We start from the raw sequence: 134,784 nt of genomic DNA, 5'->3' as shown, positions 1-134,784 counted from the left end.
GGCAGGCCAAGCAGGCCATGGCGGCAGCTCCCGCAGCGGGGCCGGGGTGGGCTTCGGGCTGGACCCCCCCCACCCCCGAGCATGGAGGTTGCTGCCAAGAGGTACCAGTGGTCTCAGGAGGGCTGCAGCACAGGGGGGTGCGGGCGCGCGAGGCTGCGGTCTAGGGAGGGGCGACCTGCCCAGCCCTCCGTGCCGCCAGCCTGGCCCCGCCGGCCACCTGGGCCCGCCTACGCTCCCCCCTCCGCCCAGCAGCAGCCTCCCTGTTCCGGCTGCCGAAACTCTGTGTCTGCTCCCACCTGGGAAGCTTGCCTCCCCGACGCTGGGCCCCGGGACCCCGAGCCTCTGTGGGACTCAGGGTGGAGGGGGTTCTGCCCGTCGCCCGCCCGCCCGCCGGCCGCGCAGCCCCAGAGTGGACCCTGGCGCTCCCGCGGTTCCTGGGGTCCTGGGCCCCCAGAAGCAGGCGCAACGAAGAGTGAGCCTCAGGCAGACCCGCGCTCGCCTGACAGAGCCCCACAGGGCGGCCGCTCCAGGCCTCCTTCCCCCCACGAACCGGCGGCCTCCGGCTTGGCCCAGACGCCATCTGTCAACGTCCTCGCAAGCACGAGGCGCCCAGAAACCAGGGCGGGCGGCTTGGCCAGGACCACCCCAGCCAGGATGTCTGCGGGAATATCCCATTTAGCGTAGCTCAGCGAAAATCGCTCCCACCTCCCGGCCGATCTACCTCTGATGATGCAGCCTCTGGCCGCCGCCCTCGCCGCTGGCTCGCAGTGGACGAGCCTGTGGTCTGACCGGCGACGGCGCCCCTCACGCGTCTGCGGGCAGGCGCTCTCCCTGCCCTGGCCGGCCGCCGGCCCAGCACGTGCCTCCCCTTGGAGCGCGCCCGCGGGCCCCACGGCCCAGCCTGTGCACCGGGGGGCATCCTTGTCCGTCACCCGCCGAGGGCCCCAGGCCTCTGTGGATGGCCTTCTAAGTCAGCGTGAGGCACAGCCGCCCCACAGAGTCGCTGACGCCGACGGATTTGCTAGGGATGCCCCCAGCGGGCGCCAAGTGGTCGGAAAGCAGAGCCCCGACGGTCTCCTGGACCCTGGACCTCCGGGCCTCCCACATAGTGGGGGAGCCACGTGCCCCTTGCGGGAGGGGTGCTGGCCATGAGGAGGGCGAGCCTGACGGCTGCCTCTCTCCTCCCCAGGGTGCAACGATGCTCATCGTGGCTGGCCTGTGCCCCCAGGGGCCCTCTGGACCCCCACCGCCCCTGCTGCCCAAGCCGGGGAAGGACAACGTGCGTCTGCAGAAGCTTCTGAGGAAAGCTGCTCGGAAGAAGATGACGGGGGCCGGGCCTCCCGTGCCGCTGGGGGCTTTCCGCACCTCCCTGTCCCCCGTGAGCGAGGCCAGCCATGACCAGGAGCCCACGGCCCCGTACCCCACGGAGGCCCCACCTCTCACAGAGGCCTCGCGCCCCGTGGCTGCCTGGCCACGCTCCGCCCACAGCTCCGTCATCCACCACGTGGCGTCACCTCTGCAGAAATCTCCGCTCCCCTTCAGCTTGGCGCAGCGCAGGAGCCTGGCCGCTCGCTTCAAGGCCACCGGGCCCCAGCTTGCGCCCCCGGCTCCGGCCCCCTCCCGGCCCCCCAGCGGCCTCGCACAGGTCTCGGCCCCCACGGCAGGGGTCACCCACGTCAGCCACTTGCACATCCAGCTAGTGCCATCCCCACAGGCCAGGACCCCTGAGCCCCAGCAGACGGCCCCCGATGGAGGGCCTGGGGGGCAGGACCGAGACACAGCCCCGTGCCCTCCCAGGGCCCAGCCCCTGGTTCCTGTGGCCCACATCCGCCTGCTGCCCCCTGAGGCAGCCAGTCCCTGGCCTGAGGAGCCCCCCGCACCCAGGCCGCCCCCGGGCTCTGAGGTCTCGGGTCCCACAGAGGCCAGCACTCAGGTTGTGCTGCCTGTTGCCCCTACTTCCTGCTCCCGGGGACCCTCGCCTCAGGAGCCCACCCCCGAGGGCCCTGCTGTGGAGCCCTTGGAGGGTCTCGCTGCATCGGGGCCTGCTGCTGAGGCCGAGCTGGGCTCTGGACCCTGTGGGGCCTCACCCCCCGCCCCACTGTCAGGCCCGCACCCATGCCCTGTCCCCAGGGTGGCTCCCAAGCCCCAGCTCAGCGGCTGGACGCGCCTCAAGAAGCAGCTGGTGGAGGAGGCGGAGGCACCCCCATTGCCGGGGCAGGAGCAGAGCCCGGAGCGCGGGGAGCAGGCGGTGACGGCCCCCGTGGGCCCAGCGTCCCGGCCCCCGGCCTCCCGGGCCTCCAGGATGTGGGACGCGGTGCTGTATCGCATGTCGGTGGCCAAGACCCAAAGCGGCCTGGCCGGGCCCGAGGACAGGGCTGGTGCCCTGGCTGGCCTGGGCCGCCTGCCCTTCCTGTGCAGGCCGCGGTTCAACGCCCGGAAGCTGCAGGAGGCGGCCACCCGGCCCCCTCCCACCGTCCGCCCCGTCCTGGACTTGAGCCCCAAGCCCAAGAACTTCAACCGGACAGCGGCCGGCTGGAGGCTCCAGTGATTGGCCCGGGTGGCCCCAGGGCCCAGGACAATGGTGCAGACTGAAGAGGGACAGGGGGTCGAGGGGGAGGCCACGGCCCCTGAAGAGGACGCTGGGGCCAGACGGACGCTGGTAGCCAGGAGGGGGCAGGGCGGGTGGGTGGCGGCCTGAAGGAGGGCAGTGGAAGGGCGATGGGGTTGGGGGTAGGTGGGGTGAGGGGTGAGGGGTCTGTGTGGGGGTAGAGTGTGGGGGCTGATGGGGGAAAGGCTCGTGTGAGAAGGAAAGCGTACCATGCTGTGCGGGGGCGGGGGGGTCGACCCGCATGGCTGGCCCTAGGCTTGGGCCCTGGGGCAAAGAGAGGCAGGAATGTGTCCGGGGCTCCCGAGGGGCTGCAGGCAGGCGGGGAGGGTCTCTGAGCCGGACATGATCTCTGAGGCTCGTCAGGGCAGGAAGGATTCTGGGGCTAGCTCCGCGGCGCCCCCCGCCCCCCACTTGCTGCGGAAGTCTGGGGACAGATTGATATTTGCTGTGCAGAGTGGGGCCGGTCGGGGGAGTCAGCCGTCGGTGGGTACCAGGAGCTGAGGCAGAGGCTCCGCATTTCAGGGAGCCGGACCCCAGGCCTTGTCCCTTCTGGTGCCCCCCTCGGATTCTCTCACCGAGGGGCCAAAGCATGAGCGGGCTCGCTGCTGGGAGGTGGGGGACGGTCTCACCGTTCGTCAGGAGCCAGCTTCACTGGCCAGGTGAGGAGGGTGCCCTCAGGCCTGGGGCAAGAGAACACCCCAGCGGGGTGGGTGGCGCCGTGAAGGAGACCCCAGGCCCCCGGCAGCTTTCGGGCCCCAGTGTGCAGCCAGGGCAAGGGTCAGGGCCCCGATGGAGCCAGCAGTGATGGGAGAGGGCCATGGAGGTGACTGGGAGCAGGACACAGAAAGGGAACCAGCAGCCAGTAGGCGGCCCGCTGTGTCACCCGAGGTGTGATGGAAGCTGTCCGTGGACCCTGAGACCCGGGCCACTAATAAAGTGTGTCTCACTGTGTTTCTCACCGAGTTTCTTCACCAGAGGATGGGCAGGGGGGTGGAGACTCAAGCGGACCCCCCATCAGGGGAGTGAGACCAAGGTTCTTGCCCCTTGAAGACCCAGACCCAAGCTCCCAGGACATTCCCGTCCATTTCCTCTGCCCTGCAGTGGCCAGGATGAGCTCAGCGGCCTCCCGGAAGGAGGTCCGAGCTCCCCCGCGGCGCGGAGCTGGAAAAGCGGAAGCCGGCCGCGGGGGAGCAGCATCTGCGTGAGATGCGGCTTGGTTCGGGGGTCTGCACGGTGGGGGGACGGAGCCACGCCCGGTTCCGGGGAGCTCTGAGGCTGCCCTGGCAGCTTGTAGCGCGCGGGCCCTGTCCACGCCACCACGTTCCCACACACGACACTTCCTGCTGGGGCCACTGCCCTGGACTTACCAGGAAGGGCCGCCTAGGGCCCCGAGCCCTCGTCCACGAGCACCTTCTCATACTTCCCGTGTCCAGTGGCCACGAACTTGTACCTCTTTCCAGATGGGGTGCTCTGCTGGGGAAGGAGGCCGGGAGCAAAGGTGAGAGCCGCAGAAGGGCCACGACGTTGCCTCTGGGGAGCCCTCCAGGTGCACCGAGGACGGCCCCTCTTTGCTCTCGACGGCCGGACCTGCCGTCCTCTGTCACGCACGTTTGCACGCTACCTTCATTGTTGATGGTGCCTTGGAGCCTCCTTTCTGCTCCCAGAGGCTTTTCTTGCTCATGTCTCCAGCTACAATATCCTGGGGGCACAGGAAGGACATGTCACAGGTGCAGACCCTACACCACAGAGAACTCTCTCTCTGCCTGGCCTTACCAGACTGGGACCTAGGCCTGCGCACCTGCCTCCCTATGTGAGAGCCCGGGGGAGGAGGTAGGAAAGGGAAGACGGCCCCGTCCACCTGTCCTGGGCCAACCCGTTGTCCCGCATGACCTTCCACTCTGGGGCCAGCCCGGTGACGGCCACCCCACCAACGTCCCAGTGCTCCCCACACTGCAGCTCGGATGGTCTCACACTCGCCTGGCCGAGGGGAAAGCCTCGCCCCGGGATGAGCTCTACCTTGCAGGAGGGGGCCTTGGCCGTGGACTGGGCCTGCACCTCTCCCGTCTCCCACCGGCTCTTGGTGCTGGCCACGGCCATGCTGGGCAGCTCGATGGAGGGCTGGCGCACTAGCCTGGAGGCCCGGCCGGCGGTCTGCGGAGCAGAAGGAGCCTGCGTTAGTGAGCGGCCGCAGGAGCCGCGTCAGCGAGGCCCGTGTGAGGCCATCCGACAGACAGACGATTCCCTCCACGCCTTCGCGTCTCCGCAGGGTCGCCTTCCCAGCGAAGGGCTGGAGCAGAGGGCTGGGACAAAACGGGCACGGTCCTCCGCTCGGTGTCCTTGGGAAACAGCCTCTCCACCCGAAGAGCACGGGGGACGCAGTGGGGGTCGGGACAGAGCGGGTGCTGCCACGCTGCTGGCGGCCGGGCTGGAGGAGGGGGTCGGGTGGGCGTGTGGACCGGAGGGACGGCGGCGGAGGGAGGGGCGCTGCTGGCCGTGACAGTACGGCTGGGCGCCTGGGTGGCTCAGGCCGTGAGGTGTGCCTTCAGCCCAGGTCAGGGTGTCCGGGTCCTGGGGCGAGCCCCCGAGTCGGGCTCCCTGCCCAGCGGGGGTCGGCCTCTGCGGCTCCCTCGGCCCCTCCCTCCACTCATCCACCCCCCCATTCACTCTCTTTCCCCCAGGGAAATCAGTAAAATCTTTTTTTTTTAAAGAAGATAGGTTGGATGAGTGGGCGTTGGCTGGACGGAGGGCTGCAGGCGTGCGTGCGTGCGTGCTGCACGGGGCAGCCGTGGCATGGGCGGGCGCGGGTTGCACGGAGGAGCGCCAGCCGGCCGGAGCGGTGTTGGTTGAATGGAGGCGCATTGCTTGGACGCAGGGGTCGTGACTGGGTGGAGGGGTCCCGGCTGGACGGAGAGGTCCTGGACAGAGGGTCTCGGCTGGATGGCGCCGTGGGCGCGTGGATGGAAGAGGGACCGAGCAGAAAAGGCGAGGCCTAAGCGTACCTCGATGGCCTGAGTGTACTGCTCCAGCCGCTCGTCGATCTTGGAGATGGGCAGGGCTGGCTGGGACTTCTTCACGCTGTTACTGGAGGGCGGGAGGAGGGTCACGCCCCATGCTCGCTCCCGTGGCTGGTGCAGCCCACCCCTCAGGCCCCTGGATCTCTGGCCCCCAGACCCCTCTCTTCAACCCTCTCTCGGGGAGCCCCTGAGTCCTAGTCTGGAAAACAGCAGACACACCTCTTCTGGATGGAGCGGTTCAGGGACTCGGTTCTGTCGATGAGCTGGAGAGAGCAAGCAGAGACGTGAGCCTTCAGCCAGAGCCCCCCCCCCCCCGCCATTGCCCCCGTGGCTCCCGTCCACCAGTCCAGCCTTCCACGGATTCATTTCTCAGGGTTGGGCTGAGGGCTGGGCTTGGGGGAATAGCACAGAAAGGGCAGGACGTGCTCCCTATTCCTGGAGGTGACGTGTGGCTGCCTCTCTGGGGCTGCCATTCGGTCGTGATTCTGGGAAAGAGAAGGCAGCAGGCTCTGGGCCTTGACCTACTTTGGTGCTGGGGCTCAGGGGAGGTGAGCTCTGTTCGGTAGCGTCCTCCAAGGCCAGGGGGCTGGGTGTCCTGGGCTGCTGGCTTTTGTGGTGCTAGAAAGAGAGCATCTGAGGTTACATGATGAGTGCACCCCCTTTGCCCCCCTCCTGCCCCGTCCAGGACTTGTTGGAGCAAACACTTTCCCCTCCCTGGGCCTCAGGCCCGTTCCAGCCCTGACATGCTCTGGTTCTCAAACTCTCCGCAGTTCTCACTTGATCCCAGGGTCAGCGAGGCCCTCCACCCTCCTAGAATGTGGGTGCTAGAGTCTGGGGAGTGGGGGCGGGTCCCACTTGAAGCCAGACCAGCAAGGCTGGCAGAACACGCAGTCAGCAGAGACCCTGCCCGGGGCTCGGACAGCACCCACCCCCGGTGGAACCACCACCTGCTCTTCTGTCTCTCCAGCGTCTCCTGGCCCCAGGCTGCCCTGGTCGGTCCCCTCGGGGCTCCTGCACTGGGTCTCCTCTGCTCCGGGCCCTGCCTGGAGCTCGGAGCTGGGGCTCAGACGCAGCTCCTCCGGGCAGACGCTGGCCGGGCTCTGCTCATCTCCATCCTGGCTCCCGCGGGTGTGCTGCTGGGGCCTGGGGAGGAAGAGGAAGACCACGAACGGTCATTCAGTTGCTTGCCTCAAGGCCCTTCCTGTTGCCAAACCTCAGTTTCTCATCTGAAAGACGAGGGCAGCCGGACCGGTTGAGTGCCAAGGAATCGTGACCCCAGCCTCCCTGGGGAAAGGGGTCCGAGGACCTCAGAGCCAGCCCCCATCCCTGCTTTCTCGGACTGGGGGCCACCCACACTCTGAGGCCAGACCCAGTCTCCAGGCTTTCCAGGTAGGACCCAGTCCAGGTCGTGCTTGTCTGTGTCCGTCCGGCCGGCCTCGACCCCCACTTGTTCCTGCCCTGCTCTGAGAGGGGGGCCAGTAGACCAAGGAGGGGGGCAGGGTCTGTGGGTGGTTTGGGGGTTGCTCAGCTGGAGGACAAGGCGCGTGTAGAGGCCACGGCAAGGCTCGTGGCCCCGAGGAGAGGGGCGGCCTGCACTGGCCATGCCTGCTGGCAGCCAGCGTGGCTCTGCATTTGAGCAGGACTGAACCTGGGTAAGATGGGAAATTCTCGAAGTTTCCATGATTTCACGCCCCTTGGTGCCGGTGCCGCCCAGACCCACCGCCCAAGGTGGGTGGGTCCCAGCCAGTGGCCGGCACACAGAGGGCCCATTCAGCGGCCGCGGGTCCAGGGACGAGGCCGGTGTGGGGCGGGAGGAGGCCTGCTTGGGAGCACGAGGGTCCGACCGAAGAGCCAAAGTGCCCCCTGCTGTTGGGAACAGCCGAGGCCTATGGCTGTCGGGAGAGAGGAGGGAGCCCGCGGGGCTGATCCACCAGACTCCTGCACAGGCCAGCCCTGCTGACCCCAGACCCATCCTAGAAATGCAGAGTGGGCACTGACTCCCAAAGGCAGATGGGGGAAACTGAGGCCCAGAGGGGGCGCTGGCAGGCAGGGGGCCGACCAGGACCAGGGCCCCCGCAAAGCCGCTGGCTCCTGGGGTGTGGGAGCTGGCTCACAGGGTGAAGAGAGGGCGGTGGGACCACCGGAGGGGTGTTAGCTGGAGCTCAAGCCTCCAGAGGGGCCAGGAAGGGCCGCGAGGGGACCGGAGAGGGCAGTGACGCGAGGGGACCCGGAGAGGGCAGTGACGCGAGGGGACCGGAGAGGGCAGTGACGCGAGGGGACCGGAGAGGGCAGTGACGCGAGGGGACCGGAGAGGGCAGTGACGTGGGTCTGGAGACACTCAAGGTGCGGGGCGCCTGCCCCCCAAGCCTGAAGTCCCTGAGCAGAGCGGGGACCCTGTCCACAGCTCGGTGTGGGGCGCCCTCAGACCCCTGAGCTGAGGCAGGGGTGAGGCTCCAGGAGCAGCCCCCCATCCCATCCCTGGGCCCCCGGGGGCGCCTCGGCCCCCGGCCCCGCCGGCCCCGTTCAGACCAGCAAACACGTCTGCACATCTGGAAAGCTTGTCCCTCCAGGCCGGCTCACAGGCCCGCACATCTGGAAATACCTGCTCCCCTCCGTGGGAATGGAGATCAGCCAGCCCCGAGGGAGGAAGGGGCGGGCGGGCGGCAGGGGCGCGGGGCCTCCATTACGTCAGCGGCCGCAGATGTGTGCTGATGTGGCGACACCCCGGCCGGGGCTGCAGCTGGTCTGGACGGGGCCCAGGGCCCTGGGGAGCCCAGGAATGAGATTTCCTCCCCAGCCCTCCCCGCAGCCCCTCGGCCCGCCGCCCCGCCGTCTAGCTCTCTTCCTCCCTTCCCCCTGCGGCCGCTCCGGGCCGCTCTGCGGGGCCGGTGGCCGATTCTCAGGCGCGGGTTGGGGGCTCGGAGAGAGCCCGTGTCTGGCAGCCCTGCCTCCAGACGTTGGCCCCCACTTGCCTGTCCTCCTCCTCTTGCTGGCCCTCTGGACTCTCGCCCCAAGGGGCCTCCCCAGCCCCCCGGTGCTGCGGCTGCTGCTCAGGCTTCTGGGACCAGTCGCTGAAACCCTCATCCTCATCCGGTTCCGGAGCCTCTGCGGGCTTCAGGCTGAGGCTGAAAGAGCGGCACAGGGTATCCCCCCCTGCTCAGAGCCGGGCCGCCAGGGGCCACAGACATGCTACCCACATTCCTCCTCCCTTCCTCAGACCCCGGCTCCAGGGATGGGAGGCCCCGTCTGCCGAGGCAGCACCCCACGGCTGGGCTGAGCTTCCTCATGGTCAGAGAGTCCCTGAGGGCAGGACTGTGTCTCCCTCAGAGTTTGGAGCTGCCTGAGGCCAAGGTTGTGTCTCACCCTATTAAACCGGGGCCCCCCAAGAACAGGCTCTGTCTCTTTCATGAGTCTAAGGTTCCCCAAGAGCTGGGCTGTGCTTCCTCCATCAGTCTGGGGCCTTCTGAGACCTGGGCTGTGCCTCTCCTATCAGTCTAGGGTTCCCTGAGAGGTGAGCTATGTTTTTCCCCTTAGTCTAGGGCCTGTTAAGACCTGGGCTGTGCCTCTCCCATTAGTCTAGGGTCCCCCGAGAGCTGGGCAATGCTTCCTCCGTCAGTTCAGTGCTCCCCCAGGGCGGGGGCGTATCTCCCCATCCGTCTAGGGCCTCTGAAGACTGAGCTGTGCCTCCTCCATCAGTCAAGCGTCCTCTGAGAGCTGGGCTGTGCCTCCACCATTAGTTTAGGGCCTTCTGAGAACAGAGCTATGCCTCCTCCATTGGTCTAGGGTCCCCTGAGAATGGACTATGCCTCCCCCATTAGTCTAGGGTTCTCTAAGAGCTGGACCATGTCTCTACCATCAGTCTAGGGTCCCCTGAGAGCTGGGCTATGCTTCCTCCACCAGTCCACGGTTCCCCAAGAGCTGGCCTGTGCTCCCCCAAAAATCTAGGGCCTTCTGAGAACTGGGCTATGACTCCCCCATCCATTTAGGGTCCCCTGAGAGCTGGACTAGGTTTCTCCCCTCAGTCTAGGGTCTCTCAAGAGATGACTTATGGCTCCCTCATCAGTCTAAGGCTCCCCAAGAGCTGGGCTGTGCTCCCCCAACAGTTTAGGACCCCCAATTGCTGATCCATGCCCCGTCTGTCACCCTAGGGACCCCGTGTGTGGGGTTGTCTCCCTCTGCCCCCTCAGCTGTGCCCCCAGGGCTCTGGTGGCGTGCTCCTTCCCCAGGAAGCCCATGCACCCCGTCCCCCCAGGCAGGCCTGGGATCGGGTGCTAGTGGGCTCCCCCTCCACCCCCAGCCCCTGCCATCTAGACGGAGGCCCCGGCCGGAGGGGCCATGACCGCCGCAGCACCCCACCCTGCCCGGAGCTGCTGACTCGGAGAAAATGGAACAAAACAGCGGCGGGAGGAAGGGGGGCATTATTGTAAAAACAGCCCAGCCCGGCCGCGGAGGCCTCCTGGGCCCAGGGAGGAAACGAGCCGGCCTGCGGCCCGCCAAGTTGGACGTGGCCTCCATGAGTCACCGGCAGCGGGGAGCTTGGGCGGGGGGCTCTGGGGCCAGGGCCGCGCAGCTGGGGTCAGTGTCGGTCCAAGCAGGGGCCAGGACGGCGCGGGGCGGCCAGAGCCTGAGTCAGCGCTCTGGGAGGCTGGCTGGGAGGGGTGGCCGCACGTGAGTTCATCCGGCCGGCTCTGCTGGCGCTGGGGGCTGTGGGGACCCCCACCCTGAGAACTCTGCCCATCCCTGCCTCTGGGGCTGGGCTGAGCTCCTGCGTGGTCTCCCCTGCTCTGGGGCCCCTCGCCCAGGGCCTGACTGCCAGCACACCCCTCCGCCCGGGGGTACGGGGCCGGGCCGGGCAAGCAGCTTACAGGGTCTCCTGCTCGGGCAGCTGGGGGGCCCGGCTGCCCCCGTCCTCGTCCTGGGCCCGCAGCTTGCTGTCCCTCTCCCGACCGCGCCGCTCCCGGGCGGCCTCTTCCTCATCTTCCACGCTCCACTGCGTGGTGAGCCTGGGGGACACCGAGAGACGGTCATACCGCAGCCTGCGTCCCGCCGCCGCAGTCCCAGCAGGCCTCGTGCCTGGGCCTCGCTTTCCTTGTGCGTAGAGCGGAGGTCACGGGAGCTGGTCACCGAGGTGCCCTCGGGGCCCCGGGGGAGCTCCCCGGGCTCTCCAGGCCTGGGGATGGAGGGGCTCCGGGGTCCAGCCAGGCCTGCAGCAACCTCTGGGGCCCCTCTACCAGCTGGGCTTCCTTGGCCCACCCAGAGCCGGGCCACAGAGGGCATGGGGAGAGGCGGCGGGAGGTGTCAGGGGCCTACCTGATCTGGGGGTCCAGCCACAGCCCATCAGGTACGGCCGGGCTGGGCTGGGGTCAGGGTAGGCCTGGTGAGGCAGCTTCCTCCCAAGCCGACACCTCTCCCCCCAGCTGGGGTGCTCCCTCCTGCTCCCCAGGGACCCAGTGTGTTGGAAGAAGGTGGCCCCCAAGAGGACCCAAGACCTGCAGAAGAGGCTGTGTCCAGCCCAAGCCTGACCCCTCTCTGAGCTGTTTCACAGACGAGGAGCTGAGACCCCCTGCAGAGCCCCTCGCTCAGTGCACATTGACCCCACAGCTTCTCGGGGTCCCTCCCTTGGGGCCTCACAAGGTGGGCCTGGGACCGTGGGCCCACGGCCCGTTTCCCCTGACCCTGGCCCGGTAGGTCTCACACTACTGGTGTCCGGCAGGGGCGGGGAGCAGACACCCCAGGCCTTGGCCACCGACATGGCCCTGCCTCCCCCAATTCCCCTGGACCCCGGGAGGGGAGTCCTGGTCTCTGCTTCTACAGGGGTCCCACTGCCCCAGGCCGGGGTCTCCGTCCCTTCCTGCTGGTGTCCGCTGCCTGACCCCGCAGCCCTCTCCTTCTGAGCCTCCACCCTTGGCCAGGCTGGCCGGCTCCATGGTCTCGGCAGCCCTGCTGGCCGTGATCTAACCTCCCTTCAGTCCTCCCAGAGCCTCCCAGACAAAAGCCAGGCCCCATGCAGCCCCCGCTCTGGGCCCCCTCTCCCCGTGGCAGCCCCCAGGGACCTCAGCCGTGCTCAGACCTCAGCACCCGCGTCCGCCTACCCTCGCTCCTCTGCGGTGTCATCGACCCCCGCCCCAGGGCCCCAGGGAGCCCTTCCTGGTCCGCACCCGACTCCCATCCTGCTCGAAAGCCACAGGGCCATGTTTTCTGGGGAGGTAGAACCTGGGGAGCGCTCGGGCTGTTGGGGACCCGGGCTCTGGGGTCCTTCCCCGCCATTCACACCCACAGGCCCTCCTGGTGGAGGGTGGGAGCCCGTGGCTGCCGCGGGAGTCGGTGCTGGATCCCAGCTGTGGGGCGGAGCATGGGCCCCCCAACCTTCTTGTGGGGTGGCCCTTGGGGACAACCCAGGAGGAATTCCCGGCCGTTCCTGTCGGGACTGGCCATCTTGTTCCCCTCGTTCCCGCGTCCCAGCTGCACACGCCCGTGGCCGCATCTGTGTTGGGACGTCCTTGTGTCCCAGCCAGTGGACGGTGTACAGGTGCGCACGTGTGGGCTCAGGTGGGGCGTGGGTGGCCCGAGGCTGGGGCTGAGCCTCAGGTCCCCCTCAGGCCTGCTGTCTGGAACCCCCGTGGGGCCCCTCCCCAACATGGCCATAGCTCCTGCTCCCCAGACCCTCCCACTAGATCTGAGTGCAAAACCCACAATGTGTCCCGTCACTCCCGACCCAGGCAGGGGCTGAGCCCCCGGGGTCTGCCCTTGCGGTGATGGGTCCCAGCCACGAGAGCCCTGTGCGGGCCCACACTCGGCAGAGCCCCATGCACGGCACGCAGTGCCTGGCTGGGCCTCCCTTGCACACACAGACACACGCGTGCACACACACGCAGAGTCCCTCTGTGGGCTCTAGAGCCACTCAGGCCAACCTCGGCACCCACGCCCGCCCTCCGTACGTGGCCCCGAACACCCCCCGGCACACAGGCGGGCGACCCTCTGCACACACAGACGCAGAAGTGGGAACAAGGTGAGGGGCGAATGCGCAGGCCCAGGGCCCCCGCCCAGCACCCCTGCCAGCGCCTTGGCAGCGGCCCAGGAGGGAGACGGAGAGCAGCATCCCCGGGAGGCGGCCCCTCCGAGCGTCACCCTTCGTGGCCTGCCATCCGCATGCGGTCCGCAGGCTCCCACAGGCAGGAGCTTGGGGGGAGCAGAGACGGGGTGCGGGGCAGGGGTCTTCTGCTGTCTCCCCAAAGCCCCGCGCTGGGAGACCCAGCGGCCTGAGGACAGGGAGCCCTCCCCCCTCCTCCCTCCCGCCAGCCCCAGGATGTGAGTCATGCAGCCCCTCCTGTGAGCCCCTCACTGTTCCGCAGCTGGGCTCCGTTCTGGGAACTGAGAGGGGGCGGCTCTCTTGGGGTGGGGTGGGGGCCTCTGGCCTGGGAAAGGCGCCCCCCTTCCCCGGCCAGCAGCCCAGACCCCTTGGCAGGCTCCGCGGAGCTGTCAGGATGCCGGCCATGGCCGCCCCCCTCCCCGCCCCGTGGCCCCTGGCTCGGCCTGAGTGCAGCTGTAAGGGATTTGGTGTTCCTTAGCAAATGCAATTAGGCTGTTTCCTGTGTCTGTTCTGGCTCTCCTGCGGCCATCGGTTCAGCCCCGGGGGCCGTGGAGTGCGGTCCTGCATCGGGGTCCTCCAAGGGGCCTCGCTCCACCCGGGGCAGCAGCGTGGGCAGACCCCAATGGGCCCCGGGAAGGCTCAGAGCTCCCCATCCTCGGTCGGGGGGACCCCCAGCCCGGGGGCTGCCCCTGCTGGCCATGTCCACTGTCTCCCAGCCCCGACTCGAGGTGCCAGCCCCCTCTCTCCTCTGCAGCACCCCCTCGTGGTCCCCCCCTCCCGGCCGGGTCGGATGATGGGGGATAGGGTCTGAGCCAGCCTGGCCCCGTCAGCTGTCCTGCCCCCTTCCTCCCCCTGCCCTGGTGGGCTCCGTCCCTGCTTGACTCTGCCCCCTGCAGGCGGCTTTGGGGCACCCACCTGTCTCTGGTGCCCAAAGCCAGGCTCAGAGTCATGGGGAGAGCTTGGGGGCTGGGCTTGGGGGTCAGGCAGGGCACCTGCCTTAGGAGAATTCTTCTCTTAGGCTTGCAGGAGACCCTCTTGGCTACAGGGGACCTGGACACAGTGGTTGAGAGCTGCCCGAGAGGCCTGGGGAGTAGGACCAGACACCCCGCCAGGAGCAGGGAACACAGGTCTCCCCGCAGACCACCAAGGTCTCTGTCCCCCCTTGTCCTGCCTCCCTACTGTCCCCCGGGGTGGACACTTGCAGAGCGACTGGTCCCCCAAGTGACCATAGAGCCCATGAGGGAAGGCACAGCGTGGGGGAGAAGGAACCCACGGAGAGGCCTTCTTAGCGTTGGCTTCCGGGGATCCCCAACTACCAGAGAGCAGGTCCCCAAGGGCAGAGGTCAGTGGCCCCGTCAGGGAGTTCCGGGGAAGGCAGTGGTGGCTGGGCTACCACGAGGGAGCCCCCATGGCTCATGCAAGGCAGGGCCCTGCCCCAGGCTGTGTGGCAGGGTTCTGTGGGTGTGGCATGGCCTGGGGACCGGCTGTCACTCGTCCTTGCAGAGAGGCACAAGGGTGCCCCTGTGGGGGTGAGCCCGGAGTACAAAGGCAGCGCCAAAGGGGCCGGTGGGCAGTGGGGGAGGCAGGAGGGGGCCAGAGGAGATGAGCTGGCAGGAGGGGGAAGGAGGAGGCACACGCTGCCGCGGACAGGGGAGCTGCCGGGAACCTCGCTCCCCCTGCCCCACCCGCCTGCCCTGGCGCGGGTCCAGCCCACGCTCCTGGCCCTCCCTCGTCCAGCAGCACCTGTCTGGGTGCGCCTGTGTCCTGCTGCGCATGGGGAGAGATGACCCCTTTCCTCGACGGCACAGGCCGTCAGCAGGCCAGGGAGATAGCGCCCCGGGCAGCCCAACCCCAATGCCCGGAGAGCCCAGGAGGCGACCTTGAACTTGGTTCTGAAAGATGAGCTGGGGTTCGTGGGCCAGAGAGGGGGTACAGTGGGAGCAGAGCCATGAAGGCGGCGGCCAGAGTGCTCGGTGCAGTCATGGCCAGAGAGGGGCAGCCGGGGGCAGACGGACAGGAGGGTCTCTGAGTCCCCTGTGGGGCGCAAGTGGGCTGGGAGGGGAGCTACCAGCCGGGAAGGTGGTGTGGGCAAAGGGGCAGCAGCCTCCCAGGAGGGAAGGGGGGTTCTGGGGGTGGGTGGATTGGGGGGAGGCCCCAAGTTGAGCTTGGGCCAGCAGAGTGTGGGGGCCATGGGAGCTCCTGGGGAGAAGGTCAGGAGGGACGGCCGGTGAGGAGGGACCCAGGCTGGGAGGAGCCCAGGGGATGAGTCACCCCTCAGGGAGCTGAGGGGCAGCCGTGGGGCTCCAGGGTTCGGGGGTGACCAGGGAGCAGAGAGCGGCTGCGGCTGCAGGGAAAGGCCTGGAGTACAAGCCCCTCGGCCCCTTCCGGTCTCCGTCCCTCCTCCTCCGGGCTGGGCGCCTCACAGGGGTTAGAGCTGCAGGGGTGGGGACAGCCTGGGCCTGCACCCCCACCCCAGGGCCTTGGTGTCCCCGCAGAGCACTCGTCTCTGCCCCTGCGGGGTGGGAGCGCAGCCCCTCCTGACCCTCCCCTTTGCAGTCACTCCCGGAACGGGAGCACGAGGGAGGCGGCACCCAGCGGCCTGGGGGTGATGTTGGGTCCCTGGGAGACCCGGGGCAGGGCAGCTGGCGACCCTGGGGACTCTGGGAGGTTCTAAGCAGGAAGGAGCTCGGTGGAAGGCAGCTGGAGGGGACACGAGGTGGGGGAATGTGTTGCCCTCCCGAAGGCAAGGAGGATGGGGGCTGAGCGGAGGGAAACTTAGGAGGTCTCCCCAGGAGTGGGGCTGTGGCTTCAGTCCCTCTGACCCTTCTCAGGGTGAGACGCCGGGCCCAGCCTCGGCTCCCCAGCTCCCCGGGGCCCAGACCTCACTCAGCCAGGTGCGCACAAGACCCCTCCCCGGGCTGCCCCAGCTCCAACTGCCTCTTGACTGGTGCTCTTGGCAGACCTGGCCCCCCAAGAGGAAGCCGGAGCACCACGGGGCAGGGCCTGGCCCGCACCCCGCATGCCCCCCTCCTGGTTCTGGTGGCAGGTCTCATCTGAGAAGCCTCCCGGGAGGAGGGGACATCTGCCGGCAGAGCTGGCTTCCCCCTCCCACAGAGGGGCTGGCTTCCCAAAAGGCGCAGGCTGGCCCTCAGGTGTGGGGAGGGAGTGAGGCCCCGGGGGGCTGGTGCTGGGGGACATGGGGCGCAGCCGCTGCCTCCGGGAGCCCACAGCTGGCCAGACAATGTGCTCTCGAGCCGGGAGCCCCAGGCCAGGCCGTCCTAAGGTAACACCCACACTCTAGCTCCTTCCCGGCCCCGGGCGGGGGAACAGAGCCCTGTGGCCTGGGCGGGGGCTCTGGGCTCTCCCTCAGGTGGGAAGGGCCAGGCAGCCGGCGTGCTAGCATCTTTCCTTCCAGGTGAGCCCTGGGACCCCAGCCAGGACCACCTTCCGCCCGGGCAGCCCCTTCTCGCAGCCGAGGCTGGCCCGTCCCCAATCAGAGCGTCATCTCTGTGGGACCCTCCCCTGGCCTCTTCATCCAGTGCACAGGGGGGCAGCCCTTGTGGGGGGAGCCCCCAGCTGCCCCACACAGCCCCCAAAGCCAAGGAATCCCCCTTCAGCCCCTCTTTTCTGGCCGGCCCCAGGAGCGGACTGGGGAGTGTAGCCCCTGCCTCTGACCTCAGGTCACCAGGGACCCCCCAGGGGCAGTGAGGGCAGGCCCTGTTCAGCCCAAGATGGCCCCACCCTGGGCTCAAAATGCCACCTGGTTGTCACCCCATTCAGAGGGGACTGTCACCCCAGTTTACAGCTAAAGAGTGGGGTCGGGAGGTCTCCCTTGGGAAGGGGAACCAGGAGACCACAGCCATGGCGGCCACCGTCCCCAGCCTCCCTTCCTGGGCCAGGGTCCCCTCAGTGCCAGTCCCGTATGTGTCACCTGCTCCATAACCTCCCAGGCCGCCCAAGTCCCTCCTGTTCCAGCCCCTCGCTAGCAGGCCTGGGCAGGCCCGTCCCCCGATTCGCCCCTCCCCTCCGCCCCGGGCTCTGGCCCCCTCCCCGAGCCGGCTCTCCATCCCTCCGGGAGCCGGGGCCCACAGTGGGGTCCGGGACCTTCAGGGCTTCCAGGAAAGCCAGTGCTGACCACTAGGCAAGGCTTAGGGACCCCAGGAGAGCCCCTGTTTGGAGCCAGGGGGTGGGGAATGCCTGGGCAAGCCCCTCAGAGGAAGGGCACCTGTGCCTGTGCCTGTGCCTGTGCCCGGCCTGGAAGGATAGGGGATGTGGACGGTGACACCTGTCAGGAAGGACAGGGCAGCAAGCCAGCGTGTCGCCCCTCCTCTCTGTCCCCACGCTCCTCCCTGGTGACCCACAGTCCCGGCCCATCCCACGCAGGCACCCCTCGGGGACAGAGTCGCGCAGAGGGCACATGTCCCCATGGGCTCCCTTCCCCCCACATCCCATTCCAGACGCACCCAGTCCCAACCTGCTCCCTGCCCCACGCTGAGCGGCTCTGTAGGAGACGGGCCCGCCCGCCATCCACGCAGGTGGGAGCTGCCCCGGCCGCAGGGCTCTGGGCCAGATGGGTCCCTCCCTTGATACCCCCTGTGCAGCCCGGCCCCCAGTTTCCTGCCACAACTGTTTCCCCAGACCTGCCGTGTCCTGGCTTCCTGGACCCGTGAAGGCCCTGTGGGGACCAGACTCCAAATGCTGGTCAGGGCAGCCCCAGGCCAGGCTGGCCCATCACACTGCAGGCCCCGAAGGTGTCCAGGCCAGGCGGGCAGACCCTGGTTGTCTGCTCTGATGGCCCGACAGGGAGAGTGCCATGGGGGGGGCGGGGGGAGTGGGGTCCCTGCTCCCCTGGTGCCCACCCACTGGGGACAGCTCCAGCCCGAGGGAGAAGGAGGCAGTGCCCCCAAAACCTACCTAGAGGGGCTTTGCCCGGTCAGGGGTCCCCTTCCCAGTCAGGCTCCACAGAGCCCCGCACCGTGGTCCCACAAAGGGCTTTGGGCCCCCAAGCCCCTCTCTCCCAGGATTCCCCCAGGGCACAGAGGCTGGCTCCCGAACCGTCCCCTTCTGCCCTAGAGTGGGATCCGGAACCGAGCCTGACGTCCTGCTGGCTGGCCCATCACCTCCCTGTGGCTGGGGGTCCTACCTCCTGGGACGTGCTCCCCGGTCAGCCTCCTTGCCCTTGCCCCTCTGGGCCTGGGGTCAGAGGTCAAGCCCCTTCCCTCTTCAGGTCCGGCCTGCCTGTTGGACGCTGGCGTGGCTGCTCCCGTCTCTGCCCCGCGCACGGTAATTGCCGCTGTCCCTGCTCTGGGTCCCTGTCCACAGCGCCGCAGGGGTCTGGGCCAAGTGTCGCGGCCGCCCAGGAGCCCGCTGGGCACCCCGCCCACCGCCACGCCTGTGCCGCACCCAGGACCCCCTCTGGGACCGCGCGGGGGGCTGACCACAGGGCGCCCCAGCTGCTAGCAGCCCCCGCCTCGCCTCCGGGCCCAGCCCAGGCTCTCTTGGCGCTGGCCGGCCCTCCAGGGGAGCCCGTCCCTCCCGAGACAGGCTGGGGCTGCCTGGCAGCCCCCGCTGCGCCCACGAGGCCAGGCTCCGGCACATTCCACGACACGCGGCTGTGCTGGCACCGGCCGCCGCCTTGGCCATCCCTCCCCACTTTCATCTTGCCCAGGGCCGGGCGGGGTCACCGGGTTTTCCCGACAGCCCAGGGTCCCTCGCACGGCTCTCCTTCTCGGCCCATCCCGGGGTCTCCAGACCCGGCCCCCAAGCGCGCGGAGCCACTCCACCCCCTGCCTGACACTGCTGTCTGTTTCTGCGCAGGAGCCTGGGGCCCAGCCTGCCCCCTCCCCGCACTCTGCTGCCCTGTCCCCCTGCCCTGCCCTCCTCCCCTCTGCACGGAGCATCAGGGGCTCGGGGCGATGCCTCCCCCTGAGCGCCCGACATGCCACAGACTGCCTGAGCCTCAGCTTCCCTGTGCACACAAATGGGTACGCGGGGCCAGCCTGGGACGGTCTGCTGGCTCGGGCCTCTGTCCCTGAGGACCCCGCCGGGAGCTGGGGGCTACGTGGTCCCTTTACAGCCAGCATGCGGCGCGCCACCCCGTTACAGGAGACGAAGCGGACCTTAGCAGGAAGGGGCCCGACCTGGGGCTCCCCCCTCCAGCCACAAGGAAGGTGTGCCAGGGTTCCGGCCCCACAGCTCCCGCAGGCTGGTGCCGGACAGCAGGAGGATCGGGGCGGGAGAGCCTGGGCCCCACGCATGGGGCCCCAGTCCAGATGCAGGCATCCCCCCTTCCGGTCCCCTTCCCCGTCCTTCCTTCCCACAGGGGTTTTCTCTCCTCCTCTCCACCCTCTCTTGGCCTCACTGGCTTCCCTCCCTCCTTTCTTGCGGGTCCCCAAGGCCTCCTGCCATCTTCCTGGGGGGCCGGAGCAGGCAGTGGATGGGGCCGTCGCACCTCCTACACTCAGCACCCACGGCACCTGGCCCTTGGGGCCTCCTTCCCTCCGCTGCTGGGGACAGCGTGGGGCAGACGGCGTGAGGGACATAGGGTGGGAGGGGACAGGGTGGGAGGGGACAGGGTGGGAGGGGACCGTGTGGGAGGGACCCTGTGGGAGGGACCCTGTGGGAGGGGCTGCTGAGTGTCCACAGCGCCCGTCGCCCCCAGCCTACCCCGATGTCCTGCCCTGTCCCTTCTCTTTGTTGTTTTCACTCAGCCTCTCCCTCCTCTTGGCCACCATCCTGTCCTGTGCGCATCCTGTCCTATCCCTGTCCCATCTCGTCCCTGCCCTCATCCCATTCCCAGCCCTGTCTGTATCTTGTGCCATTTCATCCCCATCCTATTCTTGTCCTGTCCCCCTCCTGTCCCCCTCCTGTCCCCTCCTGTCCCCCTCCTGTCCCCCTCCTGCCCCCTCCTGTCCCCTCCTGTCCCCCTCCTGTCCTGCCTTGTCTATCCCTGTCCAGTCCCCATCCCGTTTCTATCCAATTCCCATCCCTGTCCTGTCCTCTCCTGTCTTGTCTTATCCCTGTCCTGTCCCATCCTATCCATCCTGTCCCCATTTTGTCCCCATCACTGTCCCTGTCCTATCCCAATCCCATCCTGCCCCACCCCCACCCTGTCCCTGCCCTGTCCCCATCCTGACCCTGTCCCATCCCTTCCCCATCCCTGCACACCCTCTTTCTACCTTCACGGGGACCCCCGCCCCACCCGCCTCTCTGTCCTCCGTCACTCTCTCCCTTCCGTCCTCTCTTTTCGTCGCCCCCCCATACCTGTAGAACACACTTTGGGAGAGCCTCGCAGCCCACTGGGGACAAAACCCCTGGCCCCCCACCTCACCGCAAGGCCACCTCAGGACCTCTCCCTTCCCAGGTAGACAGCAACCCACCCAGCCGCACCCTTGCCTTCCGGGGTGGCCCGCGGACTGATCCACACTCCCCCTGCCCCGAGGGGCCGCCGAGGCCTCCCCCACACCCAGCTCCCACCTGTGCTCCCGACACCTGCGCCAGCTGGCCCCAGGCCACCCACCTGTGCTGAGCCACTCCGCGCACCCCAAGCTGTTCCGGGGAGCCCTGCCCGCTCCAGCCACCCCTCGGGGCCCGGGGGGCCACGGGCCGCCTTCTCGAGGCTCTGGCAGGGCCATGGGAAGGGGAGCGAGCCCTCGGGTGCCCAGTGCCCCCAGGCTGCCGCCTGCTCGCCGCCCTGTCCTGCTCTGTTGGCGGGACGGGACTGGAGCCTGAACCTCAGGGCTCTGGGCTCCGGCCCTGACGCCCTGCCCAGGGGGTTGGGCCACTCAGTCCTCGCGTCCCCGCGATGCCAGCCCGCCCGGGCTCCTGGGGCAGCTCCGGCCGACGGATGGCCTGGTCCCGGGGCAGCACCACCCACCAGACGCCCGGGCTCTGCCAGGGCCAGGGCCAGCCCCCCTCCCCTGTGGGGCCCTGGGTGGGCCCGAGGCAGCCACGCCCCTTTGGACACTGGTTTGGAGGCCTGGCTTCCCCCGCCCCATCCCCCACCGCCTCCTCAGGCTGGCCCGTCCCTGGCCCTGCTGGCCACACTGGGGTCCCCGGAGGCCTCCCAGACCTGGCTGCCCAGGGTGGGAGGCCGGGCACAAGGATTGCCGGGTGCCTATGGTGGACGTGCGCCCGGAGCAGTGGGCAGAGGGGGTTTGCCTCAGGGCTCCTCCGGCTCCCAAAGTCTCCCTGGGGGGGAACCAGGAGCCCGAATGCCAAGAGAGACACCAGCAGAGGGACCTGGCCAGCCCCTCTGGTCTGTGCCAGACAAAGCCTCCCTTCCCAAAGCTGGGCCCCCAGAGAGCCTTGGACCAGGCAGGCAGCCAGAGCCCAGGGAGCCCAGGGGACCGCGAGCTGCCCCCTGCTCGTCCCGAACGCCGGTCTGGCCCAGGCTGAGCTTCAGACGGCCAGGCGCAGTAGGAGGGGACAGAGGGACGGAGCCCGGCCTTTGACAGCGAGAAGAGTCGGCCCGGACAGCCACCTGAAGCCTCCTCCTGGGCTGTGACAGCTGGCAAGGACCTGCGTGGCAGCTGCGGGGACGGTGCCGAGCTGAGAAGGGGACACAGGTGGGCACCGGGACAAGTGCCCCGGCCCAGGCCCATTTTTAATCTACTGAAACTGGACCTGGTTTGCGCCGCCCCCCCACCCCTGCTGACTTCCTGAGCCCGTCACCCTGCACCCGGGCAGGACCTGGCAAAGAGTAAGGTGATGCCCAGAGCATGGCTGACAGGACCCCGCTCAGCCCCCGAGTGACCCCGGGGCAAGTCGCTAGCCTCTGTGAGCCTAGTGTTCTGCCTGTCCAACAGGGACCGGGGCCACCTGCCCGGGCTTCGGGAGGTGAAGCCTGTGGGAGGCAAGACAGGTGCGAACGTCGGTGAGGGGGCGGGAGTGCCACGAGCCCCCCGGGCCTGGAGTCCACGGGCGGGAGCAGAACACCAGGCTCAGGGCTGGTCCGCGCCTGCGAGCGTTGCCATGTGAGCTGAGTGACCGCCCACCTGGGCTGGACGCAGACCCCCCGCTGCCGTACCTCGGGAAAGTCTCCCTGCTCCCCACCCGGTCCCCAGCAGCAAGACGGTGCACGGAGCTCAGAGAGGCACGTCCTTCTGTCTCTGTTTTGCCTCTGCAGGTCCCCCAGGGGCTCGGGGCTCTCTCCCCAGGCTGCCCCCGCCCTCAGCCAAGCTGGGGCTGCACGTTCGATGCCCCGTCAGTGCCTCCACTGCCCCCACCAGGGCAGCAGCTGACGCTGGGCTTGGGAGCAGAGCCAAAGCCACTGTTGGACAGACATTGGTGACCCAGCTTCTCCTGGGACGAGGAGTGTGAGTGCAGCCCACCTGGGGACTCTTCCTGTCAATCCCCAGCAGACCACATGACTGCCCTCTCGGGCCTCAGTTTCCCCATTTGTTAACTCTCGAGCCTCCAGTATTGACCCCAGGCACCTGTGAGTCCTCGGGCTTTCTGCAGAGGGATAGGAGCTGTACCCCCTGGAGGACACATCCCGGCTGGGCAGGGAGGAAGAGCCTCGGCTGGGGGTCCCCTGGCCAGTAGCACCAGGGTGGGCCTGGCCGAGCCAGGAAAGAACTGGGGTGAAGCCCAGGAGCGGGGTCCGCCTTACGCGTGGTCAGGGAGGGGTTCGGGGGCCATGGCCAGCAGGGATCTCCCCCAGACCCTGGAGCTGGTCCTGACTTGAGTGGTGGCCCCTGGGCCATGCCTGGGTGGGTCTGGGAGAGAGCCGTCACTCTGAAGGACCCGACTGGCGGGAGCTGGAGGGGTCTGGGGTGGCTCTCTGCCAACCTGCACGCCCTGACTCTCCTCCCTCCCAGAGTCGAGGTGTGGGTGGAGCTGAGGAGGCTGAGACGCCGGTGTCCCTCCCTCCAGGAGCCTGCAGTCTGCCCAGCACGCTCCTCGCCATTGGAGGAGAAGCCAAAGCAGGCTGCATGGAGGAGGCAGCGTTTCAGCTGGGCCTTAGATGCCTGGAAGGGTAGAGGAGGAGGAAGGGCACTGCAGGCAGCTCAGAGTAAAGTGTCGAGCAGCCCGTGGTATGGAGCGGTGGCTCCGGGCCCGCCTCTGGACCCTTGTTTCTGCTCTTTCCAATCCCCTTTGAGGTGGGTGACACCACGCCACCATTTTATAAAGGAGGACACTGAGGCCCAGAGAGGGCAGGGTCCTGGCCCGAAGCCTGAGACGTGGGAGCCAGGACTCCAGCCCAGAGAAAATCGGACTCCGAGACCCAAGCACTCACCACAGCCCTGTGGTGCTTCCCACGCAGGGCTGGTGTGCCAAGGGGGGTGGTGAGTGTGGCCACAAGGTCTGGCGTCATCATCTGTGAAGGAAGGGTGACAGAACAGTCCCCAGGAGCCGGGGGAGCCCAGGCGAGGCCTTGGAAGCATGCCGAGGACACCCTGCGCGTCCTGGGAGCAGCAGACCAGGCCAGAGGCCCCGGGGTCAGGGGAAGGCGTCCGGAAGGACAGCGGTCCTGCCCCAGCCAGGCAGGCACGCAGGTGGGGAAGAGCGCGGGCCGTGTGCACACACCCGGCGCACGTGTGCACCCCTCACCCTGGCCTGGGTGCCCGGGCTCCTGGCCCTGTGGCCCGGCCCTGCCCGCCCTGCCCCAGCCTGGGCCGGGGGGCACCTACCTCACCAGCTTGTCCAGGCCCCATTTGCTGGAACTCCTCAGGAGGGCCGAGCCTCACATGCTGCTGGCGGCCGCCCGCGGGCCGGCGACCTGGCCTGACCCCGGCCCTGGGGACGCGGCAGCTCCTTCTTCAAAGGCCGCCAGCCTCTGTCTGCCGCGCCCCTGCCGCCCCCCCTGCCGCTCCCCCTGCCACTTGGACCCCTCCCACCCCTCCTCTCTCCTTTCTTCCTCCTGTCCCCTCCTTCGCTCCCTTGTCCCCGTCCCCCGGTCCAAGCCGTCTCTCCCTCTGGCTGGCCGTCTGGGCTCCCTGACGTCCACACCCCCTCCCCGTCTGCGTGCCCTGTCTCCCCGTCTGTGGCCTGCGTCTGTCCACCCGGGGCCCTCTCGTCCTGGGGGTCCCAGGGCTGACTCCCGTTAGCTGCCCCGGGCTGCGGGGTGCCCGTCTGTCTGTCCCCGTCTGTGCGGCCTCACGGACTCTGTGGGTCTCTCCTTCAGGACGTTTAGCAGCTGCTTCCCTTTTGTTCCCCCCCAGCCCCCTTCTCCCCCCTCGGCCTCCTCCCCCTCCCCCTCCTTCCGAGACTAGTAAAAATGTCAGAGGAAAACCCTCCAGCCCAGCAGCCCCGGGGCTCAGCAGGACCTCAGCGGCCTGGGGTGGGCACGGTCCCCCTTCGGCCACCTTGGTGGCCGCTCCGGCCTCACTCTGCCGCCCGCCGGCTCATCCCCACCACTGGCAGGGCGTCGGGGCGCCCCCCTCGGCCTCTGCATCCCTCTGTGCCTCTCCCCTCGCTCTGGGCCTGGCCTGGCCAACCCTTTGGCCCTCCTCTTGCCCTCGCCTTTGTGGATCTTTTGGGTCAAGCCCCCCTGCCCTGCCCCTCTCCGCTGCCCTGTGCGCTCCGGCCTGGGCCCTCTGCCCCGTCCCCGCCAGCAGCCTCCCTGCTTCCACACTCGGACCCTGTCTCCTCTCCTCTCCCTCTGTCTCTGCCCCTATCTCTGCTCCCCTCCCTCCCCCTCTTTCCCTCCCCCTCCTTTCCTCTCCCCTCCCTTCCTCTTCTCCCTCCCTCCCCTCCCCTCCCTCGCCCTCCCTCCCTCCCCTCCCTCTTGGTTCTCCAGTTTTCCCCTTGTTTATGCCCAGCTCTCTGTTCCACGTATCACCTCGAGGGGGAATCCTCTCTGCTCCCCAAATGGGGAGGTTGCCGCCCCCCCCGCACCCGCCACACTGCACTGGGAGGTCAGAGCAGGGAGACCCCAGAGGCAGGGACAAACACGGCCTGCCCCGGTTGGTAGCGGAGAGCATGCTCGTTCCCAGGGGGACCGGTGGGCACAAGGTCAGCACGGTGCCCTGGCCTGCGGGCCCCCTGCCCCTCACGCTCCGGCCAAGGCCCGGGAGGCCCAGCCCAGCCCACTGTTCCTCTGGTTGGGCTTAGTCGCCGTGACTCACTTGAGAAGGCTCGCGGGCGAGTGACCGGACGAGGCGGGTGCGGGACTCATGTCTGCGGGGCGTCCCCGAGCCCAGCTCAGTGCCCAGCAGGCACGTCCAGCAGCGTGGCCCAGCTACCCACCCTCACGGCCGCTGCACCCAGGTTCCGCCTGGGGAAACCGAGGCTCAGACGCGTGTCCAAGTGTGCAGAGCTGGGGCCGGCAGAGCCAGAACCGTGAGCCGGTGGGCTGACCGCCCGCCCCCACTGCCCTCCATCCCCGGAGCACGGAGGAACGGCCCCTCTCACTTCCCCGGCCGGCCTGGCCTCGGCCGGGCCAGGGGGCCAGTGCCGAGAGCACCTGGGGGACGCGAGGCTGGATGGGGGAGCGGCTAAGATCAGACGGGCAAGAGGGCACTTGCATGCAGGTCACGGCAGCCACGTGGCCCGTAGCTCTGGCCCGTGGTGACTCAGGTGCTGGCTGGCTGGTGCAGACCTTGTGGGCGTCATGAAGTCTGGCTCTGGTTCGTCCCCCTGGCTCTACCCACACACACCAGGCTGTGTCCTATGACCAGCCCTGGAGGGGAGCTCACAGCTCTCTCCTCCCACAGCCCCGGGGGAGCCAGAGAATGTGGGGGTGTGCCCCGGAAGCAGCCGGGCCCACCATCCGTCCCCAGCATCCAGACAGAGCTGCAGATGCATCAAGGTTCTAGAGGAACGTGGAGAAGGGAAAGGTGAGCGGGCCGTGGGGTCGGCCCTCAGGTGGGGCCAGATCGCCCAAGGGAAGTGAGCCTGCGCCTCATTTCCATCGCAACGTACCCATCTCCCCCTTGCCTCCTGCTCTTGGTTCTGGAATCCCAGTCACAGACAGCCAGGAAGGAAATGTGCCAAGACATATTTTGGTTCAAAAGAAGGAAAAATATTCCCATGGGGAGAAGGCTGCCTTGGAATGGCAGGAGTTCTCTGTCACTAAGAACTTAAAATACAATTACTTGATTATCTATCAGAAATGCTGATGGGTGGGAGGTGGCAAAAACAGACCTTTAAATGCAGAGGCCAGCATCCACAGCTTCATAATTAGGGCACGCCCTGCCGGGAGCAATAGGGCAGGGTGTTTGTCAGCAACTCTACTGTTATTCACCCATGCATGTATACATCAACCTGTCTCCCACTCCTCCGTCATTCATTCACTCTATCACTCATCACCCACCCATCCTCCCCCTATTTACCTACCCACCCATCTATCCAACCACCCGTCAAGCCATCCATCCATCCAGTCATCCATCCACATACCTAACTATCCATTATCCAACTACCCTCTATCATCCATCCATCCACCCACCCATCCATCCATCCATCCATCCCCTTTCCCATTATCCACCCATCTACCCGCTCATCTGTCCATCCATCCATCCACCCATTCATAATCCATCCATCATCCACCTACCCATCCATCCATCCATCCCCTTTCCCATTATCCACCCATCTACCCACTCATCTGTCCATCCATCCATCCACCCATTCATAATCCATCCATCATCCACCCACCCACCCATTCATCCATCCCCTTTCCCATTATCCACCCATCTACCCACTCATCTCTCCATCCATCCATCCATCCATCCATCCATCCATCCTCCATCCATGCTTTCACCCATTCTTCATCTACCCATTCTCCATCCATCCACCCATTCATCCATCCATCCTCTTTATATAGTTATCTGTCTCCCCATGCATCATTATCAATCCATCAAGTTCGCAGGATTTTGATCCATTCAGTTATCCATATAAACACAGTATATCCTTCCATCAATCCATTCAAGTATTTTTCAATACATATATACCTATGTCTATTCATCTCTCTTTACATCTCTTTATTGAGCGAGTATCCACCCATCTCTCCATCCACACACTCATTCATCCCTCCATTCATCCATCCGCCCCCCACCCACCCATCCAACCATTTATCTAAATGTTATAATACATATAAAACACTTAGAAGAAGTATTCAGATAGTCATCCATCCACTTGGAACACATGAGCCCCTCAGTATATGTTAATTACCATTAGGTACATATTCAGCCACCAGTTCATGTATCTATTTGACCAGCTGCCCTACAAGTGAACTATCTGTTCATTCTTCAATATATCCTTTTATCTCTGCAGATATTTTTGTCCTTACTTTCACTCAGTTCTCCAAATATTTTATTATTGATCAGTCTCATTTATACACCCACTCATATATCTATCTGACCAATATGTCCACCCATATTCTTATCTAGAAAGTCACACATATGTGTATAAATGCATATATGTTCATATTTCCATATACATATTGCCCATTAAGCCATCCAAATAAGTTAAAACTTACAATAGTGCTGCAACCTCGCAACCCTTCCATAGGGGATACTATTTTTATCCCTACATTCGCTCATCCATGTCTCATCCAACCAACCACTGATTTATCCATAACCCCATTTATCTTCATGTTTGTTCATCTATCCATACGGTTTTCAACAGACTTACTGTATCCATTTGTTTAGGCACTGGGATTTGGCATTAACTGAGCCCGTGCTCTCCCAAGACTGACATTTCAGAGGGAGCAACAACAAAATAAACAGTAAGTATATTCTGTAATATACCCAATGGCAGTAAATACCATAGGAAATATAATTCATGGTGGGAGGACATGGAGTCTTGGAGGAGATTGATATTTTATATATGATAGTCAAAGAAAACCTCATAGAAAGGAATAATCTTTTCCTTATTTGAAAAAAGACTTGAGAAGGATTAGAGATGGCTATATACATTTGTGGGAGAAAGTGTTGGAAAAAGAGAGAACAGTGAGTGAAAAACTCCCGACTTAAATGCTTCTGTTCACCAATCTATCTGTTTGGTAGTTTATCCAGCATCAATCAGATGTCTATTTACACACTATCTATCTTTCCTTTCATCTCTCACTTCCAATATTTCCCAATCTGTCGATTTAAAAATCAATCCATTAGCTGTCTCCACCCATATGTCTTGATAACATTCTATTAGTCTATCCGATCATTTATCTGTCGGTATTCCACCCATTTATCCATCAACCTACCTATACTTCCATTCCATGTGACCATTGACCAGTCCATCCACCCATCCATCATCCACCCATCCATCCATCCATCCATCCACCCATCCATCCACCCATCCATCCATCCACCCATCCACCCATCCATCCACCCATCCTTCCACCCACCCATCCATCCACCCATCCATCCATCCACCCATCCATCCACCCATCCATCCATCCACCCATCCATCCGTCCATCCACTCATCCTTCCACCCACCCATCCATCCACCCATCCATCCATCCACCCATCCATCCGCCCATCCATCCATCCACCCATCCATCCATCCATCCATCCATCTATCTCTTCATCTACCCATCTACCCACCCACCCATGCATCCATCATCCATCCACACATCCATGTACCCATCCACCCGTCTATCCACCCATCCAGCCACCCATCCATTTGCCCATCCATCCATCCATCCACCCATCCATCCACATTCCCATCAATCTAGTCATCATCCATCCATCTACTCATCCACCCATCCACCCACTCATCCATCCATCCGTCATCCATCCAACCACTATTCCTTCTTCCTACTTTTCTTCATTTACTTTTCTTCCATTAGTACTTTTCTCCATCATTAAGTATTTTAATTTCCTTTTAAGTCTTCCAGTCTTTTCTTCCTTCATGGTTCATAAGCTTATAGCCCAAGAATATGAAAGAGAAAACTCTCATGGCCCAATAAGTTGAATAAGTAGGAATCTGTCCTCTTGTTCAAACATTCTCAACACACACACACACACACACACACTCACAGAGAGGTATCTTGATGAAATGTGCAATAGGCAGCGGGGCCCAGGTCGGGGTGGGGAGAAAGGGTAAGGGGGTAGCCTCCATGGCTGCTAGGTGACCACGGAGAGAGAACTGTTCTGGCTTACAGAGAAGGTAGCCTCCAAATGCCTTGAGTCCCCATCTGCTTCGCGTGGCTCAGCCCAGCAAAGGGAGAGGACCCAAGGTGGTGTGGTGGCGGGTGTGGTGAGGAAGCTGGGATTGCTCTGGGGATGAGACCAAGATAAGGATTGCAGCTTTCTTTCTAGGTTCCTCCAGAATCCACTGGCTAGATCCATCTGTCCTGTGTCCCGTTTCTCTTTTGAGGCGAGGTAGTGGGGGGAGGATGGGGGAGGAGAAGAAGACAGCCTGTTAACCTCAGAAGCAAAACCCTCAGAATATCCAGTTACATTCAGGAATGGGGTACAGACACCTGTGGGAAGCAGGGAAGCAGCTGCACGTGAGATCCTGCCTGCCAGGCACAGAGCAGGGCAGTGACCCTACCTGCCACTCCCCCCCATTACTGGCACACCACACACCCCTGCTGTCTTCTGCACATCCACACAGCTGCCCTTGCTGCAGGTTCCAACACCCAAGTCTCTCCCACACCTGTTGGGGGGACATGGGTGCCTCAGAGGGGGCCGTAGGCAGGCTCCGTGTTCCCAGAGAGCCCCTCCCTGCCAGCCGGCAGGACCAGATAGTGGTCCTACTAGGACCTACTAGGACTTCCCAGCTTGGAGGCGGTTAGCAGATGGGGTTCTGGCAGGACTGGCCCGACCCCAGGAAAGGATGAGGGGCTTTTCTTCCCACCTTCCACCATCACCTCTTGTCTGCCTGTGTCTGGCACCACAGAGCTGTGCTGGCCAGCACAGTTAGGAGGCCTGATTTTTTCAATTCCCTAGTCACCTGCTCACCCCATACCCCACATAGGCCCTGGGTCGTCTCTCCAGCCTCATGGGGGTGGGGAAGGTATGGGGGGTGGGGACCTGTGGCTGTGTACTACCACCCACTAGGAGAGGTTTGAGAACTCCCTTTGCTGGTTGTCCCAGATCCCCAGTCTCCAAGAAGGTGTTAGAGGCCCCTGGAAAGATTCCTTGGTAGGAACGGGCTGGGGCCTGGGAGAGATGTCTCTAGAAGGAAAAAGCTTGTTCTGACAGTACCATATCCTTTTTCTACCTTTGGGGAGGTCTCTGGGGGTGTCTTCGTAGCCTATTCTGGAGGGGGCCCCAGGAAGCACCACCCTCGCCCTGATGGGAACCCACAGGTTCAGAGCCATCCGGCCGAGCTGCATGGCGTTAGCAAGTGCCTCCAAGGGGCAACTCAGACACCCTGGGTCCCCAAGGACTTGTCAGGTCCCCAACACCCCAATTTTGTGCCCCCAGGGTAAGGCCCCCAGAGAGGGTCCCTGCAGGGGAGTAACCCTAGGAGACAGGCCTCCAAGGGAGGGCCAGCCGCGTCCCTCCAGGCTCTGGCCAGTGTCTCTTAACGCACACTCAGTCCTTTGAAGCTTTGGTTTCTCCCTATGAAGGGCCTCACTGGCCAGGAAGTGAGAACCTCTGTCTGAAGAGCTTGATGGGGCTGGCACACGGGGAAACTGAGGCCTCAGGGGGCAGGGCTTCCTGGTTCCAGAAAAAGGTGCTGGACATGTCTCCGGGACCCTGTGCCCCCATCCTCCTCACCCAGGCCCAGGCCCTAGGAGCGCAGAGCCCAAGCTCTCAGCCAAGCTGCTGGAACTCTCGTCTTCCTGACCGAAGGCTCACCTGCCACTCGACACCCTCCCGGAGAAACTGAGGCAGAGGCAGGCTGGTGGGGTCTGCAGCCTGCCCCATTCTGTTCCCTGGGACCCTCCTGGCACTGCCCCCACGTGGCTCCAGCATTGTTTTCGGGAGAAGGCAAGTGGGGGACCTGGGCGGGGCCAGGATGCAGGGCAGGATTTCCGGTTTCCTGAATCAGCAGGCCGGGGGCCTGCCGTGTCCCCAAGTGTGGGGTGGTGTCTTCTCCCTGTCCCCCACCTAGGGAAGGAATGTGACAGGACCCAGATGGAAAGCAGGAGGAAGCCGGTGACGCCCACCAGCCCCAGCACGGGAGGAGGCATCCATCATCTGGGCTGAGCTCAGCCTCCCCCCCTCTCTGGGAAACTACCGGGCGCCAGAGACCCCTGACCTGGAGGGAGGAAGAGAGGAGGCCCATCTGGGCATCCCGAGGCCTGGCCCAGCTCTGGCTGCCTTCTTCAGGTGTGGACCCTGGGCAGGGCCACCCTCAATGCACCGCCCTTCAGCCTGCCACCAAGGCAGGGTCCTGGTCCCAGCCTCCCTCCTTAGTGGCCTTGGACACTGCCTGCTGCCCCAGTGCTGTGCGTCCTGGCTCTCCCAGGTGGTGTCCAACCTCCCTGGGGGGGCAAGTACGTGCAAGGACCGCCAGCATTCTGGCTGCGTGGGGAGCTCCGACCTGCGGGGTGCCGCCCTCCGGTGCCCTAGGCTCCCTCCCACCCTGGCTCCCTTAGCTGGACAGGAAGATGGAGCCCAAGTTGCTCATGGCCTTCAAGCTAGCTCAGCCCCCACTCCGGCTGCCACCCACCTGTAGCTCTGAGGGGACCTGTGTCCTCTCTCTTAAAGACCCTGAAGCCAGAGAGCAAGGCCAAAAGAGTCTATAGGGACAAAGAGCCCGTAAGGGACTCTGCACAGGGCGGCTCCACTGGCCGTCCCTCCCCTCTCCTGCCTCTCAGCTCGGCACAGGGAGACGTGAGGAAGGCAGCGTTGCTGACTTACCTGGGACCAGGAGCCATGCCTTGCCCCAACGGTAGAGGGGGTCAGAAGTCTAACGGGGTAAGGAGACAACTGCTCACCCAACTGCTGCCCCCACCAGGGTCATTCAGGGTCATCCAGGGCCAGAGCAGCCCAATAAGCCTGGGGCGGGGTGGCGGGGGGAGGTTAGAACAGGGCTCCCAGGACCAAACTAGGGTTCCCAGGACAGAAGCAGGGTTTCAGGACTGAACCAGGATTCCCAGGACAAACCAGGGTTCCCTGGGGGGCCCCGACCTTGGGCAGTGCCGCCAGTAGGGAACCTAGGGCCGTCATCACCCAAGACAGATCAGGTGAGCCTCTGGAAAGCTGGAGAGGGGCCAGGATAGCCCGGTGGAGCCAGGAAGGATGCACACAAGGTCTGCAGTGGTCTGGTACCTGCCGGACCTGGGGGGTGGCAGAAGGGCCAGACCTCGGAGGGGAAGTGAGGTCGGCCCGAGCAGGGCAGGCCTGCAGCAGCGGGCCGGAGGACGGTTTGCCGGCCTGTGGTCAGCGGCTCCACACGTGGGGTCTAGTGGATTCGTGGGGGAAGAGCATGGTGGGCCTGGAGACCACCAGGGGAGGGCATCTTGCCATGTAGGCAGCAGGCTGGGCTGTGGCGGGGGTGAGGCCTGTCTGCTGGTGAGAGGCAGTTCTGCCGCGTGGACACAGCGAGGACCCGGCACAGCACGGTCTGGCCCTGGTGAAGTTTGGGGTGCACACGGGACCTCCCAGGGGTTGAGGTCCCAGGATTTGGACCTGTTAAATCCAGGATCCCTGGGACGTCCTGACAGCCATCTCTCTGGGCACCGGTATGGAGGATCTGCCCTGCACTCTTCAGGTGCCTGGGTCCATCCCTCCCCACAGGGTGCGGTGCTCGGCCACACCTCAGCTGGGAGAGCACCCTGCAGAGCCATGTGAACCCCCCGTGGCCCTGGCCAGCCCCGTGGGACCCTACAGCTGGGCAGCCGGGGCAAGGAGAGAGCATCTCAACCTGGCCTACAGGTGACACAGAGGAAGGACCAACGCCCTGCCTGGGGCTCGCTGCTGGGGTCGCCCCAGTCCTGGGCCCCAGTGTGAGGTTCGGAGGGGGTGGCCCCATCCTGGGACAATCTGAAGGGAGACAGCCTATCCTGGAAGTCTGAAGGGGGTGCCCCTTCCTGGGGCAGTCTGAAGGGGGTCCCCGTCCTGGGACAGTCTGAAAGGGGTGCCCCGTCCTGGGACAGTCTGAAGGGGGAGGCCCCATCCTGGGACAGTCTAGGGGGCTGGCCCCATCCTGGGGCATCTGAGAGGGCCACCTATTGCCCAGTTGGAGAGGTGCAGCTTGACCTGGCTGGGCAGGAGGGGTGATGTCCTGGCGCAGGCAGTGGGTGTGGGGCCTGGTGGCAGGTCTTGGCTGCAGTGCCCCAGCCCCAGCAGACCTGGCCCAGCCTTGGCTGTCCTGGGGGCTCCCGGGTGGGGGCTTCCCAGACCGCACATCCCCACCCTGGGTTCCAGGCTTTCTCATCGCCCTGGACAGGAAAATCCCCAGTTTTCTTCACCTTATGAAATGAGAACCTGCCTCACCCTGGGGCTCGGTTTCATTCTGACACCACATTGGTGGGGGGGTTGACGTTTGCAGGGTCCCAGGCTCTAGGGGGGGCAGCCAGCCGGAGCGCCTGACCGAGGCCACACAGGTGCAGCTCCGCCCCCTGCCTCCTGCCTGCCCAGGCCTGGACTGGGGCCACACTGTCCTCCCTCTCCTCCGTCTGCGGGACAGCTGGGGGAGGGGGGGGCCAAGGATGGGGCCAAGGAGGGAGGCCGGGGGACACGGCTAGACACTCAAGCCGTGCCCTTCTATGGGCACACAGTGGCCGGAGGAGCACGAGGACAGTGCTGATGCAAGGGGCTGTTTCTGAGTGGGGCACAGCTGTCCGCCAGTTGCCACAGGGTACAAGAACACCAGGAGCTCCACGGCCCCAGCCCTGGCGACGGGTCCCCTGGCGATCTTCAAGGGGCCACGTGGCCTCACGGGGTCACTCGCCCTGACCCTGACCACTCTTTCGAGACGCTACTCAGCCTCGTACCTTGCCCCGGGGCGACAGCCCACAAAGCCCCCAAACCAGGGCCCCTGTGGGACTGAGCAAGGAGAAGGCAACCGTCCCTCATCCACGTGCACACATGTGCCCACACGGGCTCACACGCGCTCCCACACGGGCTCACACGCGCTCACACACACTCATACACACGCTCACACACACGTAGACTCACAGCACGTGTTTCGATCGTCCCCTCCTTATGAATAAAGGCTTTGTCACAGGATCAGCCTCCAGCCACCAGCCTCCAGCCACCGGCCACCAGCAGTGGGTCCTGGGGCTGTGGGGAACCCCATGCCCTGGGGCTGCAGAGGCCAGGCCTGGGGACCCCACCCAGCCCCGCCCAGCAGCTGCCCTGGGGCGGGTGACCGTGGCCCTGACGGCACTCCCGACTCCAGGCTTGTGCTCCTGGGTGTCTCGCCGCCTCTCCCTCTGGCCTGGGACGCCAGCTCCTTGCCTTCTGCTCGCCCCGGTGAGCAGCCCCCACCCACGGTCCTCGTGCGCGCGCGCGGGGGCCTCTCTCCCCCACTGGCAGCCATCCCCGGCCTGCTAGAACGCGGGTCAGCTGTGTCTAGAGCCGTCGGACCCCGTGGCCTGGCTCAGCCCGGGTGCCTCGCCTCCAGCAGCCCCTGTCCCCGTCCCTGCTTGGGCTGGCGCCGACGGCTCGCTGCCCGGTTCTGGCGGCCGTGGCGCAGTGGGTCTTTGGGCCGGCACACGGCCTCTGCCCTGTCCCCTCCCATCCCGTCTTCCACCTCAGAACAGGCCCCGGCTGCACCCTCAGCCTCCTCCATCACCTCGAGGCAGAGGCGCAGCCTGGGGAGGGGCGCCCGGCCCGGCCTCGCGTGCTGCCCCCATCGGCGGGTCCTTCTGGCCCAGGCCCGTCCCTGCCGCCACCCACGCCCCCGCCTCCCGCCCTCGGAGCTCGGGCTGGCTGACCGAGGCCCGTCAACGGCCAAGCTGCCCGGGCCGCGTCTGAGTCCGTGCATCAGGTGTCCTCTCTTCCTGAAGCCGACCCCAGAGGCGTCCACTCGCCATGGGGTGAGACGGGGTCCCAGGAAAGTACCGTGCGACCCCCCTCTGCTGCCCTGAGACCCCCACAGCCCTGTCCGGCACCAGGTCAAGCGCTCCCACCCCCCACGTAAACGCAGAGACCTCTGTGTCTCGGAGCGGACCCTTACCCCGAGTCTTTCTCGGCCAGGAGCTCTTCCTGCTCCTCAGAGCTGGGGTGGCTGGGAGCCTCCGCCATCGGGCTGGCGTCGGGCCGATCCGGGCCGTGTGTCTGCGCTGTGGTTCTGGGTGCTTCCTCTGGCGGCCCCAGAGCCCCTCCCCCAGCCGGTTTCACGTCCCCTTCCGGCTGCAGGTTGAGGTTTGAAGCACACTGGGGCTGGTGTTGGGGTGTTGTTTTTGAATCGGTTGATGCAAGAGGAGGAAAAAAGCGAGCCATCAGGAAGTGTTAGGCAAGTTGCAAGGGCAGGGGTGAGAGAGAGGGGGGCCTGGGAAGGCAGAGGCGGGTGCAGGGGCTCTGACAGGGTCCGCACGCCTGCCCCGGAGCCCCCCACGCTCCCCACGAATCCCCTGCGGGCCTGGCCTCAAAGTCTCTTAGTGCTGGGCCTCCAGGGAGACCCCGTGGCCTCTGCACGCAGCTCTCCTGGGTGTTTGCTGAGCTGAGCACAGATGCACCTGCTTGACGCTCTCCCGCCGGCTGGTCTGAGCTCTTCAGGGGCCTGCCGGCTGGGGCTCTGTGGGAAACGCCCCGCGCGGCCCACCCCACATCTTCTCCGTGCCTCCTCCTCTTTCCTAAAATGTTGGGCTCCCCACTTTCCACGCTGCCCTTCCCCCCGGCCCCCTGACCTCCAGACTCGGGGAGCTTGGAGCTGACCACGCCCGGTCAGCGTCACCAAGCTCTGGAGGCAGGGGGCTCAGGGGCTCCCCCGGGGAGGCACTGGCTGGACAAGGGGACGGACTGAGGCCACGTCCACCTTTCATGGTCCTCGGCTGCTGGGGGTCACCAGACCAGGGTCTCAGAAACCAGGGAGGGGTGGCTGGTGACTGTGAGGGCCAGGACCCAGAATTGACCATGGAGACGTCAGAGAATGCCCTGTCAAGCCGGGCTGACCCCCCCGGGCCTTGAGAAGGAAAGGAGGGAGTGCGGGGCCGTCTCGCTGCTCTGCCATGGGCCTCGCCATCCAGCTGGACGGGACCTGCAGAGGTTCCCAAGGCAGAGGGAGGCGGGGCAGGTGATAGGGCCCCCAGCGTGTTTGGCGGGCAGGATGGGCCCGCCTGAGGGACAAGCCAGCAATTCCCACCCCCCACACACACACCAAGAAGCCTTCCACTCCCCCTGTGAGGGGAGGCATAGGATGCGGCCCTGCACCAGGGATTGTGGGACAGGGCCCGACTGAGACTAGGCGCAGGGGCTGCACGGGGGAACCCCCAGGGCCCCCAGGAACCCCTCAGCCTCAGGCCTCTCCTGCTGCTCTGTGGTTTCTGAGGGTCGCTCACTGTCCAAGCATGGACAAGGATGCGAGGCCAGCTGTCCGTCCGCATGGGGGCTGGCCCCCGGCACCCCCAGGAACCCAGGCCCTTCCAGCACCTTGTCAGTGGCTGCGACCCCTGGGTCAACCCAGCCCTGGGGTCCCTTCCTCTGGCCTGCAGTGAGGTTGGTCCCAGCTTCACAGCTGGGAAATGTAGGGGTCTTGCCAGGACAGATGGAGGCCGGGCACCCCCTGACACATGGCTTCCCCACCCTGCTGTTGGCCGCCTGAAGGCCAGGCCAGAGGCCTGCTGCGAGGGACCCAGTGCGAAGTGAAAACGCGGGGCCTCGGAACAAAAACTATTAAGAATTTGGAAAGGGAAACAGCGGCGCTGGAAACCAAGTGCTGGTTCCTCCCAGGCCCACGAGGCTGGTTCTGCCACGACCGGCCTTGAAGGCCTGGCCTCGTGTGCCCAGCCCACCTGCTTAATCCCCTCCCCAAACCTGGCACGTGCACTCCCCAGAGACCCCAGGGCCTTCCAGACTGTGTTGCCCTCCCCCTTAGCCTACCCCCAGCCCCGAAGGCCCAAAGGCAGCCCAATTCCCATCCCTCCTGGCGGAGGTGAAACTGTGTCTCCCCCAAACTCCTCGGGGAATCCTGACCCCCAGGATCTCAGAACAGGACGTGATTTGGGAATAGGGTTCTTGCAGGTGGGGTCCTTGGGGCGCACCCCTCATCTGATACAACTGTGTCCTTATGGAAAGAGAAACTTGAGTTGGACTCGCTCGAGGGAGAGGCCACGTGAGGATGGAGGCGGAGGCCGGTGGGGTGGTGGAGGGGGGGCTTGTCTACAAGACAGGGAACTTCAAAGAAGCCAGGAAACCACCAGCAGCGCAGGACGGACCCAGAATGGTTTCTCTTGGCCTCAGAAGGGATCCACCCGCCCACACCTAGAGCGGGGCCTTCCAGCCTCTGGGACAGGGAGGGACGAGACATTTCCGCTATCTAAGCCTCTCTGGACGTGGGATTCTGCCCTCTCCACCCCGCCCCTGCCCCCGCCCCTCCGCCTCCCCAGCACCTGCTGAGGCGAAGGGCAGGAGGCTGTCCCCTTCTCTGGGGGTGCCAGGTGGGGCCCCAAGGCCCAGGGATGCTCTGTGGAGCCTGGGGGGTACTCAGGGTGCACCTGGCCACCCAGTGAGGTGTCCGGAAGGGAGGGGCTCACCACTGCCACCTCCCCGCTCCCCGCAGAGTCACCCAGGCCCCCCCATCACCCCACGTTGCGCGGGGGACATGGAAGCCAGCGCGGGTGGGACTCATCTGGCCCCGTGTCCCGAGCTCTGGCTCCGTTCCCGAGATCTGCTCTGCTCCCTGCCCTGCAGCAGCCCCTGGGGCCCCCGCGTTGTCCAGCCCTGGCCTCATGTGCCTCCCTGTCCCTCGTTGTTCGTTGTTCAAAGTGCAGGAGGACGGCGTGGGGGAGGGAAGAGGCGTTGTCTTATCCGTCCTCATGTACAAATCCTCCACCCGGGCCACGTCCGGTGACACGGAGTGGCCGAGGGAAGCCACAAGTGGGTCCCAGGTCGCGCTGGAGCGAGCTCTGCCGGTGGCCGGTGGAAGCTGGGCAGGTTTCCGACACCGGACGTGCTGAGCCGGGGAGCCCAGGGCCCCGAGGGCCAGGCCAGGAGGAGGTCTGTGCAGGGCGGGCAGCACGGAAGTCCGGCGGGGGGCACACAGACTCCGAGCTGTCGGCGGGACACCAAGGCCACTGTCGTGGGGCAGTGGGATCCGTGGGCTAGGTGGCCTCGAAGGCCCGGATGGGACAGGTTTCCCAGGGAAGGAGGCACCAGGACCACACGCTCAGTGACATCAGGTGACAAGACAGGAGAGAGGGGCTGGAAGGGTGGACAGAGTGAGCCAGCAGAGATCAAGAACGGGGGCGTGGTCAGCACGCAGGGCAGGGCAGGCAGGAAGGACGGAGGCTGGTCAGGATCGGTGACCTGGCAGAGCACGGGGCTGTGACGAGGCCTGCGGAGGCCTGAGCTCAAGCCACCGTTCGCGGAGGGGGTGTCACCACGGGCCAGCGTCCAGCGTTGGGGGGGTGGGTGGCAGAAGTCCCAGCACGGGCCATGTGGAAAGGCTGCGGATTGGGGGCGGATGGGGCGGCCGGCACCACGGGTGAGAGCCTGGGGGTTCTGAGGGCGCAGGAGGCGCACTGAGCGTGTGAAGACCGAGACCGTGACGGTGCGCAGACGGCCGTGGGCCCAGCGGCGCCCTCAGGGGTCCAGGCCTGGGGGCACGGCTGGCCATACAGAAGCTGGAGGCTTTGTGGGGGCTGGAGGGCAGACGGGGTCCCCGGGCCCTGACCCCGTGTGATGGGAATCCTTTCAGGAAGAGGGGATCGGGACACGCGGAGGGACGGCCCCGTGAGGACAAGGGAAGAGCACAGCCGTCCGTCCACACACGAGAAGAGAGGCCTGGGGTCGGGGGCCCCGCCCTGCCGCACCGGCATCCTGACGTCGGCCTCCGGGACCGCGGGACAGAGAGCGTCTGAATTTGAGTCGCCCGGTCCGTGGTCCTGCCTCACGCGGCCCCGGGACACTGACGTGGGGAGCTGTCACTCAGGGAAGGCGGAGCTCAGGGGCTCCGTCCTCACTCCAGTCCAGGCCTGGGGCCCCTGTGGGACCAGAGGGGGCTCTGCGGCTGTTCCAGGACCCCAGGCTTCTGCTCCCTGAGGACCTCAGAGTCCCCGGCTGGCAGGGGAGGGGCCGGAAGCCCAGGAGGAAGGCTGGGGGTTCCGGGGGCCAGGCTGGACACACAGCAGCGAGAGCTCAGGGTCGGGGCCTCACCTGTCCGCGAGGTACATGCCTCGGAGGGGGAGGGTGGCGGTGCAGTGGGCAGCCAGCCAGCCCTGTCTCAGCCCCCCGGGGTGAGATACAGGGGTGAGGCGGTGAGGGGTCAGGGTGCCCCGGGTGCTCTGGGGGTCCGGGTGGGCTGGTCAGGAAGCTCAGGCACGAGACAGGGAGGGCCTGGGTGGGACACAATTCCGGACGCGGACGCCCCGGGCTGCCGACGCGAGGGAGAGCCAAGCGAAGGTGTCCGGGGCGGCAGTGTGAGCGCGCTGAGCTGGCCCGGGCTGGGGTGCACGGGGTGTCTGTCACACGGTGCAGGGTCCCGGGGGCCGGTCCCTCCACGGGCACCACAGACGCCGGGCGGGTTTGCTGTGGGGTCCCCCCCCCATCACTGTGAGCTCCCGGAGTCTGGGTGTGAGGAGCGTGAGGAGGAGGCCCCCTGGGCTGCCTGGGGACGGGTGGGGACAGGATGTCTCAAAGGGAGCCGGGGCAGACACGTTGGGGTTGCCAAGCAGAGGTCCGCACTCCCCTGGCTGTCCAGGGAGGCAGGTGTTCTCTTCTCCCATTTTACAGACGGGGAAGGCGAAACTAGATCTGGAGCCCGGGGGCCCTGTGAGGACGGAGGGGGCGGCCGAGCAGAGGAGGAGGGCTGCGGGCACTTGTGGGAAGGGTGGCAGGCATTGGGTTCTGCTCTGCGGCCTCTGATTTGGAGGATGAGGGCTGAGGTCACCGATGTGTGAGAGGGTCCTGGGGGGGCCTGCTGGGGCAGAGGTAGGGGTCGGCATGGGCGTGGACTGGTACCCGTCTGTCCCTGGAGTTGCCAGAAATCCCCTCCGGAGCAAGGGGGTGGGTGCAGGGCAGGAGGGCTCCCTCCCCAAGGCTGGGGTCCCAGGTGACTGTGGGTGGGCACGGGCGGGGGCAGAAGCTGTCTGGAGGGTCTTCCCATGGGCTGGGCCTCCTCCAAGGATGAAGGCTTTGAGTCCAGCAAGGACGCTGGTGATCTGGGTGGTTGGGAGATGGGGAGCCGTGGGGGACCCTAGCGGATGTCAGAGGGCCTCAGGCAGCCAGGGAAGCGAGGAAGCGTGTGCACTCTGGAGGCCAGTTTGGACAGTGGACACCGAAACTCCTGTGTCCGCCCCAAGGGCCTACCTCCCCTCCAGTGATGGTTGTCCAGCCCTCGGGTCTGAGGGCTCATGGAAGCCTTCTTGGAGGAGGTGACATCGAGGGTAGGGTGGAGGTTGCCGCGGGACAGCCCAGAGATGTTTCTAGGCCGGGGGGCTGAGGTGGTTGTGGCATCTGTGAGGCTGGGGTGAGCCTCCGGAGCCCCCCCAACCCGGCCAGCCAGTGATGAGATGCTCCCGTCTCCAATTTTATAGTGGGGGAGACTGAGGCCCAGCGGCCCGTCTGGAGGAGTCAGGGAAACGGAAACAGGACAGTGGGGGGCAGGGAGGCCCCATGAGGGACAAAGGCAGGTCAGGGCCCAGACAGAGCTGGTGCTCAGGGACCAAGGAGAGGACCGTTTGCAGGGGTGAGGCAGGCCGGGGAGAGGGCTGGGCCGCGGTGGGCGGACGCTCACTCACAGAGGGACTCTGGCTCCAGGGCCCCACTCGGGCTTCCCCTGGGCCAGCAGGGGTGGAGGTGAAGAGGGATGGGAAACCCCTCCAAGTCCGGTCATATACGGAACGCTCCTGCACCACGCCCATCCCAGTCCCCCTGGCTCCCAGGTGGCGCGGCCCCCCTGCGCTGTCTCCGGGGCCCGCCCCCACTCACCCCCTCACCGCCGCCTCGTCCAGGGAGGGGTGCGGCGCCCCCGCAGCCCGGCGCTGTGGTCCTGGCCCCAGTGCTTGCCCGACATGGCCACAGCCCTCGTGACCTGTTTTCACGTTTGCTCAAGAATTTCACGGTTTCGCTGGGCAAAGAGGAGTTTCACGTTGGAGAAGTTACTTCGAACTTACAGAAGAGTTTCAGGAAGAAGAATGAGGCGAAGAAGGGGCACCTGGGGGCTCTGTGGGCAGCGCCGCCGCCTTCGGCTCAGGTCCCAGGACGGAGCCCCGCATCGGGCTCCCTGCTCCGCGGGGAGCCTGCCTCGCCCTCTCCCACTCCCCCTGCTTGTGTTCCCTCTCTCGCCGTCAAATAGGTAAATAAAATACTGGAAGAAGGAGAACACAGAGGAGACGCGCACATCCCCGACCGTCCTCCTCGGGGCCCCGGGCGCCGTGCGACCTGCTTCCTGGAGACGGGGCGTGGGCGTCCTGCCTGCCCAAGGCGCAGACCTGGACGCAGTCCGCTCTGCACGAAACCCCACTTCTGTCGCCCCTGCCACACAGCGTCCTTGTCACCCGCTGCCTCTCTTCTGTCATTGCCCCCCAACCGCCCGCCGGCCCAGTGCTCAGCCCCTCCTCCACGAGGTTCTCCATGCAGGTGTTGTCGGGGACCAAGGCCTGGGCGCTGGGGTGCTCTGCGCCTCTCGGCCTTGTGGCCTGGAGACAGGGAAATGGCTGTGGGCGCGAACCTGCGCACATGGGGCACCCCCCCCGACACGTGCACACACGCCCAGCTCACCCACCCGCGCCCTCCTGTCCTTGACCTCCAGCACGTGGATTCCAGACTGCACCCTCCCCCGCCACACCCCAGCTGAGGTCCCCCGGGGCTGTGTGTCCACCCTGACCTCCAGCATCACCCACTGCACAGGCCCATCCCCTGCACGGAGGCTGCCCTGCCCTCCTCCGCCCTTCGGGGGTCCTCCCTGGGGCTGGGGACTCCGGGAGCGGCGTCCTCCTTCTGCCCCCACCTGCCCATCGTCTGGCCATCACTCACTTCCGAGGACGCCCAGACCCCCATCTCCAGCCTGGGCCCCCGCACCCAGCAAGCCCACAGCCCGGAGCCAGCCCCCACCTGCTCTGACCCCTTCTCTGGAGGCCCCCAGCCTGGTCCTCCTCAGCACGGACCTGGGCATCCCGTCGGCCGTGTCCACCGCGTCCTCTCATGCCTCTCCCCTCTGCCACCGCCCTCCCTCCCCAGGGGCGGCCATGTTTCCTCTCCCACTCCAGCCCCGCAAAGATGGTTCCAGAATGCAGAGCTCTCCCCACCCACGTGCTGGGGGCTGGGCCACACGCTTGGCAGAAATCCCAAAAGGCTGTGGGTCTGCAGGCCCTTTTGCCTGGGGTGCACCAGGACGGCCGGGCGGGTGGGGGAGAGGCGTGGGGCGCCGGCACGGGGGGCTGGTGCGGAGCCGAACTCGGTGTTTGCTCCAGGGTCTGGTCTGGTTTTCCGTATCCTCTGTTCCATCATTCACTCACTCATGGGGTCATTAGAGAGTGTGATAAACACCCACAAATCCGCTTCCCAGTCTGAGAATTGCAACATCCCCCAAACCTACATGCTTCCCCTCTGTCCGCTCCTGCTCAGGTCCCCCGGGGGCAATCACTACCCAGAATTTTGTGTTTGACATTTCCTTGACTTAAACAAAAAGCAAAAACTCATTTCTCCACACAGTGAGTCTTCTCAAACCCAGTGTGCTGAGTCTTGTGGGAGCCAGGTCCCCAGTGCCCCTGCCTCCCTCTCCTGGTGCACACGGGCCCTGGACAGCTGCCCAGGTCACTCTGTTAGGTCCGTGGTAGAGCACTGCCTCTCTTGCCCTATCCAGCCAAAACCTGCTCCTTGATTCAGGCCGGAACACCCCTGGGTCCTCTCCACCCTGCCGACAGGCGCAGGGGCCCAAGGGTTGACTAGGCAGGGCCCCAGGCTGCAGGCTTTCCGAGGAGGGGTCGTCAGGTCCCCCCTGGAAGGATGGACCCAGACCGTGGGGCTGCAGCTGGGCCCCGGAGCTGAACTCAGGCGAGGCCGCACGGCAGGCCAACGTAGTCCCTTGAGGTAACCCGAGGCCAAGGGCATAAACTTTCCCGTGTCTGGCCGCTGGCACGTCCAGAGGGCAAGGGCATGGCGGCAGCCTGTCCTTCCTGGGCACCCCTCCGATGACCTGAGTGGAGGGACTTTGGGGGGGGTCATCTGTCATTCCCTGCAGAGGTCGTGGGACAGTGTGACCTTGCTGGGATGGTCCTCCTCAGGGCCTGTCTGAGGCATCATTCCTGGATGTGTGAGGAGGCCTGTGGCCTTGGGGAGGGGCAGAAGGCAAGACAAGCCCTCCCCTTGGGCCTGCTGTGGGGCTGGGTTGGCCTGTCATCAGTTCCCAGGCGTGAGCGTGGACTGCAGCTTGGGTGGGTCCCTACTCTGTGGGCAGAAGCCACCCTGGGAGCTTCTGACCCAGGGCTGTGCCCATGTGTCCCCTGTGGGAAGAATGGGGGCTGCCCACCTTGCATGGGGAGGGCCCGCCTGTGTGGCCCCCCGCCTGGAATCATGCCGAATGGACAGGATCTCTGGGCCGGGCAGGTTCCCCCAGAGGACCACGCAAGGGACAGATGCTCTCCTCTGCAGAATCCTGGCTCACACAGGACTCAGGCCACAGGGTGGGGCATGTCCAGGGCAAGCCTCGGGGAACCCCAGGGGCTGACGGGACACCACTGACCACAGCGCACAGCTCTAGGGTGCAGACTGGGTGGCTGCCAGCGCCCGGCCACCAGCACCACCCCGAAGACCCGGCAGCCCTTCGGGGGCCCCCGCCGCCCCCGCCCCGGGCTTCCCCCAGCGCGCGGCGGTTCGCCGGGCGCCCGGCGGCAGTGTGCGGGCAACGAGGCCGGGCAGGACCAGACCAGACCAGTCATGGGGATTGGAATCCTTTATTGACCCCTGAGACGGGCTGTGTCCTCCTCGTCCCCTCCGCGGGCAGCGCCAGGCCGGGCGCGGGGGCGGCGGGCGGCCTAGGACTCGGTCTCGAACATCTTCTTGCGGCCCTCCATGCCCGACTTCTCCTCGATGTTCTTCCGCCAGTCGCCCACGTCGCGCAGGTCCCGCTCCTGGGGAGGGGCGGGGGGAGCTGAGCGGGCGGCAGAGCCCGCAGCCCCGTCTGTCTCCCCGGGGAGGCGGGCGCTGGGCAGCCCTGCGGGGCGCAGGGCCTGCGCGTACCTTCTCCGTGTCCTCCTTCTTGACCTGCTTCAGGTTGGCCCGGAGGTCCATGCACACCTTGTGCTTGGAGCCCAGCAGCGCCTTGAGCATGGCGTCGGCCGACATGCGCACCCTCCTCAGCGGAGGCCTCTTGAACTTGCCTCTCAGGTCGAACAGCTTCTGGTTCATGTCCTCCAGCTGCGAGGCGCGGGGACCGCAGAGTGGGAGCCAGCGGCGGCCAGGGCCCCCTACCCCCGCGGGCTGGAGCGCCCCTCGCCCCTGGCCCGGCCCGGCCCCGCCCCTCGCCCCGCCCCGCCCCTCGCCCGCTCACCTCCTTGGTGCTCTTCTGGACCCTCACTTCCATGTCATACTTCTCCTCCTCCGCAGCGTCGATCTTGGCGTGCAGCTGTTTGCAGAGCTCCTGGGGGAGGGGGCGGCCGGTGGGAGGGGGGCAGTGGTTCACCTCCACCTGCCCTAACCACCTTCTGCACCGACGGGGAAACCGAGGCAGCAGGCCGGAGTGCTACTGGGGTGGGGTACCTGCACTTCGGACATGGAGCTGGGGAGGTGCAGGGGCGGGCAGTGCTCGGACAGGTAGTTCTGCTTCTCCGACTCCCGGCGACCCTCCTCCTTCTCCAGCTCCGTGGCGGCAATCTGGAGCATGACACTCTGCGGGGGGAGCGGGGGCGGGAGGCAGACCAGTGAGGGACGGTGGGGGCCCAGCCCCGCACACACCCCAGGACCCAGGATGGCCCTCTCGGGGGACAGCACCTACCTTCAGGTGCTGTCTCCGGGCCGTGATGGCCCTGTTGCGTTTCTGTAGGGTGGGAGGGAGGAAGCAGAGTCAGGGCCCGTCTGGGTCCCCAGCACCCCCACATCCCTCCGCACTTGTCTCCCGGGGGGCCGTTGGGACCCGTCTAGGAGGCAGCTGGACCTGGGGCTCCTGAGGCCTGCTCGGGGGCCCGGGCCCAGAACACCTGTGCCCACGTGGCAGGTGAGGTCCAAAGGCTCAGGGTGGGGGGTGGAGAAGTGCGATGCCTCAGGAGCAGCGGGAGAGGCAAGGGAACCCAGCAGGGCCCAGGAGGTGGGGGGGGGGGCGCAGTGAAAAGGGGAAGCGATTCTGGAAACCAGCCACGGCCTCACTTCCCCTCCCCTGGGAGGCGCTGAGACCACTTCCTCTGTCTCTGCTGGCTAGGTGGCTGGGTGGGGCGCGTTCAGGGGGCGGGCTGGTCAGCTTCCCTTAAGCTTTGACCTCTGACCTGCCCCAGGTAGGGGGTCCCATCCCCTCTGGGTTTCATGCCCCCCCCCCCCCCGCACCCCAAGCAGGTACTCACCTCCTCACTGTCCCAGGGAGTGGGCGGGAGGGTGGGGGGAAGAGAAGAGAGAGGTTAGGGACATGGATGGGGCCGTGGGATGGGGTCGCTGATAAGTGAAGGTGGCCAGAGGGAGCTGGGGGAGCTACAGAGACCCCCCAGGTGGGGGAGGGCAGCAGGGGCCCTGGGTTTGGGGCTGACTTACTCCCCCATCCTGATGTCCTGTGCTTAGAGCCTGTGGGAGAGAAAAGGTCTGGGCATGAGGGCCACGGTCCCCATCCCTCCGTGGACACCCGCTGCCCACGTGGGGGGGGCCAGCCCTCACACCAACCCTGCCCCCTGTCGCCCTGCCCCCAGGTCTGGCCTCCTTGGAGGCGCTGTCTTGGGATTCCCAGGGTGAGAAGAGGAGAAAGTGTTCCCAAAATGTCCTGGGCGGGGCCCGGGCTGCTGCAGCTGTCCCTGGGCTGGTGGGGGTGGGGGGGACGGGCCCTCGCAGGTGGCCACCAGAGCCACCCAGCTATTTTTAGTTCTGTTCCTTCGGCTTTGGGCCCAAGTGCATGCAAGAAACTGCTCCCGCCTGGGGCTAGGGTCCCTCGGCCCGTCAGACCCCCTCCTCATGTCCCGCCCAGAAGTGAGGCCGCATGATCTGGGGGCTGTCTGTGACCCCTGCACCCCCCGCCCCCTCCGGATGCATCTCTGCCTGGCTCCCAACTCCATGGAGCCCCCCCAGAGAGGCTGCTGGAGGCAGACCCCAACCCCCAGAACCCCCAGCCTGGGATGTTATCCTGCAAGCCAGCTCAAGAAGCGCGTGTCCTCGGCCTAAGCTGGCCGGGCTGGCCTCACCTAGCGTCTGGGCAGCAGCACTGGGAGCGAGGTCAGGCCAGCAGCGGCAAGCTGGGCTGGTGGGCCCAGGGGGAGGGGTATAAATGGCCTCCCCCAGGCTGGGCCCCTGCTCAGAAAGGGCATGGAGCCCTCCTCAGACCAATGGGGGCACAGGGGCCTCCCCACCTGCCCAGGCCGCCTGGCCCGGCCCAGCCGCGTGCTGTCGTCCAGTCCAAGAAGTCTTGGTGGGGGGGGGTGGCGAGGTTGGGTTGCTCTATTTAGAGCTCGGTGACAAGATCGAGAAGCCTCCCTTGTTCCTACAAGGAACTGCTGGTCAGCTGTCTGTGGCCTGGCTGGGCCACCACAGGTCACAGGCTCAGGGTCAGCTGAGGGATCACTCAGGCCCTAAGCCAGGGCGCGCGCCTCAGTTTCCCCTCCGCTTCCCCTGGGGGGCAGGCTTCCTGGGCCCGGAGCAGCTCCCCTGCAGCTTCCACCGGGCTTTGAGCTGGGCCAGGGGTCCCCGGCATGAGCTGGCCACGTCCCTTCCTTCCTCCAAGCTGGCTCCAGCTTGGGGGCAAGGCCTGGACCCCCAAATGTGGCCCACAGCCATGGCCAGGGCCTTCTGGGTGGGGGCTGCCCTCCCCCGGCTGCGATCCTGTCCCCCCAGCCAGGAACAGGAGGGAGGGAGGGTGCTGGACGTGCAGCCGGCCGGAACGCCCTGCCCTGGGGTGGTTCCTGGCTCACTCGGAACCCGTCCTTCAACCCGAGGATGGCGGCACCACCCGCCTGGGAACCTCTCCCTGACCCGAGGGGCCTGGGGCCCGCCTGGCTGCCTGGGCAGGCCCGTACTGCTGCCCTTCTCACCCCGGCCGGGCCTGCGCCCCCCGCCCGGGCCCCCCACCCAGCAGAGACATCCGGAGGACCATGACTTGGAATCCTCTGAGCTGGGGGCGCGTGGCCCCAGCCCTGCCGGCCTCACGGGCCGTGGGGAGGGTCAGGGGGAGCTAAAGCCGTCCAGATGTGTGGGGATTAGAGCTGCATTCCTGGCCAGGGCTGAGCCCCCAAGGCCCGCAGCGGCTTCTGAAGACATCTACCGCCCCCTGCCGTCTGGAGGGGGAGGCCCGTGGCAGCCGCCGTTGGAAAGTGGGGGGCCCTACGGGCGGCTAAAGCGGCCCCTTGGGTTAGGGTCCTTTCCCTCGGCCGTGACCACCCCCCAACTGCCTCCTGATTTCCCCTTGTGTCCCCATGGGGCCGGCTGCAGCCTCCCTCCCAGACCCTGCAGCCCCACTGCCAGGGAGGGCTGCCTACCTCTTTGTACCATCCCTGCCGGCCCCAGAGGGGACCCTTCACCCCACCGAGGGGTCAGGCACGGGTCAGAGGCCTCAGGGCCCCAGGACCCTGGAAGGAGTCCTCTCCGGCAGCAGCGCTGGAGGAGCCCTTGGCCCCACAGTGTCTGTGGGCTCAGGAAGGACACTCGGCCACAGCAAGAACAGGGATTTATTACGGTGTCCCCCGGGGAAGCCAGGACAGCACCCCCACCTCAGTCTCGGGAGCCAGGCAAGGTCAGATGCAGGCGGGGCTTCAGGCCCAGAGCACGGTCCACCTCCCTGGCCGGACGCAGGGGGTGCCACTGGGCGACGGGCCGCCGGGCGTGGGCCAGCATGTCCGCCCAGTGCTGCAGGGGCTGACCAGAGGCCCGGGCACCAAGCAGCACCTTGCCCACCGGCTCAGCCCGAAACTGTGGGCCCCGGGCCCAGACGGCCAGCACCAGGTCCACGCTCTGGGCGGAGGCCCGCCGAGGTGCATGGGGGAAGAGAAAGACAGCGGTCGGTTGGGCCCCAAGGGGGGGTGGCCCACACACCCTTCCTCCAGGCAGCCCACCTGGATCTGGCTGAAGGGCACAAGGAAGGTGAAGGCCTCGTTGAAGTAGGGGGAGGCTGTGCCCTTGCGAGCCGACGTCTTTCTCTTCCGCCACTTTCGCTGGTTCAGCATGAGCTGGACCTTCACATAGGGGTCTGGGCAGGAAAGGGATCCGAGGTGTCCCAGGTCTGAGGGCCGAGCCCAGGGCCCCTTCTCCGCGCAGAAGGGCGCACACGGCTCTCACCTGCCAGGCCCGGGCTCAGACCTCGCGCCTCCAGCACAACAACGGTCATCCGGCCCGAGCTGGGGACGTAGCGGAGCGAGAGACACAGCTCTCCCGACGGCTCGGGCTACGGGTGGTGAGAGGGGGCCTCAGTCTCGCCGAGACAGCCCGGGCAGGGACAGGCTGGAGCCCCGCAGCGCGTGGCCTCACCTCCGCGGCGCCGGGCGGGCCCAGCTGGTACCACTGCTCCAGGACGTGCTGCAGGTCGACGGCGCCCAGCGGCAGGCTGAGCTCCCCCAGCGGCTCCGGCGCAGAGAAGCGCTTGGAGCCCAGCACGCGCACCCGCAGCGTGGCCCCAGCCAGCTCTTCCTGCGCTATCTGTGGACACGGGTGTGAGCCGGGCACCCCTCCCCCGGCCCGCGCCCCCCGCGGCCCCCCAGCCCCGACGCACGTGGAAGCAGCAGGTCTCCTGAAACGCGGGGCAGAGTGTGCCGCGGTGCACCCTCGTCTCGTGGCTGTGCCCTGTCTGGGTGGAGAGGCTGACGCGGGCGTAGGGGTCCGCCGTGCCACCCGGCCCACAGGCCCTCAGGTCCGCGGCCTGCTTGAGGCCCACCTTGATCTGGGAGTCCAGGGGACTCAGCCTGGGGCCCTCCCTGGTCAGCCCCGCACCCAGCGCCAGCCTGACACCCAAGCCCTCCCTGAACCCGCAGACCCTCTGGGCCTGCCCGGGGCCGCACACCTCCTGCCTTGAGAAGTCATACTCCAGGGAGAGCTGCAGGCGCCCCCAGTGCTGGGCGTCCTCCGGGGCAGTCTCTGAGGTATCCACATCCGGTTGCACCTGGAGAAGGTAGGGACAGGTGACAGGTGCTGCCGGGACGCCCAGGCCAGGCCACGCAAGGGCTCATACCCTCAGCGCAGTTCTGTGAGACGGGGCTTAATGGACTGATCTCCTCCAGACCCACCTCGAGCACCACTGGCTGTCCCCGGACCTTTCCGTGGCTCCCCACGGCCTGGGACCAACCTCTGGGGCTGGCGTTCAGGGCCTCCAGGCCTTAGTCCCACCTGCCTCCCTAATACCGTGGCTCGCCACTTCTACTACCAGTGGCGGGGGTGGGGGAGCCCCTCCCTGCCTCTGCTCCTGCGGAGACCAGACCATCGCTGGGGCCTGAGCCTGCCTTGAAGCTGGGCCTTGAGCTGCTCTCGGGGATGGCCCAGCCCGCAGCTAGGTGCCAGGAGCATGGGTGTCCTCACCAGGTGGGAGCTGGTGGTCCCTTGAGGACTGCCCAGGCCCACAGCCTCCCTGTCCCTGGGCTTCTTCCTGTGGCCACGGCGGCAGCAGCAGCAGACGACACAGAGGAGGCAGGAGACCATGAGGACGCCGGCAGCCACAGCGATGGCAATGATTGCCCAGCGGGGCCCTGGGCGGGGGGTGCGGGAATGGAGCTGAGATGCCCCCCCGGACAGCACCTGACCCCGCCAGGCCCACCGTCCCCATGCACCTCTGGGGAATCCCACAACTCACAAGGGAGCCTGGCGATGAGGTCCGGAATGAGCCCGGGTATAGCCGTGGTGCCGGCCGGGGCCGGGGTGCTGTGGGGGCCCAGGGGGTGCCCCATCTTCCCTCCCTGCTGGCTGGGAGCAGACAGCAGGGGTGGCTGGCTCACCTCTGGGGCTGGCCCCTCAGCCCCCGGCCCATTGCCCCACTGCCCAGCAGCAGCGGGCCCGGGGTCTGCCTGGGCAAGGAGGCAGCCTGGGGTAGCCAGGGGCAAGGGCTCCGAGTAGAGCCAAGGGAGGGAGGCGCTGGGCTCTGGCCAAAGTGCCGGCTTGGCTGCCACAGGCCCAGCCTCTTGGCCACCTCCCCGGCCCCCAACCCCGAGCCCCAGCCGAGGAGGCCAGGTGTCCTCCTTACAGAGCCCCCTCCTCCAGGAAAGCCCATTCTTTCTGGGGCTCCCTCCCTTGGGCCCTGGTCCCTGACTGGGGGCTGTTGTTGGGGTCCTGACTCATCCCTGGCCCTGACCTCAGGCCCACTCTGGTTTGTCGGTCACACAGGTGGACTGCCCCAGCCTTGGAGTGCTCAGGGAGCAAGGAGATGGGGACTCTGGGGGGCCAGGGCTCTGCTGGGGTCACGGGGGCACATAGGGGGAGGAGTGGGGGTCGGCTGCCGGGGGAGGGGGAGCTTGTCCAAGCAAGCCTGGGCTGGAGATGCGTTCCCGGCATGGGCTGGGTGCCAGCAGCGCCTGGGGAGCAGGGAGAGGTGGGGGCAGGCAGGGACAGGGTGAAGCTGGGAGCGGCCAGAACATTCCTTGCAAACTGACTCAGCAGCCACTGCCCAGACCTGCCCACCTGCCGACCTGCCACCTTTCTTGCCGGTGGGAGGGAGGGGGGCGCGGCGCAGCCTACCTGCCAGGGGCCGGGGCAGGAGCACACCTGGCCAGCCGGGGCTGGCTGCTCCCACCCACACCAGGGACCGGGGACGCAGAGTTGGGGGTGCTGGAGGCCACGATGGTGCCCACTGGGACCCCAGACCCACGGGTACCCTCCCCCCACCGGCTTAGCTCCTCCTGGCCTCCCCCGGCAGCCGAGGTTGGAGCCTGCCACCCCCCAACCCAGGGACCCGGACGTGGCCGTGACACCATGCACACAGCACCAACGCCCCCTCCCCAGCAGGTCGGGCGGGGGCCACCCTACTCCCAGCACCAACCTGAGCCTTCAGAGTTCAGTGGAGGGAGTTTTGGCTCTGAGAGTGCCCAGGCCCCAGGTGTCCCCCGTCCCAGGCCTGGCCGTGTCACCGGGACGGCTGTGTGTGCTGTTCCCATGGGGTCTTGTACGGATAGGGGGGAGGCAGGTTGGAGAGGAGCCGAGGGCCAGGGAGCCGCAGCCCCGAGAAGGAATGAGGAGGCGGGCCCCGCGCGGCAGGAAACGGTGCTCGGAGGGGCCCGGGCCTGGTTTAACGCCCGCCGTGGCTGTCTTGAGATTCTAACCATTTCGAACCAAAGGCCGCGTGTTTTATGGGCCCCGCAAGTGACGGAGCTGATTCTGGTTCCTTTGGGGGAGCCTCTGTTGTGGGGTGCTGGTGCTCAGGGCGGCCCATAGGCCTCCCCCAGCCTCTGTCCTCTGAAGGATGCCGCAGGGGGCTCCGCTTCCCAAGGTGGCTGCTGGAGGGCCCCGGGGGGCGGCGGGCGGCCTGTGGGCTCGCGGGGGTCCCGCGGGGTCCTCAGAGCAGGACGCCGGAGGCCCAACTCAGAGCCCCCAGCTCCCCCATGGAACCGAGAGTCAGCGAGACTTTCTGGAATGCCGAGCCCACGTGTCTTCTGGAATTAAAGTCGTTTCATGGGAGACGTTCACGGCTGAGAATTCCAGGAGCCACGTCAGCACGGAGTGTGTGTGTGTGTGTGTGTGTGTGAGAGAGTGTGGACAGGTCGGCGGGGGTGCCCGCGTGTGCGTGCCTCTGCCTGTGCCCGCGGCGGGGCAGCGTGGGCACGGACTCCGGGGTCCTGGCAGGATTCTCCGGCCACCCCAGGGAAGATGGACCCCTGGACCATGGGCCATGTCTGGAGCTGGCCCCTGAGGGTCCCAGGACGCGGGGGGCGGTGCCGGTCACAGGCGCTGCGGGACCCCCCGGCCGGGGGGAGGGCACAGGGTCCCTCAGGACCTCCAGGTCCTCACGGTGGTGAAGGTTCGGGCATACGCGCGGCCACCAGGTGGCGCCGCCGGCTCCGTGGGACCCAGACGGCGACTCGGGGCAGCGGGGCGCCCTGGGCGGGGGTGGGGGTGGGGGGAAGCCGCAGCGACTGGGGGCCTGCCTGGCTGAGGGCTCTCCTGCACCAGCGCCTGGGGCCGCCTTCCCGCCCGCAGCTCCCCGGGTCCCCCTCTGCTCAGGCGCCCGTGGCCCGGCAGGGAGGTCCCTCTCTCCTGCCCAGAAAGGGAGCCGCAGGGCGTCCTTCCTGAATAGAAATCCGGCCCCAGACGCGGGACGTGGACGCTCCCTCCTGCACATGCAGATACAACCCGTGGCTCCGTGGGGACCACACGGCCTCCTGGCCGCCTCCCTGCATGGTCCTGGCTCTGCTCCCACGGCCCTTCCATCCCACCCCCTGCCCACTCCCCCTTCAAGGCCTGCGTGAGCCCCACCTCCTCCAGGAAGCCCTCCGAGTCACTCCCCGCCCTCCGACCTGGCCTGCCTGGGGGTTTGTGCTGGACCTAGCCTGCCTCATCCATGCAGGAGCAGAGGGGGCTCCACGGTGGCCTGGAGCCTGGCACCCTTGAAAGCCAAGCCAGCCACCCCCCTCTACCTTCAGTCTGGCTGGAATTGTCTGTCCTGTGGGCCCTCCTCCTGGGGAAAAGGAAGCACCCCCCCCCCGCCCCGAGATGCCGGGTGGGGGGGCAGACCCCCAGGTGTGTCTCATTCTCACCTGCTTCCTGCACTTCCTGTGGCTGGCCTGGCCTCCAGGCCTTTCTCTCTACCCCGGGGACGTGGGGACCGTGCTGGGTGCCGTGGCCAGGCCTCCGGGAAAGAGACCGTTGTCTTGGTGGGGGAGGGGTGAGAGGCCGGGCTTCGGGGAGCCCCACCTCAGAGCCGGAACTGCTGGCCCTCAGGAACTGGGGAACTCCCTTGGGAGGAGGGTCCTCCCCGAGACCTGGGCGCCAAGCCACCCGCAGGGGTCCCTCCGGGGACGCTGGGCTCTCTTCCTCCCAGAGGCCCTGCGGGACGGGGTGACGGCCTGTTTGGGCTGAACGTGAGGAGGGGCGGCTGCAGGGAGGTCAGGCTGGACGTGGCCTGGGAAGGTTCTACACTCCGAGGGTGCCCCGAGTCATGGGGACTCTGGGTCTGGAGGAGCGTGGCTTTCTGGAGCCGCTGAAACCAGGCTCTGGGAGCGCACGGTGTGGCCAGGACCGTACAGCGCGTGCCAGACAGGGACCCGGCCGGGCGGCACCGTCATCGGTGACTGTCTGAGCCTGCCTGGTCCCGCCAGCGCCTGGGCTTCCAGACCTTCCAGAGGTCACTTTACCCCCGCACCGGGCCCGCCCCATCCCCAGAGGTCTAGGCTCCTGTCGGGCCAGCGGGCCAGGAGTCCTGGCCCCCCTCGCCCTGTGCCCCTTTGCTCCGGTAGAGCCAGCGGGGCCGTGAGCTCAGCTCCGACACGGCTCAGGCCAGCTCAGCTGGTCTGGTCACCCCGGCTCCGATCCCTGCCCGCACCCAGCCCCGAGTGGTCCTCCCAGGCCAGGGTGTCTCTCTGAACCTGTTCCTGCCGCGGGGTGGGGGACACGGAGTCGGTTAATGCTTAACAGGACAGCCGGTGGCACCGGGGCAGCCGGCCGGGCTGGTCGGGCAGGGCTTCCGGGAGGCTGCTGTGGGGACACAGCTGCAGGGAGGCGGCGTGCGGGTCAGGCACCGCAGGGCTCGGAGGATGCGTCCCCCTGTGCGGGGCTTGGCTCTTTCTCCACGTCCTCCCCAGTGAGGGGGTTGCCGAAGCAGCTAGGCCCTCGGGGACCAGGAGCAGCCCCGGCTGTGCTCAGGGTGCTCGGGGGGCAGGCCGGGGCCTGTACTTTGGGGGGAGGACGCAGCGCGGGGGCCGCACGTGCTGTGGGGTCCTGGCGTGCAGCGAGCACATGGCCCCTGCGTGCGGCCCTCCCCAGCCCTACTGTAGGGTCTTTGTGCCTTTCTCAGGATACGGCGCCTCCTTGGCGAGACGGGCGTCTGAGGCTCCAGGGCGGGAAGGGGAAAACCAAACAGAGCTGGCAGCCCCCGGCCAGCCCCGCGGCCCCCGAGACGGCGGCTTGGCAGCCAGCGGCCACATGGAGGCCCTGGCGGGGCTCCTGGCCGGGGGAGCTTCCTTTGAGGTCGCCTGGGGAATGTTTGAGGTTGGAACTCACGGCAAACGCTGGCTCGGGGTAGCTGGGAGCCGCTGGCCCAGAACCGCGGGACGTGCCAGGGCAGCACGCGCGCACCCTGCCCACGCTGACCCCGCGGCCGCCCCCCATTCCTCCGGGCCCCGGGGCGCTCGCCTCGGTGTGGCCCCGGGCCACGTGGGGTGCCCTGCGCCCGTTTGCTGGCTCTCTGCGGGCGTGTGTCCCAGAGCTGAGAGGCCGGCTCCCCACGCCTTCCTCATCGAGGGCGCCCGAACCCCAGGCCCGAGCCTCCGGGAGCCCGCAGCCCACTCTGCCTCACGCGTCTGAACGCTGACGCCCCGGTGCCGGCTCCAGACCTCCATGTCCTTCTCCCGGGGGTCCCCGTGCTGTCGGCAAGCCCGGTTTCTGGGGTCGTGGACCCCGCACCGTGGCAGATCTCGGTCAGTTAGGTCCCGTCAGCGCGTGTCTTTCTCACTGTGTGGCTGCGTGTGGACCCATGTCAGAAAACTGGGGTTCCTTGGGACGCCTGGGTCCTCAGTTGGTTGGACGACTGCTTTCGGCTCAGGACTCTCCGGCCTGCAGCCGCCAGGTGCCTGGACAACCAGTACCCCCTCGTTGGCCCCTGGGGTGCCTGGATCCCCCACTGACACGTCTCCCGTAGGCCAGACCGCCAGGCCAGGCCCGGTGGCCTCATTCCTGTGGCTTGGACAGAGCCCTGGGCTCCATCCGCCCCCAGCCTGTGCATGTCACCCTTGTTTCTGGCTACTTGTGTGGTTCCTCTGTGTGCTGGGCTGTCTGTCTGCCCTGCCGCCCAGGGGTCTGGGAGCTGGGCCCCCACCCGACGAGCCTGGGGTCCCGAACCCCTTCAGCCTCAACAGGGAGTCCTGCCCCCATTACGTGGAGTGCCCGGGCTCTGGAGCCCATTAGTCTGAGAACCTGGGTCCCACACCCAGTATGTGGGTCCTGCGCCCCCTCCGCTGGGGCATCCGGGTTCCTGTGTCCCCTCAGCCCCCAAAAGCTGGACGGCCCACCCCACGTGCCTTAGCCTCTACAGCTGGCCGCTTGCCGCCCGTCCTCGTGGATTCTGTTCTTGTGGCTTGGCGGTCTGTTCCCGTTTCCTGGAGAGTCGGGGTGACTTCTCTGCCGTCCAAGCCCCCCAGCCTTTCTGAGCTGGGTCGGGCTGGGGGACGACAGACCTGGAATCCCACGAGTCCCGCATCTGGGCACCTCGGGCTCCAGGCGTGCCACGGCGGGCTCACGGAGGCGGCTGCCTCTGGCTCTGTCAACCCCAGTCCGGGTCATCCTGGCAGCTGGCAGCCCCCTGAGTCTGTGTGGCTCTGGGGAGCTGCCCGTGTTGCAGCCTGCTTGTCCACACAGACGGGGGCCTGCCACCCTGAATCTCTGGACTCTGAACATGGGCCTGGCCCTCCGTCCCCCGATCTCCCGATCCAGGTGCACTGTCCCCTGAAGGCCCAGGTCCTGGGCAGCCCTTACCCCACTCCTCTGAACCTCTCAGCAACGAGACTTCGACCGTCAGCCTGACAGAGCTCTGCCATTTCCAGGGCCTTGGGGCCGTCACCCCCAGTTGGAGGTCGGTGTGGTGCTGGCCCCCATGCTCCCTCCTGCGGCTCCCTGAACCCCAAAGTCATCAGGGTCTCAGGCAGCCTAGCCCCTCACCATCTGCCTCTCATGTAGGCCCACATCCGGGGGCTTAGGCCCCATCTCCAGACATCTGGGGCCCGTCATGGGCATCTGGCCTGCAGGATCCTGTTCAGCCCCATCCTGTGCCGGGTCTCCGTGCCGGGCTCCTGCGTGGCTCCGCGCAGAACCCCTGACGGTTCTGTGCCCCTCCCTTGGGGGTCTGAAGCCCCCCACTTCCTGGAGTATCTGAGGGACCCAACCCCGACCGCGCAAGGGTCTGGGTCCTGGCCCCCCATGACCATGCATGGCCGATGCCGGGACCCCATGGATCCAGGAACGGGAGACTGACACTTTGACCGTGGGTACCTAGACGCTCACAGCGCTGCGGGCCGTCACACCCCACTGCCGAGTGCCCGAATCCTGTGACTCGTGACGCTGGGTGTCAGGGTGCTCTGTTCCCGTCCCTGCGGATCTGGGCAGCGTGTACCCTCAGCGGCCTACACCCCACACCTCACGTAGGCTCGTGTCCCCGGGTCCCGGGCCCCACCAGCCAGGTCCAAGTTGCACCGCGTCTTTGGACGCCTGCGGCCCATTCATGGGTGTCTGTCCTGTGTGAGCCCATTCATCTTGTCCCGGCACGTCTGTGCCCTATTCATGCGTGGCTCTGGGCCCCCGCCCACCCATGTCTCAAAGACAGTCTGTGCTTTGTCGTGCCTGTTCCAAGAACAGCCGCGTGCAGCCGGCAGGCACATTCCGGGGTTTGGCCGAAGGCCAATGCAAACGCTGGTCTTGCTGGCAGTGGCCGCCCGCGGGCCAGGGGCGGGGGGTGGCCGTGGGGAGGGGAGAGTGGGGACCCTCGGTTTGGGAGCGCGCGATCAAAGCCTTCCGTACATGGGGCATGTCCCGGACAGGCTGCCAGCAGGAGTGGCGGCATGCACGTTCCAGACCCCTCCACCAAGCCCGCCGTTTCCTGCCGGGAAGGGTGGGGGCAATCTGGCGGCCAGGCTTGTCCCCCTCTGCATGGGGCAGGGGCCCGGGGTCCCAGGCCAGGGCTGGGAGCCGAGGCTGCTCGGGCAGAGGTGGGGATCATCTCTGGAGGCCGCAGAACCCTGGGCGCCTGGTCAACCACCTCCCCACCTCGGGGCTGTGGGGTCCCCGGGAAGATGGGCCCTTTGCTGCAGAGCCCCGTCCTCATTAGGCTGTCTCTGAGGGGGGCCTCGCTCTGCCTCCATTGTCTCCCTGCCCGTGTCAGGAGCAGGAAGGGAGTGTGCATGTGACCTCTTCTTGCCCAGAGGGTTCCCCGTTTCTCTGGGCTCCCCGTGTGAGCCAGGATGCAGACACACCCCCTGGGACCCTGTGTGGGAGAGACCGGGTCTGGGACGTGCAGGCTCCCTGGGGTCAGCAGGGGAGCCCACAGGCCTGTGTTCTCCGGGTGTGAGCCAGCTTTGTCCTGGCTTTCTGGTTCGGGTTTCCAGGGTTGGGGGAGTAGGGGCAGGACGATGGTCTGTAGTCTCTGGGGCATCTCTGGGTGGACCCTTCTCTTGGGACCCCACGGGTCCAGGATGGAGCGTGCTGGCTCTCACATGCCGTCCTCACCTGCCTCGCTCACTCTCTGTGGTCCCAGCCTGCCCCTTCCCACTCCCTCGGAGCTCAAAGCCAGGCCACCCGCCCTGTTCCCACCACCACCACGGACACCCCCCAGCCCCCAGGGCTGTGGCAGGCCCACCCGGGTTTCTGGCTAGAAGCACAGAACGCCACTCTCAAGAATGTTTGGGGAGATGGCAGGGGGGCCCCAGGCCACGGGGACCCAAGCCTAGGGCAGTGCCGGCCGCGGGCCCTGGGGGGGCTTATAGACACGTTGACAGCAGGTGTACCCCTTTCTGGACCATCTCCCGGGTTGTGGGCTGCTGGGACACTCCTGTGGGCTGGGTACAGGGACACTGACCTCCGCCATGTGGTGGGGACACTGACCTCCAGTGGCTTGCACACCTCAGCGCTCATGGAAGCTCCGCCATGTGGACCGTGGCAAGCCCTGTGACGCCTCGTTACAGACGCAGGGCGTGAGCCGGGGACCCCAAGTCCCCACGGCCGCCCGAGTCCCCGTGCAGCCCGTTCCAGACCCGGAGCGTCTGCATCCCCGCCAGCAGCTCTCCCCACCCGGCCCTCACCCAGCTTTGGGCTGTCCGTGAGACGTGTCGGGGTCTCCCTGGCCTCCCTCCCAGCACGCGGCTGGCGTTCTGCAGGTGAGCGTGGGGAATGCTGGTTGGCCTGGGACCCTCCCCACGGGGCCCCCCTCCTGGGCCGCTCCGGGCCTCTCAGTTGCGCCCCCAGGGTAGCCGGAGTCCCCAGAATGCTGGCCTCCTCAGTGCGCCCTGGTCCATGAGGTCGGGCCAGGGCCTAGGTGGCGCGGTGGCCCGGCAGGGCCAGATCAGTCAGGTTCCAAGCTCCCCCTGCTGTCCGCTGGCCGCTCCTGGAGGCGGCCTGACCTCCCGCTCCCGCCCGACCCTGTGCTGCCTCCCTGCCCGCCCAGCCTGACTCCGCCTGCCTCCCGGCCCTGGCCTGGCCGCCCTGGCAGGCGTGTGGGCGCCCCCTTCCGTACGCACGACTCTCGCCGGGCCCCTTCAGCACAGGCCGCGCCTGACCCTCTTCCCAGAGGCCTGTCCTGGGACCCTGAGCCTCCAAAACTCTCCATCCTAGGGGCCGTCCCCGTAGAGGTGCCATTCAGGGACCCTCCTCCCGGATCACAGACCCCCTGGGGGCCTGGTCTGGACAGAAAGCTTTGAGCAGAGCCTGCCTAGGCCGCCCTTCACCCTGAGACCTCTCCTGCCCCCTGACAAGCTCAGGGCCCGGCCAGCCGGGACCCCAGGAGAGTCGCCGTGGAAAGAGGTTTGATCTCCTGATCCCAGGCCTTCCCTCCAGACTCCCAGCCTGAGGGCCGCTTGTGTCCTGGACACAGAGGCATCGCAGGCCAGGGCTGGAGGCCCTCTGGGGCTGGGAGGGAAGGAGAAAGGAGCCAGGGAGGCACGGGGATGCTCTCCAGCGCCCAGACCTGCGGACCGGCCAGGATGGGGTCCCATCAGCTCACAGATGGAAGAACAGCTTCTGGGGGTGCAGGCGGGGTCACGAGGTGGAGAGTGGCCTGGGGCAGAGGCCATGAGGACGGTGGTGGGCCGACTGGGGCAGCAGGGCTGGGGAGGCCATGAGGACCAGGGGAAGACACTCCGGGCCCCTTCCCTCGGGTACGAGGAGTCCCCTTGCGGCCAGCTGGGGGCCGCAGAGCCTGGGCACGGAGGAATTGCTGTTCACAGGCACATGCTCTCTCGAGGAAGCTGATGCTCGGAAGCCCACGTCGGCCCCCCCAGGCTGCCCTACGAACAGCTCGTCCTTCTGCCTTCTCACCGCCTCGGACACACACACCTGCTCTGGGCGGCAGGAGTCCCGATCCCACAAAGGCCTCCGGTTCGGGCCCAGCGCGCTGCCCGGCTGCAGGTCACACACAGACGCCGGCCGCTGCCCTGGCCGTGAGCAGGCGGCCCTCCAGCCGGGCGCGATGGGAACTCAGCTGCCTGCTTTTCTCCAGCTGTTTCCACCCCTGCTTCGAGCCTCTGGGCCTCAGCCGTGGGTCCCAGCAGCGCACATGGGTCTCCCGTGGCCAGCACCCAGCCCAGAGCCAGCCTCGCCCTGTGGGATGGAGAGGCCCCTCTGCCCCTCTGCCACCCCAGCCAGCCTCTGACCCCATCTTTCTCTGTCTGACCCCCCAGACCCTCATGCTCCTCCCATGTCTACCGGCCAAGAGCCACCCTGGCCCTGGGCTGTGCTTCTTGCTCTGATGCCCGCCTCCCAGCCCCGCCTCCAGACTCTGGCCTCCAGCAGCCCCTCGGGCCTCTTGCCCCCCGCCAGGGCCAAGAGACTGCTATGTTGACCCTGACCTTGGGGAAAGGAACTCCCGGGTCCAACCAGCCCCCCCACCCCACAGTGTAGCCCATCAACCTGGGGCCTAGGCCCACACGGCAGCCGATCGGGGCCCAGCCTGCCCATGGGCAGGGGACCCTGCTCTCGGAGAGGCCTGGCCTGCCCTGGGTGGGGCCCAGAGGACGGACGGGAGAGGAGGTGAAGGGGGAGAAGGTGAGGGCCGCAGGCCGGGGGACCAGCAGGTGCCCAGCTAGAGGCAGCCGTGCAGACCCACAGGGCTGCGTCTGGCCGTGGGAGCCCCGATGGGTGCCGGGCTCCCCTCCCCATTTACCCCACTGCTCGTCCCTGTGCTGGCTTTGCCCAGAGATGGCCTCGGATGAGCTCAACCCGAGCGAGCCAAGGCCTAGTTCCTGCTGAGGCTGCAGGTTTGGGAGGCCATGGGTCACAGGACAGGGACCGGGGCCTGGCCTGGGGGGGCTGACCTCGGACCCCATCGACTGTGCCACCCTCCCCTTGCTTCCCGAGTCCGTCCCCTGTGGCTGAGTCCCTGCAGCCTTAACCAAGTCTCATGAGGGCCCAACTCCTGAGGCCAGAGGTTTTGGAGGCCCGAGGCCCAGAGGAGGGGTGAGGGTGGACGTGCCTGAGGCCAGCTCGGGAGCAGAGCGTGGAAGTCTGTGCCCACGGACTCTGCTGATCTCGGGGTCCTGACAAAAGGAACCCCTGCCAAGCTGTTCTCCCAGGGCCTTCTGCCATGTGGAATGAGGGATCCCGAAGCCGGTCCCCCATGACTCCGCCAGGTGAAGACGCAGGACCTCATCTGCCGGGGGCACATTCCGGCTAGCCCAGCTGCCCGACTCACCAAGAACCAGGAGAGCTCTGAGGCCCCTGGACATATCTCTACCCTGGCAGAATGGGGTGTGGGCCTGAGGGCCAGGCAGGAGATTTGGGAATACCCCTGACCAGCCTGAGACCTTGGCCCACTCAGCCAGAGAGAAGGCAGGGGACGCAGGAAGCACCTGTCCTTGCGGGGACACCATGGGATGGGGGACGTGGAAGCTGGCATCCACGGCCCACAGCAGCTCTGCCCACAGGCCAGGCTCTGACCCAGGCTGGGCGGGGGCTTTGTGCCCAGGGTGACTCAGGTGCGATGTGACAAGGTACCACAAGCATCCAGGCCATTCCCAGAAGAGTAGAAGCTGTGGGAGGCTACAGCGCTGGTGGTGAGCCTGCCCCGGACCCCAGCACAGGGCGGAGCAGGGACTGCCATGGGGCCCGCAGCCAGTGAGGGGCCGAGAGGCCCACCGCACAGGCCCCGGTGATGGTCACTAGCTTCAGGAGCCCGTGGGCATCCCTAAGGTGGGAACAGCTTGGGCACATATGGATGGAAGGGGTCCCCGAGACTCACAAACACTTGGCGGTCCAGGAGAGCTCCCGGCCCCCACGCTGACCCTTGTTCCCGTGGCTCCTCTAACAGGGTGGGCCTGACTTCCCCAGCGCCGCCACGACCCCACCCCGGCCGGCCCGCTAAGACCGTTGGCTGCAGCTAGAGAATCTCGACCACAGACCAGGGCACCGACACGAGGACCCTCACCCCGACTCAGCCACTGTCCTGTGGCGGCCAGTCTGGTCCCAGCTATACCCCTCGACTCACTGTCCAGGTGACTTTCAGGCAAGCCCCGGAAACACACCATCCCGCCCGCAGACACGTCATCACACTTTCCCGCGTGGCCACCGGCTGGGTTAGGGCAGCTTTACATCTAGACCCTCGCAGAACTCGCGTGGGCACAGCTGCTCTGTCTCTGGGCCCCCCTTTTGGTCAATAAGCCCCCCCCCCATCATTCTTGCCATTAATTTGTTGAAGGAACAAGCTCGCGGGTCTTACGGAGCTTCTAGCATCCCAGACTTCATGGATGTCTTTCCACACTCTGCGTTTCTCGTTAGACCCGTTGGGTTTGAGGTCAAGTTTTTCGGCAAGACTGCTTCAGAGGTGGAAGGCACTTGAGGGCTGGTGTGTCCCCTCCACTGTCAGTGGGCGGGGTGTGGCCAGGTAGAGCCACCTGTCCTCGGGTCCCCCATCACAGGTTCTCATGGTTTTAGCAGCTCCTGGTGACACTTTTGGGACCAGGAATCAGCAAGCCAGAGCAGCCATTGGCCAGATCCTGCTCACCACTGGTTTTGTAAATAAAGTTTTATTGGAATAGGGCCCCCGCACATTTGTTCACACGCCACCTGTGGCTTCTTCCGTGGTACAATGGCAGCAGTGGGCTGAGCCCTAAGATCCCTCCCCCACTCCCCCGGCCCCACTGCCTAGATTTCCTGCCCTAATTCCCAGAACTGTGAATACCCCCCCCCCCAAAATCATTACTATGCTGGTGTTCTGTTATTTGGCAAAAAGGATTTTGCAAACATGGGTAGGCTGCCAATCAGTTCGACTTAAAAATAGAGATTCCCCAGGCGGACTCAGGCTACTCCCACGAGACCTTTAACGGCAGAGAGCTGTTCGTCAGCCGGTGCCAGAAGAGGACGTCAGAGTATTCGTGGTGAGAGACGGGACACGGCTGCGGGTGGGGGGAGCCCCTCCCCAAGGCTGAGAGAGGCCCCCCCACTCACAGCCGGCCGGCAAACAGTGCCCTCGGTCCCGTGCCTGCAAGGGGCCGAATGCTGCCGACAGCCCGACTGGGCTGGGGGGCGGGGGGTTTCTGTCCTGAACCTGCAGGGAGGAGCCCTCCTTGCTTCCCACCCACAAGGCCCTAAACCAGCGAGCCTGGCGGAACCTTCTGGATGGGGCTGAGGCTCACTCGCTGGTCCGCCAGAGCCTGCGGCGCCTGAAACATTTACCCTAACAAAATGCAGAACAGCAGGCGTAAGTACTCCCCACGCAAACAGCCACACGTGGGAACTATGACCCTTTCGAACGTGACAGCTGGGCTTTCCAGAAACAAGGGCAGTCTGCAGAGGATTTTAAAAATAATAATGATAATAACAACGGAGGAACTCGGCATCTGGCAATGGCCACGTAAATCGTTCTGACCAACTCTGCTGCTGAGAGCAACTAGGAAAACTGGCAGTGGGGGCGGAGGGGACGCCCTCAATGACCTTTTCAAGACAGCGGAGGCTCATCACATTCATTTATCTGTCCAAGCTAGAGCCAAAGACGGAAGAAGCAGCAGGTGAGTCGACTCTGGGACCACGTTTTTGCTTCGGGAGACTCCGCGTTCCGACGGCGGTGTCGGCAGCCGGAACGTTGAGAGGATGAGGAGAGCTATGAGTTGTCGCCCACGGCGGGAGGGACAGATGCATCTCAGAGACCCTGGTGAGAAGCGCAGGTTTGGGTTGGGACCCTGGAGAGTCCCCCGCAGGGACGGAGGCGCGCTGAAGCAGACCGCTCCGGGTCGGTCTCACTGCGCGCCGGTTCAGCCCTTGCTTGAACAGAAGTGATCGTCTTAGTTCGGTCGTCAGCAATTGCAGAAGAAAATCCCCTCCGGAGGGGGGGGGCTGTCCCCGGCGCTCCTCGTCCCCCGCTGGATGTTCCGGGCCGCGGGCCTGGAATGCGGTCGGAAGGGAGCGCGCGTGGACGATTGTGGGGTCCACCCGCTGAGGAAGAACCGTCGGAAGGGACCCGCGAGAGAGCGGGCGCTGGAGGTGTCTCTAATATGACCGATAACTCTCAGGGTGTGGGATTCAAGAACATCAAGGAACCAGGGGAGACATTCAGCAGAGAAGGAGAAGTCGTGAAAAAGGCTCTGATGGGATTTCCAGAATTAGAAAGCGCAGACACCTCAGCGGTGGTGGGACGTACCCAAGAGCAGTTAGACCAGCTTCAGCGGGAATTCGTAAAGTGGAAGAAAGACGAAATGGCTGTAAGACACACAGAAAAGAACAGAAGAGCTGGACGGGACGGGCGTGGGACGTGCAAGCGCGTGGACAGACTCCGGGCAACGGTCGAAGGGGCGGCGGCCGAGACTCTGCGAAACGGACCTTGGCACCCGACCAGAGACTGAGGAAGCCCCACAAAGTCAAAATAAAAAAAAAAAGGAAAGAAAGAAAGGAGCAAACCGTGGTAGGTAGACATATTACAATTACCGACGACAGAGAAAACCTTCAAGAGGCCGATCACCAGCATGGGAGCAACAGAAACACGAACAAACCCCACAAAAACACAGGGATCTCCTCAGACTGAAGCAAAATCTACTGGCCTGGAATCCTATACTCCTGGAAAATATCCTTTAAAAATACAGCAAAAACTCAACGCCAAGAAAACGCAGGACGTGATTTCAAAATGGACGAAGGAGCTGAGTAAACGTTCCTCCAAAGGGGGCATGAAGACGGCCAACGGGTAATGCAAGTCGCCGGGACGTCGTTCGCCCCCAGGCGGTACAGAGCGTGGCCGCGCTGAGACTCACGGCCCCCGGGACAGCGGCTAGAGCCCAGACGATAAACAGCGTGTGGGCAGGGCGTGCGGAAACGGAGCCTCGCGCACCTCGGCGGGGATGCAAACTGGGGCAGCCACTGCGGAAACCAGTACGCAGGGTCCTCAGAAAAATTAAAGATAGAAACACCACGTGAGGGGCGCCTGGGTGGCTCAGTGGGTTAAGCCGCTGCCTTCGGCTCAGGTCATGATCTCAGGGTCCTGGGATCGAGTCCCGCATCGGGCTCTCTGCTCGGCAGGGGGTCTGCTTCCCTCTCTCTTTCTCTCTCTGCCTGCCTCTCCATCTACTTGTGATTTCTCTCTATCAAATAAATAAATAAAATCTTTAAAAAAAAAAAAAAAAGAAATACCACGTGATCCCGTTCTACTTCCGGGTACTTTCCCAAAGGAAACAAAAGCAGGATGTCGGAGAGATCTGCGCTTCCACCTTCACGGCCGCGGTACCTGCGACCGCCAAGACATCCGTCCTCTGGCGGATGAATGGAGAAAGGACACGTGACACAGGGACAGAGTCGAATACTGTTTAGCTGTGAAAAGGCAGGCAGTCCTTCTGCTCGTGGCGAGACGGATGAGCCTGGAGGACGTTACGCTCGGTTCAATGAGCCAGACCCTGAATGAGCACTGCCGGACCTCACGTGGACGGGGATCCGACAGAGCCGGCGCCACAGAAACGGAGTGGAACCGTCTCGCGCCGACTGTAGCTCACACACGGTAAAAATGTTCGGGTAGGCAAGACCTCAAATTCAAAAATTTCTAACTTTAAATTTGACCCAGGGTCCCTAAAAAGAGCAGTTAATGGGAATAGAGTCCAGAATGAGCCAGATTTCGGATTTACACACTTGGAGCAACTATCACAAATACGGTCACGACGGGAAGCGCCGTCTTGATACGAGGACGTAAGGAAAGGACCAAAGCGGGATTAAGACCGGAAAGGACCACGTGGAAATTCTAGAACTCAAAAGAACCATGACCTGAAAGGACTTAGTTCCCGAGTGGCCTTACGGGCAGTTACGCGAAGACAGAAGACGGGTCCGCACAGCCAGAGACGGACCAGCAACGCCGATCGGGAGAGAGAGACGCATCAGAACACATCGAACAGTCAGGTGTGAGTGTAGCTGGAATCCTCAAGGGAAAAGAGATGAGAAAGCCCAAAAAAATGGGTGAAAATGTCACCCATCGGACAGAAAAACATTGACTTTGAAGTTCAAGGTCAGTGAATGTCAGTCAGGATATATACAAAGAAAATCATATCTAATGAGACACGGCATCGTGGGGCCGACGGTACAGACTACGTGTAACTACTCACCGGAACCACGGAGGCCGAAGACGGGAAGGACGTCGCCAACCAGAGGCTGCGCCGGGCGAAAGCAGCCTTCCAAACGGGGAGTGAACTAAGAGCTTTCGGAGGAAGGTTGGGAGGACCTACCGGCCACAGAGCTGCACGAGGAGAGACACCAGATGGTCCTCAAGGACACGGGAAAACGTCAGAGGGAACCTCCACGGTGCACGCGATGAAGACCGGGTGTCGCTTGGGGACGGGCCGGGAGGGAGCGACGGACACCGCGAGGGCGTGGAGACGGGCTGGGGCCGGTGGGCGGGTTCCGTGCGGGGACCGCGTGTGGCGCGTGTCGCACGTGAGCCATCCACCGCTCTCCGTGTCTGCAGCTCTGTGCGCAGGAGGAAAGCTCTGCCCGAGAAGCTCCCGAAGTTCAACCAGGACATTCTGTACCCGTGTTTTCTGCTTCTGAAAATGCCACACGGGACGCGGCTGGGGAAAATCAGTGAGTAAATAACGCACGACCGGGTACAACCAGACGGGAAAACGGTCTTGCCGTTCTCCGTGAGGTCACACTCGCCTCTCCCGTGGCCGCATATTCTAGAGACTTACGGGAGAGACGCGTCCACACGCGTCCTCAGAAGGCCTCCTCCGCCGACAGGCAGGGCAGCTGCGTCCCAGCGGCCGGACGTGGGAAACAACGCAGACGTCCCGGGCTGTTGGCAGACCAAACTGTGCCGCCCCAGTTCCAACGATGACCGCCGACCGCCGGCCGCGGCCCCGCCGACAGCAGGGGTCGTTATTTTGGGTGGACGAGGCCAGATGAAAATTAGCATCTGTGAAATTCAGATCAAAGGAAACGCGTTTACACTTACTGTTGGCGGAACTCGGATCGGGCGGCTTGGGACGGACCCGTGGGAGCGCGGGGGCAGGCGGCCCGGCGTGCCTTAACCGCGGAGGGACCCGAGCGGGCGCCGTGGAGGGGCGGAGAGGCTTCCTGCCCGAGGGCAGTCGGGCTTCCGCGAGGTGCCTGTGGGCCGCGGGGCGCTGCACACTGCAGGTCTGTGCGCGGACTGTGCGGACTTTACCCCGGTCTGGCGGACGAGGAGCGGCCCGGCACGCAGTGAGAAGAGAAGGCGCCGCTGCCCGGCCCCTGCTGCCCCGAGCGAAGGGGCTCCTGGAGCTGGGCGAGGAGAGAGCGGGTGGTTCTACCCAACATCAGCAAGTGGCCGGAACCCGCTCCGCACAAAACTGCATTTCCAAGTCTCCAATAGTTACATGAAAAGGGGCTTATCGGCCGGTGGGGGGAGGCAAATTGCAAGTAAAATAGTAGGAGACACTCGCAGGTGGGCGCTGTGTGCACGCGGGTGTGCAACCCTGTCACTGCACACGCGCGTGCTCGCCGCCTGGGGCCCCCGCGTGCTTGCTCGCGACCTTCCGGACGTGCGCCTCTGGGGGTCCTGGGGCTCGCCGCCGTGCGCTCCTCACCGCGGGGACGTCCGCACGTGATGACCCGCTCCGGTGCGGCGGGTGTGACGTGCTCACGAGGATCGCGGCAAACGCAGCGCGGGGAGCACCAGAATCACCCCCATCCGTGGTGAGCGGCTACTGCGTAAGCAAGGAGAGGCTGCGGCGTGCGGGGACGGGGACTCACGAGGCCGCGGCCTGTGACCGGCCTGAGCGCGGGCAGCGGGCCGTGACCTCCACCGCGCCGTGTTCATTGCAAAGGTCAGAGGAACGTGCTGCCGGATGGAGGCACCTCTATTGTTTGCGCCCTCCGTGCCCTAGAGATGCCTGTTCTTCCCCAAAAGACTAAAGGCAGTTTGGATCAAAATTCGCACCTGTGTTTGGTGGGAACTGAGAAACCAACTGTGAAATCTGGGCAGCAACAGAAAGGGACGCGAGGGGCAAGGCCCTTTGGGAGCGGAGGGCGTCAGGACGTCCCCAAGCGGACGTGAGATCGCACGAGCTGTCGCAACGAGGACCGCACGGGAGTCGCATGCAGGGTGACTGATAAGGACGGGGGGCTCCAGAGGCCAGGCCACACTGTTTGAACAGGGGACATGGGGCCGCACGGCCACAGCCCAGGCGCTGGAGAACGTGGTGCGGGGACAAGTGGGTATCCGCGTGCCGGAGGGAAGCTGCACGGCCCTCGTGTGCATCCGTGTCCCAGACATTTAACACAGACTATAGGGGAGTGTTTCCATGACCTAAGGCAGGAAAAGATCTCTGAAACCGAACCTGAAAGGCAAATAGAATTGACGTATTTTATCGCGTTTAAATCTAGTGACCTCTGCAGGGTCCCTTCGTCAAAAGGCGTCATAAAAACGGGTTCAAGGAAAAGCCACAAACTGGACAATGGGTTTGGAACCCCCTGAATAGCAAAGACGCGGCGCACAGGGTCAGTGAGAAAGCCAGGAAGAAAACAGAACAGAGGCGCGGGAGAGAGGGCGAACCCTGGACCGCGGAAACTCAGACGGCGGGAAAGGCATGAAGAAGCTCTTCTCCCCGGTGCGATCAGGGAATGCAGATGAAACTTGAACTCGTCCTGCACGTTTCTCCGCAGAGGACGCAAGCTCACGCCCTCAGCAAGTCGGAGCCTCAGGGAGGAACACGCGGCACCTGAGCGGGCGGTTACGGTGGGGAAGGAGGACTGCGCGGAGCAGGGGTGGGGCAGCGCGAGCCTGGAGCCCGGCTGCCGCGGCGCGATGTGGTGCGGCCTTGGTGGGAAGCAGCCTCCCCCGCGGGCCTGACGCCGCCGAGTCGAGACGCGCCCACGGGCCGCAGGGTGGGCGGCCGGCTCCCGTGGGTGCCCGCGGACGAACCTCGGGGCGCTGTCCGCTCCCACGCGGAAGTTCCCGGGACCGTCTACAGCATTCGCTGATGAAGACAAGGGCTGCTTCGGGCCTCACCCGGGTTCCCCGTGCTCCCCGCTTCCTCTGCCGCCCGGCGCCCCTGCGGTGAGGCGGACCCTCTCACCAACCGCACCCTAACCCCCAAAGCGCATCGGTCCCTCCACTTCCTTGGTCTTTATTTTCTTCAGATTTCGCCCTCCTCCTCCCCCGCTGACCCAGGCTCCTGGGTGCCAGGGGTTTGCGTCCCAGCGGAGCACCCCACCTCCCCAACTTAGGACACCTGGGTACATGGTAAGGGGCTGCCAGCAAGCCCACCCACCTGGAGGGAGATGTGGTCCCCGCTGCTCCCAACAGCCCGCCCTCTGCCCCTCGGGGTCTTAAGGACCTTCTCAAGCCATGAGCTCAGCGCCGTCCGCGTGGGCCGCCAGCAGCAGGCGGCCCTGAGCTGTGCGTCCTTCTCCCCGTTACGCTGGCCGGGGTTCTGCGTGCGCTTGCTCATTTTCTCTATTACTTTTGTGCCTTGTACCGCTCTGGCATCTGCTCTCAGTCTTGACTTTCTTACTGAAGTCGGTTAGGTGGGAATGTATTTTAAATCCTTGTTCTTTGCTAAAATAGTCCCTCTAAGCGGATCATTTCCGTATAAACAGTAACCGCACCCCATGATGGTGTGTTTTAATTTTCATTTTTCTTTAACTCCCGTGTTTTCTAATTTCCCTTATAACTCCTATTTTACGGTTGGGGGTAAATATCAAATATCTGGAGACTTTTCTACCTATTTTTAATTTTTTTTTCTAATTTCCATTTAGGTCCAAATAAAAAAATTCTAGAAGACTTACACCTTCTGAAGGTTTTGAAACGGATTTGCACTGTCTTTGGTTTTGATATCGAGACAATATTGGCTTCGTAAAATAAGTTTCAATTCCAGTAGTTTTAGGGACATTCAGATGATCTATTCTGTCTCAGCTGAATACAAGTGGTCTGTGGGCTGTGAGGAGTGGGTCCACTTCTGCTCATCTGTCAAGTCTGCGGTACCAAGCGGCCCTCGGTGTTCTAGCATGGCTTTCGTTGGAGCAGACCCTTTACTTACTGCCCACGCTTCTGGAACAGGCAAAGCCTTTGACTCACACCTTGCTTTGTCCTGAGACTTCGTCTTGGGGCACAGTCTGTGCTCTGAGGCCATGGCCCTTCTCGGGTTGTGATGAATGCCCTAGGTGCGTACCAGATCCCTGCTTTGCTGGGGCGCAGACTCCAGGCTCTGGTGACGCTCTGCTGAGCCTCTTCTGAAAGCTCCCAGCTAATTCAGGGCCCCTGCCGTCCCCTCCATCCCGGCTCCTGGATTTCCTCCTGCACACGCTTGGGTTAGGGGGTCAGGAACCCTGGATCCGGGGTGAGGTAATGCAGATTGTTCCCATCTCTGTGGCTCTTTCCTACCTGGGGTTTCCTCCCTCTCCCCAAACTCTGCCCTCTGACCCTTGAGCCCACCAGGACGGAGCCTGCTGTTGGCACTGGGGCCGCCCCGGTGCAGGGGCTGGAGACCTTCAGGATCAGAGCCCCCAGGCTTTGTCCTTTCCTTGAATCCCATCAGGCTTCTGCCTGCTTGTGGTTCTGCCAGGGTCCTTGAGGAAGTTGGAAAGATAACGTATGTCGTCTGCGGAGAGCTGGTCTGATTCAAGCTACTTGCCGTTCCCGGAGCCCCAGCGGCATGAAGGACTCAGTGACACAGTTGACAAGCCCCATCTAACAGACCAATGCAGTTCCCTGTATCCGACAGTTAGAGAATCACCCTGGCCCACAGCCATGTGTTTGTGACAACGGGGGACAGGTGAGCCCCCCGAGTCCGTCCCAGCTGTCTCTGTGAATTTCATCTCCTTGACCCCAGCCTCTGATGATATGACAAGGAAGTTAGAAAATTAAACAACGAGAGCATCTAAGATGCATTTTTGAGCCTGAAATAAATAGACATTCTAAAATAGCCGGAGAGCAGAGAGAAACTCATGATGGAAATTAGCTCGAACTCAGCACGGAGCAGTTACGATAACAGGAAACACTAGGGAGCAGAGCCTCAGTAATGTGGCCGGCGCTGGGCTCTGAAAACCAAGATCTCTGCCCTGGAGAGGACACCGGGCTGCCGTCAGAGGGGTGGTCGTGGTGCGTGTGAAGGAGAAGACAGGAATAAGCACCCTCCCAGAATTTGAGAGAAACACATTTTCAAAAATGCAGTAGGAGTTGATGACATTGAAAACAAAGACGTATTAGAAGTGCTCACAAGGCCCGAGAGAGACAGAGAGAGAGAGATGGAGAGAGAAACGGACAGAGGGAGAGGGAGATGAAGGGGGAAAGATGGAGGGGGGGGCGATGGCCCTACTACATCAACGTGAGCAGGAGACAAACACGGTGCACCCAGAATTTGTCAGAAGGACAGGAGAATGCTGTCAAAACTGCATACAGAGTAATTTGAGGTTGTATTTGGGATGGACGAGCTCCCAGAAAAGGAACATTAAACCAGTTAAAGAGCAATAAGACCCAAGCGTACCTGTAGCTTGGAAGACGTGAATTCTGATGTACGACGCACTGTAAGGAGGAAAGAGAATCAAGGAGCAGGTCCCAACCCAATCCCACACTCTCTCCGTCTCTGTCTCTCTTCTGCTGCTAAGTACAAGGTACTTGGGACAACGCTGCTCTTTCTTATAAATTTTAGAACCAGCTTCTCCAGTCTTGCGGGAAACTGTCCCGAAACCGAACAGCATTAGGCGGGTTACAGATGAGTCCGCAGAGCGTCAAGCCCAGAGGGTCAAGCCGCCCAAGCGCAGAGCTCTGTCCCTCCGCTACTCAGTTTCCTTTCGGTCGTTTGACACATTGTTTATAATTATCCCCACGAATGGCATAAATGTGTTTGTCAGGAACCTTTCTTGTTGCTATTGTACATGGCGTGTGTAATTTTTAAGTGTACGTTCTGATACGTTGTACAAAGGCATTTCGTTTTTGTGGTTTTGTCTGCTCATCTTTTTATCCAGGAGCCTTGCTAAATTTCTTTTTACTTCCTGTAGATTGTCTAGGTTTTAGTAGTGACATCATCTGAGAATGACCAGAACGTTCTTCCATCCTTTCACATCCTTCTCCTGTTCTCTCTTCCTTGTCGATTTGGTTGGTCTCTAGGCTGGCCAGGCTCTCCGCCGTGCTGGAGCGCAGGGTGGCCGCACGCGTTCTTGGTATATTCTCGGTTTGAAAGGGACACTTAACATTTCACCATATAGTATTCGCCGTAGATTCCTGGTAGCTAATTGTTACCAAGTCAAAGAAATTCCCTTTGGTTTCTGATTGGCTATGATATTCATTTAAAAAAATAGTATCAGAGTGCCTGGGTGGCTCAGTGGGTTAAGCCTCTGCCTTCGGCTCAGGTAATGATCCCAGGGTCCTGGGATCGAGCCCCGCATCGGGCTCTCTGCTCAGCAGGGAACCTGCTTCCTCATCTCTCTCTGCCTGCCTCTCTGCCTACTTGGGATCTCTGTCTGTCAAATAAATAAATAAAATCTTTTGAAAAAAATAATGATCAGATGTTGAATTTTATAAGGAAACATTTTCACAGCCTGTTAGATGATCGTATGGTTTTCCTTCTTTTCTTGTTAATGGATTTTTTGGGAACACGTTTAGAATTCACTTTATTGTTTTTGACTAACTAATATGTTCACATGGCTCTAAACTCAGAGGGGTATACGGTCAAAACTCTCGGTGGACAATTTCCCCTCTCTCCCTCTCCATACCCCCTTCCCCCCAGAAGATGCCCGTGTCCCCAGATTCATTAGTGTCCATCCTGAGATATCCCGTACAATAAAGGAACATTAAAAAATATTATGGGATCCCTCTTCTCTATGCATACGATACCTTTCTGTGCCACAGTTTTGGATTTTGCTGAACAAATGTCCCAGAGATCATACCCCAGAGTATATACAGGGACCGTCTTCACTCTTCTACTGTGGCCACGTGGTATTGGTGGCGCGGGTGTTCCTGCACACTTGGTCTGGTGGGTCCCGCTCACACGCACGGTCCTGCACCAACGTCCACACTCTGCCTGCATGTGTGCAAGGATGTCTGCGTGACAAATCCCGGAATGTGAACTGTGTCAAAGGTTATGTATGCCTGAAATTCACTGCATTTTGTCAAATTGTCTTTGCAGAAGTTGTTTTGATTTGTAGACCCTTCAGCAAAGCACCGGGACTTCTTGCCGGTTCTCTCGTTTACCAGACCCGTGCGCACGTTAAAGGCTTTGTTTCACTTTGTTCTCATCTGATAAGAAACCGATGCTGTCTCTGCGCTCTCATCCACCTGTCGTTTATTGTGTGCGAATATTTAGGCCAACCGTATTTCCTCTCCTCAGAATGTTTGCTTATCTCGGTTGTCAACGTTTCCATCGGATTCTCTTTAAAGAGAGGATTTATAGGAGAGCCTCGTGTGTCAGGGAAACGAAGCTTCCGTGACCGGAACTCCGCGGAGTCTGCCCCCCGTGTGCCCTTCTGACTGGCCTCTTCAGGGCTTTACCTAACGAAACACTTCACAATTTCTAACCGAATTAAACATGAAAGAACAAATGTACGTGACCCCATTCAGGAGTCTTCCCGGGTTCTGGTTTCTGGGTTTTAGCATCACACTTGGAAAGGCTGCCCCCCACCCCGAGACGCTAAAGCCACAAACATAAAGAGCCACGATGAGGGGGACAATGACGGACTCACATCTAGTGCCGCGTCTGTGCCCGGCCGTCCATTCCGGGAGGTGACTCTGCCTTTGTTCCATCGCGCAGATGAGGAAAGGGAGGCCCTGAGGCTCGTGACCTTCGCAGGGTCCCAGAGGTCACACCTGGCCCCGCCAGGATGGGACCCCGCCCCTCGGCCTCCAGACTCCTCGCTCCCGCTCCGCTCTGCCGCCGCCGCCCGCCGCGTGCGGGGCCCTCACCGGGGTCCGCTCTCCAGCGGGAAACCGTCCGTCTGGGGTTTGTGTCTGCGCAGGGGAGACACGCTCCTCTTCTGCCGGCGGGGAAGCCGTGGGCCCGTTGCCACTTGCTGCGACGCTCCACCTTCCCCGAGTTCCAAATGCCTCATGACCTCGGCCTCCACGCCGTCTCTCCTTGGGCTGTGCTGCATCGCCAGGGAGCTGACCGGGTCCCCGTGGCCTTAAACTCCGTGTGTCCACAGACCCTCCATGCAGACCTCCGGCCTGAACTCCTGAACCCCACGCTCAGCCTCGCGGCCTGGCTGCGGCCCCTCAAGCCTGCTGTCTTCCCTCCCCCCTTCCTCTCCTGTGCCCGGCTGGGCAAAAGGAAGCGCTGTTCCCTCGGGGCTCGGGCCACGCACCCTAGCCCCCCCCCACCCCGCTTCCTACCCCACTCTGCGTCCATCAGCAAAACCCGCTTGCACTCGAAGCACACGGATTCTATCGGGACAGGAATGGGGGTCTGTGCCTTAGTTCCCTCCAGGTGTCTGAGCAGGGTCTGCTAGGAGCCCTTCACCGCCCATGCTGGGCCTCGTTGGCGCCTTCGCTCCTTTTGTCTGTAAGTCTAGTGTCCATATTGAGTGACATTCCAGAGACAGGAGGGTCACTATGACCGGGTCAGCTCTGCTTCGAGCTCTCAGACACCACCCCCCCCTCCCCGAGAGCAGGGGCCCTTAAAGTCCTGCTCTGGTTCTCAGACTAATTCAGATCTAGTGCCAAAGGCAGAGATGTGACCCCCTCATGGTTGTGTTCCTGTGGGTCAAGGGTGCCCTGGGTTTATGTTGGGGGGTGTACATTAGGAGGTGAACTTGGGGCCCAGGAAGGCAGGACGTGCTTCAAGGGCTGGCCACCAGTAGGTTAAAACCTCTCTGAGAACAAAGGGAGCGCCGGGTGCCCCCTTCCTGCTTATCGGAAACACACCATCATCTCCTGGAACAATTTTCCTTCGTTTAATCTACAAAATCTCATCTCTGTGTGTTCTCTTGCTGCAAGTCTCAATTAGAACCCAACCCAGACCCCAGCAAAAACTGGCTTCGCTGCTCTAGAAATAGTTGGGGCCTATATGTCGGCCCCTTCTAAGGAAATAAAAATGAGAACAGAAACAGAGCAACCGCCCATCAGGGACACTGTCCCTGCTGAGACAAAGTGGCAGGGACCAGGGTCACCCACTATCCTGAAACAAACAAAAATTTCTAAAAATATGGGGAAATGTGTCTTGGGCATTGGATGCTTGGCAGTTAGAGGGCAGGGGTCCTTGAGAGAGGAAACCGACGGGTGAGAACGAGGTTGCACCACCCACCTGCCTGGAAAGAGCCTTCAGGCCATGGGAGTGGTGGGGGCCCCGGTGGAGCCTGGCCGCCGGAGTCGAGGGGGGCCGCGACCCCCGGGGCGTACATGGCAAAGCCCGGAAGGAGGGCGCCCAAGTTCTCAGCGGCGATTGTTGCGGCACTTGGGGAAACCACGCAGCAACGAGGGAAGCGCCGTCCTCGGCGCTCCCACAGCGCGGGGAACGGCTAGTGCCTCCCCGGCCAGAGCAGCGGGGTCAACACCTTGGTCAGCAGGAACCTGGGTGGAGCATCCAGAAAGGTCCCGCCTCAATGGCAGAGCAGAATTAGCTCTAAACTAAGGCCACTCTGGTTCTGTCTAACAAGGCTTTTGACTGGGATCCAAGAGGACCGAACACAATGGTATCCCAGAAGAAAGCTCATGACTGTGAGAGCACAGGACGACCCAGCACCCAACATCGTAAAACTCACAAGACCTGGCATCAAATCAAGAACTACCAGAATGCAAACAAGCAGGAGGATATCAGGAGAAAAAAATCCATCTGTAGAAACAGACGTCGATGGCAAAGTGAAAGAATTTGTACCCGGGCTATTCACACACTTACCGCGCTTGTGCTCAATCTGTTCAGGGGTGTAAAGGAAAACATAAACAGTGGAAGTGACAGGAAAGACATGAAAAGACCCAAAGACCTCTCTTTGGAGGTGGAGGAAAGGACATTTTTGTCTGAGACAAAAGTAACAGCAAACGAGAATACCGGCAGGTTAGTGAGCCAGCCCTGTGACACCCAGAAAGAAAATGGACTAAAATATAAAATGAGTAGATGGGGGCGCCTGGGTGGTTCAGTGGTTAAGCCTCTGCCTTCAGCTCAGGTCACGATCTCAGGGCACTGGGACTGAGCCCCACATCGGGCTCCCTACTCAGGGGGGAGCCTGCTTCTCCCTCTCCCTCTGCTGCTCCCCCTGCTTGTGGTCTCTCTTTCTCTCTCAAATAATAAAATTTAAAAAAAAATTAAAAAGAAAAGAAAAATGTCTTTAAAAGATGATTTGCTATTCAAAGTAAAAAATTACGAGGGCACCTGCATGGCTTAGTGGGTTAAGCTTCTGCCTTTGGCTCAGGTCATGATCTCAGGGTCCTGGGATCGAGCCCCGCATGGGGCTCTCTGCTCAGCAGGGAGCCCGCTTCCCCCCACCCCCCACCTGCCTCTCTGCCTACTTGTGATCTTTTGTCTGTCAAATAAATAAATAAAATCTTTTTTAAAAAAGTAAAAATTACAATAGTGTGTTGTGAGGTTTATAATGTGATCTAAGTAAGATGCACGGCGACCCTAGCACTGAGGCCAGGAAGGCAAGGTGAGTAGAATGAGGTGTTATGAGCTCTGCACACCATGCATGAAGAAGCGTACTATTGCTTGGAGGTGTAGAGTGCTAAGTTAAAGAGCCACAGTGTAAGTCCTGAGCTGATGAGCAAAATAACAAAACAAAGAGTTACAGCGAACAAGCTGTCAAAGGAAGAGTGGAATCATTAAAATACTCAATTGGAAGAAGAAAAAGGAGAGAAAATAAAAGAAACAAGAACCTATGGGGCAAAGAGAAAACCAAGAGCAAGATGATGGACTTAAATCCAACCTCATCAATCATCACATTAAATGTAAATGATCTAAAATCCCCAATTAAAAAGGCAGAAATTGTCAGATTGGATTTTTTTTTTTAAGAAAGCAAGTCTCAGATATTCGCTACATTTAATAAAGTTGCTTAAAACGGAAGACATTAATAGGTTAAAAGTAAATGGATAGGAATAGATACACTATGGTAACACTCGTCAAAAGAAAAAAGCTGCTCACATTAACTTCAGGCAGGGGCATCTGGGTGGCTTCGTCGGTTAAGCATCTAACTCTTGGTTTCAGCTCAGGTCACGATCTCAAGGCCACAGGATCAAGCCCCTCATGGGGCTCCCTGCTCAGCACGGAGAACCTGAAGTTCTCCCTCCTTCTCTTTCCCCCTCTGCCCTTCCCCCTTGCTCATGCTCTCTCTCTCTCTCGCTCTCTCTCTTTCAAATAAAATCTTTTAAAAAATTAAAAAACAAAACTTTAGACAAAGTACATTTTGAGCAAAGTAGACTCCCAGGCATGAAAAGGTCATTTCATAATGATGAGTGGGTCAGTTCATCAAGAGAATGGAACAACTGGGTTAGCACACCTAAGGAGAGTGCTTTACAACACAGAAAAATTGTTGTCACTGGAAGGAGAAATAGACAACTCCACAATTACTTTTCTAAAGATTTTATTTATTTATTCAAAAGCCGGCGCACCCTTGTGCATAAACAGAGGACAGGGGCAGAGGAAGGGGGGAGCAAACTCCCCAACGAGCCTGACCCGAGGCTTAATCCCAGGACCCCAGGATCATGACCTGAGCCAAAGGCCATCACTTGACCTACTGAGCCACCCAGGTGTCCCCAAATCCACAATTCTGGGAGGATTTCAGCAACTCTCTGTCAGACATGGAGAGAAGTAAGTAGAAAGTCAGGAAGGCTGTGGAGAGTCCAATAGCTCCGCCAATCCAATCAACGACCCTGACAACAGCAGAATTCACATTCTTTTCAACTACACATGAAGCATTTACCGAGGTAAACCATATTTTGGGCCATGAAACTGTTCTTAGTACTTTTAAAAGGATTCAAATCATACAGAGCAAGGCCACCACAGAACTGAATTCCGAATGTCAAAGAGAACAGTAGGTGGAAAATGCCCAAATCCGTGCGTGGTGAGCCAAGTTCCCAGACAGATCCCTGGCCTTTGCCCCTGGCCCCACCTGTTTCCTGTCAACCGGACGAAGCAGCTCGGCGTCTGCCGTGAAGGTTCCTGTTCCGCGGACTTCAAGATAGGGAGACTTTTCGGGGTGGGGGCCAACCTCGTCAGAGCGTCCCGGTCAGAGATCTGAAGCAGGAGAGAGAGGAGTTGGTCACCGCAGGGAGGAGGACGGCAGGCCTGAGAGGGGCTGGGGGCACCTGTGAGTGACGCCTCGCTGGCGCTGGCGGGGGACTGGGACGCTCGGACGTCAGTCCTCCAGCCGCAGGGGCCTGAGTCCGGCCAGCCGCAGGCATGAGCCGAGAGGACCCTGGGCTCCTGACAGGGGCCGGCCGCCCGTCCCCTGGTTTCAGCGCCGCCCGGCCGGATGCTGGCCCCGGCGCCGGTGACGAGAAGGGGCTGTCGCTGGAACCGCCACGTGTGTACTTGCTCATGCAGCAACAGAAAACGAAAACAATGTAGAAATTAAGCGACGTGCGTCAGAGAACTCGAAAGGAAAATGAGAGTGTTTCGCAAAGAGTGAAAACAGAAACACAACAGGGAAATGCCTGAAAATGACCTTGTGGCCGGACCGAGAGGGCGTAGCGCGGGGTGAACGAAGTCAGAGAGAGGGACCACCGTGTGACCTCACTCTTCTCTGAGAATCTAGAAGCAAAACGAGCAAAGAAACAGGAGACGGGAGGGGGTGGGGGGCAGAAATGAGGGTGTGGGGGCGCCTGGGTGGCTCAGTGGCTGAAGCCGCTGCCTTCGGCCCAGGTCATGGTCTCAGGGTCCTGGGATCGAGCCCCGTGTCAGGCTCTCTGTTCAGCAGGGAGCCTGCTTCCCTTCCTCTCTCTCTACCTGCCTCTCTGCCTGCTTGTGATCTCTGTCTGTGAAATAAATAAATAAATAATCTTTTAAAAAATTAAAAAAAAAAAAAGAAAGAAATGAGGCTGTGGCCGGCGCGGAGAAGCTACGCAGGGAATGAGCAAATCACCATGTTGCACACCCGAGGCTAATAAACACCGTTTGTTAACTGCACCGGACTTCGAAAAATAAATTGTTTTTTAAAAAATTCATCGGATTTGACTACGTCACGTGAGAAGAGAGGTCCCAAATCAATGACCTCAGCCTCCACTTGAAGAAGCCAGAAGAAAAGAAAAATGAAACGTACGGTTGGCAGAAGAAAGGGGGTAAGCATCACGAGAGCAGAAGTGTACGGAACAGAAAATCTGTGAAGCCAACGTCATTTTTTTAGAAATCAAACAAACTAATCCAATTCCAGAGCGTCGGACTGATCCGAAAACAGCGGGGGCAGGACCCCGGCCATCCGCGTCGGGAGCAGGACAGTGGCCCGCACTGCAGACGCGGCTAAAGCTGTGCACAGGAGGGACAGTGGTGGCCGCCTTCCTGCCGAGACGGACAGACCCCGCAGCCCGCCCGATGAGGCCCACCAACCTCCAGCCAGCGGCGGAAATGGAGATTGCTGCTGAGAAAAGCCTCACGGCGTCCAGGAGCAACGTCTTCGTGTACGGGGGCTTGGAGAGGACGAAGCGTTTTCTGCTCATTCTCTGAGGCCAGCACCGCTCCAATCCCATAACCGGGCACAGATAAGAAACACCACAAAGAGAAATGCAAAAATTCTTAACAAACATTTAGCAAATCAAATCCCAAAATGCATAAAACGGATAATACGTGGCCAAGTGGGGCTTCTCCTGGGAAAGGCAGTTATTTTAACGTTTGAAAATCAGTGAATTTAGCTCATCATGTCAACAAACAGACTACAAGAAGAAAAAGCATGTGATCATCTCCAAACGCGCATTTTATTTTATTAATTTGTTTTAAAGATTTTATTTATTTATTTGACAGAGAGAGATCACAGGTAGGCAGAGAGGCAGGCAAACAGAGAGGGAAGCAGGCTCCCCGCTGAGCAGAGAGCCCGATGTGGGACTCGATCCCAGGACCCCGAGATCATGACCTGAGCCGAAGGCAGAGGCTTAACCCACGGAGCCACCCAGGCGCCCCCAGAAAAAGCATTTTAGAAAGACTTGCCCTCAATTCCTTGTTCCCAGAAGACAGCGCATAACAGGAAGTCCCACACCCTGATGACAGGAGTGTAGGAAAAATTCCTGCTGATGTCCTGAGCGCAGGGGGAGGGAGTGGAGAGCCAGCGGGCGCCTGGCCCCACCCCTGCTTTCCCACAGGGCACCTGAGGCTTCGCCAGCGCAAGCCGGGAAAGGAAAACAATGCATCCGAACAGAAAGGAAGTAAAGGGTGTCTCCCTTACTTGAGGAAGACGCACTCGTCTTTGCTGAGACCCTGCAAGATGTCTGAGTTGCAGGAACCCGCCCTGGCCCCCAGTACTTCAGAGCTTGACCACACGTGGAGATCGTGTCTTTATAGTGTTTAAGAGGACGCGGGGTCCCTGCGGTGGCTCTGTTCCTGTGACCGCGGTCCTTACGGGAAGAAAGGGTCAGGACCCAGGAAGAGAGGGACAGCCCCGTGAGGACACAGGGGGAGCAGGGCCGTCTGCCCACGAGGAGAGAGTCCTCGAGGGGACCCTGCCCTGCCCACAACTGCATCCCGGGCGTCCACCTCCAGGACAGTGTGGGCGGCGCGGAGGGACACTGAGCGACTGTCGTGAGAGCTCCACGCGTGGCGTTTGCAGACGTGGCTCTGAGCTAACGCGGGCACAGACCTTCTACACGAGGGTCCGAGAGCTGTTCGCCCGCCGCAGGAAGAGGGTTCACTGATACAGCAGAGGCGGGTTCCGGAGGAGGCGGGGGCAGGTCGAGGCTGGGGGCCTTCACAAGGCGGAGGCCACAGTGCCTCGCCCTTCCTTACTGGCCTGCGGGGGAGGGGCAGGGCAGGACGAGGGCGGAGCAGGCTGCTGTCACACCCCCCTGCCTGGGTCCACCTGTCGCTGGCAGGGACTGGGTCCTCCCGGCACCGACCCCAGAGGCCCCCCATGTCTCCCCCGGGGCTGCGCCTGGTGACCGAGCAAGGTCAGCAGGACGTGAGGCAGGGGGCCTGGCAGTGTCGGGGGACGGGGGGGGACACTGGAGGGCAGGCTTCTCTCCGTGGGCCCCCTCGGGCTCGTGGGGCTCAGGCTCGGCGGCAGGCTCCCCGGGCAAGACCCCCGACTCTGCTGCCGAGGGGCTGCCTGACCCGTCCATGCCTGGGTGTCCGCCCCGTCCAGTGGGCCGCTCTCCGGGGACGACGGGATTGGCTGTTGTGCAAGGGCGTGTGGGCACCTCGTCTCTCCGTGGCGAGTCAGGGTTAGCACGCCAGAGGGACGCGGAGCCCGACCGGCCACCCTGGCTGCCCCGCGGATGAGAGGTCGGTCACTGTGGAAACGGGGAACCCCGGGCCGGCTGGGAGGGGTCACCTCAAGCAGGACTGTGTCCTCTTCCCTCGGCCAACGTCCAGGCTCAACACCACTCCAGCCACCCCGGACAGTCTGGGGGCAGGGAGTCCAACGTGGGTCTCGCTGGACTGAAAAGGGCGGCCCCAGGGCTGGCTCGGGCCACAGCCCGTTCCCAGCCTTGGCCAGCTTCTGGGGGCGCCGCACTCGGTGCCACGTGGCCCTGTCCCCCAACCACAGGGCAGCGGCCAGTGTCCTCCGACTCTCCCCGTCTCTGGCCTTCCTGCCTCCCTCTCGTCGGGACCCTTGGGACTGTGGCAAGGACCCACTGAAGCCGTCCGGGACGGTCCTCACTCGGGCTCCCCTGCCAAGTTCCTCCGCCCCAGGGGCCACGTGCTCTCGTGCTGGGGATTGGTGCGCTGTGCCAGTCAGGGTTCTCCAGGGAGACCACCAACAGGATGTCTGTCTCCCCGTCTATCTGTCCATCTAGCCATCCACCATCTTACAAGGAATTGGGTCCCATGATTACAGAGGCTGCCAAGTCCCAAGAACTCCAAGTCACCAAGCTGGTGCCCCAGGAGAGCCAGTGTTGCTGCTCCAGATAAAAGGCAGGGAAAAGCCATCAGGCAGGAGGTCCCTCTTACTCAGGGGACGGTCGCCTTTTGACCTAGTCACCCTTCAACTGATTGGACAAGGCCCACCCACCCTGTGGCCAGCACATCTGCTGCTCTCAGTCCACCCACCACATGTGACTCTCAACCAGAAACACCTGCACAGACACACCCAGAATCACGCCGGACCCAATGGCTGGGCTCCCTGGCGCTCAGCGCCGCTGACCCACATACCCAACCCTTCCAGACGTGGGCATCTCTCAGTGGGGGTCGGGAGAACTCGTCAGCCCAGCACAAGGACACAGGGACTAGGCAGCAGGAAGGGGCAGAGCAGGCTGCACGGACGGAGGCTCAGGGACGGGGCAAGGCAGCGCTCTTGCTCTGTCCCCCGGGGGTACACTCTGCGTGCTGTCGGGCAGGTCCTGAGACCTTTGGTGGTGGGGGCCGGGCGGGCAGACGTCCGAGGGCCCAGCACGGGGGAGGACAGGCGGAGCCACCCAGGAGGCCATGGCCTGTCGGGGGAACTGCAGGCCCAGATGGGAGCCGCAGGGCTCATGGGCCGCAGCCTGTTTGAAGGGCCCTCGGGAGCCGCTGTCCGGCGGAAAGGCACCGGCCCCTGGGGTCAGGGCACCGGCTGCCTCCCCCAGGCGGTGCCACATGGCCATGGATTGGGCAGGGCAGAGGGGACCCTGAGGCCCAGACTGGTCTCCCGCAACGGCCCCCACCCCCCAAACACACACCCCAAGAGCAGACGCCTCCTGGGAAAGGGAAGGAACTTCCTGGCCTCTCATCACGAGCTCAGAGGTCAGCAGGGCCCAGGGCCTTTCCAGAGGCCCCGTGCCAGGCACCCAGGGACCCGCAATCACCCCAGTGACCTGCCTCCTTCTCTCTGACTCTCTCTTCCCCTGTAGGGCTCTCACTAGGGACACTTCTCCCATGTCCCTGGCCTCATGCTCACATCCCTGCGGGCTGCGTCCTTCCAGGGACCACAAGCAAGCCGTTGCCACTTCCCCTCCTCTGTCCCCTCCTCGCCACCCTCCCTGGGGTTGGCGCCTTCCCCCTCCTCGGCCCACCCCCCCGTGCAGCTCCAGCTCCTCAGGGCGGTCCCCAGGCTCCATGGCCAACATTGTGGGCCTTCCCGCTTGCTGCCATGTCCCTCGGCCAGGACGCTTGTCCCCAGTGGTCAGGAGGCTCACTTTCTCCCTGGGTCATCACCCTGATGCCCCGTATACGTTGGGACTGCCCCGGCCGGAGCCCTGTGCTCCTCCCTCCGTGGTTCCCGAAGCCGCAGTCCCCTCCCGACTGAGACGTTCATCCCTCTCGTCCCTGCCCCAGCCCAGGCCATCCGCGCAGGGAGGGCGCGTCCCCAGCCCCTGCGTGGACACCGCAGGCCATCTCCCCTTTGTGGCCGCCCCTGCGGAGATTCTCAGGCCCCAGGTCTTCCGGAGGGCGCTACCATGGTGGACCCCTACAGCCCAGCCAGAGGGAGGAGGAGCAGGTGCTCCCCGGGGACCCCCGGAGGCCTCTGTCCAGGGCCTGAGCCTCCTCTGAGAGCACCCCAGGGAGGGCCGCTGTCCTGGGAACCTCAGGGCAGACCGGTGAGTGGTAGGCAGGGGCCGGGAGAGGGGGTCTGCTTCCTGCCGGCATCGCCTGTAAACTGACTCAGCCCCTGACTTCGGCCCTCCAGGCGCCTCGCAGGGCCACGTGACCCGCCCACCCAGCCTCCAGAGAGGCAGCCCCCCTCCCTCGGTGCACCCTCCCCCCCAGCCCAGCCAGCAGGGGCTGCACAGAATTCACCTGCCTGCCCTCGCGGACCCCCCGACCAGGTGTGCCCCCTCCGGGGCCTCCTCTCACCAGCAAAACCCCTTCCGCCCCCGCTGCCCTTCCCTGGATGCCAACCTCCCGGGCCTCTGAGCCCCCGAGTGCGGTCCCCACACTTCTCTCCTGCTCTGGGTCCTCCCTTCAGCCTGCGGCCAGCGTGGACGAGAAGCCGGGATGCGGGCTGCAGAGGCCCCCGGCTCCAGGCCCTCCCAAGCGCGTGGGTCCGCGGCTCGCCCCTCACAGAACCCAGAGGCAAACAGACAAGCGGCAGCCACACAAGCCAGGGCCCTGTTCCCGCGAGGCCCCTCCTGGGAGGACCGCGGACCGGCCCCTCAAACCCTCCAGAGCACTGAAAACACCGGCAGTTTTACGTGAGGAGAACGTGGGGTGATTATATAGATTGTTATATTCTATACTATATTATATTACATATTGATATTACATTATAATATTATGTATTATATATTATATATATGTAATGTGAATTATATATATATCATGGTGAAGCTGGGGTCTGTGCAGGTGGGCAGTCGAGGGCGGTCACTGCCTCGGGGGCAGTCGCACGGGCGTCCCGCGGACTCGGGCTGTCCTTGTGCAGGAGGGCACATTGCGGTTCCCATCAGGGCACGCTTCCCCGGGGGTCTCTGACCGTGTTCCGGGAGGAGCCAGAACGAGGAGCTTCATTAGCTAGAAAGTACAGAGTGGGGTGGGAAAGGAGAAGTCCCCGTCCTCGTTCGGACACAGCGGGGTGGGCCGCGCCTGGCACTAGGGACGGTCTGTGTCACGGTCCCATTTCCCAGATGGGAGGCCAGGGCTTAGCGAAGCAGAGGGTCTGCCCGAGCTCTCGCCAGAGGGGCGTGGGGGGTGGGAACGCGTGTGTCCCTGCAGCCGTAGTGGGAAGTGCATGGGACAGCCCTGGGTCCCCTGCAGGGTGGGGGTTCGCGTCCCTGTCCCTCCATCGCTGACCATGGTGGCAGGGGCCCATCCTCTTGGCCCCGCAGCTCACAGACCTTCTGGGCCAGTCTCCAGAACATTGTGCCCCCGTCCCGGCTGGGGGTTCACGGAGGAAGAATTGGGCCATTGTTCACGGGACACGGGGGCCACCTGCCCCCGCCCACCCTCCCTGCCCTTCTGAGTCACGGCTCCCCAGGGATGGGGCGCTGCAGCCCCAGACCCGTCTGTCCGGCTGCCTGGGAAGGGCTGGGTGCCGCAGGGGAGCCGGCGTCCCCCGGAGCAGGCAGGAGTTGACAGCCAGCCCTGGGAACGAGGCGGGCGGCCCTGCTGGCCGTGGGCAGAGGGCGGAGGGCTGCTGCGGTGATACCGTCTGTTTCCCGGTCAGGCGGGGGCAGAGCAGGTTCTCCCGGCCGTGGAAGCGAGCTGGGCTCCGGCCCCCACCCACCTGTGCACCCACCAGGAGGTGGTCCCCTGTGGACACCCTCCAGTGCTCTGCTGCAAGGACATCTCTGGAGGGCCATCCCCCACCGGACAGCTGGCCCAGCGTGACCTCCTCCGGAGAGAGGTCAGCGGCAGCCAACTGCTGGAAGTAGTTTCTGGTCCCGTGGGGTGGGGCCGGCTGCCGTGTTTGGGCAGTGCCCCCCTCCCCCCAGGGCATCAGCCTCCAGCTGCCGGGGCACAAGTCGCACCTTTGTTCTGTGGGACACTTAGAGGCCAAGGATACTTCGGGGAAGCCACAGGCATTGCCAGGTTCTTCCTGACACTCGCAAAGCCCGCACCCACAAGCCAGCCACCCACCCCACCCCGCCCAGCCCCGCGGCCCACCTTCTCACAGCCCTGCTCCACCCCCCCACGTCCAGCCCCCACCCGTCCCATCCCCACCCCTCAGCTCGGCCTCCCTCTAGTGCCCATCGTCTGGCCCCCGGCTCCGTCACGGACCACTCAGGCGCCGGTGCTCCGGGATTCAGGCTCTGTCCCTCCTCTGACCTGCACCTTTCATGCCTGTGCCCCTACCAGCCCCCTGCTGCCGTCAGCCTACCCCCACAACTGTCCCTCCCCTGCCCAAGCTCTGACCTTGACCCTCACGCCCAGGTACCTCAGGGACGCCGCTCCCCACAGGTCCAGCAGCGTCACTCTCTGGGCCCCAAACTGAGCCACTTTGCACCATGGGGTTCCCCATTTTGACAGGTGTCCCTATGTGGGAGGGAATAAGGCCCCCCAAGCCCTCTCCGTCCCAGTCCCCCGAGCCTGTGCACGCAGGACCTTACAGGGCAAAGGGGTCGATGACTTGAGACCAGGACTATCTTGCATCACCTGGGCGGGTGCTTCTCAGGGGACGGTGGGAGGGTCATGGCACAGGGAACCTGCGAGGCTCCTGGTGAGGCTCCTGGCGGGGAGGGTGGAGGCAGAGCCAAGGAACGCGCCCCCCCCCCCCGCATTCGCAGGAACTAGCCCTGCCACACCTCCCCTCCGTGTCAACCCAGCGAGGCTGGCTTCGGATTCTAGGGCCTCGGGAGCTGGAAGAGAACACTCTGCGCTGTCGGAAGTCACGCATGCCGTGGTACCTTGCTGCAGGCCACGGGCACTACGGGCAGCTCTGTTTCTCCGGTGACTCATGCCGCAACCAGGCTGACGTCCTTATTTTCAGAGGAGGGCCAGATGGGGAAACAGTGAACCCTGTCCTCCTCCTCTTCCTCAGCTCCTAGCACTTGACGGAGGACCCCGACCTGCCCCCCAAGAGCCCCCCAGCCGCTGCCACGCCAGCTGATCGCTGCCTCCTTCCACGTCACCCGCTGCTCTTGATGGGCCCTTGCCCGGAGACTGTGGACCAGACTTCCCGTCACCTCTGCCCCTGCAGGTGGGGGGGCTCCCCCTGCACACACAGCCCGGTCACCGCCCCCAGCCTGGCTCGCTACTCATTTCAGGGGCACCGTCCCCAGGAAGGTTCACCTGAACCCCGCTCTCCAGAGAAACAAAACCAAGAGGACGTGTTTCTCTCACCGTCACAGGGCTGAGTCTGCGGCCTGCAAGCTGGAGCCCAGGGAAGAGCCCACACTGCTGCTCCAGACCGAGGTCATCTGCAGCCAGAATTCCCTCCTTATGGGAGGGGGGTGCTCATCCTGGGTTCTGAAGGCCTTCAACTGATTGGATGTGGCCCACCCAGCCTGGGTTCCGAGGGCCTTCAACTGATTGGATGCGGCCCACCCATATCGTGGAGGGTGATCTGCTTTACCAAATGTCTGACTGGAAACGTGAATCACCTCCCAAAAATACCTTCAGGGGAACATGCGAAATGTTGTGGACCAAAGCTCTGGGCACCGTGACCCGGCCAAGTTGATACGAGTCACCCCTTGCACTGCCCCATCTAGGGCAGGCCTCCTATCTCCTCTGCCTGTGCCAACAGAGACTCTCTGGGCTGCCCTGCACATCCGCCCCCTGGTCTCCTTCTGGGGTGGCAGGTCTGCAAAGGGCAGGGCGGTCTCCATCCTCACGCTCCCAGATTCACACCCCAGCTTGTCGCCAAGTGGAGCTCAGAGAGCGCAGGACGCGGACAGCCTCCCTGGCCGGCAGGTCCCAAGGGCGGGCTGCCTCATCTCCGCGCCGACAGCCAAAGCCCTAAATGAGCCCCAGGCAGCTCCACCGTATGGAGCCCCAAACCCAGACACCCACTTGAACATCTCAGATCGCCCACACACGGCCCCCCGTGTCCCTGCGCCCCAGCACACACCCTGCCCCCTGCCACAAGGCCCGTCCGGGACCTGGGTCACCAGGGGGAGTTCAACACCTGCAGACCTTCCGTGGGGATGCAGCTCGTCTCCCCGGCGAGTCAGAGCTGGGCCAGCCGTGTGCTCCCAGGGCCTGGCCACAGCACGCGCCTCCTCGGGCACACCAGCTGACCGGGTCCCTGTCATCCCTCTGGCCCTACCTCACGCGTCCTTCCTGCCTCCCCCAGCCACAGGGGGCTTCTCTCCATCTTTAGAACTTGCTGGACTCGGTCCCATATGGGATTTTTGCACATGCTGTCCCCAACCTAAAAGGCTCTCCTACCTTCCCCAGCCTCCAAGCCCCAGCCCACTGCTGTTCCTGGGGTGGCTCCTGTCCATCAACCAGTGCCTGCTGTGAAGACAGCCCCCCTCACACTGGAGCAGTGGCCCCAACGGTCACGCAGCCCATGCCCTCGTCCGTAACTAAGCCCTCTGTTGGTTGAGGACTTGGTTTGGGTCTAGCTGCCCCAGGAAGGCAGGTCCGCGGCTGTCCTGCTCAGCCCGTGTGTAGCGCAGTGTCTGGTGCCCTCTGGTTCAGCGGCTTTTGAGAAAGAATAAAGAGAGGTGTCCCCAGCCAGGCTTGGGGACCAGAGAGTCAGCACACAGTCATTCCAGGTCAGGGACGTGACCAGCCCTGCACTGGGCTCCCGAGGAAGGTCCCAGACCCGTGGGCCCCTGGGGACCCCTAGGGTCTCATGTGGCTGCCAGCCCACCACCCACCTCCTGGGGTGGTCATGATGGATGAAGACCACGACTCGGGCTCCACCCTGGGGCTGGAGGGTCTACTGCAACGGGCTTCTGAGCCATCGGGACCCTAACGGTGCCCAGGCACACCCGGTCCTTCTTCCGGGGCCCGGCACCCCCACCCCCACTGCTTCCACCTGTGCCTGGGCATCCCCTCCCCCATCATCTCTGTGCCAGCCGCTCCCGGCCTCCCCCACCTGCTGCCCCAGGTCAGCTGACCTGAAGCTAGTTTCCTCTCCTGGCCTCCTGCGCACCCTGGCAGAGCTAACAGGCTGGGCCCCGGGGCACCCGCACCTTCCCTCTGAGGGTTGGGGTGACTCAGGCCCAGGCGGAGGGCGGGGCAGGAGGACAGCGGGGGCAGGCATGACTCAGCAGCAGCTCAGCTGCTCTCTTGCGGCTCCGTGGGAGGGCCTGGCGAGAAACCACTTCCTGCCTCATCCTCTCCTGGGGTTCTGCCCTTTGGCGAGCCCCCTCAGCTCTGCGTCCCCCTCTGAGCTCCGCGGTCAGGACCTGCAGAGCCCCCCTTCTCCGTCTGGGGCACCCGGGAAGCCGCAGGTGCACAGCGCCAGGAGAGGGAGTGACAGGCAGGGCAGCTTCCCACTGGGGCTGTCGGGGTCTCAGCCTCCCAGCGACACCCAGGCCTGGGGCAGGGAGACCAGGGCAGTGCGGGGCCAGCTAGAAGCCCCCGCCCTCCTCCCCCTTGAACTGAGGTGGGTGGGAGAGAAGGGTCTCGGGCGCAATGCCCAGCTCCGTGTTTGCGGGGTTCCTGGTGGGGCGCCAGGGGCTCATTCATTCATTCTCAAGGCTGCGAGCCTACTCTTGTGTCCCAAATCCCTTATCCATTCTCGGGTCTCGGGGACAAGCTTCTCCCGGCTTTGGGGAGCTTTCCCGTGGGGGGCTCTTGTCGACCGTGCGCATGTGCGTTCCTGTCCCTGACGGGGTGGCTGGGGGCATTTCAGGGGGTGTGTGCCTAGAAAACATGCCACTGGCCAAGGACAACTCGGGACTGGCTTTAGTGGACAGGCCACACGGTGCAGGTACCAAGTGCCATCCCGCAAGCTGGCAAGGGCCAAGTGCCCCGCGGTCCCGACCCCGGCTGGGGTTCTCCGGTGTGTCCTCCGTGGCCGTCCCCGCAGGCGTGCAGGGTGCAGACCTGGGCTCGCGTCTGCACTTTGCTGCCGGGCGTGAGGACACCACGGGGTCATGGGTTTCCTCTGTGTGGGTGCAACGTGCCTGTCGTCACGGGGAGCGCTTCCTTCTCTGCTGGGTGGCCGCCTTCTAGGCTCGCGGTCCCTGTGTTTCTGGCACTAGCGGCCGCCACACAGGTGCAGCGAGGGTCCGTTTCCTCTCGCTGTGGCTTGGCTCTTCACAGGGTGTATTTTAAGGACCAGAAGTTGCTGATTTTCGTGTAGTCTAATGGATCCTTTCCCCCAAGAGACATTGATGCTCCTCTTTTGCCATTAGGAGACTTTGATTTCGAGATCGGGTTTACGTTCCCGGAAAGACTGGCTGATGGCAGACGTGTCCCAAACCCAGCCTTCCTCCACGCACGGTTCCCGTGCTGTGGACGTCTCTCCCCGGGGGCGGTCGAGGCCGACCCTCCGGCGCTGCCCCCCCCTCACCGAGGCCCGTCTCTGACGGCCGGGCTCACGCCCCGCTGCAGCTTCGGTGGGTTTGGACAAGGGTAGCGAGTCCCGCGTCTGCCCTTCCAGTCCCGCGCGGCGTAGTTTCCCGGCCGTGGGGTTCTGTCCTCCTCCTGTTCCAAACTCCCAGCAACCAGGGGTCTCGCTACTGTCTCCACAGTTTGCCTCTGGCAGGACGTCCCCGCGTTCAACTCACACAGCATGGGGTTGCCTTCACCTGCTGAGAGACACGTCAGCCGCCTCCGTGAAGTTTCATGGCTTCCTAGCTCACTCCTTTTCTGTGCCGAACCGACCACGGTTCACCCATCCACCTGCCGAAGGGCCTCTCGGCTGCTTCCGAGCCCGGCAATCACGAGGACACCTTCTAGAAACATCCACGCGCAGGTTTCCGTGCGGACATCAGTCCTCGACTCCTTCGGGTGTGTGCCATGGAGCGCGATGGCCCGTCGCGCGGACGCGGATGTTCGGGGCTGTGCCTCCCAGAGCCGCTGCAGCCTCTCGCGTCCCCAGCAGCAGTGGCGGCCGTGTCCCGTTGCTTGTGTCCTCACCAGCATTTCGTGCTGTCCGGGGCTGGACTGTGGCCTTCCTAGGAGGCGTGTAGTGTAGTTTGAGGTGCGTTTCCTACGTGGCGGGAGCGTCTTCTCGTGCGCGAACGTACCCTCTGGATTCTTCTGAGGCCACGTGCCCGTTCAGGCCTTTGGCCCATTTTTGAGTGGTTGTTTGTTTTCTTATTACCGAGTCTGGAGAGTTCCTCACGTACTGTGGAGATCGGTCCTGTACCAGATGCGCTCCTCACCGCGGCGTTCCTCTGCGTGAGGGTCGTTTTGTTATCTTGACGACGTCCTTGGCAGGTTTGGCATTTTTTGTGTTTCCTCCTTAAACAAATCTTCGTTGGTTAAATTCATGATTCCAAGATCAAGAAGACATTCTCCTGCGTCTTCTTCCCCCGAGAGGATTCCCCGCTGGCGTTGGGGTCTCTGAGCCCCGGAGCGGACGGCCGTGTGCGGTGTGAGGACATCCTCCGGTCCGACCCGTCCGGTCGTGGAGAAGATCGTGCTTCTCCGCAGGTGCGACTCTCCCCTGTCCCGGACGTCTACCTGTCTTCTCCGGGTCAACACCACGCCGTCTTCATCACGGGGTCTACGCCCCGGCCTGACACTGCTCTCCTCGAGGTCAGATTGCTGAATCCAGGGCAGCGCGCGGTCCCATCCTCGCCTGCTCCGCGAGGGGGGCACACGGCACGGCGGGCCACGCATCCTCCGGCGGCTCTCCGCTGGCTTCCAGGCACCCCCTCCTGGTCGCTCCTGTCCCGGCTGCTCAGGCTCAGTCTTCTTGCTGCTCCCTCTCGATTCCCTCACCTCTCAGACTCGAGTGGCCCGGCGACCTTCCCCGTCTGTGTCTGCACTTCGCCCCGGCCGCCTCCAACCTCAGGCCCCAGCTCCCGCAGCTGCTGCCCGCCAACAGCGCCCCGTGCACGTCCAAAGGGGCACGAGCTCAACTGGACGCATCCAGAACAGAGCTCCCAGTCCTCCTCCCGGCCCCCTGCTCCCGCCTCCCTTCCTGGCTCTGCCAAGAACACGCTACCCCCCTGGATATTTTGCCCAGAGCCCAAGTCAGCATTGACCCCTCTCTCACACACCCCTTGTCCAGCCCATCGGGAAACCCTACTGCCCGGCCTCAGAAACGGGTCCTGAAACGCTTCTCCCTGCCTCCTCCACCACCGCCCTGACCCAGGCACTGCCTCCCTCCCGCCCCTCCCCCACCAGCCGCCCCAATCTCAGAACAGTGGCAGGGAGATGCTGGTCAAGGCCCGCCTCTGCATCCGCTCAGGACCCTGAGCTCATCCCCCTCAGAGGAAAACCAGGGGCCTCCCAGTGGCTGCAGGTCTGAGTGCCCCAAGGGGCGGGCCCGCCTCTGACCCCTTCCCCGGCGCCCAGCTGCCTCCTCCCCAGTCTGCTGACCCACCACCTGCTTCGTCGGCTCACATGAGCTCCTCTCATGAAACGTGTTCCTCCTCGTCCCTCTCGCCCTCCCCGTGCCCCACGTCCCCCGTGCTGTCCCCGACATTCCCTTGGTGCCCAGAGCAGCGCCTGGCACGCGATGGTGCTGGGCGGTTGCACAGGAGAGAGACAAATGGGTGCACAGGGTCCCGGGGGCCTGACCTGTGAGGTGTGGGAGTGCAGGTCAGATGGATGTGGCTTCTAACCCACTCATTCTCTGGCTCACCCAGGCCTACCCATCGGGGCCTTGGCTCTCCCTGCTAGAGAGTCCAGGGTTGGGCAGGACAGTCTCTAGACGCTGGCCCCCACCCACCAGGCGACAGAGACACCAGAGCCGGGTTCCTCACTGGGTTCAGATTCCCAGGACACTCTGCACCTGCTGAACGGACTTGGGAGTCCTATTCCCCCCAGGTTTGCCCTGGGGCACCTGGTCAGTGGGCACTGGAACGCCCTTAAGCCCTGTAGCTCTGGCCAGGCCCACTGCCTTTGGTCCATCAGGGGAGTACATCTCCCTAGCCTTGCCTCACATTTAGAAGGGGCAAGGGCCTTTTGGGACCTTTGCACCTGCCTGAGGCTAGAGGGATTCGGGGCACACCAGGCCCCAGACCAGAGCAGCTGTGGAAGGTGGGTCATGGCGTTGTCTGGAGCTGGCTGGAGGAGGCCCAGTAGGGCCCAGATATGCCCCCCAGGGAGGGAGCCCCGAGTTGCCTTCTGGGGAGCAGCTGCAGGGCCCAGGGACGGCCTCTCCCACTCCTTTTCCACCCCAAACCTCTCCTGGGGATTGGTGAGGTAAGGAATCAGGGCATCGTGGAAAGTCTTGGAGGGAAGGAGCACAGAAGTCAGCCAGGAACCCTGAACACCACTCAGGACCAATGGATTTTGGTGGGCACAAGACTGGGTCTAGGGGACCTGTGTATCTCTCCACATGTCACTGTCCAGGAGCGCCCCCCCCCACCCCATGCCAGGCCTTGCTCTGGGTGCTGGGGGGTCACGGGAACAGCACAGAGACAACGTCCTCCCTCTGTGTGGAGTAGCCGGACACTCGGTCTCTCCAGGCTTTAGGCCGCCAGCGGTCCCTTCCCTGCTCAGGGAAAGCCCAGGGTCTCCGCCTGGCTGGCACCTGTCCCAGCCAGACACAACCGGCTGCCACGTCACACCGCTGGGCCCTCTCGCCATCCACACTGTGGCTGGCTTTGTAAGTACCCTGTGGACGAAGCAGATGCCCCCCCAAGGCTGTTTTCTCACATCTGTATCTGAACATCACGACACATGTAGTCTTGTGGGCAGTGAGGACCCAGGGGACACCAGCTGGGACCACCTTTGAGCGCATGTGGTGTCCAGCCCATCGGAGCCCAGCTGCCCCGTCTGAGACAGCGGCCCACCAGCAGGGAGGTGATAATGTCCCCAGTCAGGGTCCCAGGCAGATTCTGAAGGGCAGGGGTGTTTGCCGGCTTCCCTCCTGGCCCCAGTCCTCATAGCTGGAACCGAATCAGGTGAATCCAGTACAAACGTGGGCAACGGCCAGGTGTGGAGGCAGGGCGAGGCTGTGGTCGTTCATCTGTGGCCATCAGGGTGACCGGGATGGGAGGGTGATGGCTGGGGTCAGGGTCCTGATTGATTTGGTGGTCACAGAAAAGATGGGGATTCCCGTCCTGCCTGCCATGGGCCACAGAACCCATTTGCCCGCCTTTAAGTGGGGTACCCCGCAGGACCACTTGAGAAAAAGTGCCCTATAAGCGAGTCCCTTGAAGAAATTTCCTCATTGTTCACATCCTTCTCAAATATCACCTTCCCAGAGAGGCCTGCTTCCAGCAAGGGTCACTTTCTAGCACGTTCTCAGCATGCACCCTCTCCAAAGTCACCTGCCCAAACTCCCTTCCTCTTTCATGCCTGCCCGGCCTCTGCCTGGAGAAGTGGACAGGGCCCTCCCCTCCGACAGCAAGCTGGCATGCCTTAGTGACTGTGGGAGGTGGGAGGTCCTGGAGGGCCCAGGGTCACTGTGGCCTCAGTAGGACTGAGCACTGGCCCCAGGGAGGGACTCTCCCGGGGCTGGTGAAGACGACCCCAATCGCTCAAGGTGAGAGCCCCGGCTCCTTATGTGATCCCGCCGCCCAGCATCCTTGGGAGATGGGCCTGGAGGGGACCGTGGGCCCCCAGAGGGCGGAGGACCCGGGGTAGGGTCAGGCAGGTGCTGCTCTGGGGAGCTGGAAGGGGACGCCTAGGAACACTTGGAGACAGGATGAGGTCTGCAGGACGCCGGGTCGAAGAAGAGTGGCAGGCGGAGGTGGAAGAGGAGGCCTGGGCGGAGGCCGGCGCTGCAGCAGGTGCAGCGGAGGGGGCGGGGCTGGGAAGGCGGCGCGGCCTGGCCTCGCGCGGCGCACAGCCCGCGGGCTTGGGGCGGCCACGGAGCCGCGGGCTCGGGGCCTGTCCGGCTGCCGGTCCCCAGAGTCCCAAGCCCGGTCCCCGGCGGCCCCGGCCCGCGTCCCCCACCGCCCCGCCCGCGCGCCCCTCGGGCTGCGGCGCTCCGGGAACTCGCCGGCCTGCGTGCGCGCCCTCGAGCGGCGTGCGCGGCCCCGCGGGGGGGCCGGCCCGGATGGCCCCGCCCCGGCCCCGCCCCGCGCACGCCGGCCGCGGCCCGCGTGACCCGCCGGGTGCAAACAGTGCGGTCAGCTGACTCGGCCGAGTGCGCCGTCATCCCGGCTATAAGCGCGCGGCCTCCCGGCGCTCGGCTCCGACCCCGCCGCCGCCACCATGCAGCCCCCCAGCCTGCTGCTGCTCGTCCTCGGGCTGCTCGCTGCGCCCGCCGCCGCGCTCGTCCGGTGAGGCCCCGCGCGCCCCGGCGCCCCCCGCGCGCCCCGGCTCCGGAATGCGGCCGTGCGCCCGCGCCGCCTCCTGCGGGGCCTCCCCCGCGGCCCCGGGCCCCTTCCTGCCCTGCTGCCGTGCGCTCGGCCGTGGGGGGCGGGCGGCTGCGCGGGCGACGGCGGCTGGGGCCCGGGCCGACCGAGCGTCCCCAGGACAGGTGCATCGCGGTCCCTGCGCTCGCGGCCGCGTGCGGAAGCCGGGACCCCCGCGTGCAGCCCGCACAGCCCCAGCGCCCGCTTGGCCGCCTCCTTTGCCGGCTGTGAACTGGGCGTGGTTGCCTCGGTCTGTGCCGGGGGCTCTGGGGCGGGGGACCCTGTGGCGCGGGGAGTCCCCCCGGCGTCTCAGAGACACAAGGGAGGTAGCCTAAGGGGAGGGTCTGGGTGAGTGGCCGCGCTGCAGCAGCCTTCCCCAGCGGCCCCTGCCCTCGTGAGGACCACACCTTCCTCAGGCCCAGGGCCCTGTCCCCGGTACCAGGGGAGTGCATCCACCACCGGGCCTGGATGCGGCTGAGCCAGGCCGAGGACCAGCACGGCCACCGCCCACCCTCCCACCCTTGCCAGGCAGCCTGCTTTCCCAGATGGGGGTGTACAGAGGGCCAGCCCCTTCTGGTCCTGCACCCACCCTTCCCCATGGGGCCTTGGTGCCAGGCCTGGGAAGGCATCCTTGTACCTTTGCTGTGGGCCTTTTGCCCGTGGGCAGGTGGGTGAGGTCACAGAGCTGTGGGAGCTGGCTGGGGGCCGAGTGGGACTCACCCTTGCCAGAAGGCCACTCGGCATGGGCTTTATCATGGGCTGTGGCTTGGGGGCACGTAGCCCCAAATGGAGTCTTTGTGGGGAGGCACCTGTAGGGCTGCGCCTACCCTGGTGCCGCCCACAGGCCTCCCCGCCGGGGATGGACGACCGTGGGGAGCGGAGGATGCGGCTGTGCGGGCCGGGCAGCCAGACCAGAGCCCTTCACACCTCCTCCCGGCCCTGTGGGACTGATGGCACCTGTTTCCTGGGTTACTGGAGGGCGTGTCCCCTTCCCCCAGGGGAGAACTGTGGACTCTCACAGCCTACTAGGTCTTGGGCAAGAGCCCATCTTCCTTAAGCACGCCCTTGGTGTGCCAGGAAGGGCCAGCTGTGACCTTGAATTCCCAAATCGCCTGGGCTGGGAAGACCTGCCATCCAAGGGTTGGGGTGTGCTCGGGGGTGCTTTCCTGTCCCCTGCACCGTCGGAGCTGGGAGCAAGCTAAAACCCAGGAGCAAGGACCCAGGCCAGGGAGGGACCCACACACACAAGAACCGGCCACCTGACCTCAACCCCGTGCTCTCTCTGCCCAGGCAGACCGCCAAGGCTGGGAGGGGCTGGCACTGCGGGAGCCGTGGGCATTTCAGGGGAAGGCAGACCCAGATGCAGAGACCTCCACCACCCCAGGGCAGGCCTTTCCTTCCTGGGGTCTGCACCATGATAGGGACAGAGGACGCATCGGCAGGAAATGAATTCACTACTGCAAGGGCCCTGGGGGGAAACAGGGTCACATTGAAGAATGGCCGAGGAGGGCTTCTCAGAGGTGGTGGTATTGAAGTCCCATCTGATGACCAGGCATAGCCTGCCCTGGTGGCCGGGCAGGGAAGTGGGCACCACCTCTTCCTGGGGGCTGCGTGGAGAGCAGCAGATTCGGAGGGCAGGTGAATGGGTCCCCTCAGAGGGCATGGGCGGGTGTGACGGATGGGCGCCCATGCCCTAACGGACCCCACGGGCCGCTGTCCCGGGAGGGACTGGAGGAGGCACAGACTGGGGACAAGGGATGGGGGAGGGTACGGAGCAGTCCGGGGGGAGGAGGAGGCGAGCCCTGATGAGCCCCTTCGCTCCTCTTGACAGAATCCCGCTGCACAAGTTCACCTCTGTGCGCCGGACCATGTCGGAGTTGGGGGGCCCCGTGGAGGATCTGATCGCCAGAGGCCCCATTTCAAAATACGCCCAGGGGGTGCCCAGTGTGGCGGGGGGTCCCGTTCCGGAGGTGCTCAGGAACTACATGGACGTGAGTATGGGGCTCGTCCTCTCGGGGCGTGGGCTGGGTGGACGGCGAGCCCGGGCTAGGACGGAGCTGGCTCTCGGGAAAAGCTCTGAGTGAGTGGGCTGGAAGCCCTCTCCTCTGCACCTTGTGGTTTTGCAGGAGTCACCTGCTCGGTGGAGGGAGGGGCTTCTGCCCAGCCCCGCCCTTCCCTGCTGGGTGCTCCTCCCACTCCCCTGCCCCTTGGGGACTCCCACCTGTGTCCCCATGAGGGGCCTGGCCCTGGGGGGCGGGGCGTGCAGGGAGGTGGGCGTGCCCTCTCCCCCTGCGTCCCACTGACAAGGGCATCGGGAGCTGTCTTGTTCTTCAGGCCAGCCTGTGGGTGTGGGGGACAGGGTCACGGGCTGCAGATAAGCGAGCTGGGCCCGTGGCCATCAGCTGGGTGTGGAGGAGCCCAAATCAGACTTGGGCCCCAAGGGGCTGCAGGGTCCTTGTGCTCTGGTCACCCGGGCCTGCCTGTCCAGGCCTAATTAATGGCTCTGGAGTTCTTTTGTTTCTGCCTGTCCTGCTGGAAGGCCTGGCGCTCCCCATGACCCTCTCCTGCCTCCAGCCGTCCTTCCTCACTGGTCAGCAGCCAGTGCCGATCGCACCCAGTGCTCCTCGAGGGGCGGACAGGTTGGAGTCGGGACATGCTGTAAGCCCCAAACCGAGCCAGGGCCGGGTCGGCCTGGTCCCAGCTCGGGGGTCAGGTCCTGGGACCCCGCCTGCACCTCTGGGGCGGCCCAGGTGGCGTCTTCCTGCGTGTCCCGCCCCCGCGTGGTGGACCTAGCTCCTCGCTGCTATCCGGATGCCGGTCCGCCTGGGGTTGGGACATGTGGCCATGCCCTCTGCCCTGTCTGGCCGGAGCACCCGCCGTGCCAGGAAGCTGTGGCCTCATAGGCATGTGACTCGGCTGGGGGGGGGGGCATCTGTCTCGGGGCCTGAGCAGCCAGTTCCTGATCCCCTAGTCAAGCTCTTGTGTGGACACAGACACACACGCACGGGGATTTGCTGAGTCATCCCCCAGCCCCCCAAATCTGGACACTTATTCCAGGTCACGAGGCAGCAGCTGCTGCTTGTCCCTGGAGCCAAGTAGCAGGAGACACGCTCCTGCAGGGACCGGAGCCGGAATCCCTTAGTGACCCAGGGCCCAGCCTCCGTCCCTGGAGAAGGGGCGCCCAGGCCAGCAGGGCCCAGGGGGCCCCAAGCACACGTCTTCCTCCAAGCCACCGTGTCCTCTGACGTGGGAGAGCCCCAGTGACCGGGTTTCCCTTTGAGAGTCCAAGGGGCATGTGCCCCCTTCATGCTCCCCTGTGCCCGTGGCTCAGTCGCCCCGGGCTTCCCAGAGGCTTCCCTCCTTCCCGTGTACTGAGGAAGAAACTGAGGCCCTGGGTGCGAAGGCTGGGTCTCTTGGCAGGGAGGGATCTGAGCCAACGCTCTGGCCTCCAGGGTGTACCTCCTCCCTTTGGTTGTCCTCATGCCTCTGCCTAGGAGCCCACCAGGCTTGGTCCGGTGGAGCAAGGGCAGGGTGGGAATGAGGTGCCAGAGGCAAGCCCTGATGTGCCCCCCATTGTGGGGAGGCAGTCGCCCCTGCTGGGGCCTGGGGAAGGGGTGTCTTCCCGGTGGGTCCTCCGGGGCCCTGGGCCCGCCGAGCCGCTGTGATGCGGGTCTCACCTTTTGCATGGGGTGGTCGTCCCCCACCCTCACCTGTTCAGGCAGGAACCCGCAGCACCCAGGGGTGTGAGGACCAAGGGCGGCAGAGGGGCGGGAGCGGAGCCCGGGTGTCCGTCCTCTGGCCTGGGCCTCGCGGGGTCTGGCCGCAGGCTAACCAGGGGCGCCGGCGCCCACGGTCCTGACGGACCCCGCCCCCGCGCAGGCGCAGTACTACGGGGAGATCGGCATCGGGACGCCCCCGCAGTGCTTCACCGTCGTCTTTGACACGGGCTCCTCCAACCTGTGGGTCCCCTCGATCCACTGCAAGCTGCTGGACATCGCCTGCTGTGAGTCTCCGCGCGGCCTCGTGCAGCGGGGGTGCGGGCCGGGGGACGGGGCCGGCCGCCACCTGGCAGGGAAGCAAGCCCCCCACCCCGGGCCCCGGGCCTTCGGTGGCCCTGCCTCGGCCCCCGTCGGCCGCTGACGCGTCTCGGCCACACCGGGTGGGCCTGGCCCCGCCGCCCTGCCCCAGGGCACCCCACTTTCCAGGGGAACCCGTTCACGGCAGCCTAGCTTCGCGTCCTGGCCGGGACCGTGGCGGCAGAGGATGGGGCAGGGCAGGCCCGACCACTGCCGGCCGACACCGAGCCTGGGGTCACGGGTCTGGCCGACACCGGCGGGTGGCCTGGTGGGGGGCTCCACGGCGGGCCGGGCGGCGGCTGACGGGCCCCTCGGCCGCGCAGGGATCCACCACAAGTACAACAGCGGCAAGTCCAGCACCTACGTGAAGAACGGCACCAGCTTCGACATCCACTACGGCTCCGGCAGCCTCTCCGGGTACCTGAGCCAGGACACCGTGTCGGTGAGTCCCTGCTGACGCTGCCCCTGGGCCCCGGGGCGCTCCGACGGCACGGTGACAGCCCCCAGGGCAGGGCCTCTGAGGCGCGAGCAGGAGTGTGGCGGGGGGGTTGGCTCGGGGCTCGGGCAGCGGACCTGGTGTGTGCGTTTCTGGGGTACGTGCACCATGACAGAGGGCGTGGGTGCGAGAGCCGTGGGCCGAGTCTGGGACCAGGACCCAGAAGCGATTCAAATGAGGCTCCTCCTTGGGTCGCGGCCGAAAGCTGGGTGGGGGAGCTGGTGGCAAGGGACTGACTTCCGATGCCTTGGCCACTGGGAGGGGAGGGCAGAGATGTGCCGGGAGTCCCTGTAGAGGACACTGGCAGTCCCTCCGGGCACCGTGCCTGCCGCAGAGAATCTTTGGGGTGAAACAGGCCTGCCAATGCCTCTGTGAGCCCTCTTAGTGTACGGCCAGCAGAAGGGTCAGGACTGAGGAGCAAAGCAGAACACGGCACAGCCCCCGCCCCGCGGCCTCTGGCCCCCCAGCCCCAGCAGGACCGGCAGGCGATGGGGCATGGTGGCTACGGCCCCTTCTGCAGCGGCACGGCCCCTCCCCGGACCCACCTGCCCCGCTGGGGTCGCCTCCTGATCTCTGTGGCCCAAAAGAGGATGTTGGCTAGGACACTGCCCTGTTCCCGCTGTCAGGGTGTCGGCCCCAAACAGCCGTTTCTCCCCACATCCTGCTCAGTGTTTGTCAGCTGCTGCCTGGCCTGTGGTGGGGGAGGGGTGGTGTGACCTTGTGTCTGTTGAGTTGGGTCACAGTTGGGTCATGGGGATCCAGTAGCCCAAGGTCAGAGCTGAGCCCAGAGCCCACCTATCTGTTAACTCTGATGGCAGCGGTCCTGACGACCTTGGACCCCTGTGTCCCTCTACTCAGCTGTGTCCCCACCCGGTGTCGCCAGCCTTTCCTCCTGGGCTTTGTGCGAGGTCGCGGGTGATGACTGGGGCTTGGGTGCACGCACACGCGGGGCCCGGGGCTTGGGCTCCGAGGTTCCCATGGCCCGCTGACCATCCCCCTCGGCCCACAGGTGCCCTGTAAGTCGGGTCTGTCGAGCCTGGCTGGCGTCAAGGTGGAGAGGCAGACGTTCGGGGAAGCCACCAAGCAGCCGGGCATCACCTTCATCGCGGCCAAGTTCGACGGCATCCTGGGCATGGCCTACCCCCGCATCTCGGTCAACAATGTGCTTCCCGTCTTTGATAACCTGATGCAGCAGAAGCTGGTGGAGAAGAACATCTTCTCTTTCTACCTGAACAGGTGGCGTGGGAGGGGCTCGGGCCTCTGTCTCCTCCCCGTGCCTCACCCCTCCTCCCAGCTCTGCGGGGCTCAACACTGGGGGCTTGGGCTGCCCACCTCCCCTCTCGGCACCGGGCTGCGGCTCCTGACCTGCAGCCTCTGACCGGGAAGGGGACTGGCCACTCCTTTACAGACGAGCGGGGAGCCCTCTGGACAGGCTGTGGGCCCAGGATCTCGCTCAGTGGGCCCTCCCTCCCGCAGAGCCAGACCCTGGTCAGGGCTCATGGTCAGTCAGCCCGGGCTTCCCTGGGTCTGATGGTGGGCGACGTGGCCCCAGAGTCACTGATGGCCCAGAGGGAACAGAGCCACAAGCTCCAATCTGTGGCCAGACCTCCAGAGGTGAGGGGCTTCCCAGAGGAGGTGACCCCGGTGGGGCCCTCAGTGCCAGATGCTGCTAGAGGGAACCACGGCCTCGGGTTGACGGTGGGGAGCAGCCCCCACCAGCCGCCCCTTGGCAGCTATGCCGAGTGTCCCAGTGGCCTTGGCCCTGCACGGAAGGGTGGGTGATCTGTGTGCTGCGCCCTCGAGAAGGGGCCCCCGGTCTCCGTCGGGGCAGTGCCACAGGTCCTGATGAGGGTGTGCCAAGGACGGATGTGGTTGGCCCCCGACGGCTGGTGGCCACTGCCCGCACGCCCCCTCCTCACCCTCGGGGTCCGGCCCCAGGCACTCCGGCCGAGTGCCTGCCCGGAAGCCTCCCCTCTTGCCTGGCGCCTGCCGTCAACATGGGGGCCACCCTCAGGGGTAGTTCAGCAGCCACGTGAGGCAGAGTCCCCTGCCAGAGGCCAGGTGACCCCAGGCCGCTGAACAGGGTGGGGTCTTTCCCGTGAGCCCTCGGGCCCAGGCTCAGGCCTCCCTGGGTGAGGGTGAAGGGGCAGGGCAGCAGGTGCGGAGCAGATGGGAGCCAGCCATGTGGTTTCCCTGTCGGGATTTCAGGGGTGAAGCCTGGGGGAGGGCGGGCGGACGGGGCTTGGCCTGGTGTTTCTGAGTGGGGCCCGGCTGGGAAGGTGAGTCCAGCGCGGAGTCTGGAGGCGGGACCAGGGCCAGCAGTGCGGGCTGTGTGTGGGAAAGCTGAGAGGTGAGGAGGAGCAGGAGCAGTTGGGTGAGGGCAAGGGCATCCTTGGGAACAGTAGGTGCAAAGGCCCTGGGGCAGGAATGAGCGGGCTCAACTCTCCATGCTGCCCAGTGCTTCCCCCAGAAGCCTTTCCTGGTTGGTTTTTCTCAGGCAGCTGCGGCCCCTTTCCTTGGGCTCCTAGCATTCACTTCCCCCTGCCCGCTCGCCTGCCCCCGGCCTTCCTCACTGGCGGGCTGGGCACCTCTGCAGGCCTCACCGGCTGTGGGATCGGAGCCCTGCCCCTCAAGAAGGGAGTCCTCTCCCTTCTGTGCTCCCTCCGGGTCTTTCCGTCTCTGCAGCGCCGCCCACCCCTCCTGGCTTGGCCCCAGCGTGTGCCTGTCCTGTCAGCAGTCAGGCTGGACCCACAGGGCAGGCGTGGGCAGCCCGCGCCCCAGGAGCCAGTGCGGCTGACTCCCACCCTCTCTTCCCCCAGGGACCCCGGCGCGCAGCCTGGGGGTGAGCTCATGCTGGGCGGCACAGACTCCAAGTACTACAAGGGTCCCCTGTCCTACCTCAACGTGACCCGCAAGGCGTACTGGCAGGTCCACATGGAACAGTGAGTGCTGGGCGGGGGCCGGAGCTCGGACCCGCGGGGAGCCTGGCGTGCGGGGCCCTGCCCTGCCGCCCACTCAGCCGGCCTCTGGGTAGCTACAGCCCCCGGGCCCCGGGCCCTGGGTGTCGGTTCCCACCTCCAGGTGCCCAGCGGTGCTCCTGGCCCCTGGGCTCTGACCCTCGGCTTGCCATCTCGAGGCTGGCAGCTAACCCTCCCTTGACCTCTTGAGTCCGCGCCGCCGCTGCGCACAGCCAGAGGGGGGCAGGCAGGGTCCCCGCAGGGCTGCGGCCTGGAGGTGGGACTGTCCCCCAAGGCCCGCCCTGAGCCCAGGCCCAGGCCAGCGTGCTCACGCCCCCTTCCCTGCAGGGTGGACGTGGGCAGCAGCCTGACCCTGTGCAAGGGGGGCTGCGAGGCCATCGTGGACACGGGCACCTCGCTCATCGTGGGCCCCGTGGACGAGGTGCGCGAGCTGCAGAAGGCCATCGGGGCCGTGCCGTTGATCCAGGGCGAGGTGAGCGGCCGGGCCGCGTGGACGGGGTGAGCGGGCCGCGTTGACGGCGTGCCCCCGCCGCCCCTCAGCGCCCCCGAGCTGCTCCGTCTTCTCTCCCTCAGTACATGATCCCCTGTGAGAAGGTGTCCACCTTGCCCGAGGTCACCCTGACGCTGGGCGGCAAACCCTACAAGCTGTCGTCAGAGGACTACACGCTCAAGGTCAGCGGGGGCCGGGGCGGGGCAGGGCGGAGGCCCCTGGGGCTGCGGGCCAGGTGCTAACCACAGGGGCCGGCCCAGGTGTCGCAGGGCGGGAAGTCCATCTGCTTGAGCGGCTTCATGGGCATGGACATCCCCCCGCCCGGCGGGCCGCTCTGGATCCTGGGGGACGTCTTCATCGGCCGCTACTACACCGTGTTCGACCGGGACCAGAACCGCGTGGGCCTGGCCGAGGCCACCAGGCTCTAGCTGCCCGCCCGCTGGGGAGGACGGGGTCCGGCAGGAGGAGGCTGGCCGCCCCGCCCTCCCGGCCACCCCTGCCGCACACACTCACGCTCAGACTCACACTCAAAGCCCAGCTCTGCAGGCGCCGGGCTGTCGGGCTGCCGTTTTGTTCTGTGGTTTCCCCGGCCTTGGTGTGTCTGTCTGTCTAGTAGAGGGCGGGGTGCGGGGCAGCAGCCACTAGGCTGACCCCGAGTCTGGAGCCACGTCACTGACTGGGAAGCCCCAGCCTGGCTCGGCCGCCCATCGTCTTGCACGCGGGACCCCCTCCCCCGGCCCAGGTAGTTCCCCCCCCCCCCAGCCCGTGCTTCGGGGGCCTGGCTGCCCAGGCAGGACTTCTGGACTGAGCCCCCACCCCAGGCCAGGCTGTTCTCTGGGCTTCTCCTCCTGGGGTCTGGTCTGGGGTCCAGAGCGGGGCACTGCTGGCCTGTCTTCCCGTGTGGCCCATCGTGGAAGGGACCCGCCGAGGCCCAAGGACAAGCAGGAAGGGCTTGGAAGGGTCGGGACTCAGGGACAAAAGGCAGCCTTGTGATGCCTTTGGGGTCCTCCTGGGGCTTGACCCCATCTAGGAGGGCATTTGCTGGTGCCGGGTTGGGGAAGAAGGGGAGGGGGGGGCTGGTGCCACCTTCTGTGAGCTTTTCCCCTCTTGAGTGACCAGGAGCCGAAGTGAACGTGGAAATACAGTCGTCTGGGCCTCTCTCTTCTGTGTTGGTGTGTTTTGTGGGATGGGAAGGGCGGTTCTGAGTCTGGCCGTGGGAAGGAGCGGGAGCGGCTGCTGTGGGGCCGCGGTCCCTGGGCTGACTCAGCCAGGCGGGGGCCGGGGGGAGCTTTGGAGGTGCCCGGCTCCCAGCCCCCAGCCCCAGCCCCCCTGCCCTGAAACAGAGGATCCTGGAGGCTCGAGCTTGCTGCCCAGCCTCGCTGGCGGAGGCCTGGCGCGTCCTGAGGGCTGGGGCCTGGAGCCGCAGGATGTGGCCTTGGCGGGAGGGTCGGGGTGGGGCCCGGCGAGGTTGCCAGGGCCTGCTCTGGGCACGGGTCAAGGGGAGTGGCCCAGGTGAGTGTCTGCCATGCTTCCCCGGATGACATTTCACCAGCAGCGGGGCCCTGGTCTTCCCCAGCCCCCTGACGCCCATGAGAGCCCAGGACGCGAGCCGGCGAAGGGCTGATGGCGAGTGGGCAGCCTGCCTCCCATCTGGGCCTCCTGGCCACATCTGGACGCCATCTCTGCGCGAAGCAAGCCGATGCTGGAGCACACCAGCCTGGGGGCCCGAGTCTCGGGGTTCAGGGGTCCCAAGTTAGGAATCCCCTCAGGCTGCAGTGACCTCCCCACAGATCTGGCCTCTTGGGAGTTTACTGAGGGGGTCTTGGGATCATCAGCCCAGAGGCAGCCGCACAGCCAGGAGGTTTGAAGGGATGAATAGGAGTTTGTGAGCCACAGGGACGATGCCCGCTGGGATCAGCAACTCTGGACACTTGCCTGGAGCCTCCCCCACCCCCGCAGGTGTAAGGGAAATGGCAAATAGGACCGATGTCAACGTCCTGGGGCCTTCTCAGCCTTCAGTGCTGTGGCAGTCCTTGGCCTGGCCCTAGGGAGGCAGGGACTGCACCCCAGAGCCAAGCCCTAGCTGGCTCCTTCAACAGACACTCGACCAGATTTGCAAGGAGGCTTACAAATACATTCCCTGTGTTCCCTGCACTGGAAACATGAGCAGGGAGCCGGCGGGCCTGCTGGGGAGACGGTGTCATCCAAGCCTTTGTGCCCTGGAACACCTGGAGTCAGAGCCGGCCAGCAAGGACACAGCCCCGCCGCGCCCCCACTTCCAGTCCGTGCTGGCTGCCCCGGACCTGCCTCTGCCTGCCAGGGACTTGGAGGGTGGCTCCCACGCTGCTGGCCCTGCCATTGTGACCCTCAGCTCGGGGCCACCTCCACCCCCTCTCTGGAACGTGGGGGCGAGCACAGCAGGGTGGCCCTGTGCCCAGGCTGAGCCTCCAGCCCCCAGCCGGCCACGGATCCGGTGCCGACGCTCCAGCCCAGGACCAGGACGACTGCCCTGCGCTGCTGGCTGGGTCCTCTGGACCCTAGTGTCCGACTCCCGGCTCACATCCAGCCCTGTGACCCAACCCCAAGCCTCTGGTCTGACCCGAGAAGCTGGGTGACGGTAGGCCGTCCCCCTGCCAGGCGCTGGCCCAGCCCCACGGGGAGCCCAGCTCAACACCCGGCCCGGCTCCTGGCTGGCCGGCGTGCTCTGCACCAGTCCAGCAGGCCCCGGTGGGCATTTCCTGCCTCTACCCTTGCCCGGAGGACGCCCGGCCCGAGGAGAGCGCCTTCCCTCACCCACTGGGTGGAGGCCAGCGGGGGCTACGGCTCCCTCCCCTCACTCCTGCCGCTCTGGGTCCTGGGGCCCTGAGAGGCAGCCTCAAGGCTGTGAGGAGCCGAGGGCCCCGAGCCCGCCCTGGGACCTGGGGCAGGCAGCCCTCCCCTGCCGTCTGAGGACTAGCGGGCTCCTGTGCCCACCAGCCACACTGGCCGCTGCAGCCGCCCCCGGGCCGAGCCTGTGGCCGGTGGGGCCGCGGGTGAGCTGGGTGAGCTGTGGCTCCACACGTCTGCCTCGGCCTGAGGCCTGGGGTCCAGGCCACGTGTGGCCCTTGGGAAGGGGGCAGCGGGTGCGGCGTGCGGGAGAACTGAATCCTCGTCCCCACCACCCTCCCCATCCTCGCTCGTGTCTGTGGGCTCTTGGACCGGCCGGGCCCTGCCGAGGGCGTGGCCAGGATGGGGGTGCGGCCCTGGGTCTCGGGGCCTGTCCTGCTCACCCGGGCTTTCATCAACCTCCTGGAGGTCCCTGGGGTTCCGGACGGCCACGGAGGAGGCTGGACCAGGGTGGCCGGGGGCGGGGCTGGCAGGGGAGGGCTCGGGGAGGAGCTGGGGCCTGTCCAGCGAGGGGGTTCCCAGAAGGCCTCAGACTCAGAGAGAGGTTTGGGGAGAGCAGGGCTCGGCAGAGGCCCGGGCAGAGGCCGGCGAGCACTGCCCCTGGGAAGACCCGGGCTCGGAGGAGAGGCTCCTGGAGACGGGAGAGGCAGGTCGGCTGGTCAGGGAGCAGCCAGGGCCTCTGAGGGGACAGGGGCTTGGGGGAAGCGGGGCGGGGGGCGGACGTGTAGGGCTACCACACACAGGCACAGCTTCTGGGGGGCTTTGGCGGGTCTGGGGCCTGTGGAGGCTGGTGGGTTGGTGAAGAGAGCCCTCGCACGGGGAGGGCAGGGGCTTCGGGCGAGGCGGAGAGGGTCAGGGCTTCCTTTTCCCTGCCGATGGGACTCACGGGGACTTTGGCGGGAAGGAGAGGTCATCTGGGGACAAGTGTGAGAGGCAGCAAGAGGGCGTTGAGTGGCTGGAGGCTCTCCGAGGGGCGGGGCTGCAGCTGGGCGGGGGCGTTGGCCGGAGGAAGGGGCGTCTGCCAGGGCCGTGGCCCAGGTGGGACAGGCAGGACTGGCAGAGAGACACGGGCAGGTGAGGGGACTTGTCCCCACAGAGACAAGTGCCATTAGGGGCTTGGAGAACATCTGGCCCCATGGGCCGAGGGGGCCAACCAGTGAGGGGTCAGGGCCTTCAAGACTGGACGCGTGAGGGCTTCAAATTCAGGAGGTCGAGCTGAGGGGTCTGTCCTGGGGTGTGTAGGGTCAGAAGGGGTCAGGAGTTTCTGTGGGGTCAGAAAGGATGGGGCTGTTCAGGGACGGCGGGGTTGGATAGCCTCTGGGGCCAGGGCCTCTGTTAGGGGCCGCACTGTGCAGAGCTGGGTGTGGGGTTGGGGCTCAGAGAGAGGCTCCATTTGGGGGTGGGCTGGGGAGGAGTGCAGGTGGGGGTCCCTGGGCTCTGGGCAGGGTGGGGGCCCCGCCAGGCCAGCACTAGTTCTTGAAGAGGGACCAGGACTGGGATGTGGGCGGTGGGAGAAGGGGCAGCGGAGGGGAAGGGGCTCAGCCAGCCGTCCTGGTCGCTGAGGGGGACAGCGGGGGATGGAGGGTCTTCCTCCTGGAGGGACAGTGGGGAGAGAGACTGGGGGGCCAGCAAGAGGGAGGGGCAGGGAGGCAGGGGAGCCTCAGCGTGGGGACACCGGGTGGCACTGTAGGAGGACCCATCCCCGCAAGCCCCCCCGCCGGCTCTGTAGCCCCCCAGGGTCCGACTTCCGGCCGGCGCCCGCGGCCCCCACCCTGCGGGCGGGAGGAGGCGGGGAGGTGGCGGCGCCCGCCGGCGCCGTGAGTCAGGCTGGGCTGCAGCCGCGCGGCCGGCCTGGCGCTGCGGAGGGAGCGCAGGAGCGGGGACAGCGGCGCCGCCAGCCCCGCGTGCTCCCCCCGCCGAGGCTGGGCCGCCGGGACGCGGAGCGCCGGGGCAGACAGCGAGCCGCGGCCGGCGGAAGGACGCGCGGACCGCTGCGCAGGGGTTGGTCCGCCTGCCAAGGAGTCGCCAGCAGGTGAGGGCGCGGGGCGCGCCGTCCATGTGGCCACAGCAGCCCTGGGCCGGTAGCAGGGGGATGGCGCAGACCCCCCGGGGTGGGGGGAGGGCGCGGGGCGCGGGGGTGCCTTGGTGCCTGCCTGGACAAGTGCGCGTTTCGCGGAGTGTCCTTGTGCGTCTGTCCGTGGCACCGGCTTGGGGGCTCCCTGCGAGGGAGCGCTTGGGGTCCCAGCAGCCGCTCTCGGGCAGCGGTGGGGGGCGGGGACGACGCGCACGGGTTTGGGGCGCCCGCAGTGGCCATTTCCATCCCATTTCCATGCCCCGGCGATTGCGTCCGAGCCTGTGTGGCTGTGTGTCCACGCTGCGTGTCACAGTGCAGAGCTGTTTACCTGGAAGCATCTGAGCGCAGGGGCGTGCCCCGGGGTCTGGCGAGCCTTGGGGTCCGATGTGTCAGCCTGCCGGTGCTCGGAGAGCTCTGCTCGTCCTGCCAGACCGTGGCTGAGACGCTGTCATTGTGGGTTTGCGTGTCCTATGTGTGCCAGGGCGTTTGGGATGCCGGTGTGCTCTGTTTGTTGCACAGCCTGTCGGCTGGGGCGTTGCTGGGCATAGGGGGGTGTTGCTGTTGTGTGTCAGTGGGTGAGTGTTTGTGCGCAGATGGCAAAGTGAGGAAAAGCCCCCGGTGCTCCTGCCAAGGCTGCTGGGAAGGGCTTTGGCATCGGGGTGGCTGGGTTGTGGGTGGGGAGGCAGGTGGCAGGCGGGCAGCTGGCTGCCTCGGTGGGGATTTCCGTCTCCTTTGGGGCCGCTTGTGCGTCTGCAGGGGAGATGCTGCAGGACACCGGGGCAAGCCCTGTAGGGCGGGCAGGACCCAGCTCATTCTTCCTCTCCCCCTCCCTCCAGGCCCAGGGCCCCGGCCAGTGCCCAGCCTCGCTGGGAGCCCCGGCCAGCACCACGGACGGCGCCCAGGAAGCCCGAGTCCCCCTGGACGGGGCCTTCTGGATTCCAAGGCCCCCAGCAGGCTCACCCAAGGGTTGCTTTGCCTGCGTGTCCAAGCCCCCGGCCCTGCAGGCTCCGGCGGCCCCGGCCCCCGAGCCCTCAGCGTCGCCCCCCATGGCGCCCACCCTGTTCCCCATGGAGTCGAAGAGCAGCAAGGCGGACAGCGTGCGGGCCTCGGGCGCCCCCCAGGCCTGCAAGCACCTTGCCGAGAAGAAGACCACGACGAACCCCACCACGGTCATCGAAGTCTACCCGGACACCACCGAGGTCAACGATTACTACCTGTGGTCCATCTTCAACTTCGTCTACCTCAACTTCTGCTGCCTGGGCTTCATCGCGCTGGCCTACTCCCTCAAAGTGAGTGGGGCAGGGGAGGGGGCCGGAGCAGCGGGGGGGCAGGCAGGGGCACCTCGTGGGATCCAGAGACACATGGCTGTCGGCTAGCTCTGAGCCACAGGGAGGGGCTGCCCTTCCCAGTCCTGAGCTGCGGAAGCTTCCAGGCTGCCTTGCCAGGCTCAGGGGCCCCGGGCCTGCATTCTCTACCCAGCCAGCTTCCTCCTGCAGAGCAGACCCAGGGCTCAATGTCCTATCCTCTGGGCCGGGGTCGCTGAGCTGTCCCTGGCGAGGCGGGGATGGAGCCAGCTCCCCGATGAAGACCCTTGGAGCCCTTCCCTGTTGACAGGAGGACAGCATGGAGACCTTCCTCTCCAAGACCCTCCCTGGGACCCTGAAATCAGGCAGGCATTCAGAAAGGGCCCATGGTACACAGGGTCTCGCTCAAGTCACTGCTTTTTGCCTTCCCTCTCCCACACGGTTTCTAGACAGTCTCTCCTGGTGGCCAGAGTGCCCAGGGCCAGAGAGCCACAAGCATGTCCCATACACCCCTGACGCCCAACCTGGAGTGGGTACAATTTCCAAAAGCCCCTCACCGCTGCGAGAGGAGCTGGCTGGGAGCCGAGCAGGGTGCCAGGAAGACGGGCCTCATGTCCCCGGGGCAAGGCCGAAAGCAATGGACTGAGATTGCAGGAAAGAGGCTGTGGCCCACTCACATTTGAAGCGGGGAGCTCTGTGCAGATGTGTAAGGACTGAAGGGCCCCACGGCCAGGACCCATCTCCCTGTCACTCCGGAAGGGACCGGCTCGTGTCCGGCCAGATCGTCACGGTCCCCAGATCGCAGGTCCAAGCCCAGGTGCGACGACGGCGGTGCCCAGTGAGGTGGGGGCAGAATGTGGGGCCGGAGGGAGGGGAGGATCTAGGCCAGGGAGGCTGGCCCAGGAAGAAGGGCAGAAGCTGGCCGGCTCTGCCTCTGTGCATCCCTGAGCCGCACCCCTCCCCTGGCCTCCCGCGCCCCAGCCACCTGGCTTTCCCCACCTCCTGACTCATCGTCCGCGTCACTGCCGCCAGGCGTTCCTTTGCTCCCAGCCTGTGCCCTGAGCTCCGGGCTCCGCCGTGTGGGGCCCGAGTGTGCAGGTATTCACGAGCGTGTGTGCCCCTGTAGCGTGAGTGTGTACGGGTGTGGGCGTGGAAGGACAGTTGCCCGTGTGAACATGTGTGCATGTGAACTGTGTGTGTCATGGGCTTCAGTGTGTGTGTGCAACTGTGTGTGTGCGTATGTGTGTGTGCACGCGCGTGTGTGCCTGTGTGTGCTGTGGAGGCAGCAAAGGGAAGGGGCCCTAGAGATTGGGGGCTGGAGGCCCCAGACCGCCCTCAGCTCTGGCTCCATGGGGGCGGCATTGTGGGGGCAGCCAGCAGGGCTCTGCTCGCCCGGGGGTCCCTTGCCAGGCCCCAACAGCGGCCTGTAAACGGCCCGGAGCGTGGGAGCTGTCCCCTCCCCGCCTTGGCTCGGCTGTGGCGCGGGCTGGCCCGGGGCCGGCCCATCTGGTGCAGGTTGTAGGTAGGTCACAGATTTCTCAATGGTGCCGGATTTGCACTGGGGTGGGGGTGGGCAGGAATTAGTGCTTCTGAGGGGCAGACGGGAGCCCACAATGACTCCCCCCCGGGGCTGCTCCCCCATGTCCTTCCTGGGGGACAGCCAGGGCAGGAAAAGCTTGAGGCTTGCAGGGAAGGGGGTGGAAGGTGAGTTGTCTCTGGCCTGAGCGGCCGGGCGGGCTGGCTCCGACTCCTGCCCCTGGGAATGCATCCATCTGTCGAGCCCGCTGCATGCCCCCCAGCCCGCTGCACCCCAACCCATGTGTAGCCAGGCAGGGCCACTTCCGTGGGCGCCAGACAGGCTTGGGGTCCGAAGGCCTGGGCCCGAGTCCCAGCCGGGTCCCTGCGGGCAGTGGGCTCTTGACGGGCGCCTCACCTGAGCTCCTTCCCTCATCCGCTCACAAAACCGAAAAGGAGCAGCGTTCGAGGAAGCACACCTGGGCAGGGCCGAGGCTGGCGTTTTGTGGCTGTGAAAACCCCTGTGTCCCTGTCTGCCTGCGACTGTCCGTCCACCCGTCACGCCGTCCGTCCGCCCTCTCCAACCTCACGGGCCGGGGCGGTTCGGGGCAGCTGGGCGTGCAGTGCGCCGACTGTGAAGCCTCGTGTCGCGGAGCCTCGTGTGCGGGGAAGGCAGAGACGCAGGACTCAGCTCTGCACTTGCAGTCGGCACGAGTGGCTCGTAATGACCCCGGCCCGCGCCCCGCCCCGTTAGCCCAGAGTCCTCATCTGACCACTCAAGGCTCTTCAAGATCCATCCTCCGCCATAGCTCACCCTCGCCGCCCGCGCCCTGCCCCAGCCCCCCGGGAGCACGCCTCGGTCAGCCCGTGCCGCTCCCGCAGCCTGAGGGCTTTCCGTCCGCAAAGACTCCACCGACTCACTCTGGCCGAGCCCCCGCTTCCCAGCAGGGCCCCCCTGCCGCAGGGATGGCCGCCTGCCCCGCCACAGCCGTCCCTTCATCGTGCTGTCACGGGTGCCGAGGCAGGGTTGGCCACGGCAGGGGTCAGAGGGTGCTGTAGGAATGGGCGGAGGAACGGGGGACCCCTCCGAGACAGGAAGTGCCCCCGTGTTTCAGAAAAAGAATATTCATTCCTGATTTGGGACGAGTTTGGAGCCAGGTGTGGGAGACAGATGGGAGGGGGCATCATTTTCACCGGGCAAGGGGGGTAAGGAGACAGGTGTTGCAGGACATGAGGGTGGGGCGATCTGGGAGGGGTGCAGGGCCCCCATCTTCTGTGGGGGACGAGAAGATGGTCCTGGAAAGCCGGACATGGCCATGCAGGGAGGATTTGAAAAATTATGTGAGGAGTTTGGATTTCATTCTGTGTAAGACACAGAAAGGCAAGATATGGCCAGGGCTATAAAACCTGCAACCAATGTGGAGGAAAGGGACAAGAGAAGCCCAGGGGCAGAGCACAGTTAGGGTTCCAGTGTGGTGGCCAGGAAAGGAGCGCATGGCATGAGTTAGGGGAGGGATGGGGGCGCAGGAGAGGAGGAGCAAATACAATGCCACGGTGTCTGCTCAATCTGGCCTAAGAGATTATGGACCTCCCAGTAACAGGAAAGTAAAAGAGGTTGGTTAGGAGGGGCGGTACCATGACAATTTTTGTATATACATATTTCCCCATGACTTGCTTTCTGAATATCAACATCATCCACCACCCACCCACCCATCTAACTGTCCACCCACCCACCCAGCCACCTGCCTGTCCAACCACCCCACCATCCATCCACCCACCCACCCACCCACCCACACCCACCCATCCAACCGTCCACCTGCCCATTTATCCACCCACCCACCCAGCCACCTGCCCATCCAACAATTCTACCATCCATTCATCTACCCCCCATCTACCCATCCATCCATCCATCCGTCCATCCAAACAACAATCCATCTATCCATTCACCCACCCACTCACCCAGCCACCCACCCATCCAGCCATCCAATCATCCACCCATCCAACCACCCATTCATCTACTCACCCATCCACCCATCCAAAAATCCAACCATCGAACCATCCACCTACCACCCATCCATGCATCTGCCCGCCCACCCATCCACCCACCCATCCAACCATCCATTCACTCAACCATCTGTCCATCCACCCATCCAGCCATCCACCTGCCCATCCATTCACCAACCCACCCACATATCTACTCACTCATCCAACCATCCAACCACCCATCCACCCATCCATCCATCTACCTGACCATCCCTCCACCCACCCAGCCACTCAGCCACCCACCCATCCATCCATCCACCCATCCACCCACCCATCCAACCACCACCCATCGAATCATCCACACATTCACCCATCCACCCAGCCATCCACCCGTCCGTCCGTGCATCCATCCATCCATCCATCCATCAATCCACCCACGATCCCTTATACATCGATCCGCCATCTTTTATTGTCTTCAACCCAACCATAAAATCACTGAACTCTCCATTCATCTGTGTTTATATAAGTTCCTTATGCTTCCTCCTCCCTTCCCTACTTCTCCCCATCTCATGCCACCATTTTACATAGCAATGCACTTAACTATTAATCTAACCTCAACTTCTAAGTAACTTTCTCCATTTTACTTACCAGCTCTACCTGGCAGCCATCCATCCATCCATCCTCTGACCTAACACATCAGTACACGTGCTCATCCTTCCCGCCCTCTGCCATCCCTCCTGCTCCTCTAGCTGAGCCAGGCGCATCCATTATCAGTACCCGTCTCACACTCGTCCTTGCTCGCTTGCAGTCTATCACCCTCCAGTCATCTCCTCCATCCATGAGATCCATGCACTACCTTGTTTCTATTCTCCCTCCTTCTCATCCATCCACATATACAGCTACACTTCTTTGGACTTTGTGGAAGAAAAAAAGTGCCGAAGAGAAGGAAATCCTAAGATTTATTCTGGGTGAGGGTGGCCTCCTCTTCAGGAACGTCTCTTCCTAACCAGAGAATCTTGAAAGTGGGTCCAGCACTGCCCACAGTCAGTGTCTTCCCGGGACTTCCTGGGCTCCAGCTTACTCCCTGTATCTTAACATCCCTTCCTAGAGACTGTAGGGACTACCACTTATTCTGTCTGTGCGTAGCGCCTATTTTCAGGTAATCCCTATTAATTTTAGACTAGGGACTTCGTTCAGAATAGAGCACACTTACATCCTCCATTGTCTGATCATAAAACTCTGGGACCAGCTTCCTTCTTGTATCTTATGTGTTCACTATGGATTCCAGCTTTTCTGAGATACAGCTGACACGTGGCACTGCGTGAGTCCGACGATGTCTACGGCGTGGGGATTCGACACGCGCACCTGCCGCGTGTCGGTTGCAGCACGGCGGCTGGTTAGCACGTCCACCACCACGTCCACCACCACACGCAGTTACTGTTTTTGAGGTCTGTAGGTTTTTGGTGGTAAGAGCACTTCAGGTGCGCTCCCAGCAACACTCAGTCAAGTCATAGAGCGTTGTCGACAATCCCATTATATTTTAAATAATTTCAGACCTACCGAAAAGTTGCAAAAAGAAATACAAAGAATTCCTGTGTGCCCTTTGCACAGAAGTCCCCGGTACTAGCCTTTTCCTTCTCTCTGGCCACTGGCCTCACCTCCTCCCTCTGGCCTCAGGTCCGGGACAAGAAGCTTCTCAATGACCTGAATGGAGCAGTGGAAGACGCCAAGACGGCCCGACTGTTCAACATCACCAGCTCTGCCCTGGCGGCGTCCTGCATCATCCTAGTCCTCATCTTCCTGCGGTACCCGCTCTCCGACTACTAGGGCCCCGCCGGCCGTGGAGACAAAGCACTGAGACATGTTCGTTGTCACGCCTGCCGTGACACAGGATGCTGTGTGGTTGGGGCAGTTCAGGGCACGTGCCCTGGAGCCCCCCTAAAGCTGTGACCTGGGCAGCGAGGCCATCAGAAGCTCTGCGCACTACGGGGGCGGGAGCTCGGGGCCAGCCCACCCTCTCTGCCTCCTGACCCTCTGCCTCTGCCCGTGTCTGGGGTCTGTGCGGCTGCACCCTGGCTTCCACTGGCTGCCCTCCCTGGCCTCCTGTGCCCCCCCAAGTCTCCTGGGGCCCCTCTGACCTGACACCTAGCAAGAAGGGCTTCTGTGGGAGCTTCCCAGTTTGGGGGGTGCTGCCAGCCTCTGGGGACTCACTCTGTCTTCCCTGACCCCACCCCTCCGAGCTGTGACCCCGCTCGAGCTCTGTGTCTGTGAACTGTCAATAAAGTCCCTGTCGGCCCCAGCCCAGCCTCTGTCCCACAGCCGAGCGGGCATGGGGGGTTGACAGCATTGGGAACCCCGCTTTCGCACTGCCTGGTGGTCCAGGTCCCCAGGGCTGACTCTGCCGAGGAAGCTTTGCTCCGTGACCTGGCAGTCTTCTGCCCGTGAGGCCAGTGGACTGAGCTGGGCGTTGGCAGCGGGAGCCCCGAACACGAGCCCCCCGGAATGTTAGGCAGCGCGAACACAGCTGCCCGCCTGGCTGTAAGTTAGAACAGAGAAAACCAGCGCCTCCCCCCGGAGGGGACAAGCGCCGTGGCACGGGGTCGGGCTGGTCTGGGGAACCAGGTGGTGCTCCAGGCAGCTCAGCAGCTGAGAGGGAAGGAGGGCTGTCTGCAGACTTGACCCCCGGCCTACGGGCGTGCTCAGCAGGGCGGGGATCAGGCGTGCTTTGTGGGTTTTGAGGATGGTGCTTTGGGAGCGTCAGGACCCCTTGGGGGGGACAAGGCGGGGTGCACAGCCCGTGGTGTGTGGGCCAGGGCTGGGGGTGCTGGTCTTTACTATGTCTCAGAGGCGAGGTTGAGGGATTCTGGGGACAGGCTGGGCGTGTAGTGCGGCGGGCAGGGAGGAGATGGCGGGTCCCTGCAGGTCAGACTGTGCCTTAATATGGGGACCCCAGGAGGGCCCTGTGAGAGCAGAAAAGCCATCTGGGCTGAAGCCGTGGGTTTGGAGGCTCTGCGGGAGTAGTGCCAGCCGCGCGGAGCCCGAGGAACAGCGCCACTTGCAGGACGGCTGGCGGGAAGACGGGTGTCCCCAGGGAAAGCCAAGAGTGTGGGGCGCTGAGGATGGAAAGGCCAGAGGTGCCGGCGGGGTTGAGGGGCCTGTGCGGGGGGAGGAAGCAAGGAAGGGGCCGAGAGCTGTGCTTGGAGGGACGGGGACGTAGCAGTGAGTGTCCATGAAGGGAGAAGAGAGGCAGGGGGTGCCAAGCCTGGGGCTGCTGGTGACGGAGAGCCACAGGGAGCAGGCCTGGTGACCACGGCGGTCACGAGGTCCCGGAGTTCAGAGGGTGCAGATGGGCCCTGTCTGGCGGCATCCAGACAACAGGAGAGTGACCCCCTGCCCCAGGACAGAGGCAGAGGAGCTGTGGGGCCAAGAATCGGGGTTCCCCTCCAATCTCCCTGGGAGAGGGGGGCCAGCCAGGAGCAAGGCAGGGCTCAGTGGGTAGTGAGATGTTTGGGGTCTTTTCTGGGCAAAGGAACTGGGCGAGGGGTGGGGCCCTGTGCCCTCGGTCTCTGGAGCGGGCAAGGGTCAGCTGACGGCGTGCATCCTGGGGCCCGTGGTTTTCCCACGTGGTGTCCTGCTGCAGCAGACTCACCGGGAGGAAGGCAGCAACAGTGCTGGAGAGCAGGACACCAGGCTGAGCCTTTGCTGAGGACGGGAGGGTGCTGGACAATCCCCAAAAGGCCGGGCTTCTGGGACTCGAGTCCTGGTGGGTCCACAGCTCCACACGCTGAGTCGGGCTGCACAGAGAGGCTGGTGTTTCTGTGAGGGTCAGTCCGGCAGGGGTCCCGGGAGCAGCAGATCCGGTCTGGAGACATGGTTCCCAGGTGAGAAGGCCTGGGTGGTAGGGAGGTGCGCGGGTGAGTGGGCAGGACTCCAGCCCCTGGCCTGACCCAGAAGCCCAGGAGGAGGGGTGAGGAGGGACGGAATACCATGCCATGAACCCTGACCCCAGGCAGCGGCAGGTTAGGGGGTGCGGAGCTGGGACCCCTGCATGGAGTTAAATGTGGTCACGCCGTGGAGGGGAGCAGGGAGCGTTCCAGATGGTCCCCAGGAGAGTGGCTGGGGCGGGGGTCTTCCAGAGCCTCCAAGGTCACGCCCAGGTGGGTTCCCATCACTGCCCGGCAGCTTTCTGGAGGACGTTGGGTCAGAATGCCATGCGAAGGGCACCCGGGAAGCTGGCGACCGCGTGAACCTAGGCCCTATCTTGTGGTCCCGGGGGCTTTATTATGCCTGGTGGGGCCAGGAACATAGAGGTAAAATGTTCTTTGCTCATTTTCCCTAAGCCTTTGCTGCTGCTGGTGGGCTGACCCCCTGGGATGGTCCCCGGAGGAAATGCACCCCCGGGAAGGAGGCCTTGGCTGGCTTTTCCCTGGGCCACGCCCCACCCAGCAAGGCTTTGGGCCTCTTGTTGCCAAAACAGCCCAGTGGCCTTGCAGGCAGTGATGTGATGTTCGCGGCCTTCCCAGGCAGCGCGGGGCCGGAGCCCGGAGGCGCCGTCACCCCAACCTTGGACTCAGGAGAGGGGCTGGCCCTCGCTTGGGGGTGTCTGTGGTGGGGTCTGGTGGCCCCTCACCCCAGCAGGCGGGCAGGCACGGGGTCCGGCCCCAGTCTCTGGCCTCCAGGTCTGTGTCTTTGCCCCTCAGGGACCCCCGCGCTTCCAGCCCTCCCTGTGCCCTGCCCCCGCCCACCCTGTCCCCACAACTCCCTCCCTGCTTTCACTCAGTTTTGCTCAACGTTGGGCCGGCCGTGGCCGCTTGGGAAACACTTGCAAGAACGACGGAGCTTCCTGTCCTCCACGTGCCCCTAGTTCCTGCGTCTTTGGGGGGCACCTTTCTCTGCCCTCCCCCTCCCCCACGCTGCCCCGACGGGCCTGCCACTGACCTCGTGACCTCCAGCCCACTGCCCAGCTTCAAAGGGTCGAGACCAAGTGGCTGAATGGAAAGTGTGTCTAAAGGCCGAGACGGGCCGCGTGCGTGTGTGGACGGGTGAGCAGGGGTGTGCGTGTGCGCGTGCTCCTGTGTGCTGAGGGGGTGTTGTGCGGTTCACCCCCAGCCCCTCTTACCCAGCCTGACCCTCTTCTCTGGACACCGAACCCACAAGCTCTTTTCATCATGGGCTCTCAGCTCCCCTCCTGCTCCCACAGACCAGAGACCCCGGCTCAGATGGGGGCACGGGGTGGGCCGGAGCCCGACGGCGACAAGCCCTGGGGCCCGGGAGATGCTCACGGGACTCTGGGAAAGCACTTGGCGCGGACCAGCTGCTGTGACGGAAGGACGCGGCCGGGCACACGGGCCAGCCCCAGATGCAGGACACGCCCAGGCCCGCGTGTGGGGAGGGGGTCGGGCCCCGTCTCCCCAAGCCTCGCCAGGCTCTCCCGCCTGGACGCTCAACCTCCACGTAGGCTTCGAACCCAGGCTCGTCGTCGCGGAGACCAGCCCCCGGGGACCCCCGCCCCCCGCCGCTGCCCGCCTTCCCCGGTCACCGCTCCCTCCCAGGTTTGGAGAGCCGTCCTCGGTGTTTGCCACCTAGCAGGCGTCCCTCTTGCCAGGGACCGTCTCCGGGCTGCGCTGGGACCTTGGAACCCGAATCACCGTAGCTTTGTCGTGAGTCCACAGCCCCCGGGGCTCCCACAGCGGACGTCGGCAGAGCTGCCTGGCAATTCTGCTTCTCATAGTCTCGGAATTAAGAGAATCAGCTTACCAAGCAGGGGGGAGACCGCACTGGGGTTCTGATCAAGTCCAGAGACACATTTGGGAGGAACTGACTTTTTTATAAGCCTGGGTTTTTCAAATCTGGAAGCGTGTCATCCTTTAAAAAAAAGAGATTGATTTGTTTATGTATTTATTCAAGAGAGAAGGCGGGGGACGTGCAGACAGAGAGAGAGTCAAGCAGGGTCCCAGCTGAGCGTAGACCCTGACGCAGGCTCCCTCCCACGACCCCGAAATCAAGATCTGAGCCGAAACCAAGTCGGATGCTTAGCCGACTCCGTTAAGTGAGGAGCCCGCCCAGGAGCCCGCCCCAGCCCGAGTCGCCCGGCCGCCCCACCCGAGCCCTTGGGACGCTCTCCCCAGGACACTCTAGTCTCCCGCATGGAGGTCTTCCACAGAATTTGTCAGATCTCTGTCCCGATATTTGACTTTGACGCCCTTGTAAGTGCTACCGCGTGACATAGTCCCTCCCAGGCGTCTGCTGCCCATGTAAAAGGCTCCATCCCGTATTCCGCGTCCTTCCCAAGACGCTCTTTGTTTTCAGGACATGTTTCTGGAACCTCTGCGTTTCCCACGTACCCAGCCCCGGCGTCCGTTCGCCTGCAAACGTGCAGTTCCCACCGCTCCCTTCTAATCCGCAGCCACCGCGTCGTTTGCTTACTTCCCTGGGACTTCCGTTCCACGGTGACCCAGAGGCCGTCCCTGCCTCGCAGAGGAACCGTTCCAGGCTGCTCAGTTCGGGATGACATTTGCTCTAGGAATTTGTCGGCCGCCGCTACGCCATTAAGGCCCTTCCCTGTTGTTCATAATATGCTAATATTGACATTTCTGCCGTAATGCCACGGACAGGAGAAACCTTGCAATTTCTGCAAAAGCATGAACTACTAGTCCGAGAGTGACAGGAACACGGGTTTGGGGGCCGACGGCTCGGACCCCGGGGACCTCTGTGGCTGGCCAACAGCAGGCACCAGCTGCCCGCAGTCCCCCAGGGCGGGCGGCCAGCGCCCCCCGTGGTGCCCCTCCCCACGGCTACCGTGCTTATTTCCACCTGTCCTGAAGGGTGTCACTCCAGATTTCACCCAGTTTAATCTCCCGACCCAGAGCAGAACCCTTTCCAGACTTCCCGAGCACGAGGGGAGTGTCTTCTCCGCTTCCCCACCCGCACCAGGGGGTCTCCTGCACAGGACGCCCCGGGCTCCCCAACGGTGTTCACGGCCCCCAAGACCTCCTCTCTCGCCGTGACCATGGTAACCTCAATAATCTGACATCGTTGATATGCTGGGGGAAATCGGGTCTGCACACTTGGGGTCCTTGTTCCGGACCAAAAGCTCTTTACTTACCCATCGCTTCAGGACTAACTCACATCTTGTGCGCACGCATCTTAGCAGAAATGGTGTGATTTTATTAAATGAGTCCCGAATACGATCGAGTCATTTTCCGTGCCTTTTCCTTTGATTGCATGATTTCCCTCTTTTAATAAGTTCACTCGCAAGGTACATCATTTGAGTCTCTCCAATATTCAAACAACCTGGCAGGCCTGAAATAAATCTAAAATGCTCCTTTTCACTGGGTGTGCTGCAAAAACAATGAGTACTGTTACGCTGAAAAGAAATTTAAAAAATAAATAAATAAAATGCTCCTTTTGTGGTCGTATTTTAAAAACACTGCTCTGCGTGTCGTGATTTTTCTTCTTTGCCTCTGAGTCCGGGAGTGTGCGGACTCGGCGCTTCCCCGCTACACGCCGTCCTGGTCAGTCTGGGCATCCAGGTGACGCTAGTCTGGTTTCCATCAAGGGGTTTTATTTCTATTTCGTATTCGGTGCATGAGCCGGTGAAGCCGTGGGCCCTGTCTTCTGCGTGGGGAGGTTGGATTCAGTTTCAGTGTCTTTAGTAGTTCCTGTTTTACTTGGTGCCCCGTTTCCTCATTCCCGCCTCTGGTCTCTCGCCGCAAATCCCTAAGTCATTCGTGCCCATGGCCTCTCTCTTCTGCCTAGACGCCAGCCACCGTCCGACCTGGGACTCAGCCCCCGGAAGGCCGCTGGCCGTTCCTGCCACGGTTAGTGCAACCACTTCCGTTCCACTCCTCACCCCCGATGCGCTGCATAAATAAATAGGAGAAGGGATATTTCGTCGTTACTGGTTCAAAGACGCGTGTTCCTCGCTCAGCACGACAGTGCGGGGTCAGAGCGTGTGACGTCCTACAATGTGACCTGGACGCCACACGGGGACGCGCCCTGCGTCGGGGCGACAGGGGCCGGCTCCCCGCCTCTGTCCTGCCCGTGGCAGAGCTCGGAACTGCCGGCGTGCGGCGTCCGCCCCGCCGTCCCGCCGAGTCTCCGAGCTGCGAGTTCCCAGCTTCTGTCTGCTAAAGCAGTTTTGGTGTTTGGGACGATGGCTTTGTCTTCCGGTTCGTCGCCGGCGGCAGGGTTTTCGCCGAACGGCCGAGTCATCTCGGGCTCCGGTGCGCGTCAGGCCGGGGTTTTTGCGGCTCTCGTGAACTCACCTCGCTGTCCAGGCTTCGACGTGTCCTCGCTACGTTTGACGGAAGCATTTGAGACGGCGGCTTTGTGGGTAGAAGGAGCCAAACGTCACAGCTTCAGCCTCAGACTGGGCTGGGGACGTCAGCAGCCGCAGCCCCGTGTTCTCCGGGAGCCCAGCGCGAGGGCACAGGGTTTCAGTCTTCGGAAACGTCGGGTCCCTCACGGCCGCTCTCCTGCTACTGTGTCACAACGTCCTTCAAAACATGCGCGTTCGCACATCGGAGTCGGGCTCTCGGCGTGACCTGCGGGTCGGATTTGGGTCTTCCGTGCGCTCGCGGGCTTCGTGAAGGGGGCAGCGGTCAGCCAGAGACCGCCGCGCCCTGAAGCCTCACCCTGTTGGCCCTGACGCCGCCGAGGGGCTGGCGGGGCAGGTCCTTCGTGGGCATCCTCCTCTGCCGGAGACGCCAGCTTCCGCGCCCCGAAGACCGTGCTCGGCCCCCCTGTGTCCGCATTCCAGTCTCGCCGGGGCCTTTCCCTCCGCTCCTTCAGGATCAGGTGCAGGTTCGTCCCTCGCTGTCTCGGCCCAGGGCTCCTTCCCACCTTCTCTCTCGCAGCCGTTTCCCCAGGGACATCCTCTGGGGGGTCCCCCCAGGGTTCGTTCCCTGGAAGACCCAGACGCGCAGGAGGGTCTGAGAGCATGGGGGGCGGAGGGGCTGTAACTGAGGCGCCCCCGTTCCGGCTGCTGGATGGGGCACGGACGGCTCTGGGAATGCCCTGGAGACCCCGTTGTTAAGGGTTTCATGGGTGACGATGGGCAGAAGTCGTGCTGGAGGAGAGCGCAGGGCAGGTGTGACGACGCAGGTGTTTGGAGAGCTCAGGGCACAGGCCCCCAAAGAAAGCAGAGTTGGCTGGCTACGTCCCGTCCAGTGACAAAGAACCAGGCGGTGAGGGATCCTGAGAATAGAGATGGGGACACACGGATGGGTGCATCCGAGGACAGACTCGGCAGCCACCTGCGGAGGTGGACCCCCTCTCAGGTAGGAGCCAGCCCTCCCGGACCCTGGAGGATGCCATCGAGGCCCCTCCCACACTGGGCAATGCCTGTCCCCGCAAGCGTGTCCCCGTCTTGTCACCTGGCCGCCAGGAGACAGGGGCCGCTTCTCACATAATGCCGCCAGCGATGTGTGGGGACTGATACGGCAGGGGACACCGTAGCCCTGTAGAACCACCCAACAAGCAGACATCCCAGTGGGGTCTGGGGGTTGTCTTGGGATCAGACTTCTTTTTCCACAAAAAAATTAATGTATGATTTACATACAGTAAAGTCCCCCGTGCTTTCAGTCTTGACACATCTATGGACACACAACCCCCACCAGAGCCAAGATGCAGAGCAGACCCACATCACAAAAAAAACCCCCCCGTGCCATCTTGTGGTCAAGGCGTCCCCCCAACCCCAGGCCCTGGCAACCACTGATGACTTTGCTGTCCCCAGAACCTTGCTTTTTCCAAAACACCATCAAAACGGCATCATGCAACCCATCCCCTTTCTAGTCTGTCTGCTCTCCGTCTCGATAACGCCCCCGAGCCCCTCCTACTGTGGCAGGTGCCACGAAGAGGTCCCCGATGCGGCTGCCCCGCCGTGTGTCCACCCCCAGGCGGAGGGACCGTCCCACCGCCCCTGCCCGTCGGTGGTCACAGATCAACACCCGCACGCAGGTTGTGAGTGGACGTGGACTTCTTCTCCCCTCGGATCAGTGTCTGTGAGCAGGACTGAGTCACGAGGCGTGTGTGTCCGTTCTAGGAGGATCCGTCCAGGGCATCCCGCGAGGCACAGTCCCCGCTCCGCCCCAGCCAGCGACTCCGTCTGCGCCCGAGCCGGCGTGGGCTGCGTTCATTCCAGCCGCTCTGCGAAGTCCGCAGCGTGTCCCCGCCCGTGGCTCTCACGTGCGTGTCCCTCCTCACTGGCCACGTCGGCCCCCCACCCCGCGTCCCTGGCCATCCGCGTGGCCCCTTTGGGGAGGGGCCCCTTTACGTCCTCAGCCCACGCCTTCATACCGCGGCTTCCTTCTTGCGGACGGCTGAGAACGCATGTTGTCGGGGCGCGGCGGTGTACCTTCTCAGGCCTCTTCTCCCCCGGGGCGCCTCCTTCTCCCAGCGGTGCCTTCCGAGCCGGGGCTGCGGTCAGAGGTGGCCCGGTGCACGTTTCCAGTTTGCGGACACCACAGCGGAGACGTTTTGCCCAACCCGGGGTCATGAAGATTCTCTATCACACTTTGCATTCCGACCCGGGGCCCGCGTGGAGGGGGTTTCTGCATATGGCGCAGGACGTGCATCCCAGCCCTCGTTCGCGTGTGGACGGTCCTCCGCCCACGCCTTCTGCTGAGCACGCCGTCCCCTGTCCTTTCGTCCGGGAGCCCGTCCTCAGACCCTGCGTTCGCGCTACCCTGCCTCCCCCGCGTGCTGTCCTGGCCTCGGCGCTGTGGACACTGCGGACCGGGCCGCGCCCTGTCATGGGGGCCGCCGCAGCACCGTGGGCTGTCCCTCTGGTCCCGGAGGCCGACGCCCGCGGTGCAGGGCGGGCAGGGCGGGGTCCCCCGAGGCCTCGCTCCTCGTGTGCGGAGGGCCGTGCTCCCCCGGGTCCTTACAGGGTCGTCCCTCCGTGCGCGTCTGTGTCCTGATCCCCTCTTCCTATAAGGATCCCGGTCACATGGGATTAGGGCCACCCTGGGGACCGTTTTAACCTGATTACCTCTCAAATGAGGTCCCATTCTGAGACCATGGGGTTAGGGCTTCAACACGTGAATCTGGGGGGCACACATAGCCCAGTCCACAACAGTTGCCCCATCAGTGACTTCTCAAGAGTCCCCGGCATTGGGGGCACACGCCCAGCCGTCCCCTCGGGATGAGAGCCCCGCGTGGGAGACAGAACCAGCCTGGCGGACGGGCTGCTCCCGGCCTGACCCTCAGCAGCGCCGGGGCTGGTACAGGCTTGTTCCTTCCCCAGGAGCGTTGCTTCATGTTCCTGTCGTCTCATGGTTTGGAGACGTTCCTGGACGCAGCTGGGTCAGTTAGAGTTAAAATTTGACTCTTTTTTCTACAAAAAAAAACCCCATGCAACCCTGAGAGTGAACCCTGGTGTAAACCGTGGGCTTCCGGCGAGGACGGCGGGTCCGTGCAGGTTCGCGGGCATACCTCGTGGCGGGGGCGTGGGAAGGGGGAGGCTTGTGCGGGAAGAAGCGTCCATGGCCACGTGTCCACTTCCCTCCCAATTTTGCTGCGAACCAAACACTACTCTAAAAAAGAAAGTCCACTTTAAAATAAATAACGTCTATTTTTCAAAAATTAGCTCCCCTCAGGGCGCCTGGATAGCTCAGTGGGTTAAGCCGCTGCCTTCAGCTTGAGTCATGATCTCGGGGTCCTGGGATCGAGCCCCACGTCGGGCTCTCTGCTCAGCGGGGAGCCTGCTTCCTCCTCTCTCTGCCTGCCTCTCTGCCTGCCTGTGATCTCTGTCAAATAAATAAATAAAATCTTAAGAAAAATAGGTCCCCAAATGAAATATTTAGGTATAAACCCAGTTAAACGCACTCAGAATTGGTCTGTTATACGTGACTCGGAGGAAACCAAAGACGCCCCACCAAGCGGCTGCAGGGACGGGCGGACGGGTGGGAAGATCCAACACCGGAAACGTGTCCACGCGCCCCACCCCCGTGGGCAGATTTAGTGGGATTGCAGTAAAAACCTTAGCAGAATTCTCTGGTGGATAAAGACAAAATGAAGTCTGTGGTGACACGTGCGGCGGGAAGCCGGAACAACTCTGAAAATGGAAATGAAGCAGGAGGAAGGTGTTCCCCGCCTTTAAGCCCACGTTAGCTACACGGGCCCCGGCCGGTCGCGCGCAGGGCGGTGCGGGGCGCGGGCGCCGGGTCCGGACACCCCCGAAGTCGCCCGAGCTCCGACGGAGGCACAAAGGCAGCCCGCTGGGGGACGGGAGCAGCCGCAGCCGCACCGCAGAGGCTGGAACCCGCGTTTGTACGGAATGAAGGCTCGGTCCCTCACGGACCCAAATGCGCAGCGTGTGCAGGGGCGGCGCGTGGGGCGCGGAGCCGCAGACGCTTCTGTGACCCCGAGTCGGAAGCGCAGCGCGCGGGAGAACCAAGGAGCCGGCGGGAGTCGCTGTGTCCGGACACACGGGGGACGGTGACGCGGTCCTTCCGTCCTGTTCTCGCCAAAGGCAGGAGGGAAAGCCGGCGTTGGGGGTGGGGGTCACTGACCTGTCCCTTTGCAAGGGACATTTGTCTTCTTCAACGTCTTCACCAAACGTCCAGCCTTTGGGAAGCGCATGGTGATCTTAAAAGTTCACTTAGTAATAAAGGGACGGGGACTCTGCCCTCAGCAGGACATCACCGGAGCTACACAGATTGCCCCCGGGGGAAACAGAAAATATCAACGGTCACTCAGTCTTTGGCAATGGCTCAATTGTCATCTCAAATGAAGTGACATTTGTTCAATAAAAATCTACTAAGAGCTGGTACAAACTGTGAGTCTGGGGTGTTTGAAGAGAGACGGGCGCCCTTCCTCCCTGTCCCGGCTCAGCTCCGCTCTGGACCCTGCCCCGGGGCAGAGAGAAGGTCGCCCTCCGCACTTTGTCCGCACCCCTCATCCTGCCCCCAGCCCCCGGTTTTCGAGGCTGCTTCTGGGTCAGTGTGCCTGAGAACTAGGGGCATCCCCTCCTCCTTGGGTCCCACCTGTAGCACCTGAAGATGTCCCTTTGGTGGGGGGAGAAGGGGGAGGGTAGGGGACACGTTTTCACACCCGGACCTCAGACGTTTCCCGCTCTCTCCTTTGGACAGTGGGTGGGGGTGCACCGTCCCTGCCCCTGGGAGTGCCAGCCGCGTGTAGGAGCCCACCGTGTAGGGCCATTGCCTCCGACCCTCCTTCCAAAGTCTGGGGTGCGAGCCCGTGGGGGGTCACCGGAGAGCGCCCGTGGCCCCCTGCGGCTGCACTGACCTTCAGTAGCGAACAGGCAGCGCCCACAGGCACCTAGGGAAGTCAGGGGGCGGCCCTCCGGGGCTGAGGGCAGTGACTCCTGAGGTGCCGGAATGTTCCTGATCAGAGGGCGGCTCTAGGAGGGCTTGGGAAAGGCCAGTGAGCTCTACTGCCCGGGGCCCCGTCTCCCGTGGCTTCACTTCCACACGGTGCAGCAGCAGCAAGAAGCAAACATGTTCGGGTCCGTGCCAGCAGCGCCCACGCACGCCTGGGACCAGGCGGTCACTCTTGTCCCCCCCCCGTTTGCTTCACTGTGACAGCCCTACTTTAATACGTCCAGCTGAGGACTGAAAAGGATTTTGCTTATTACGCCACAGCTACATTTCTTTAAAGATTTAAGGATCCAGGATTTTTCGGGTTGTGTGCCTTCTGGTGTTTCTGGGGCGCAGCCTGGAAGAACCAGGTCTTCCCCGTGAGGGCGGCAGGTCCCCCTCCCCAGCCCCCCTGCTCTCCTCCGCAGACTTCCCAGGCTGCGCCCTCTTGCCCCGGGGGACAGGGCAAGGAAGACCGAGGGCTGGGAGGCGGCGGACCTGCCCTCTCCCACGCCCCCGCGGAGACTTTGATGTTGAGGCTGACGCCTTTCCCGCGGGCTCTCCGAAGCTCACGGACATCTTCCCCTGGCCGAGCACCCCAGGAAGCCAGTGTGGTCCCGCCAGGCGGGTACATCTGCTGAGGGGAAGTGTCCGAGTCTTCGCACGGGACGGGCATCCTTCCCAGCTTGGGCTAGTTGAACTCTGGCCTCCCTGTCCTGGATGGCACCCCGTGGAGGAGGCTCGGGCTGGCCACACCCGTCTGCGGGCAGCGTCCCTGCGGCCACTGGGCAGAGTGCTGGGCAGTGTTCTCCAGAGCAGTGGATCCGACAGGATGTGTGGGTAGAGAAAGACGCTTATTCTAAGGAATTGGCTCATGCCGCTGTGGAGGCGGGGCGAGCCCGAAGTCTGGGCGGGAAGACCAGCCCCGGAGACTCAGGTGGGAAGCAGGTGGGAAGCAGGGTGTGAACACGAAGGCCTTCTGCTGGCAAACCAGTAGGAGCCAAAATTGCTGATGGAACCCAGAGGCTGTCCACTGGCAGAATTCCCGGCTGCTTGGGAAGTCTGTCTTTTGTTCTATGCAAGCCTTCAACTGATTAGACAAGGCCCACCCACACCAAGGCCCATCGTCTGCTTTATTCAAAGTCCACAGATTGAAATAGCATCTCATCCCCAAACAGTCTCATGGACGCTTCAGGAATAACGTTTGACCAAAATATCTGGGCGCCATGGCCCAGCCAAGCAGACACATAAAATTAAGCATCACACTCGGGAATGTGTAAGTCACATCCTTGCTCTGTGTCTGACCAGTCACGCGTTGCGGGGACATTGACTTCAAGCCCATTGCCCTGCGGGTGAATGCATCCAGCTTTAGACTTGCGGAAGTGCTGCTCTTCCGAATCAGGCCTGTGGCTTGGTCCTTCGAGTCTCGCTGAAGCGGGCCTAGGGACCGCACGCCCTGTAGGGCGCCCTCTACTCTGGGGCCCATCACCCCGTGTGACTCCTCGCTCTGACCTGTCATGAGGGTGATGCCCGGTGAACCTCTCTGCTCCCTCTCCTCGGCGATAGGCCTGTGTGGCACCTCTTGGTTGCCAGGGAGATCACAGCAAAAACCGGGCTCCCTGGCCGTCGTCTCGCTGGACCCAGGACCATGACGTCCTGGAGCTCTCTGGCCTTTCTTTCCTTTGGGCGTCATACTCTTGCAGACCGCTGAGATAATCTACACCCTCTGGTGCCTCCGCTAGCACCCAGCAGGGCAGGCCAGCATCAGGCCTTGGGGACGGAGTGACGCAGCTTAGAAGCCAGCTATGGGCTTACTGGCTCTGTAGTTTCAGGAAAATTCCTTTCCATCCTGGTTGCCTGTTGTTTTAATGATCAGTTGGGACACAGTATACAAACATTCCCCGGCTTGGCACGTGACGCCCAATAAGTTCCCATGTGGCCCAGCACAGGACACTCAGAAGTCGGCTACGTGTTGGTTGACCATGGTTCTCAGATGAAGGGAGATGCTGCATCAGGTCCAGATGAAGCGGCACCTCTGGCCTGCACAGAGCACGCCCGGCCGAGGACAGCCAGGCAGAAAGATGCATCGTTTCTGACACCCAAGGCTGGTCCATGAGACGTGGGGCATCTGTCGCCTTCCAGCACAGAGGACGTGCCCTTGCCATGATGCCTCTGCCCTCCCGATATCTTGCATAAATTGAAGCCCATGGCACCGGCTAGAGCTTCTGTCCTGGTCATGAGCAGGACATGCCACCGGATGGAGGGGTTAGCAGTGAAGCTGGCCACTCACGCCCTGGGTCTCCCCCAGGTGTGTGCCCGCTCCACGCCGGGCTCAGCCCCGGAGATGCGGAAACAACGGCACCAACCTTCCTGGAGAACAGTGGGCCACCCCCTCCCGGAGCAGGGACTGGGGCCGAGGGTCTTTGTCTCCCTTTCTGCTGTGCACCCAGGGCAGAGCAGAGAGCCCAAGACACAGCAGGTGCGAGACAATGGACAAGCAGAGTCCAATGACGAAGATATTAGGGAAAGAACCACAATGAGAACAAGGCTGGCAGGTGCAGAACATTTTATTTAAAGGGACTGAAGACCCAATTGGACCCTAAGAGTCTCAGCTAGAGCTTGCACCCTTAGTTCTGATCGTGGCTGCAGGACTGGCTCCATGGGGACCACGATGGGAAGGGACGGAGAGTGAGGGTCACCAGGAGCCAGCAGACACGGAGGTAAGTGCTCGTGGAGGAAATTTCAGGGTGCAGGTGTTAGATGCTGGGAGGGATGGGGTGAGGAGGACGAGGTCCTCCTGATAAGTAACTGCAAAGGGGATCACAGGATAAACCAAGGACTATGATAGGGTCATTTCCATCCTTAGGACTCAGAGAAAACTGTCCCTGGGTTGAGAGCAGCCCAGAGCGGAAATGAGGAAGGAAGTCTTCCTGGGGACCCTGAGCTTACCTGAGTCTTATGGTCAGCATCTCAGATCTTGCACTGGCAGCAGACGGGGACACAGCAGCTGGACTGGGAGCAGCAGGGTTTGCAGCAGCTGGACTGGGAGCAGCAGGGCTTGCAACAGCTGGACTGGGAGCAGCAGGGCTTGCAGCAGCTGGACTGGGAGCAGCAGGGTTTGCAGCAGCTGGACTGGGAGCAGCAGGGGACACAGCAGCTGGACTGGGAGCAGCCACAGGAGCCACAGGACCCACAGCCCCCACAGGAGCCACAGCCCCCCTTGCAGCCCCCACAGGAGCCGCAGCCCCCCTTGCAGCCCCCACAAGAGCCACAGCTGGAGCAGGAACAGGCTGGCACACAGCAGCACACGGGCTTGCAGCAGCACACGGGCACACAGCAGCCGGAGCCACAGCCCCCACAGCCGGAGCTGCAGCCCCCACAGCCGGAGCCGCAGCCCCCACAGCCGGAGCCGCAGCCCCCACAGCCGGAGCCACAGCCCCCACAGCCGGAGCCGCAGCCCCCACAGCCGGAGCCGCAGCCCCCACAGCCGGAGCCACAGCCCCCGGAACAGCCACAGCAGCCCATGGTTCTGGTGGGTTGAGGGTGGAGCAAGTCAGAGGAGCAGGTGCGGAGGACAGTGCTCAGGTGTGGAGCCTCCTGGGCCGGGAGCCCTTTATATACCTGCCCAGGGTCAGGTGAGATGCTGGACACACGGTCACTTCCTGGTCCCTGTTGTGCCACTCCCCAGGGAAATCGTATTTGTTTGTTTGTTTTTAATCTGAAAATAACCTCAGTGCTGTCGTAGTTTTGCACTTTTCCTTCAGTCCGCCATTTCCCCTTGTGTGCTCCCTGGCAGACAGGAAAGCCGTCCGTCCGTGTGTCCGCGGAAGGTGATGGGAGCAGGGCTCTTGGCTTGGGGGCCGGGCTCATCTCAGCGACTGTATTGGTCTCCTGGGGCTCCAGAGCAGGCGGCCACAGGTGGAGGGCTTGACAGCAGACGTTTCTGCTCCCGCAGTCTGGAGGCTGCTGGTCCTCGGCGGAGTCAGCAGGGTCGTGGGCTCCCCGAGGCTCTGGGGGAGGATCGTTGCTGCCTCTTCCGGCTCCTGGGGCTGCCGGCATCCTTGACGCGCCCTGCATCGTGCTGGAGCCTGACCCCTCTTCACGTGGCCTTTCTCCCCGTGTGTCTGCACCTCACCTCTCCTCTTTGCTCTCACGAGGACACCGGGCTTCAGTTAGGTTGTCACCTTGTCCGGGACAACCTCAGCTTGGCTCCGCCTGCAAAGACCTGATGTCCCAATAAGGGCGTATTCTGAAGTTCCAGGAGGACATGGTTCAATCCCCTGCACCGTCTCATTACGTTCCTGATGTCGCCCCTGGTGCTGCCCTGACCGTGAAAGCCCAGGGAGTGTCCACAGAAGGCACAGGGGATGGAGTCCAGGGAAATACTCTAGAACGGTCAGTCCCGTCCTGCCTGTCGCCTCTGGGAAGAACGGGACTGAAGGTCAGGACAGGACCCAGGACTAGGAAACGACTTGGGATCAGGACGGCACTCAGGGTCAGGACAGGGCAGGACTGGCTGACTCAGGAATTGCTTGTTTAGGGCTTGGAGGTGGTACTTTGTTCACCTCTTGCAAGATCGGACACGCTCCAAGTGGGCCCGTAGAGCGGGGAAGCAACGGCAGCGTGCCACGGCGCCCAGCAGCTGAGGGGCCCCTGCTCCCGTCAGGCTGGATTGGTAAGGGGGACCCACGCTGTGGACGAGGCCCTGGCCCCACCCCAGGTGCAGGACGCGGCCATGAGCCCAGGAACGCCACCCTGGGCAGCCAGACATGCTGTCGCTGACGGCGTCCTTCAGATGCTGGGGGGCAGAGGCGTGCCAGTGAGGTGTCCTCGGAGGCCAGCGACAGGGGAGAAGGGCAGAGGGCAGACGTGGAGGGTCCCCGCACCGAAGGGGGCACAGACTCAGGACCAGCTTCCCAATTCGCGGGATCTCTGCGAAAGGAAGCTGCAGAGGCCCTGGTCTGAAAACGGAAGAAATTCAAGAGCAGATGGGGTGCCCGGGGGGGCTCCGTCGTCGGACGTCTGCCTTCGGCTCGGGTCGTGATCCCGGGGTCCTGGGATCGAGTCCCGCATCGGGCTCCCTGCTCAGCGGGGAGTCTGCTTCCTCCCTGCCCCTCCCCCTGCTTGTGTTCCCGCTCTCGCTGCGTCTCTGTCCAACGAATAAAATCTTCAAAGAAGTCAGGAGCGGCGGTCACCTCACACCTGTCGGGACGGCCGCCGTCCGAAAGCCAAGGGACGACACGTGCCGGCGAGGGCTGCAGGAGACGGGCTCCCGTGTGTGGCTGGTGGGGATGCAAACTGGTGCGGCCCGGCAAGCCCAGGACGGCCCTATGAGCCCGGGTCCTCTTTCGGGTGTGCACCTGCAGGGAGGGAAACCCCCTTCCCTCTCACGGCGCCCTTCGCCGCAGCATCATTCACAGTAGCCAAGGCTCGGACACACCGACGTGCCCGTCGGTGGATGGAAGTAAAAGACGTGTGACGTGCACGCAAGGGAAGGTCACTCGCCTCGAAAGAAGGAAGGAATTCTGGCCCATGTCACAGCGCAGATAAACGGACAGGGGGAGGACATTGTGCTGATGAGCCAGAGGAAGACAAACACCTCATGGTTTCCCTTCCATGTGGGGGGAGACGGCGGTGAGACAGAGAAATGCAGAATCCAAAAGGTGCCGGAGAGCAGAGACCAAGCCCTCACCCATCTGCCCACCTGTGCGTCCACCGCCCCCAGCAGAGGTGTCTGTGCCCACCCCTGCCCACAGCCTCTCAGCATGGGCCGGGAGCTGCAGGATGTCCTTGGGGGGCCACAGGCCTCATGGCTGGAACCGCATCCCTTGTCGAGCCACAGACAGTACAATCTCCATCTCCACTCCCTCTAGCCGTCGGACCTGAGCAATCCTGGACCCTCTCTGGGCCTCTGTCCCGTAAGGGGGGACTCGGTGAGGGAAGGGGAGTTTGCCGGGTGCCAGTGAATGAAACGAAAATAAAGCCGCAGGCCCCAGGCTCCCAGCAGGAGCACAGGTGTCCGCTTACCCTTGCTCTCCGTGGACTCTGGGCTCCGCGGTCTGGCATGGTCCCTGTTCCTCCCAGCACAACCTGCGCCCCCCAGAGCACAGCCCATCCTCCAATGTCCCCCTAGAGCACTGCCCAGTCCCCAGTGCCCACCACGCTCCCCTGGCACAGCTGCCCCCCATTCCTCCCGAATCCTCAGCAGGCCTGAGGGTTGAGGGCAGGGGGCTTGGAGGAACACGGGGGGTGGGAAGAAGTGGTGGGAGCAGAAGGCGTGGGAGCCCCATGCTAGGCCCCTGGCGCCCGTGAGGCCGGGCCTGCCCACAGCCTGGGAGGGGAGCAGGCCTGCCAGGGGCTCAGAGGCCAGGACAGCCCGGAGCCAACCGTCCTCCGCCCAGGAGAGGAGTTGGAGTAGCCCCACTGGGTCCCTCCCTTTCCTGCCGAGCTGGGTATTGAAGCCGGCTGACCTTGCCGTGCTCCCCCAGGGCTGACTGTGCTCCCCCAGGCAGGGACGGGGCAGGGGAGCGCGGGGAGAGCAAGACCCCCACTGCGGGTCAGGCAGCTCCTTGTGCAAGCACCCTGGGCGGACTGGGGGGCTGGTCGCCCTCTGGGTCACCACAGCACCCGCCGTCCCTCCAGGGCTCCCCTGGGTACCCCGGGCACTGGCCACGGGCCCCTGGTACAGGCCTTCGCCATCTCTGGGTGCCCCCCGGCCCCGTCCCTGCCCTCCTGCTGTACTGGGTGCCCACACCCAAGTTCCCCATCCCCATCACTCGGGGCTGTGTCCTGGGTAGACTCTGGTCCCCACCATGAACCTGCGCACCGCCCCGCCCCCGCCCCCGCCCCCGCCCCCGCAGGTGCAGGCCCGGCTCCGCGCGCTCCGGAGGGCGCCACCTGGTGGCAGCATCTGCACATGCGCCGTCCCGGCGGGCGGCAGCTCCTCCCCTGGCGGGCTCCGCCTGGGCAGGGTGACCTCTGGGGTCTGGGGCCTGTGGGAGTGCCCCTGCCTCCCAAGGAGCCGCGTCCCGGGGTGGCCAGGAGGGACGACGGACGTGCCCGGAGGCTCTCCTCTGCTGGCCGCCCCGGGCGAGACACGCGGAACCAAAACCGCGCAGAAGCGTGGGGCAGGTTTCGATCGTCCCACCTCAGCGCCTTCCAGGCTGCTTGAGAACTAACATCCTTAAAATGTGGTTTCTGCGGCTCCCTCCCTGGGGCCACCCGCTGAGCGGCACACCCACAGGTCTGGGCGAGGTCAGCGAGGTCAACCCCGGGCAAGTGTGGGCCGCGTCCGTCGGGTCGCTCAGTGTGGGAGGCAGCGGGCTGCGTGAGGTGGGACCTGAGGCCCCCGACGGTGCTGGGACAGGGGGTCCGTGGCTCCCGGGTGGGGGTCGTGTGGGGCTGGCTGAGATCTCAGCCCTGACCTCATGGGGTAGGCCCCTGCTTCCCACCTGCCATGGGGGCTTCGCTGCCGGGGTCCTTCCTGCCTGCTAAGGGCCTGGGTATCTGTCCCCTCCTCTCTGGCGCCCCTCCACCATCAACTTAGTGGGCCACGGCCGACTTGAGGAAAGGCCCTGGGGAGGAGGGGTCTCCCTCCCCATCTCCTCCCTCCCGAACTTTCCCACGGACTGGAGAATTTACTCTTCCCGCTGGCCAACAGCCGTGGAGTCAAACCCCGTGGACGAACTGGCGGCCTGCTCGGATGGAGAAAGGGCCCTTCGTCCCCCAAGCTGGGTGACGCTGACGAGGGCCCGAGCCTCTGGCTTCGGTTGCTGACGGACGACCCAGGATGGACGGCCTCCTCTCGGGGCTGCCGTGGGGAGTCACAGTCACGAAGGCACCTGCCGGCCGCACAGAGGCTCTTCGTAAGGTGGTGGCCGCGTGCCGTCCGCTGCTGCTGTGCACCCCTGCTTCCTGGGCCCTGGTCCCTCCTAAGGCCCGCTGCAGCTCCGCCTCCCCGGACAGCACCTTCGACGCCGGCTACATGGTCCCAGCAGCTCACCCAGCTGAGACCCCGCAGACAGGCCCTACCTTCTGTCCACTGCTCACAGGCCTGGAGGTCGAAGCCCGAGGTCAGGGGGTCAGTGGAGGGAGGCTGCGGAGGGGACCGCCTCCGTCTTCTAGGGTCCTCCCTGAGGAGAGGCGGTGATCTCTGCTTCTGCAAGGACATGAATTCTACGGCGGGGCCCGCCCTCCTGACCTCATCTACCCCAAATCACCTGCCAGAGGCCCCACGTCCCGACCCCCCGTGGTGATTGCAGAGGACACAGTTCCGGCCACAGCGAGCCCCGCATCAGATCAGGACAGCTGGTCCCACTTCAGCCCGCGGGACCCAGACCAACCCGAGACTGGGGCCAGCCCCTCCCTCCTCGGCGTGCACCACGCCCCTCCGCCAGGGTGGAAACCATGTTTCTCTGCAACTCCCAACCCGGGCTCTGCACACAGTTGGTGCCACATAAATGCTAGATGTGAGGAGTGGGTGAACAGCAGAGGGACAAGGTCGATGGACATGATCTCGGTGGCCAAAGCCAGGGGACAAAGTCTCTGCTCCAAACACCTACACACACTGGGCCCAGGGCCCTGCCCTGAGGGCCTGATTCAGTCCTGGGGTCAGGACCCTTGGAAGCCCAGCAAGCACAGCCCAGGAGGGGCACACCTGGGCCTGGGCGCTGTGGCATGGGAGGGCAGTGTCGGATTCCCCACCCTCAGCCCTTAGCCAGCGCCTCTCCTCTGCAGGACTAGATCCGGGCTGGGGCCACCAAGGAGGGGGACACCAGGCCAGGACCTGGAGGTAGTCACGATGCCCTGAGCTGATTGGTGATTTGCTCTTGGGCCACGGCAGGGCGGAGGCCATGGGAGAGGTGGACGCACAGGGCCTCCAGCCAGGCTGCGGTCATCGGCCCTACATCCAGAATCACAGCGTCCCACCGGCCCAAGGATGGCTTTTCCTCGAGAACCTTCTCTGGGACGGAGCCACCGGTTCTGGACACCGAGACGAGCCTTAGTGTTCCCGACGGCGCCGACAGCCGCTGCGGGCCACGGTGGGTCAGCGGGGCGGGGGCCTGCAGGACGCGCGTGTGCTCCGGAATGACGGAGAGGGGCCCTTCCCAGCCGTGACAGGCCGGAGGGGCGATGGCAGGATTCAGCCCCCGCACGACCGTGCGCACCGTATCTCTCCATCAGCGCCGGTGACCCGTGGTGTTTATCGCTCCCCGCCCGCCCGTCCGCGTGGCCGCTGAGAAAAGACATGGGCTTCCTCTCGCGACTTCACACACGGAGGCACGGGTGGCCTCCGTCCCCCTAGCACGTGCCGCTCGGTCCTTAAGGAGCAAACACAGGCTCCGAGAAACCGCCCGAGCTGGGCTCGCAGCCGCCAGGCCCGAGGGCGGGAAAACGCCAGCTCGGCGCGACGTCCCCGCTTGCCGCCCCTCCTGCCGGAGAGCTTGAGGATTCAAGCACCAGACCCACCGGAAAGGAGCAAAAGGAAACGTCCCACCGCACCCCCCCGCCTCGAGCGGGAGACCTCGAACCGTCTGGTCAGAGCCTCAAGAGAGAAGGCGCCGAGCCTACCGTCCGGCTCGGCATAGCCCGTGCTTTCCCACGACAGAGAGGCGGCGTTCGGACCCGTCCCCGGGTCGTGATTGTGTGTGAAGGGGCGGCGGGAGCCACAGACCCCGAGGCAAGGGGGCGGCAGCCAGACAGGACTCGGGTCTGGGTCACAGCGACCCCAAGGTAGAGCCTTAGACCCGTGGGTCCGGGACCCAGGGGCAGCCGGGCTCAGGCACTGTCTTCTGTCCCCTGAGCCGTGG

The 134,784-nt window shown here is 64.1% G+C and overlaps 6 protein-coding genes, 1 long non-coding RNA gene and 1 pseudogene across 13 annotated transcripts in view; 4 read left to right on the top strand and 4 right to left on the bottom strand.

Moving 5' to 3' along the window:
• The window catches only part of LSP1 (lymphocyte specific protein 1), a 35,472-nt gene extending 614 nt beyond the window's left edge, over positions 1-34,858 (bottom strand). Inside the window, exons 1-10 of one of the 4 annotated variants that reach the window (XM_044259960.1) lie at positions 34,680-34,858; positions 10,488-10,625; positions 8,595-8,747; positions 6,570-6,765; positions 6,148-6,240; positions 5,842-5,885; positions 5,608-5,689; positions 4,625-4,759; positions 4,230-4,307; positions 3,976-4,078 (exon numbers count right to left, since the gene is read on the bottom strand). In XM_044259960.1, the coding sequence (XP_044115895.1) occupies positions 3,989-4,078; positions 4,230-4,307; positions 4,625-4,759; positions 5,608-5,689; positions 5,842-5,885; positions 6,148-6,240; positions 6,570-6,765; positions 8,595-8,747; positions 10,488-10,625; positions 34,680-34,747 (1,077 nt within the window). In that variant the 5' untranslated portion in view covers positions 34,748-34,858 and the 3' untranslated portion in view covers positions 3,976-3,988. Of the gene's footprint in view, positions 1-3,975; positions 4,082-4,229; positions 4,308-4,624; positions 4,760-5,607; positions 5,690-5,841; positions 5,886-6,147; positions 6,241-6,569; positions 6,766-8,594; positions 8,748-10,487; positions 10,626-24,783; positions 25,073-34,679 lie in introns of those variants that run through there. The other 3 variants (XM_044259959.1, XM_044259962.1, XM_044259961.1) reach the window with 3 other exon arrangements.
• Positions 1,060-2,548, top strand: LOC122913245 (proline-rich protein 33-like). The gene has a single exon (XM_044259963.1). It carries the CDS (start codon positions 1,199-1,201, stop codon positions 2,546-2,548), a length of 1,350 nt encoding a protein of 449 aa, XP_044115898.1. The 5' UTR covers positions 1,060-1,198.
• Positions 34,859-43,638: 8,780 nt separating the features above from the next.
• On the bottom strand, positions 43,639-47,905 carry TNNI2 (troponin I2, fast skeletal type). Of its 4 annotated transcripts, XM_044261220.1 has the most exons (9): positions 47,839-47,885; positions 46,144-46,274; positions 45,341-45,370; positions 45,157-45,163; positions 44,598-44,639; positions 44,363-44,491; positions 44,154-44,243; positions 43,844-44,020; positions 43,639-43,734 (listed from the first exon to the last, which is right to left on the bottom strand). In XM_044261220.1, exons 3-9 carry the CDS (start codon positions 45,346-45,348, stop codon positions 43,639-43,641), a joined length of 549 nt encoding a protein of 182 aa, XP_044117155.1. In that variant the 5' UTR covers positions 45,349-45,370; positions 46,144-46,274; positions 47,839-47,885. The 4 variants fall into 4 exon arrangements, with proteins under 4 accessions (XP_044117155.1, XP_044117156.1, XP_044117158.1 ...); XM_044261221.1 differs by lacking the exon at positions 46,144-46,274 and having other exon boundaries at positions 47,839-47,905; XM_044261223.1 differs by lacking the exons at positions 46,144-46,274; positions 47,839-47,885 and adding an exon at positions 45,979-46,010.
• SYT8 (synaptotagmin 8) lies at positions 47,498-52,534 on the bottom strand. Its single transcript, XM_044261219.1, is given in 9 exon segments — positions 47,498-47,806; positions 47,809-47,972; positions 48,062-48,167; positions 48,251-48,414; positions 48,488-48,659; positions 48,780-48,878; positions 49,292-49,458; positions 49,563-49,672; positions 52,453-52,534. Coding segments are annotated over 8 exon segments (1,275 nt in total). The 5' UTR covers positions 49,657-49,672; positions 52,453-52,534.
• A 24,007-nt stretch (positions 52,535-76,541) lies between these two features.
• LOC122914586 lies at positions 76,542-78,886 on the bottom strand. Its single transcript, XR_006385801.1, has 3 exons — positions 78,514-78,886; positions 77,081-77,205; positions 76,542-76,841 (listed from the first exon to the last, which is right to left on the bottom strand). It is a non-coding gene; the product is annotated as an uncharacterized LOC122914586 (long non-coding RNA).
• A 14,748-nt stretch (positions 78,887-93,634) lies between these two features.
• On the top strand, positions 93,635-103,051 carry CTSD (cathepsin D). The gene is made up of 9 exons (XM_044259958.1): positions 93,635-93,776; positions 95,683-95,842; positions 97,731-97,854; positions 98,251-98,369; positions 99,433-99,659; positions 101,243-101,365; positions 101,729-101,873; positions 101,975-102,073; positions 102,152-103,051. The coding sequence occupies exons 1-9, from the start codon at positions 93,709-93,711 to the stop codon at positions 102,317-102,319; spliced, it is 1,233 nt and encodes a 410-aa protein (XP_044115893.1). The 5' UTR covers positions 93,635-93,708; the 3' UTR covers positions 102,320-103,051.
• Positions 103,052-104,053: 1,002 nt separating this feature from the next.
• On the top strand, positions 104,054-113,952 carry IFITM10 (interferon induced transmembrane protein 10). The gene is made up of 7 exons (XM_044260356.1): positions 104,054-104,293; positions 104,529-104,774; positions 104,868-104,923; positions 106,507-106,594; positions 106,699-106,809; positions 107,688-108,140; positions 113,331-113,952. Exons 1-7 carry the CDS (start codon positions 104,054-104,056, stop codon positions 113,478-113,480), a joined length of 1,344 nt encoding a protein of 447 aa, XP_044116291.1. The 3' UTR covers positions 113,481-113,952.
• A 13,935-nt stretch (positions 113,953-127,887) lies between these two features.
• LOC122913715 lies at positions 127,888-128,614 on the top strand (annotated as a pseudogene).
• Positions 128,615-134,784: the final 6,170 nt, after the last annotated feature.

The sequence above is a fragment of the Neovison vison genome, chromosome 7 (assembly GCF_020171115.1).
Source record: "Neovison vison isolate M4711 chromosome 7, ASM_NN_V1, whole genome shotgun sequence".
NCBI lineage: Eukaryota > Metazoa > Chordata > Mammalia > Carnivora > Mustelidae > Neogale > Neogale vison.
The sequence above is the reverse complement of the archived record's forward strand: the minus strand, read 5'-3'. Positions and strand labels throughout refer to the sequence as shown.

Excerpts from the sequence above, each read along its gene's own strand:
- LOC122913245 (XM_044259963.1), top strand. The coding sequence starts at position 1,199 with ATGCTCATCGTGGCTGGCCTGTGCCCCCAGGGGCCCTCTGGACCCCCA.
- TNNI2 (XM_044261221.1), bottom strand. Across the intron at positions 44,492-44,597 it reads CCCGGAGACAGCACCTGAAG|AGTGTCATGCTCCAGATTGC; the intron begins GTAGGTGCTGTC and ends CTCCCCCCGCAG. Across the intron at positions 43,735-43,843 it reads AGAAGGAGGACACGGAGAAG|GAGCGGGACCTGCGCGACGT; the intron begins GTACGCGCAGGC and ends GCCCCTCCCCAG.
- CTSD (XM_044259958.1), top strand. The coding sequence starts at position 93,709 with ATGCAGCCCCCCAGCCTGCTGCTGCTCGTCCTCGGGCTGCTCGCTGCG. Across the intron at positions 93,777-95,682 it reads CCCGCCGCCGCGCTCGTCCG|AATCCCGCTGCACAAGTTCA; the intron begins GTGAGGCCCCGC and ends TCCTCTTGACAG. Across the intron at positions 101,366-101,728 it reads TGGCAGGTCCACATGGAACA|GGTGGACGTGGGCAGCAGCC; the intron begins GTGAGTGCTGGG and ends CCTTCCCTGCAG.
- IFITM10 (XM_044260356.1), top strand. The coding sequence starts at position 104,054 with ATGAGCAGGGAGCCGGCGGGCCTGCTGGGGAGACGGTGTCATCCAAGC. Across the intron at positions 104,294-104,528 it reads CTCCACCCCCTCTCTGGAAC|GCGCTGGCCCAGCCCCACGG; the intron begins GTGGGGGCGAGC and ends TCCCCCTGCCAG. Across the intron at positions 106,810-107,687 it reads TGCCAAGGAGTCGCCAGCAG|GCCCAGGGCCCCGGCCAGTG; the intron begins GTGAGGGCGCGG and ends CCCTCCCTCCAG.